Here is a 144179-nt window from a genome sequence, read left to right on the forward strand (position 1 = left end):
GATGAAGCTTCTAAGTTGATGTGATAGCCAGTGAGAAGTAGTACAATTCAAGTTTTAGGTATCGATTATTGACTTTGTAGCTGGCTTTGGTGCCTTGGACATGAGCTAGGACCTTAACATTCTGCATGAAAGGAGGACTAGCAGCAGCGTTGCACGGGAGTATGTGAAAAGTGTTCATATGTAGTGAAAACTTGAGGAATCCGTCCGTTTTCGTCATTTGTTACCGAATCAACTTGAAGCCTGATCGTCACATTGGCCGCTCTTCTCTCTGAAACGGTTGTACTTATCGTCTGCAAAGCTATGTCGCGTGCTGCGGTATGCGGAGACACTAAAAGCACCATAGTAGAACACAGATGAAGCTTCCAAGTTGATGTAATAGCCAGTAAGGAGTAGTACAATTCAAGTTTTAGGTATCGAATATTGACTTTTTAGCTGGCTTTCGTGCCTTGGACATAAGCTAGGACCTTAAGATTCTGCATGAAAGGAGGACTAGCAGCTGAGTTGCACGGGAGGATGCGAAAAGTGTTCATATGTAGTAAAAACCTGAGAAATCCGTCCGTTTTCTTAATTTCTTATCGAATCGACTTAAAGCAGTGCTCCACATTGGCCGCTCTTCTCTCTGAAACGGTTGTACTTATCGTCTGCAAAGCTATGTCGCGTGCTGCGGTATGCGGAGACACTAAAAGCACCGAAGTAGAACACAGATGAAGCTTCTAAGTTGATGTAATAGCCAGTAAGAAGTAGTATAATTCAAGTTTTAGGTATCGATTATTACTTTTCAGCTTGCTTTTTTGCCTTGGACATCAGCTGGGACCTAATGATTCTGCATGAAAGGAGGTCTAGCAGCCGAGTTGCATGTGAGAATGTGAAAAGTGTTCATATATAGTAAAAACCTGAGAAATCCATCCGTTTTTGTCATTTGTTATCGAATCGACTTAAAGCCAGAACGTCACATTGGCCGCTCTTCACTCTGAAACGGTAGTACTTTTCGTCTGCAAAGCTATGTCGCGTGCTGCGGTATGCGGAGACACTAAAAGCACCATAGTAGAACACAGATGAAGCTTCAAAGTTGATGTAATAGCCAGTAAGAAGTAGTAAAATTCAAGATTTAGGTATCGATTATTGACTTTTTTGCTGGCTTTGGTGCCTTGGACATGAGCTAGGACCTTACGATTCTGCATGAAAGGAGGAGTAGCAGCCGAGTTGCACGGGAGAATGTAAAAAGTGTTCATATGTAGTAAAAACCTGAGAAATGCGTCCGTTTTCGTCATTTGTTATCGAATCGACTTAAAGCCAGATCGTCACATTGGCCCCTCTCCTCTCTGAAACGGTTGTACTTATCGTCTGCATAGCTATAACGCGTGCTGCAGTAGGCGGAGACACTAAAAGCACCATAGTAGAACACAGCTGAAGCTTCTAAGTTGATGTAATAGCCAGTAAGGAGTAGTACAATTCAAGTTTTAGGTATCGAATATTGACTTTTTAGCTGGCTTTGGTGCCTTGGACATGAGCTAGGACCTTATGATTCTGCATGAAAGGAGGACTAGCAGCCGAGTTGGACTCGAGGATGCGAAAAGTGTTCATATGTAGTAAAAACCTGAGAAATCCGTCCGTTTTCGTAATTTATTATCGAATCGACTTAAAGCAGTGCGTCACATTGGCCGCTCTTCTCTCTGAAACGGTTGTACTTATCGTCTGCAAAGCTATGTCGCGTGCTGCGGTATGCGGAGACACTAAAAGCACCATAGTAGAACACAGATGAAGCTTCTAAGTTGATGTAATAGCCAGTAAGAAGTAGTACAATTCAAGATTTAGGTATCGATTATTGACTTTTTTGCTGGCTTTGGTGCCTTGGTCAAGAGCTAGGACCTTACGATTCTGCATGAAAGGAGGACTAGCAGGCCGAGTTGCACGGGAGAATGTAAAAAGTGTTCATATGTAGTAAAAACCTGAGAAATCCGTCCATTTTCGTCATTTGTTATCGAATCGACTTGAAGCCAGATCGTCACATTGGCCCCTCTCCTCGCTGAAACGGTTGTACTTATTGTCTGCAAAGCTATGTCGCGTGCTTCAATATGCGGAGACACTAAAAGCACCATAGTAGAACACAGATGAAGCTTCTAAGTTGATGTGATAGCCAGTGAGAAGTAGTACAACTCAGGTTTTAGGTATCGAATTTGACTTTTTAGCTGGCTTTTGTGCCTTGGACATGAGCTAGGACCTTAAGATTCCGCATGAAAGGAGGAGTAGCAGCCGCGTTGCACGGGAGTATGTGAAAAGTGTTCATATGTAGTAAAAACCTGAGATATCCGTCCATTTTCGTCATTTGTTATCGAATCGACTTAAAGCCAGATCGTCACATTGGCCGCTCTTCTCTCTGAAACGGTTGTACTTATCGTCTGCACAGCTTTGTCGCGTGCTGCGGTATGCGGAGACACTAAAAGCACCATATTAGAACACAGATTAAGCTTCTAAGTTGATGTAATAGCCAGTAAGGAGTAGTACAATTCAAGTTTTAGGTATCGAATATTGACTTTTTAGCTGGCTTTGGTGCCTTGGACATGAGCTAGGATCTTAAGATTCTGCATGAAAGGAGGACTAGCAGCCGAGTTGCACGGGAGTGTGTGAAAAATGTTCATATGTAGTAAAAACCTGTGAAATCCTTCCGTTTTCGTAATTTATTATCGTATCGACTTAAAGCAGTGCGTCACATTGGCCGCTCTTCTCTCTGAAACGGTTGTACTTATCGTCTGCAAAGCTATGTCGCGTGCTGCGGTATGCGGAGACACTAAACGCACCATAGTATAACACAGATTAAGCTTCTAAGTTGATGTAATAGCCAGTAAGAAGTAGTACAATTCAAGTTTTAGGTATCGATTATTGACTTTTTAGCTGGCTTTGGTGTCTTGGACATGAGCTAGTACCTTAAGATTCTGCATGAAAGGAGGACTAGAAGCCGAGTTGCACGGGAGGATGCGAAAAGTGTACATATGTAGTAAAAATGTGAAGAATCCGTCCGTTTTCGTAATTTATTATCGAATCGACTTCAAGCAGTGCGTCACATTGGCCGCTCTTCTCTCTGAAACGGTTGTACTAATCGTCTGCAAAGCTATGTCGCGTGCTGCAGTATGCGGAGACACTAAAAGCACCATAGTAGAACACAGATGAAGCTTCTAAGTTGATGTGATAGCCAGTGAGAAGTAGTACAACTCAAGTTTTAGGTATCGATTATTGACTTTTTAGCTGGCTTTTGTGCCTTGGACATGAGCTATCACCTTAAGATTCCGCATGAAAGGAGGAGTAGCAGCCGCGTTGCACGGGAGTATGTGAAAAGTGTTCATATGTAGTAAAAACCTGAGAAATCCGTCCGTTTTCGTCATTTGTTATCGAATCGACTTAAAGCCAGATCGTCACATTGGCCGCTCTTCTCTCTGAAACGGTTCTACTTATCGTCTGCACAGCTTTGTCGCGTGCTGCGGTATGCGGAAACACTAAAAGCACCATAGTAGAACACAGATGAAGCTTCTAAGTTGATGTAATAGCCAGTAAGGAGTAGTACAATTCAAGTTTTAGGTGTCGAATATTGACTTTTTTGCTGGCTTTGGTGCCTTGGACATGAGCTAGGACCTTAAGATTCTGCATGAAAGGAGGACTAGCAGCCGAGTTGCACGGGAGAATGCGAAAAGTGTTCATATGTAGTAAAAACCTGAGAAATCCGTCCGTTTTCGTAATTTATTATCGAATCGACTTAAAGCAGTGCGTCACATTGGCCGCTCTTCTCTCTGAAACGGTTGTACTTATCGTCTGCAAAGCTATGTCGCGTGCTGCGGTATGCGGAGACACTAAAAGCACCGAAGTAGAACACAGATGAAGCTTCTAAGTTGATGTAATACCCAGTAAGAAGTAGTACAATTCAAGTTTTAGGTATCGATTATTGACTTTTTAGCTGGCTTTGGTGCCTTGGTAATGAGCTATGTCCTTAAGATTCTGCATGAAAGGAGGACTAGCAGCCGAGTTGCATGGGAGAATGTGAAAAGTGTTCATATGTAGTAAAAACCTGAGAAATCCGTTCGTTTTCGTCATTTGTTATCGAATCGACTTAAAGCCAGATCGCCACATTTGACGCTCTTCTCTCTGAAACGGTTGTACTTATCGTCTGCAAAGCTACGTCGCGTGCTTCGGTATGCGGAGACACTAAAAGCACTATAGTAGAACACAGATGAAGCTTCTAAGTTGACGTAATAGCAAGTAAGGAGTAGTACAATTCAAGTTTTAGGTATCGATTAATGACATTTTAGCTGGCTTTGGTACATTGGACATGAGCTAGGACCTTAAGATTCTGCATGAAAGGAGGACTAGCAGCCGCGTTGCACGGGAGTATGTGATAGGTGTTTATATGTAGTAAAAACCTGAGAAATCCGTCCATTTTCGTCATTTGTTATCGAATCGACTTAAAGCCAGATCGTCACATTGGCCGCTCCTCTATCTGAAACGGTTGTACTTATCGTCTGCAAAGCTACGTCGCGTGCTGCGGTATGCGGAGGCACTAAAGTCACCATAGTGGAACACAGATGGAGCTTCTAAGTTGATGTAATAGCCAGTAAGAAGTAGTACAATTCAAGTTTTAGGTAACGATTATTGACCTTTTAGCTGGCTTTGGTGCCTTGGACATGAGCTAGGACCTTAAGATTCTGCATAAAAGGAGGACTAGCAGCCGAGTTGAACGGGAGAATGCGAAAAGTGTTCATGTGTAGTAAAATCCTGAGAAATCTGTCCGTTTACGTAATTTATTACCGAATCGACTTCAAGCCAGATCGTCACATTGGCCGTTCTTCTCTCTGAAACGGTTGTACATATCGTGGGCAAAGCTATGTCGCGTGCTGCGGTATGCGGAGACACTAAAAGCACCATAGTAGAACACAGATTAAGTTTCTAAGTTGATGAAATAGCCAGTAAGTAGTAGTACAATTCAGGTTTTAGGTATCGACTATGGACTTTTTGCTGGCTTTGGTGCCTTGGACATGAGCTAGGACCTTAAGATTCTGCATGAAAGGAGGACTAGCAGCCGAGTTGCAAGGGACAATGTTAAAAGTGTTCATATGTAGTAAAAACCTAAGAAATCCGTTCGTTTATGTCATTTGTTATCGAATCGACTTAAAGCCAGATCATCACATTTGCCCCTCTTCTCTCTGAAACGATTGTACTTATCGTCTGCAAAGCTATGTCGCGTGCTGCGGTATGCGGAGGCACTAAAATCACCATAGCGGAACACAGATGAAGCTTCTAAGTTGATGTAATAGCCAGTAAGAAGTAGTACAATTCAAGTTTTAGGTATCGATAATTGACTTTTTAGCTGGCTTTGGTGCCTTGGTCATGATCTATGTCCTTAAGATTCTGCATGAAAGGAGGACTAGCAGCCGAATTGCATGGGAGAATGGGAAAAGTGTTCATATGTAGTAATAAACTGAGAAATCCGTCCGATTTCGTCATTTGTTATCGAATCAACTTGAAGCCAGATCGTCACATTGGCCGCTCTTCTCTCTGAAACGGTTGTACTTATCGTCTGCAAAGCTATGTCGCGTGATGCGGTATGCGGAGACACTAAAAGCACCATAGTAGAACACAGATGAAGCTTCTAAGTTAATGGAATAGCCAGTAAGGAGTAGTACAGTTCAAGTTTTAGGTATCGAATATTGACTTTTTAACTGGGTTTGGAGCCTTGGACATGAGCTAGGACCTTAAGATTCTGCATGGAAGGAGGACTAGCAGCCGAGTTGCACGGGAGGATGCGAAAAGTGTTCATATGTAGTAAAAACCTGAGAAATCCGTCCGTTTTCGTAATTTATTATCGAATCGACTTAAAGCAGTGCGTCACATTGGCCGCTTTTCTCTCTGAAACGGTTGTACTTATCGTCTGCAAAGCTATGTGGCGTGCTGCGGTATGCGGAGACACTAAAAGCACCATAGTAGAACACAGATTAAGCTTCTAAGTTGATGTAATACCCAGTAAGAAGTAGTACAATTCAAGTTTTAGGTATCGATAATTGACTTTTTAGCTGGCTTTGGTGCCTTGGTAATGAGCTATGTCCTTAAGATTCTGCATGAAAGGAGGACTAGCAGCCGAGTTGCATGGGAGAATGTGAAAAGTGTTCATATGAAGTAAAAACCTGAGAAATCCATCCGTTTTCGTCATTTGTTATCGAATCGACTTGAAGCCAGATCGTGACATTGTCCGCTCTTCTCTCTGAAACGGTTGTACTTATCGTCTGCAAAGCTATGTCGCGTGCTGCGGTATGCGGAGACACTAAAAGCACCATAGTAGAACACAGATGAAGCTTCTAAGTTGATGTAGTAGCCAGTAAGGAGTAGTACAATTCAAGTTTTAGGTATCGAATATTGACTTTTTAGCTGGTTTTAGTGCCTTGGACTTGAGCTAGGACCTTAAGATTCTGCATGAAAGGAGGACTAGCAGCCGAGTTGTCCGGGAGGATGCGAAAAGTGTTCATATGTAGTAAAAACCTGAGAAATCCGTCCGTTTTCGTAATTTATTATCGAATCGACTTAAAGCAGTGCGTCACATTGGCCGCTCTTCTCTCTGAAACGGTTGTACTTATCGTCTGCAAAGCTATGTCGCGTGCTGCGGTATGCGGAGACACTAAAAGCACCATAGTAGAACACAGATTAAGCTTCTAAGTTGATGTAATAGCCAGTAAGGAGTAGTACAATTCAAGTTTTAGGTATCGATTATTGACTTTTTAGCTGGCTTTGGTGCCCTGGACCTGAGCTAGGACCTTAAGATTCTGCATGAAAGGAGGACTAGCAGCCGAGTTGATCGGGAGGATGCGAAAAGTGTACATATGTAGTAAAAACGTGAGGAATCCGTCCGTTTTCGTAATTTATTATCGAATCGACTTCAAGCAGTGCGTCACATTGGCCGCTCTTCTCTCTGAAACGGTTGTACTTATCGTCTGCAAAGCTATGTCGCGTGCTGCAGTATGCGGAGACACTAAAAGCACCATAGTAGAACACAGATGAAGCTTCTAAGTTGATGTGATAGCCAGTGAGAAGTAGTACAACTCAAGTTTTAGGTATCGATTATTGACTTTTTAGCTGGCTTTTGTGCCTTGGACATGAGCTATCACCTTAAGATTCCGCATGAAAGGAGGAGTAGCAGCCGCGTTGCACGGGAGTATGTGAAAAGTGTTCATATGTAGTAAAAACCTGAGAAATCCGTCCGTTTTTGTCATTTGTTATCGAATCGACTTAAAGCCAGATCGACACATTGGCCGCTCTTCTCTCTGAAACGGTTCTACTTATCGTCTGCACAGCTTTGTCGCGTGCTGCGGTATGCGGAAACACTAAAAGCACCATAGTAGAACACAGATGAAGCTTCTAAGTTGATGTAATAGCCAGTAAGGAGTAGTACAATTCAAGTTTTAGGTGTCGAATATTGACTTTTTTGCTGGCTTTGGTGCCTTGGACATGAGCTAGGACCTTAAGATTCTGCATGAAAGGAGGACTAGCAGCCGAGTTGCACGAGAGAATGCGAAAAGTGTTCATATGTAGTAAAAACCTGAGAAATCCGTCCGTTTTCGTAATTTATTATTGAATCGACTTAAAGCAGTGCGTCACATTGGCCGCTCTTCTCTCTGAAACGGTTGTACTTATCGTCTGCAATGCTATGTCGCGTGCTGCGGTATGCGGAGACACTAAAAGCACCGAAGTAGAACACAGATGAAGCTTCTAAGTTGATGTAATACCCAGTAAGAAGTAGTACAATTCAAGTTTTAGGTATCGATTATTGACTTTTTAGCTGGCTTTGGTGCCTTGGTAATGAGCTATGTCCTTAAGATTCTGCATGAAAGGAGGACTAGCAGCCGAGTTGCATGGGAGAATGTGAAAAGTGTTCATATGTAGTAAAAACCTGAGAAATCCGTTCGTTTTCGTCATTTGTTATCGAATCGACTTAAAGCCAGATCGTCACATTGGCCACTCTTCTCTCTGAAACGGTTGTACTTATCGTCTGCAAAGCTATGTCGCGTGCTGCGGTATGCGGAGACACTAAAAGCACCATAGTAGAACATAGATGAAGCTTCTAAGTTGATGTAATAGCCAGTCAGAAGTAGTACAATTCAAGTTTTAGGTATCGATTATTGACTTTTTAGCTGGTTTGGTGCCCTGGACCTGAGCTAGGACCTTAAGATTCAGCATGAAAGGAGGACTAGCAGCCGAGTTGATCGGGAGTATGTGAAAAGTGTTCATATGTAGTAAAAACCTGAGAAATCCGTTCGTTTTCGTCATTTGTTATCGAATCGACTTAAAGCCAGATCGCCACATTTGACGCTCTTCTCTCTGAAACGGTTGTACTTATCGTCTGCAAAGCTATGTCGCGTGCTTCGGTATGCGGAGACACTAAAAGCACTATAGTAGAACACAGATGAAGCTTTTAAGTTGACGTAATAGCAAGTAAGGAGTAGTACAATTCAAGTTTTAGGTATCGATTAATGACATTTTAGCTGGCTTTGGTACATTGGACATGAGCTAGGACCTTAAGATTCTGCATGAAAGGAGGACTAGCAGCCGCGTTGCACGGGAGTATGTGATAGGTGTTTATATGTAGTAAAAACCTGAGAAATCCGTCCATTTTCCTCATTTGTTATCGAATCGACTTAAAGCCAGATCGTCACATTGGCCGCTCCTCTATCTGAAACGGTTGTACTTATCGTCTGCAAAGCTACGTCGCGTGCTGCGGTATGCGGAGGCACTAAAATCACCATAGTGGAACACAGATGGAGCTTCTAAGTTGATGTAATAGCCAGTAAGAAGTAGTACAATTCAAGTTTTAGGTAACGATTATTGACCTTTTAGCTGGCTTTGGTGCCTTGGACATGAGCTAGGACCTTAAGATTCTGCATGAAAGGAGGACTAGCAGCCGAGTTGAACGGGAGAATGCGAAAAGTGTTCATGTGTAGTAAAATCCTGAGAAATCTGTCCGTTTACGTAATTTATTACCGAATCGACTTCAAGCCAGATCGTCACATTGGCCGTTCTTCTCTCTGAAACGGTTGTACATGTCGTGGGCAAAGCTATGTCGCGTGCTGCGGTATGCGGAGACACTAAAAGCACCATAGTAGAACACAGATTAAGTTTCTAAGTTGATGAAATAGCCAGTAAGTAGTAGTACAATTCAGGTTTTAGGTATCGACTATGGACTTTTTGCTGGCTTTGGTGCCTTGGACATGAGCGAGGACCTTAAGATTCTGCATGAAAGGAGGACTAGCAGCCGAGTTGCAAGGGACAATGTTAAAAGTGTTCATATGTAGTAAAAACCTAAGAAATCCGTTCGTTTATGTCATTTGTTATCGAATCGACTTAAAGCCAGATCATCACATTTGCCCCTCTTCTCTCTGAAACGATTGTACTTATCGTCTGCAAAGCTATGTCGCGTGCTGCGGTATGCGGAGGCACTAAAATCACCATAGCGGAACACAGATGAAGCTTCTAAGTTGATGTAATAGCCAGTAAGAAGTAGTACAATTCAAGTTTTAGGTATCGATAATTGACTTTTTAGCTGGCTTTGGTGCCTTGGTAATGAGCTATGTCCTTAAGATTCTGCATGAAAGGAGGACTAGAAGCCGAGTTGCATGGGAGAATGTGAAAAGTGTTCATATGTAGTAAAAACCTGAGAAATCCATCCGTTTTCGTCATTTGTTATCGAATCGACTTGAAGCCAGATCGTGACATTGTCCGCTCTTCTCTCTGAAACGGTTGTACTTATCGTCTGCAAAGCTATGTCGCGTGCTGCGGTATGCGGAGACACTAAAAGCACCATAGTAGAACACAGATGAAGCTTCTAAGTTGATGTAGTAGCCAGTAAGGAGTAGTACAATTCAAGTTTTAGGTATCGAATATTGACTTTTTAGCTGGTTTTAGTGCCTTGGACATGAGCTAGGACCCTAAGCTTCTGCATGAAAGGAGGACTAGCAGCCGAGTTGTCCGGGAGGATGCGAAAAGTGTTCATATGTAGTAAAAACCTGAGAAATCCGTCCGTTTTCGTGATTTATTATCGAATCGACTTAAAGCAGTGCGTCACATTGGCCGCTCTTCTCTCTGAAACGGTTGTACTTATCGTCTGCAAAGCTATGTCGCGTGCTGCGGTATGCGGAGACACTAAAAGCACCATAGTAGAACACAGATTAAGCTTCTAAGTTGATGTAATAGCCAGTAAGGAGTAGTACAATTCAAGATTTAGGTATCGATTATTGCTTTTTTAGCTGGCTTTGGTGACTTGGACATGAGCTAGGACCTTAAGATTCTGCATGAAAGGAGGACTAGCAGCCGAGTTGAACGGGAGAATGCGAAAAGTGTTCATGTGTAGTAAAAACCTGAGAAAGCCGACCGTTTTCGCAATTTATTATCGAATCGACTTAAAGCCAGATCGTCACATTGGCCGCTCTTCTCTCTGAAACGGTTGTACTTATCGTCTGCAAAGCTATGTCGCGTGCTGCGGTATGCGGAGACACTAAAAGCACTATAGTAGAACACAGATTAAGCTTCTAAGTTGATGTAATAGCCAGTAAGAAGTAGTATAATTCAAGTTTTAGGTATCGATTATTGACTTTTTGCTGGCTTTGGTGACTTGGACATGAGGTAGGACCTTAAGATTCTGCATGAAATTAGGGCTGGCAGCCGAGTTGCAAGGGAGAATGTTAAAAGTGTTCATATGTAGTAAAAACCTGAGAAATCCGTTCGTTTTCGTCATTTGTTATCGAATCGACTTAAAGCCAGATCGTCACATTGGCCACTCTTCTCTCTGAAACGGTTGTACTTATCGTCTGCAAAGCTATGTCGCGTGCTGCGGTATGCGGAGACACTAAAAGCACCATAGTAGAACATAGATGAAGCTTCTAAGTTGATGTAATAGCCAGTCAGAAGTAGTACAATTCAAGTTTTAGGTATCGATTATTGACTTTTTAGCTGGCTTTGGTGCCCTGGACCTGAGCTAGGACCTTAAGATTCTGCATGAAAGGAGGACTAGCAGCCGAGTTGATCGGGAGTATGTGAAAAGTGTTCATATGTAGTAAAAACCTGAGAAATCCGTTCGTTTTCGTCATTTGTTATCGAATCGACTTAAAGCCAGATCGTCACATTTGACGCTCTTCTCTCTGAAACGGTTGTACTTATCGTCTGCAAAGCTATGTCGCGTGCTTCGGTATGCGGAGACACTAAAAGCACTATAGTAGAACACAGATGAAGCTTCTAAGTTGACGTAATAGCCAGTAAGGAGTAGTACAATTCAAGTTTTAGGTATCGATTAATGACATTTTAGCTGGCTTTGGTACATTGGACATGAGCTAGGACCTTAAGATTCTGCATGAAAGGAGGACTAGCAGCCGCGTTGCACGGGAGTATGTGATAGGTGTTTATATGTAGTAAAAACCTGAGAAATCCGTCCATTTTCGTCATTTGTTATCGAATCGACTTAAAGCCAGATCGTCACATTGGCCGCTCCTCTATCTGAAACGGTTGTACTTATCGTCTGCAAAGCTATGTCGCGTGCTGCGGTATGCGGAGGCACTAAAATCACCATAGTGGAACACAGATGGAGCTTCTAAGTTGATGTAATAGCCAGTAAGAAGTAGTACAATTCAAGTTTTAGGTAACGATTATTGCCCTTTTAGCTGGCTTTGGTGCCTTGGACATGAGCTAGGACCTTAAGATTCTGCATGAAAGGAGGACTAGCAGCCGAGTTGAACGGGAGAATGCGAAAAGTGTTCATGTGTAGTAAAATCCTGAGAAATCTGTCCGTTTACGTAATTTATTACCGAATCGACTTCAAGCCAGATCGTCACATTGGCCGCTCTTCTCTCTGAAACGGTTGTACTTATCGTCTGCAAAGCTATGTCGCGTGCTGCGGTATGCGGAGACACTAAAAGCACCATAGTAGAACACAGATTAAGTTCCTAAGTTGATGAAATAGCCAGTAAGAAGTAGTACAATTCAGGTTTTAGGTATCGACTATGGACTTTTTGCTGGCTTTGGTGCCTTGGACATGAGCTAGGACCTTAAGATTCTGCATGAAAGGAGGACTAGCAGCCGAGTTGCAAGGGACAATGTTAAAAGTGTTCATATGTAGTAAAAACCTAAGAAATCCGTTCGTTTATGTCATTTGTTATCGAATCGACTTAAAGCCTGATCGTCACATTGCCCCTCTTCTCTCTGAAACGATTGTACTTATCGTCTGCAAAGCTATGTCGCGTGCTGCGGTATGCGGAGGCACTAAAATCACCATAGTGGAACACAGATGAAGCTTCTAAGTTGATGTAATAGCCAGTAAGAAGTAGTACAATTCAAGTTTTAGGTATCGATAATTGACTTTTTAGCTGGCTTTGGTGCCTTGGTCATGATCTATGTCCTTAAGATTCTGCATGAAAGGAGGACTAGCAGCCGAATTGCATGGGAGAATGTGAAAAGTGTTCATATGTAGTAAAAAACTGAGAAATCCGTCCGATTTCGTCATTTGTTATCGAATCAACTTGAAGCCAGATCGTCACATTGGCCGCTCTTCTCTCTGAAACGGTTGTACTTATCGTCTGCAAAGCTATGTCGCGTGATGCGGTATGCGGAGACACTAAAAGCACCATAGTAGAACACAGATGAAGCTTCTAAGTTAATGGAATAGCCAGTAAGGAGTAGTACAGTTCAAGTTTTAGGTATCGAATATTGACTTTTTAGCTGTGTTTAAAGCGTTGGACATTAGCTAGGACCTTAAGATTCTGCATGGAAGGAGGACTAGCAGCCGAGTTGCACGGGAGGATGCGAAAAGTGTTCATATGTAGTAAAAACCTGAGAAATCCGTCCGTTTTCGTAATTTATTATCGAATCGACTTAAAGCAGTGCGTCACATTGGCCCCTCTTCTCTCTGAAACGGTTGTACTTATCGTCTGCAAAGCTATGTCGCGTGCTGCGGTATGCGGAGACACTAAAAGCACCATAGTAGAACACAGATTAAGCTTCTAAGTTGATGTAATACCCAGTAAGAAGTAGTACAATTCAAGTTTTAGGTATCGATAATTGACTTTTTAGCTGGCTTTGGTGCCTTGGTAATGAGCTATGTCCTTAAGATTCTGCATGAAAGGAGGACTAGCAGCCGAGTTGCATGGGAGAATGTGAAAAGTGTTCATATGTAGTAAAAACCTGAGAAATCCATCCGTTTTCGTCATTTGTTATCGAATCGACTTGAAGCCAGATCGTGACATTGTCCGCTCTTCTCTCTGAAACGGTTTTACTTATCGTCTGCAAAGCTATGTCGCGTGCTGCGGTATGCGGAGATACTAAAAGCACCATAGTAGAACACAGATGAAGCTTCTAAGTTGATGTAATAGCCAGTAAGGAGTAGTACAATTCAAGTTTTAGGTATCGAATATTGACTTTTTAGCTGGTTTTAGTGCCTTGGAGATGAGCTAGGACCTTAAGATTCTGCATGAAAGGAGGACTAGCAGCCGAGTTGCACGGGAGGATGCGAAAAGTGTTCATATGTAGTAAAAACCTGAGAAATCCGTCCGTTTTCGTAATTTATTATCGAATCGACTTAAAGCAGTGCGTCACATTGGCCGCTCTTCTCTCTGAAACGGTTGTACTTATCGTCTGCAAAGCTATGTCGCGTGCTGCGGTATGCGGAGACACTAAAAGTACCATAGTAGAACACAGATAAAGCTTCTAAGTTGATGTAATAGCCAGTAAGAAGTAGTACAATTAAAGTTTTAGGTATCGATTATTGACTTTTTAGCTGGCTTTTCTGCCTTGGACATGAGCTAGGACTTTATTATTCTGCATGAAACGAGGACTAGCAGCCGAGTTGCATGGGAGAATGTGAAAAGTGTTCATATGTAGTAAAAACCTGAGAAATCCGTCCGTTTTCGTCATTTGTTATCGAATCGACTTAAGGCCAGATCGTCACATTGGCCGCTCTTCTCTCTGAAACGGTTGTACTTATCGTCTGCAAAGCTATGTCGCGTGCTGCGGTATGCGGAGACACTAAAAGCACCATAGTAGAACACAGATGAAGCTTCTAAGTTGATGTAATAGCCAGTCAGAAGTAGTACAATTCAAGTTTTAGATATCGATTATTAACTTTTTAGCTGGCTTTGGTGCCTTGGACCTGAGCTAGGACCTTAAGATTCTGCATGAAAGGAGGACTAGCAGCCGAGTTGATCGGGAGTATGTGAAAAGTGTTCATATGTAGTAAAAACCTGAGAAATCCGTCCGTTTTTGTCATTTGTTATCGAATCAACTTGAAGCCAGATCGTCACATAGGCCGCTCTTCTCTCTGAAACGGTTGTACTTATCGTCTGCAAAGCTATGTCGCGTGCTGCGATATGCGGAGACACTAAAAGCACCATAGTAGAACACAGATGAAGCTTCTAAGTTGTCATAATAGCCAGTAAGGAGTAGTACAATTCAAGTTTTAGGTATCGAATATTGACTTTTTAGCTGGCTTTGGTTCCTAGGACATGAGCTAGGACCTTAAGATTCTGCATGAAAGGAGGACTAGCAGCCGAGTTGCACGGGAGGATGCGAAAAGTGTTCATATGTAGTAAAAACCTGAGAAATCCGTCCGTTTTCGTAATTTATTATCGAATCGACTTAAAGCAGTGCGTCACATTGGCCCCTCTTCTCTCTGAAACGGTTGTACTTATCGTCTGCAAAGCTATGTCGCGTGCTGTGGTATGCGGAGACACTAAAAGCACCATAGTAGAACACAGATTAAGCTTCTAAGTTGATGTAATAGATAGTAAGAAGTAGTACAATTCAGGTTTTAGGTATCGATTATGGACTTTTTGCTGGCTTTGGTGCCTTGGACATGAGCTAGGACCTTAAGATTCTGCATGAAAGGAGGACTAGCAGCCGAGTTGCATGGGACAATGTTAAAAGTGTTCATAAGTAGTAAAAACCTGAGAAATCCGTTCGTTTTTGTCATTTGTTATCGAATCGACTTAAAGCCAGATCGTAACATTCGCCCCTCTTCTCTCTGAAACGGTTGTATTTATCGTCTGCAAAGCTATGTCGCGTGCTGCGGTATACGGAGGCACTAAAATCACCATAGGGGAACACAGATGAAGCTTCTAAGTTGATGTAATATACAGTAAGAAGTAGTACAATTCAAGTTTTAGGTATCGATTATTGACTTTTTATCTGGCTTTGGTGCCCTGGTCATGATCTATGTCTTTAAGATTCTGCATGAAAAGAGGACTAGCAGCCGAATTGCATGGGAAAATGTGAAAAGTGTTCATATGTAGTAAAAACTTGAGAAATCCGTCCGATTTCGTCATTTGTTATCGAATCGACTTAAAGCCAGATCGTCACATTGGCCGCTCTTCTCTCTGAAACGGTAGTACTTTTCGTCTGCAAAGCTATGTCGCGTGCTGCGGTATGCGGAGACACTTAAAGCACCATAGTAGAACACAGATTAAGCTTCTAAGTTGATGTAATACCCAGTAAGAAGTAGTACAATTCAAGTTTTAGGTATCAACTATTGACTTTTTAGCTGGCTTTTCTGCCTTGGACATGAGCTAGGACTTTATGATTCTGCATGAAAGGAGGACTAGCAGCCGAGTTGCATGGGAGAATGTGAAAAGTGTTCATATGTAGTAAAAACCAGAGAAATCCGTCCGTTTTCGTCATTTGTTATCGAATCGACTTAAAGCCAGATCGTCACATTGGCCGCTCTTCTCTCTGAAACGGTAGTACTTTTCGTCTGCAAAGCTATGTCGCGTGCTGCGGTATGCGGAGACACTTAAAGCACCATAGTAGAACACAGATGAAGCTTCTAAGTTGATGTAATAGCCAGTCAGAAGTAGTACAATTCAAGTTTTAGGTATAGATTATTGACTTTTTAGCTGGCTTTGGTGCCTTGGACCTGAGCTAGGACCTTAAGATTCTGCATGAAAGGAGGACTAGCAGCCGAGTTGATCGGGAGTATGTGAAAAGTGTTCATATGTAGTAAAAACCTGAGAAATCCGTCCGTTTTCGTCATTTGTTATCGAATCAACTTGAAGCCAGATCGTCACATTGGCCGCTCTTCTCTCTGAAACGGTTGTACTTATCGTCTGCAAAGCTATGTCGCGTGCTGCGATATGCGGAGACACTAAAAGCACCATAGTAGAACACAGAAGAAGTTTCTAAGTTGATGTAATAGCCAGTAAGGAGTAGTACAATTCAAGTTTTAGGTATCGAATATTGTCTTTTTAGCTGGCTTTGAGCCTTGGACATGAGCTAGGACCTTAAGATTCTGCATGAAAGGAGGACTAGCCGCCGAGTTGCACGGGAGGATACGAAAAGTGTTCATATGTAGTAAAAACCTGAGAAATCCGTCCGTTTTCGTAATTTATTATCGAATCGACTTAAAGCAGTGCGTCACATTGGCCGCTCTTCTCTCTGAAACGGTTGTACTTATCGTCTGCAAAGCTATGTCGCGTGCTGCGGTATGCGGAGACACTAAAAGCACCATAGTAGAACACAGATGAAGCTTCTAAGTTGATGTGATAGCCAGTGAGAAGTAGTACAATTCAAGTTTTAGGTATCGATTATTGACTTTTTAGCTGGCTTTGGTGCCTTGGACCTGAGCTAGGACCTTAAGATTCTGCATGAAAGGAGGACTAGCAGCCGAGTTGATCGGGAGTATGTGCAAAGTGTTCATATGTAGTAAAAACCTGAGAAATCCGTCCGTTTTCGTAATTTATTATCGAATCGACTTAAAGCAGTGCGTCACATTGGCCGCTCTTCTCTCTGAAACGGGTGTACTTATCGTCTGCAAAGCTATGTCGCGTGCTGCGGTATGCGGAGACACTAAAAGTACCATAGTAGAACACAGATTAAGCTTCTAAGTTGATGTAATACCCAGTAAGAAGTAGTACAATTAAAGTATTAGGTATCGATTATTGACTTTTTAGCTGGCTTTTCTGCCTTGGACATGAGCTAGGACTTTATGATTCTGCATGAAACGAGGACTAGCAGCCGAGTTGCATGGGAGAATGTGAAAAGTGTTCATATGTAGTAAAAACCTGAGAAATCCGTCCGTTTTCGTCATTTGTTATCGAATCGACTTAAGGCCAGATCGTCACATTGGCCGCTCTTCTCTCTGAAACGGTTGTACTTATCGTCTGCAAAGCTATGTCGCGTGCTGCGGTATGCGGAGACACTAAAAGCACCATAGTAGAACACAGATGAAGCTTCTAAGTTGATGTAATAGCCAGTCAGAAGTAGTACAATTCAAGTTTTAGGTATCGATTATTAACTTTTTAGCTGGCTTTGGTGCCTTGGACCTGAGCTAGGACCTTAAGATTCTGCATGAAAGGAGGACTAGCAGCCGAGTTGATCGGGAGTATGTGAAAAGTGTTCATATGTAGTAAAAACCTGAGAAATCCGTCCGTTTTCGTCATTTGTTATCGAATCAACTTGAAGCCAGATCGTCACATTGGCCGCTCTTCTCTCTGAAACGGTTGTACTTATCGTCTGCAAAGCTATGTCGCGTGCTGCGATATGCGGAGACACTAAAAGCACCATAGTAGAACACAGATGAAGATTCTAAGTTGATATAATAGCCAGTAAGGAGTAGTACAATTCAAGTTTTAGGTATCGAATATTGACTTTTTAGCTGGCTTTGGTTCCTAGGACATGAGCTAGGACCTTAAGATTCTGCATGAAAGGAGGACTAGCAGCCGAGTTGCACGGGAGGATGCGAAAAGTGTTCATATGTAGTAAAAACCTGAGAAATCCGTCCGTTTTCGTAATTTATTATCGAATCGACTAAAAGCAGTGCGTCACATTGGCCGCTCTTCTCTCTGAAACGGTTGTACTTATCGTCTGCAAAGCTATGTCGCGCGCTGTGGTATGCGGAGACACTAAAAGCACAATAGTAGAACACAGATTAAGCTTCTAAGTTGATGTAATAGATAGTAAGAAGTAGTACAATTCAGGTAATAGGTATCGATTATGGACTTTTTGCTGGCTTTGGTGCCTTGGACATAAGCTAGGACCTTAAGATTCTGCATGAAAGGAGGACTAGCAGCCGAGTTGCAAGGGACAATGTTAAAAGTGTTCATATGTAGTAAAAACCTGAGAAATCCGTTCGTTTTTGTCATTTGTTATCGAATCGACTTAAAGCCAGATCGTAATATTTGCCCCTCTTCTCTCTGAAACGGTTGTACTTATTGTCTGCAAAGCTATGTCGCGTGCTGCGGTATGCGGAGGCACTAAAATCACCATAGGGGAACACAGATGAAGCTTCTAAGTTGATGTAATATACAGTAAGAAGTAGTACAATTCAAGTTTTAGGTATCGATTATTGACTTTTTAGCTGGCTTTGGTGCCCTGGTCATGATCTATGTCTTTAAGATTCTGCATGAAAAGAGGACTAGCAGCCGAATTGCATGGGAAAATGTGAAAAGTGTTCATATGTAGTAAAAACCTGAGAAATCCGTCCGATTTCATCATTTGTTATCGAATCAACTTGTAGCCAGATCGTCACATTGGCCGCTCTTCTCTCTGAAACGGTTGTACTTATCGTCTGCAAAGCTATGTCGCGTGCTGCGGTATGCGGAGACACTAAAAGCACCATAGTAGAACACAGATTAAGCTTCTAAGTTGATGTAATACCCAGTAAGAAGTAGTACAATTCAAGTTTTAGGTATCAACTATTGACTTTTTAGCTGGCTTTTCTGCCTTGGACATGAGCTAGGACTTTATGATTCTGCATGAAACTAGGACTAGCAGCCGAGTTGCATGGAAGAATGTGAAAAGTGTTCATATGTAGTAAAAACCAGAGAAATCCGTCCGTTTTCGTCATTTGTTATCGAATCGACTTAAAGCCAGATCGTCACATTGGCCGCTCTTCTCTCTGAAACGGTTGTACTTATCGTCTGCAAAGCTATGTCGCGTGCTGCGGTATGCGGAGACTCTGAAAGCACCATAGTAGAACACAGATGAAGCTTCAAAGTTGATGTAATACCCAGTAAGAAGTAGTACAATTCAAGTTTTAGGTATCGAATATTGACTTTTTAGATGGCTTTGGTGCCTTGGACATGAGCTAGGACCTTAAGATTCTGCATGAAAGGAGGACTAGCAGCCGCGTTGCACGGGAGTATGTGAAAAGTGTTCATATGTAGTAAAAACCTGAGAAATCCGTCCATTTTCGTCATTTGTTATCGAATCGACTTAAAGCCAGATCGTCACATTGGCCCTTCTTCTCTCTGAAACGGTAGTACTTTTCGTCTGCAAAGCTATGTCGCGTGCTGCGGTATGCGGAGACACTTAAAGCACCATAGTAGAACACAGATGAAGCTTCTAAGTTGATGTAATAGCCAGTCAGAAGTAGTACAATTCAAGTTTTAGGTATCGATTATTGACTATTTAGCTGGCTTTGGTGGCTTGGACCTGAGCTAGGACCTTAAGATTCTGCATGAAAGGAGGACTAGCAGCCGAGTTGATCGGGAGTATGTGAAAAGTGTTCATATGTAGTAAAAACCTGAGAAATCCGTCCGTTTTCGTCATTTGTTATCGAATCAACTTGAAGCCAGATCGTCACATTGGCCGCTCTTCTCTCTGAATCGGTTGTACTTATCGTCTGCAAAGCTATGTCGCGTTCTGCGATATGCGGAGACACTAAAAGCACCATAGTAGAACACAGAAGAAGCTTCTAAGTTGATGTAATAGCCAGTAAGGGGTAGTACAATTCAAGTTTTAGGTATCGAATATTGACTTTTTAGCTGGCTTTGGTGCCTTGGACATGAGCTAGGACCTTAAGATTCTGCATGAAAGGAGGACTAGCCGCCGAGTTGCACGGGAGGATACGAAAAGTGTTCATATGTAGTAAAAACCTGAGAAATCCGTCCGTTTTCGTAATTTATTATCGAATCGACTTAAAGCAGTGCGTCACATTGCCCGCTCTTCTCTCTGAAACGGTTGTACTTATCGTCTGCAAAGCTATGTCGCGTGCTGCGGTATGCGGAGACACTAAAAGCACCATAGTAGAACACAGATGAACCTTCTAAGTTGATGTGATAGCCAGTGAGAAGTAGTACAATTCAAGTTTTAGGTATCGATTATTGACTTTTTAGCTGGCTTTGGTGCCTTGGACCTGAGCTAGAACCTTAAGATCCTGCATGAAATTAGGACTAGCAGCCGAGTTGATCGGGAGTATGTGAAAAGTGTTCATATGTAGTAAAAACCTGAGAAATCCGTCCGTTTTCGTCATTTGTTATCGAATCAACTTGAAGCCAGATCGTCACATTGGTGGCTCTTCTCTCTGAAACGGGTGTACTTATCGTCTGCAAAGCTATGTCGCGTGCTGCGGTATGCGGAGACACTAAAAGCACCATAGTAGAACACAGATTAAGCTTCTAAGTTGATGTAATAGCCAGTAAGAAGTAGTACAATTCAAGTTTTAGGTATCGATTATGGACTTTTTGCTGGCTTAGGTGCCTTGGACATGAGCTAGGACCTTAAGATTCTGTATGAAAGGAGGACTAGCAGCCGAGGAGCAAGGAACAATGTTAAAAGTGTTCATATGTAGTAAAAACCTGATAAATCCGTTCGTTTTTTTCATTTGTTATCGAATCGACTTAAAGCCAGATCGTCACATTGGTCGCTTTTCTCTCTGAAACGGTTGTACTTATCGTCTGCAAAGCTATGTCGCGTGCTGCGGTATGCGGAGACACTAAAATAACCATAGTGGAACACAGATGAAGCTTCTAAGTTGATGTAATAGCAAGTAAGAAGTAGTACAATTCAAGTTTTAGGTATCGATTATTGACTTTTTAGCTGGCTTTGGTGCCTTGGACATGAGCTAGGACCTTAAGATTCTGCATGAAAGGAGGACTAGCAGCTGCGTTGCACGGGAGTATGTGAAAAGTGTTCATATGTAATAAAAACCTGAGAAATCCGGCCATTTTCGTCATTTGTTATCGAATCGACTTAAAGCCAGATCGTCACATTGGCCCCTCTTCTCTCTGAAACGGTTGTACTTATCGTCTGCAAAGCTATGTCGCGTGCTGCGGTATGCGGAGGCACTAAAATCAACATAGCGGAACACAGATGAAGCTTTTCTAAGTTGATGTAATAGCCAGTAAGAAGTAGTACAATTCAAGTTTTATGTATCGATTATTGACTTTTTAGCTGGCTTTTGTGCCTTGGACATGAGCTATGTCCTTAAGATTCTGCATGAAAGGAGGACTAGCAGCCGAGTTGCATGGGAGAATGTGAAAAGTGTTCATATGTAGTAAAATCCTGAGAAATCCGTCCGTTTACGTAATTTATTATCGAATCGACTTAAAACCAGATCGTCACATTGGCCGCTCTTCTCTCTGAAACGGTTGTACTTATCGTCTGCAAAGCTATGTCGCGTGCTGCGGTATGCGGAGACACTAAAAGCACCATAGTAGAACACAGATTTCTAAGTTGATGTAATATACAGTAAGAAGTAGTACAATTCAAGTTTTAGGTATCGATTATGGACTTTTTGCTGGCTTTGGTGCCTTGGACACGAGCTATTACCTTAAGATTCTGCATGAAAGGAGGACTAGCAGCGGAGTTGCAAGGGAGAATGTGAAAAGTGTTCATATGTAGTAAAAACGTGAGGAATCCGTCCGTTTTCGTAATTTATTATCGAATCGACTTCAAGCAGTGCGTCACATTGGCCGCTCTTCTCTCTGAAACGGTTGTACTTATCGTCTGCAAAGCTATGTCGCGTGCTGCGGTATGCGGAGACACTAAAAGCACCATAGTAGAACACAGATTAAGCTTCTAAGTTGATGTAATAGCCAGTAAGAAGTAGTACAATTCATGTTTTAGGTATCGATTATTGACTTTTTTGCTGGCTTTGGTGCCTTGGACATGAGCTAGGACCTTAAGATTCTGCATGAAAGGGGGACTAGCAGTCGAGTTGCACGGGAGGATGTGAAAAGTGTTCATATGTAGTAAAAACCTGAGAAATCCGACCGTTTTCGTAATTTATTATCGAATCGACTTAAAGCAGTGCGTCACATTGGCCGCTCTTCTCTCTGAAACGGTTGTACTTATCGTCTGCAAAGCTATGTCGCGTGCTGCGGTATGCGGAGACACTAAAAGCACTATAGTAGAACACATATTAAGCTTTTAAGTTGATGAAATAGCCAGTAAGAAGTAGTACAATTCAAGTTTTAGGTATCGTTTATGGACTTTTTGCTGGCTTTGGTGCCTTGGACACAGGCTAGGACCGTAAGATTCTGCATGAAAGGAGGACTAGCAGCCGATTTGCAAGGGAGAATGTGAAAAGTGTTCATATGTAGTAAAAACCTGAGAAATCCGTCCGTTTTCGTCATTTGTTATCGAATCAACTTGAAGACAGATCGTCACATTGGCCGCTCTTCTCTCTGAAACGGTTGTACTTATCGCCTGCAAAGCTATGTCGCGTGCTGTGATATGCGGAGACACTAAAAGCACCATAGTAGAACACAGAAGAAGCTTCTAAGTTGATGTAATAGCCAGTAAGGAGTAGTACAATTCAAGTTTTAGGTATCGAATATTGACTTTTTAGCTGGCTTTGGTGCCTTGGACATGAGCTATGTCGTTAAGATTCTGCATGAAAGGAGGACTAGCAGCCGAGTTGCACGGGAGGATGCGAAAAGTGTTCATATGTAGTAAAAACCTGAGAAATCCGTCCGTTTTCGTAATTTATTATCGAATCGACTAAAAGCAGTGCGTCACATTGGCCGCTCTTCTCTCTGAAACCGTTGTACTTATCGTCTGCAAAGCTATGTCGCGCGCTGTGGTATGCGGAGACACTAAAAGCACAATAGTAGAACACAGATTAAGCTTCTAAGTTGATGTAATAGATAGTAAGAAGTAGTACAATTCAGGTTTTAGGTATCGATTATGGACTTTTTGCTGGCTTTGGTGCCTTGGACATAAGCTAGGACCTTAAGATTCTGCATGAAAGGAGGACTAGCAGCCGAGTTGCAAGGGACAATGTTAAAAGTGTTCATATGTAGTAAAAACCTGAGAAATCCGTTCGTTTTTGTCATTTGTTATCGAATCGACTTAAAGCCAGATCGTAATATTTGCCCCTCTTCTCTCTGAAACGGTTGTACTTATTGTCTGCAAAGCTATGTCGCGTGCTGCGGTATGCGGAGGCACTAAAATCACCATAGGGGAACACAGATGAAGCTTCTAAGTTGATGTAATATACAGTAAGAAGTGGTACAATTCAAGTTTTAGGTATCGATTATTGACTTTTTAGCTGGCTTTGGTGCCCTGGTCATGATCTATGTCTTTAAGATTCTGCATGAAAAGAGGACTAGCAGCCGAATTGCATGGGAAAATGTGAAAAGTGTTCATATGTAGTAAAAACCTGAGAAATCCGTCCGATTTCGTCATTTGTTATCGAATCAACTTGTAGCCAGATCGTCACATTGGCCGCTCTTCTCTCTGAAACGGTTGTACTTATCGTCTGCAAAGCTATGTCGCGTGCTGCGGTATGCGGAGACACTAAAAGCACCATAGTAGAACACAGATAAAGCTTCTAAGTTGATGTAATACCCAGTAAGAAGTAGTACAATTCAACTTTTAGGTATCAACTATTGACTTTTTAGCTGGCTTTTCTGCCTTGGACATGAGCTAGGACTTTATGATTCTGCATGAAAGGAGGACTAGCAGCCGAGTTGCATGGAAGAATGTGAAAAGTGCTCATATGTAGTAAAAACCAGAGAAATCCGTCCGTTTTCGTCATTTGTTATCGAATCGACTTAAAGCCAGATCGTCACATTGGCCGCTCTTCTCTCTGAAACGGTTGTACTTATCGTCTGCAAAGCTATGTCGCGTGCTGCGGTATGCGGAGACTCTGAAAGCACCATAGTAGAACACAGATGAAGCTTCAAAGTTGATGTAATACCCAGTAAGAAGTAGTACAATTCAAGATTTAGGTATCGATTATTGACTTTTTAGATGGCTTTGGTGCCTTGGACATGAGCTAGGACCTTAAGATTCTGCATGAAAGGAGGACTAGCAGCCGCGTTGCACGGGAGTATGTGAAATGTGTTCATATGTAGTAAAAACCTGAGAAATCCGTCCATTTTCGTCATTTGTTATCGAATCGACTTAAAGCCAGATCGTCACATTGGCCCTTCTTCTCTCTGAAACGGTAGTACTTTTCGTCTGCAAAGCTATGTCGCGTGCTGCGGTATGCGGAGACACTTAAAGCACCATAGTAGAACACAGATGAAGCTTCTAAGTTGATGTAATAGCCAGTCAGAAGTAGTACAATTCAAGTTTTAGGTATCGATTATTGACTTTTTAGCTGGCTTTGGTGGCTTGGACCTGAGCTAGGACCTTAAGATTCTGCATGAAAGGAGGACTAGCAGCCGAGTTGATCGGGAGTATGTGAAAAGTGTTCATATGTAGTAAAAACCTGAGAAATCCGTCCGTTTTCGTCATTTGTTATCAAATCAACTTGAAGCCAGATCGTCACATTGGCCGCTCTTCTCTCTGAATCGGTTGTACTTATCGTCTGCAAAGCTATGTCGCGTGCTGCGATATGCGGAGACACTAAAAGCACCATAGTAGAACACAGAAGAAGCTTCTAAGTTGATGTAATAGCCAGTAAGGGGTAGTACAATTCAAGTTTTAGGTATCGAATATTGACTTTTTAGCTGGCTTTGGTGCTTTGGACATGAGCTAGGACCTTAAGATTCTGCATGAAAGGAGGACTAGCCGCCGAGTTGCACGGGAGGATACGAAAAGTGTTCATATGTAGTAAAAACCTGAGAAATCCGACCGTTTTCGTAATTTATTATCGAATCGACTTAAAGCAGTGCGTCACATTGCCCGCTCTTCTCTCTGAAACGGTTGTACTTATCGTCTGCAAAGCTATGTCGCGTGCTGCGGTATGCGGAGACACTAAAAGCACCATAGTAGAACACAGATGAACCTTCTAAGTTGATGTGATAGCCAGTGAGAAGTAGTACAATTCAAGTTTTAGGTATCGATTATTGACTTTTTAGCTGGCTTTGGTGCCTTGGACCTGAGCTAGAACCTTAAGATCCTGCATGAAATTAGGACTAGCAGCCGAGTTGATCGGGAGTATGTGAAAAGTGTTCATATGTAGTAAAAACCTGAGAAATCCGTCCGTTTTCGTCATTTGTTATCGAATCAACTTGAAGCCAGATCGTCACATTGGTGGCTCTTCTCTCTGAAACGGGTGTACTTATCGTCTGCAAAGCTATGTCGCGTGCTGCGGTATGCGGAGACACTAAAAGCACCATAGTAGAACACAGATTAAGCTTCTAAGTTGATGTAATAGCCAGTAAGAAGTAGTACAATTCAAGTTTTAGGTATCGATTATGGACTTTTTGCTGGCTTAGGTGCCTTGGACATGAGCTAGGACCTTAAGATTCTGTATGAAAGGAGGACTAGCAGCCGAGGAGCAAGGAACAATGTTAAAAGTGTTCATATGTAGTAAAAACCTGATAAATCCGTTCGTTTTTTTCATTTGTTATCGAATCGACTTAAAGCCAGATCGTCACATTGGTCGCTTTTCTCTCTGAAACGGTTGTACTTATCGTCTGCAAAGCTATGTCGCGTGCTGCGGTATGCGGAGACACTAAAATAACCATAGTGGAACACAGATGAAGCTTCTAAGTTGATGTAATAGCAAGTAAGAAGTAGTACAATTCAAGTTTTAGGTATCGATTATTGACTTTTTAGCTGGCTTTGGTGCCTTGGACATGAGCTAGGACCTTAAGATTCTGCATGAAAGGAGGACTAGCAGCTGCGTTGCACGGGAGTATGTGAAAAGTGTTCATATGTAATAAAAACCTGAGAAATCCGGCCATTTTCGTCATTTGTTATCGAATCGACTTAAAGCCAGATCGTCACATTGGCCCCTCTTCTCTCTGAAACGGTTGTACTTATCGTCTGCAAAGCTATGTCGCGTGCTGCGGTATGCGGAGGCACTAAAATCAACATAGCGGAACACAGATGAAGCTTTTCTAAGTTGATGTAATAGCCAGTAAGAAGTAGTACAATTCAAGTTTTATGTATCGATTATTGACTTTTTAGCTGGCTTTTGTGCCTTGGACATGAGCTATGTCCTTAAGATTCTGCATGAAAGGAGGACTAGCAGCCGAGTTGCATGGGAGAATGTGAAAAGTGTTCATATGTAGTAAAATCCTGAGAAATCCGTCCGTTTACGTAATTTATTATCGAATCGACTTAAAACCAGATCGTCACATTGGCCGCTCTTCTCTCTGAAACGGTTGTACTTATCGTCTGCAAAGCTATGTCGCGTGCTGCGGTATGCGGAGACACTAAAAGCACCATAGTAGAACACAGATTTCTAAGTTGATGTAATATACAGTAAGAAGTAGTACAATTCAAGTTTTAGGTATCGATTATGGACTTTTTGCTGGCTTTGGTGCCTTGGACACGAGCTATTACCTTAAGATTCTGCATGAAAGGAGGACTAGCAGCCGAGTTGCAAGGGAGAATGTGAAAAGTGTTCATATGTAGTAAAAACGTGAGGAATCCGTCCGTTTTCGTAATTTATTATCGAATCGACTTCAAGCAGTGCGTCACATTGGCCGCTCTTCTCTCTGAAACGGTTGTACTTATCGTCTGCAAAGCTATGTCGCGTGCTGCGGTATGCGGAGACACTAAAAGCACCATAGTAGAACACAGATTAAGCTTCTAAGTTGATGTAATAGCCAGTAAGAAGTAGTACAATTCAAGTTTTAGGTATCGATTATTGACTTTTTTGCTGGCTTTGGTGCCTTGGACATGAGCTAGGACCTTAAGATTCTGCATGAAAGGGGGACTAGCAGTCGAGTTGCACGGGAGGATGTGAAAAGTGTTCATATGTAGTAAAAACCTGAGAAATCCGACCGTTTTCGTAATTTATTATCGAATCGACTTAAAGCAGTGCGTCACATTGGCCGCTCTTCTCTCTGAAACGGTTGTACTTATCGTCTGCAAAGCTATGTCGCGTGCTGCGGTATGCGGAGACACTAAAAGCACTATAGTAGAACACATATTAAGCTTTTAAGTTGATGAAATAGCCAGTAAGAAGTAGTACAATTCAAGTTTTAGGTATCGTTTATGGACTTTTTGCTGGCTTTGGTGCCTTGGACACAGGCTAGGACCGTAAGATTCTGCATGAAAGGAGGACTAGCAGCCGATTTGCAAGGGAGAATGTGAAAAGTGTTCATATGTAGTAAAAACCTGAGAAATCCGTCCGTTTTCGTCATTTGTTATCGAATCAACTTGAAGACAGATCGTCACATTGGCCGCTCTTCTCTCTGAAACGGTTGTACTTATCGCCTGCAAAGCTATGTCGCGTGCTGTGATATGCGGAGACACTAAAAGCACCATAGTAGAACACAGAAGAAGCTTCTAAGTTGATGTAATAGCCAGTAAGGAGTAGTACAATTCAAGTTTTAGGTATCGAATATTGACTTTTTAGCTGGCTTTGGTGCCTTGGACATGAGCTATGTCGTTAAGATTCTGCATGAAAGGAGGACTAGCAGCCGAGTTGCACGGGAGGATGCGAAAAGTGTTCATATGTAGTAAAAACCTGAGAAATCCGTCCGTTTTCGTAATTTATTATCGAATCGACTAAAAGCAGTGCGTCACATTGGCCGCTCTTCTCTCTGAAACCGTTGTACTTATCGTCTGCAAAGCTATGTCGCGCGCTGTGGTATGCGGAGACACTAAAAGCACAATAGTAGAACACAGATTAAGCTTCTAAGTTGATGTAATAGATAGTAAGAAGTAGTACAATTCAGGTTTTAGGTATCGATTATGGACTTTTTGCTGGCTTTGGTGCCTTGGACATAAGCTAGGACCTTAAGATTCTGCATGAAAGGAGGACTAGCAGCCGAGTTGCAAGGGACAATGTTAAAAGTGTTCATATGTAGTAAAAACCTGAGAAATCCGTTCGTTTTTGTCATTTGTTATCGAATCGACTTAAAGCCAGATCGTAATATTTGCCCCTCTTCTCTCTGAAACGGTTGTACTTATTGTCTGCAAAGCTATGTCGCGTGCTGCGGTATGCGGAGGCACTAAAATCACCATAGGGGAACACAGATGAAGCTTCTAAGTTGATGTAATATACAGTAAGAAGTGGTACAATTCAAGTTTTAGGTATCGATTATTGACTTTTTAGCTGGCTTTGGTGCCCTGGTCATGATCTATGTCTTTAAGATTCTGCATGAAAAGAGGACTAGCAGCCGAATTGCATGGGAAAATGTGAAAAGTGTTCATATGTAGTAAAAACCTGAGAAATCCGTCCGATTTCGTCATTTGTTATCGAATCAACTTGTAGCCAGATCGTCACATTGGCCGCTCTTCTCTCTGAAACGGTTGTACTTATCGTCTGCAAAGCTATGTCGCGTGCTGCGGTATGCGGAGACACTAAAAGCACCATAGTAGAACACAGATAAAGCTTCTAAGTTGATGTAATACCCAGTAAGAAGTAGTACAATTCAACTTTTAGGTATCAACTATTGACTTTTTAGCTGGCTTTTCTGCCTTGGACATGAGCTAGGACTTTATGATTCTGCATGAAAGGAGGACTAGCAGCCGAGTTGCATGGAAGAATGTGAAAAGTGCTCATATGTAGTAAAAACCAGAGAAATCCGTCCGTTTTCGTCATTTGTTATCGAATCGACTTAAAGCCAGATCGTCACATTGGCCGCTCTTCTCTCTGAAACGGTTGTACTTATCGTCTGCAAAGCTATGTCGCGTGCTGCGGTATGCGGAGACTCTGAAAGCACCATAGTAGAACACAGATGAAGCTTCAAAGTTGATGTAATACCCAGTAAGAAGTAGTACAATTCAAGATTTAGGTATCGATTATTGACTTTTTAGATGGCTTTGGTGCCTTGGACATGAGCTAGGACCTTAAGATTCTGCATGAAAGGAGGACTAGCAGCCGCGTTGCACGGGAGTATGTGAAATGTGTTCATATGTAGTAAAAACCTGAGAAATCCGTCCATTTTCGTCATTTGTTATCGAATCGACTTAAAGCCAGATCGTCACATTGGCCCTTCTTCTCTCTGAAACGGTAGTACTTTTCGTCTGCAAAGCTATGTCGCGTGCTGCGGTATGCGGAGACACTTAAAGCACCATAGTAGAACACAGATGAAGCTTCTAAGTTGATGTAATAGCCAGTCAGAAGTAGTACAATTCAAGTTTTAGGTATCGATTATTGACTATTTAGCTGGCTTTGGTGGCTTGGACCTGAGCTAGGACCTTAAGATTCTGCATGAAAGGAGGACTAGCAGCCGAGTTGATCGGGAGTATGTGAAAAGTGTTCATATGTAGTAAAAACCTGAGAAATCCGTCCGTTTTCGTCATTTGTTATCGAATCAACTTGAAGCCAGATCGTCACATTGGCCGCTCTTCTCTCTGAATCGGTTGTACTTATCGTCTGCAAAGCTATGTCGCGTGCTGCGATATGCGGAGACACTAAAAGCACCATAGTAGAACACAGAAGAAGCTTCTAAGTTGATGTAATAGCCAGTAAGGGGTAGTACAATTCAAGTTTTAGGTATCGAATATTGACTTTTTAGCTGGCTTTGGTGCTTTGGACATGAGCTAGGACCTTAAGATTCTGCATGAAAGGAGGACTAGCCGCCGAGTTGCACGGGAGGATACGAAAAGTGTTCATATGTAGTAAAAACCTGAGAAATCCGACCGTTTTCGTAATTTATTATCGAATCGACTTAAAGCAGTGCGTCACATTGCCCGCTCTTCTCTCTGAAACGGTTGTACTTATCGTCTGCAAAGCTATGTCGCGTGCTGCGGTATGCGGAGACACTAAAATAACCATAGTGGAACACAGATGAAGCTTCTAAGTTGATGTAATAGCAAGTAAGAAGTATTACAATTCAAGTTTTAGGTATCGATTATTGACTTTTTAGCTGGCTTTGGTGCCTTGGACATGAGCTATGTCCTTAAGATTCTGCATGAAAGGAGGACTAGGAGCCGAGTTGCATGGGAGAATGTGAAAAGTGTTCATATGTAGTAAAATCCTGAGAAATCCGTCCGTTTACGTAATTTATTATCGAAACGACTTAAAGCCAGATCGTCACATTGGCCGCTCTTCTCTCTGAAACGGTTGTACTTATCGTCTGCAAAGCTATGTCGCGTGCTTGCGGTATGCGGAGACACTAAAAGCACCATAGTAGAACACAGATTAAGTTTCTAAGTTGATGTAATATACAGTAAGAGGTAGTACAATTCAAGTTTTAGGTATCGATTATGGACTTTTTGCTGGCTTTGGTGCCTTGGACACGAGCTATTACCTTAAGATTCTGCATGAAAGGAGGACTAGCAGCCGAGTTGCAAGGGAGAATGTGAAAAGTGTTCATATGTAGTAAAAACGTGAGGAATCCGTCCGTTTTCGTAATTTATTATCGAATCGACTTCAAGCAGTGCGTCACATTGGCCGCTCTTCTCTCTGAAACGGTTGTACTTATCGTCTGCAAAGCTATGTCGCGTGCTGCGGTATGCGGAGACACTAAAAGCACCATAGTAGAACACAGATTAAGCTTCTAAGTTGATGTAATAGCCAGTAAGAAGTAGTACAATTCAAGTTTTAGGTATCGATTATTGACTTTTTTGCTGGCTTTGGTGCCTTGGACATGAGCTAGGACCTTAAGATTCTGCATGAAAGGAGGACTAGCAGCCGAGTTGCACGGGAGGATGTGAAAAGTGTTCATATGTAGTAAAAACCTGAGAAATCCGACCGTTTTCGTAATATATTATCGAATCGACTTAAAGCAGTGCGTCACATTGGCCGCTCTTCTCTCTGAAACGGTTGTACTTATCGTCTGCAAAGCTATGTCGCGTGCTGCGGTATGCGGAGACACTAAAAGCACTATAGTAGAACACATATTAAGCTTTTAAGTTGATGAAATAGCCAGTAAGAAGTAGTACAATTCAAGTTTTAGGTATCGTTTATGGACTTTTTGCTGGCTTTGGTGCCTTGGACACAGGCTAGGACCGTAAGATTCTGCATGAAAGGAGGACTAGCAGCCGATTTGCAAGGGAGAATGTGAAAAGTGTTCATATGTAGTAAAAACCTGAGAAATCCGTCCGTTTTCGTCATTTGTTATCGAATCAACTTGAAGCCAGATCGTCACATTGGCCGCTCTTCTCTCTGAAACGGTTGTACTTATCGCCTGCAAAGCTATGTCGCGTGCTGTGATATGCGGAGACACTAAAAGCACCATAGTAGAACACAGAAGAAGCTTCTAAGTTGATGTAATAGCCAGTAAGGAGTAGTACAATTCAAGTTTTAGGTATCGATAATTGACTTTTTAGCTGGCTTTGGTGCCTTGGACATGAGCTAGGACCTAATGATTCTGCATGAAAGGAGGACTAGCAGCCGAGTTGCACGGGAGGATACGAAAAGTGTTCATATGTAGTAAAAACCTGAGAAATCCGTACATTTTCGTAATTTATTATCGAATCGCCTTAAAGCCAGATCGTCACATTGGTGGCTCTTCTCTCTGAAACGGTTGTACTTATCGTCTGCAAAGCTATGTCGCGTGCTGCGGTATGCGGAGACACTAAAAGCACCATAGTAGAACACAGATTAAGCTTCTAAGTTGATGTAATAGCCATTAAGAAGTAGTACAATTCAAGTTTTAGGTATCGATTATGGACTTTTTGCTGGCTTTGGTGCCTTGGACATGAGCTAGGACCTTAAGATTCTGCATGAAAGGAGGACTAGCAGCCGAGGTGCAAGGGACAATGTTAAAAGTGTTCATATGTAGTAAAAACCTGATAAATCCGTCCGTTTTCGTCATTTGTTATCGAATCGACTTAAAGCCAGATCGTCACATTGGCCCCTCTTCTCTCTGAAACGGTTGTACTTATCGTCTGCAAAGCTATGTCGCGTGCTGCGGTATGCGGAGGCACTAAAATCAACATAGCGGAACACAGATGAAGCTTCTAAGTTGATGTAATAGCCAGTAAGAAGTAGTACAATTCAAGTTTTAGGTATCGATTATTGACTTTTTAGCTGGCTTTTGTGCCTTGGTCATGAGCTATGTCCTTAAGATTCTGCATGAAAGGAGGACTAGCAGCCGAGTTGCATGGGAGAATGTGAAAAGTGTTCATATGTAGTAAAATCCTGAGAAATCCGTCCGTTTACGTAATTTATTATCGAATCGACTAAAAGCCAGATCGTCACATTGGCCGCTCTTCTCTCTGAAACGGTTGTACTTATCGTCTTCAAAGCTATGTCGCGTGCTGCGGTATGCGGAGACACTAAAAGCACCATAGTAGAACACAGATTAAGTTTCTAAGTTAATGTAATAGAAAGTAAGAAGTAGTACAATTCAAGTTTTAGGTATCGATTATTGACTTTTTAGCAGGCTTTTCTGCCTTGGACATGAGCTAGGACCTTAAGATTCTGCATGAAAGGAGGACTAGCAGCCGAGTTGCAAGGGACAATGTTAAAAGTGTTCATATGTAGTAAAAACCTGAGAAATCCGACCGTTTTCGTAATTTCTTATCGAATCGACTTAAAGCAGTGCGTCACATTGGCCGCTCTACTCTCTGAAACGGTTGTACTTATCGTCTGCAAAGCTACGTCGCGTGCTGCGGTATGCGGAGACACTAAAAGCACTATAGTAAAACACAGATTAAGCTTTTAAGTTGATGTAATAGCCAGTAAGAAGTAGTACAATTCAAGTTTTAGGTATCGATTATGGACTTTTTGCTGGCTTTGGTGCCTTGGACACGAGCTATTACCTTAAGATTCTGCATGAAAGGAGGACTAGCAGCCGAGTTGCAAGGGAGAATGTGAAAAGTGTTCATATGTAGTAAAAACGTGAGGAATCCGTCCGTTTTCGTAATTTATTATCGAATCGACTTCAAGCAGTGCGTCACATTGGCCGCTCTTCTCTCTGAAACGGTTGTACTTATCGTCTGCAAAGCTATGTCGCGTGCTGCGGTATGCGGAGACACTAAAAGCACCATAGTAGAACACAGATTAAGCTTCTAAGTTGATGTAATAGCCAGTAAGAAGTAGTACAATTCAAGTTTTAGGTATCGATTATGGACTTTTTGCTGGCTTTGGTGCCTTGGACATGAGCTAGGAACTTAAGATTCCGCATGAAAGGAGGACTAGCAGCCGAGGTGCAAGGGACAATGTTAAAAGTGTTCATATGTAGTAAAAACCTGATAAATCCGTTCGTTTTTGTCATTTGTTATCGAATCGACTTAAAGCCAGATCGTCACATTGGTCGCTCTTCTCTCTGAAACGGTTGTACTTATCGTCTGCAAAGCTATGTCGCGTGCTGCGGTATGCGGAGACACTAAAATAACCATAGTGGAACACAGATGAAGCTTCTAAGTTGATGTAATAGCAAGTAAGAAGTAGTACAATTCAAGTTTTAGGTATCGATTATTGACTTTTTAGCTGGCTTTGGTGCCTTGGACATGAGCTAGGACCTTAAGATTCTGCATGAAAGGAGGACTAGCAGCTGCGTTGCACGGGAGTATGTGAAAAGTGTTCATATGTAGTAAAAACCTGAGAAATCCGTCCATTTTCGTCATTTGTTATCGAATCGACTTAAAGCCAGATCGTCACATTGGCCCCTCTTCTCTCTGAAACGGTTGTACTTATCGTCTGCAAAGCTATGTCGCGTGCTGCGGTATGCGGAGGCACTAAAATCAACATAGCGGAACACAGATGAAGCTTCTAAGTTGATGTAATAGCCAGTAAGAAGTAGTACAATTCAAATTTTAGGTATCGATTATTGACTTTTTAGCTGGCTTTTGTGCCTTGGACATGAGCTATGTCCTTAAGATTCTGCATGAAAGGAGGACTAGCAGCCGAGTTGCATGGGAGAATGTGAAAAGTGTTCATATGTAGCAAAATCCTGAGAAATCCGTCCGTTTACGTAATGTATTATCGAACCTACTTAAAGCCAGATCGTCACATTGTCCGCTCTTCTCTCTGAAACGGTTGTACTTATCGTCTGCAAAGCTATGTCGCGTGCTGCGGTATGCGGAGACACTAAAAGCACCATAGTAGAACACAGATTAAGTTTCTAAGTTGTTGTAATATACAGTAAGAAGTAGTACAATTCAAGTTTTAGGTATCGATTATTGACTTTTTAGCTGGCTTTTCTGCCTTGGACATGAGCTAGGACCTTAATATTCTGCATGAAAGGAGGACTAGCAGCCGAGTTGCAAGGGACAATGTTAAAAGTGTTCATATGTAGTAAAAACCTGAGAAATCCGACCGTTTTCGTAATTTCTTATCGAATCGACTTAAAGCAGTGCGTCACATTGGCCGCTCTACTCTCTGAAACGGTTGTACTTATCGTCTGCAAAGCTATGTCGCGTGCTGCGGTATGCGGAGACACTAAAAGCACTATAGTAAAACACGGATTAAGCTTTTAAGTTGATGTAATAGCCAGTAAGAAGTAGTACAATTCAAGTTTTAGGTATCGATTATGGACTTTTTGCTGGCTTTGGTGCCTTGGACACGAGCTATTACCTTAAGATTCTGCATGAAAGGAGGACTAGCAGCCGAGTTGCAAGGGAGAATGTGAAAAGTGTTCATATGTAGTAAAAACGTGAGGAATCCGTCCGTTTTCGTAATTTATTATCGAATCGACTTCAAGCGGTGCGTCACATTGGCCGCTCTTCTCTCTGAAACGGTTGTACTTATCGTCTGCAAAGCTATGTCGCATGCTGCGGTATGCGGAGACACTAAAAGCACCATAGTAGAACACAGATTAAGCTTCTAAGTTGATGTAATAGCCAGTAAGAAGTAGTACAATTCAAGTTTTAGGTATCGATTACTGACATTTTAGCTGGCTTTGGTGCCTTGGACATGAGCTAGGACCTTAAGATTCTGCATGAAAGGAGGACTAGCAGTCGAGTTGAACGGGAGAATGCGAAAAGTGTTCATGTGTAGTTAAATCCTGAGAAATCCGTCCGTTTACGTAATTTATTATCGAATCGACTTAAAGCCAGATCGTCACATTGGCCGCTCTTCTCTCTGAAACGTTTGTACTTATCGTCTGCAAAGCTATGTCGCGTGCTGCGGTATGCGGAGACACTAAAATCACCATAGTGGAACATAGACGAAGCTTCTAAGTTGATGTAATAGCCAGTAAGAAGTAGTACAATTCAAGTTTTAGGTAACGATTATTGACTTTGTAGCTGGCTTTGGTGCCTTGGACATGAGCTAGGACCTTAAGATTCTGCATGAAAAGAGGACAAGCAGCCGAGTTGTACGGGAGAATGCGAAAAGTGTTCATGTGTAGTAAAAACCTGAGAAATCCGTTCGTTTTCGTAATTTATTATCGAATCGACATAAGCCAGACCGTCACATTGGCCGCTCTTCTCTCTGAAACGGTTGTACTTATCGTCTGCAAAGCTATGTCGCGTGATGCGGTATGCGGAGACACTAAAAGCACCATAGTAGAACACAGATGAAGCTTCTAAGTTGATGTAATAGCCAGTAAGGAGTAGTACAATTCAAGTTTTAGGTATCGATTATTGACATTTTAGCCGTCTTTGGTGCCTTGAACATGAGCTAGGAACTTAAGATTCTGCATGATAGGAGGACTAGCAGCCGAGTGGCAAGGGAGAATGTGAAAAGTGTTCATATGTAGTAAAAACCTGAGAAATCCGTCCGTTTTCATCATTTGTTATAGAATCGACTTAAATCCAGATCGTCACATTGGCCGCAGTTCTGTCTGAAACGGCTGTACTTATCCTCTGCAAAGCTATGTCGCGTGCTGCGGTATGCGGAGACACTAAAAGCACCATAGTAGAACATAGATGAAGCTTCTAAGTTGATGTAATAGCCAGTAAGAAGTAGTACAATTTACGTTTTAGGTATCGATTTTTTACTTTTTAGCTGGCTTTGGAGCCTTGGACATGAGGTAGGACCTTAAGATTCTGCATGAAAGGAGGACTAGCAGCCGCGTTGCACGGGAGTATTGTGAAAAGTGTTCATATGTAGTAAAAACCTGCGAAATCCGTCCGTTTTCGTCATTTGTTATCGAATCAACTTGAAGCCAGATCGTCACATTGGCCGCTCTTCTCTCTGAAACGGTTGTACTTATCGTCTGCAAAGCTATGTCGCGTGATGCGGTATGCGGAGACACTAAAAGCACCATAGTAGAACACAGATGAAGCTTCTAAGTTGATGTAATAGCCAGTAAGAAGTAGTAAAATTCAAGTTTTAGGTATCGATTACTGACTATTTTGCTGGCTTTGGTGCCTTGGACATGAGCTAGGACCTTAAGATTCTGCATGAAAGGAGAACTAGCAGCCGCGTTGCACGGGAGTATGTGAAAAGTGTTCATATGTAGTAAAAACCTGAGAAATCCGTCCGTTTTCGTCATTTGTTATCGAATGGACTTAAAGCCAGATCGTCATATTGGCCGCTCTTCTCTCTGAAACGGGTGTACTTATCGTCTGCAAAGCTATGTCGCGTGCTGCGGTATGCGGAGACACTAAAAGCACCATAGTGGAACACAGATGAGGCTTCTAAGTTGGTGTAATAGCCAGTAAGAAGTAGTACAGTTCAAGTTTTAGGTATCGATTATTGACTATTTTGCTGGCTTTTGTGCCTTGGACATGAGCTAGGAGCTTAAGATTATGCATGAAAGGAGGACTACCAGCCGCGTTGCACGGGAGTATGTGAAAAGTGTTCATATGTAGTAAAAACCTGAGAAATCCGTCCGTTTTCGTCATTTGTTATCGAAACGACTTAAAGCCAGATCGTCACATTGGCCGCTCTTCTCTCTGAAACGGTTGTACTTATCGTCTGCAAAGGTATTTCGAGTGCTGCGGTATGTGGAGACACTAAAAGCACCATAGTAGAACACAGATGAAGCTTCTAAGTAGATTTAATAGCAAGTAAGAAGTAGTACAATTCAAGTTTTAAGTATCGATTATTGACTTTTTAGCCGGCTTTGGTGCCTTGAACATGAGCTAGGACCTTAAGATTCTGCATGAAAGGAGGACTAGCAGCCGAGTTGCACGGGAAAATGTGAAAAGTGTTCATATGTAGTAAAAACCTGAGAAATCCGTCCGTTTTCATCATTTGTTACAGAATCGACTTAAATCCAGATCGTCACATTAGCCGCAGTTCTGTCTGAAACGGCTGTACTTATCGTCTGCAAAGCTATGTCGCGTGCTGCGGTATGCGGAGACACTAAAAGCACCATAGTAGAACATAGATGAAACTTCTAAGTTGATGTAATAGCCAGTAAGAAGTAGTACAATTTACGTTTTAGGAATCGATTTTTGACTTTTTACCTGGCTTTGGAGCCATGGACATGATGTAGGACCTTAAGATTCTGCATGAAAGGAGAACTAGCAGCCGAGTTGCAAGGGAGAATGTTAAAAGTGTTCATATGTAGTAAAAACCTGAGAAATCCGTTCGTTATCGTCATTTGTTATCGAATCGACTTAAAGCCAGATCGTCACATTGGCCGCTCTTCTCTCTGAAACGGTTGTACTTATCGTCTGCAAAGGTATTTCGAGTGCTGCGGAATGCGGAGACACTAAAAGCACCATAGTACAACACAGATGAAGCTTCTAAAATGATGTAATAGCAAGTAAGAATTAATACAATACCAGTTTTAGGTATCGATTATTGACTTTTTAGCTGGCTTTGGAGCCTTGAACATGAGCTAGGACCTTAAGATTCTGCATGAAAGGAGGACTAGCAGCCGAGTTGCATGGGAAAATGTGAAAAGTGTTCATATGTAGTAAAAACCTGAGAAATCCGTCCGTTTTCATCATTTGTTACAGAATCGACTTAAATCCAGATCGTCACATTGGCCGCAGTTCTGTCTGAAACGGCTGTACTTATCGTCTGCAAAGCTATGTCGCGTGCTGCGGTATGCGGAGACACTAAAAGCACCATAGTAGAACATAGATGAAGCTTCTAAGTTGATGTAATAGCCAGTAAGAAGTAGTACAGTTCAAGTTTTAGGTATCGATTATTGACTATTTTGCTGGCTTTTGTGCCTTTGTACATGAGGTAGGAGCTTAAGAATCTGCATGAAAAAAGGACTAGCAGCCGCGTTGCACGGGAGTATGTGAAAAGTGTTCATATGTAGTAATAACCTGAGAAATCCGTCCGTTTTCGTCATTTGTTATCGAATCGACTTAAAGCCAGATCGTCACATTGTCCGCTCTTCTCTCTGAAACGGTTGTACTTATCGTCTGCAAAGCTATGTCGCGTGCTGCGGTATGCGGAGACACTAAAAGCACCATAGTAGAACATAGATGAAGCTTCTAAGTTGATGTAATAGCCAGTAAGAAGTAGTACAGTTCAAGTTTTAGTTATCGATTATTGACTATTTTGCTGGCTTTTGTGCCTTTGTACATGAGCTAGGAGCTTACGATTCTGCATGAAAGGAGGACTAGCAGCCGCGTTGCACGGGAGTATGTGAAAAGTGTTCATATGTAGTAAAAACCAGAGAAATCCGTCCGTTTTCGTCATTTGTTATCGAATCGACTGAAAGCCAGATCGTCACATTGGCCGCTCTTCTCTCTGAAACGGTTGTACTTATCGTCTGCAAAGCTATGTCGCGTGCTGCGAATTGCGGAGACACTTAAATCACCATTGTAGAACACAGAGGAAGCTTCTAAGTTGAAGTAATATCCAGTTAAATGTAGTACAATTCAAGACTTAGGTTCGATTATTGACTTTATACCATTCTTTGGTGCCTTGGACATAAGCTAGGACCTTAAGATTCTGCATGAAAGGAGGACTAGCAGCCGAGTTGCATGGGAGAATGTGAAAAGTGTTCATATGTAGTAAAAACCTGAGAAATCCGTCCGTTTTCGTCATTTGTTATCGAATCGACTTAAACCCAGATTGTCACATTGGCCCCTCTTCTCTGAAACGGTTGTACTTATCGTCTGCAAAGCTATGTCGCGTGCTGCGGTATACGGAGACCCTAAAAGCACCATAGTAGAACACAGATGAAGCTTCTAAGTTGATGTAATAGCCAGTAAGAAGTAGTACAGTTCAAGTTTTAGGTATCGATTATTGACTATTTTGCTGGCTTTTGTGCCTTTGTACATGAGCTAGGAGCTTAATAATCTGCATGAAAAGAGGACTAGCAGCCGCGTTGCACGGGAGTATGTGAAAAGTGTTCATATGTAGTAACAACCTGAGAAATCCGTCCGTTTTCGTCATTTGTTATCGAATCGACTTAAAGCCAGATCGTCACATTGTCCGCTCTTCTCTCTGAAACGGTTGTACTTATCGTCTGCAAAGCTATGTCGTGTGCTGCGGTATGCGGAGACACTAAACCACCATAGTAGAACATAGATGAAGCTTCTAAGTTGATGTAATAGCCAGTAAGAAGTAGTACAATTTACGTTTTAGGTATCGATTTTTGACTTTTTAGCTGGCTTTGGAGCCTTAGACATGAGCTAGGAATTAAGATTCTGCATGAAAGGAGGACTAGCAGCCGAGTTGCATGGGAGAATGTGGAAAGTGTTCATATGTAGTAAAAACCTAAAGAAATCCGTCCGTTCTCGTCATTTGTTATGGAATCGACTTAAAGCCAGATCGTCACATTGGCCGCTCTTCTCACTGTAAAGGTTGTACTTATCGTCTGCAAAGCTATGTCGGGTGCTGCGGTATGCGGAGACACTAAAAGCACCATAGTAGAACACAGATGAAGCTTCTAAGTTGATGTAATAGCTAGTAAGAAGTAGTACAGTTCAAGTTTTAGTTATCGATTATTGACTATTTTGCTGGCTTTTGTGCCTTTGTAAATGAGCTAGGAGCTTACGATTCTGCATGAAAGGAGGACTAGCAGCCGCGTTGCACGGGAGTATGTGAAAAGTGTTCATATGTAGTAAAAACCAGAGAAATCCGTCCGTTTTCGTCATTTGTTATCGAATCGACTTAAAGCCAGATTTTCACATTGGCCGCTCTTCTCTCTGAAACGGTAGTACTTATCGTCTGCAAAGCTATGTCGCGTGCTGCGGTATACGGAGACACTAAAAGCACCATAGTAGAACACAGATGAAGCTTCTAAGTTGATGTAATAGCTAGTAAGAAGTAGTACAGTTCAAGATTTAGGTATCGATTATTGACTATTTAGCTGGCTTTGGTGCCTTGGACATGAGCTAGGAGCTTAAGATTCTGCATGAAAGGAGGACTAGCAGCCGCGTTGCACGGGAGTATGTGAAAAGTGTTCATATGTAGTAAAAACCTGAGAAATCCGTCCGATTTCGTCATTTGTTATCGAATCGACTGAAAGCCAGATCGTCACATTGCCGCTCTTCTCTCTGAAACGGTTGTACTTATCGTCTGCAAAGCTATGTCGCGTGCTGCAGTATGCGGAGACACTAAAAGCACCATAGTAGAACACACATGAAGCTTCTAAGTTGATGTAATAGAAAGTAAGAAGTAGTACAATTCAAGTTTTAGGTATCGATTATTGACTTTTTAGCTGGCTTTGGTACATTGGACATGAGCTAGGACCTTAAGATTCTGCATGAAAGGAGGACTAGCAGCCGAGTTGCACGGGTGAATGCGAAAAGTGTTCATATGTAGTAAAAACCTGAGAAACCCGTCCGTTTTCGTCATTTGTTATCGAATCGACTTAAAGCCAGATCGTCACATTGGCCGGTCTTCTCTCTGAAACGGTTGTACTTATCGTCTGCAAAGCTATGTCGCGTGCTGCAGTATGCGGAGACACTAAAAGCACCATAGTAGAACACACATGAAGCTTCTAAGTTGATGTAATAGCAAGTAAGAAGTAGTACAATTCAAGTTTTAGGTATCGATTATTGACATTTTAGCCGGCTTTGGTGCCTTGAACATGAGCTAGGACCTTAAGATTCTGCATGAAAGGAGGACTAGCAGCCGAGTTGCACGGGAAAATGTGAAAAGTGTTCATATGTAGTAAAAACCTGAGAAATCCGTCCGTTTTCATCATTTGTTACAGAATCGACTTAAATCCAGATCGTCACATTGGCCGCAGTTCTGTCTGAAACGGCTGTACTTATCGTCTGCAAAGCTATGTCGCGTGCTGCGGTATGCGGAGACACTAAAAGCACCATAGTAGAACATAGATGAAGCTTCTAAGTTGATGTAATAGCCAGTAAGAAGTAGTACAATTTACGTTTTAGGAATCGATTTTTGACTTTTTACCTGGCTTTGGAGCCATGGACATGATGTAGGACCTTAAGATTCTGCATGAAAGGAGGACTAGCAGCCGAGTTGCAAGGGAGAATGTTAAAAGTGTTCATATGTAGTAAAAACCTGAGAAATCCGTCCGTTTTCGTCATTTGTTACCGAATCGACTTAAAGCCAGATCGTCACATTGGCCGTTTTTCTCTCTGAAACGGTTGTACTTATCGTCTGCAAAGTTATGTCGCGTGCTGCGGTATGCGGAGACACTAAAAGCACCATAAATGAACACAGATGAAGCGTCTAAGTTGATGTAATAGCTAGTAAGAAGTAGTACACTTCAAGATTCAGGTATCGATTATTGACTATTTAGCTGGCTTTGGTGCCTTGGACATGAGCTAGGAGCTTAAGATTCTGCATGAAAGGAGGACTAGCAGCCGCGTTGCACGGGAGTATGTGAAAAGTGTTCATATGTAGTAAAAACCAGAGAAATCCGTCCGTTTTCGTCATTTGTTATCGAATCGACTGAAAGCCAGATCGTCACATTGGCCGCTCTTCTCTCTGAAACGGTTGTACTTATCGTCTGCAAAGCTATGCCGCTTGCTGCGGTATGCGGAGACACTTAAATCACCATTGTAGAACACAGATGAAGCTTCTAAGTTGAAGTAATATCCAGTTAAATGTAGTACAATTCAAGACTTAGGTTCGTTTATTGACTTTTTACCATTCTTTGGTGCCTTGGACATGAGCTAGGACCTTACGATTCTGCATGAAAGGAGGACTAGCAGCCGAGTTGCATGGGAGAATGTGAAAAGTGTTCATATGTAGTAAAAACCTGAGAAATCCGTCCGTTTTCGTCATTTGTTATCGAATCGACTTAAACCCAGATTGTCACATTGGCCCCTCTACTCTGAAACGGTTGTACTTATCGTCTGCAAAGCTATGTCGCGTGCTGCGGTATACGGAGACACTAAAAGCACCATAGTAGAACACAGATGAAGCTTCTAAGTTGATGTAATAGCCAGTAAGAAGTAGTACAGTTCAAGTTTTAGGTATCGATTATTGACTATTTTGCTGGCTTTTGTGCCTTTGTACATGAGCTAGGAGCTTAAGAATCTGCATGAAAAGAGGACTAGCAGCCGCGTTGCACGGGAGTATGTGAAAAGTGTTCATATGTAGTAACAACCTGAGAAATCCGTCCGTTTTCGTCATTTGTTATCGAATCGACTTAAAGCCAGATCGTCACATTAGCCGCTCTTCTCTCTGAAACGGTTGTACTTATCGTCTGCAAAGCTATGTCGCGTGCTGCGGTATGCGGAGACACTAAACCACCATAGTAGAACATAGATGAAGCTTCTAAGTTGATGTAATAGCCAGTAAGAAGTAGTACAATTTACGTTTTAGGTATCGATTACTGACTATTTTGCTGGATTTGGTGCCTTGGACATGAGCTAGGACCTTAAGATTCTGCATGAAAGGAGAACTAGCAGCCGCGTTGCACGGGAGTATGTGAAAAGTGTTCATATGTAGTAAAAACCTGAGAAATCCGTCCGTTTTCGTCATTTGTTATCGAATCGACTTAAAGCCAGATCGTCACATTGGCCGCTCTTCTCTCTGAAACGGTTGTACTTATCGTCTGCAAAGCTATGTCGCGTGCTGCAGTATGCGGAGACACTAAAAGCACCATAGTAGAACACACATGAAGCTTCTAAGTTGATGTAATAGAAAGTAAGAAGTAGTACAATTCAAGTTTTAGGTATCGATTATTGACTTTTTAGCTGGCTTTGGTACATTGGACATGAGCTAGGACCTTAAGATTCTGCATGAAAGGAGGACTAGCAGCCGAGTTGCACGGGTGAATGCGAAAAGTGTTCATATGTAGTAAAAACCTGAGAAACCCGTCCGTTTTCGTCATTTGTTATCGAATCGACTTAAAGCCAGATCGTCACATTGGCCGGTCTTCTCTCTGAAACGGTTGTACTTATCGTCTGCAAAGCTATGTCGCGTGCTGCAGTATGCGGAGACACTAAAAGCACCATAGTAGAACACACATGAAGCTTCTAAGTTGATGTAATAGCAAGTAAGAAGTAGTACAATTCAAGTTTTAGGTATCGATTATTGACTTTTTAGCCGGCTTTGGTGCCTTGAACATGAGCTAGGACCTTAAGATTCTGCATGAAAGGAGGACTAGCAGCCGAGTTGCACGGGAAAATGTGAAAAGTGTTCATATGTAGTAAAAACCTGAGAAATCCGTCCGTTTTCGTCATTTGTTACAGAATCGACTTAAATCCAGATCGTCACATTGGCCGCAGTTCTGTCTGAAACGGCTGTACTTATCGTCTGCAAAGCTATGTCGCGTGCTGCGGTATGCGGAGACACTAAAAGCACCATAGTAGAACATAGATGAAGCTTCTAAGTTGATGTAATAGCCAGTAAGAAGTAGTACAATTTACGTTTTAGGAATCGATTTTTGACTTTTTACCTGGCTTTGGAGCCATGGACATGATGTAGGACCTTAAGATTCTGCATGAAAGGAGGACTAGCAGCCGAGTTGCAAGGGAGAATGTTAAAAGTGTTCATATGTAGTAAAAACCTGAGAAATCCGTCCGTTTTCGTCATTTGTTATCGAATCGACTTAAACCCAGATTGTCACATTGGCCCCTCTTCTCTGAAACGGTTGTACTTATCGTCTGCAAAGCTATGTCGCGTGCTGCGGTATACGGAGACACTAAAAGCACCATAGTAGAACACAGATGAAGCTTCTAAGTTGATGTAATAGCCAGTAAGAAGTAGTACAGTTCAAGTTTTAGTTATCGATTATTGACTATTTTGCTGGCTTTTGTGCCTTTGTACATGAGCTAGGAGATTACGATTCTGCATGAAAGGAGGACTAGCAGCCGCGTTGCACGGGAGTATGTGAAAAGTGTTCATATGTAGTAAAAACCAGAGAAATCCGTCCGTTTTCGTCATTTGTTATCGAATCGACTGAAAGCCAGATCGTCACATTGGCCGCTCTTCTCTCTGAAACGGTTGTACTTATCGTCTGCAAAGCTATGTCGCGTGCTGCGGTATGCGGAGACACTTAAATCACCATTGTAGAACACAGATGAAGCTTCTAAGTTGAAGTAATATCCAGTTAAATGTAGTACAATTCAAGACTTAGGTTCGATTATTGACTTTTTACCATTCTTTGGTGCCTTGGACATGAGCTAGGACCTTAAGATTCTGCATGAAAGGAAGACTAGCAGCCGAGTTGCATGGGAGAATGTGAAAAGTGTTCATATGTAGTAAAAACCTGAGAAATCCGTCCGTTTTCGTCATTTGTTATCGAATCGACTTAAACCCAGATTGTCACATTGGCCCCTCTTCTCTGAAACGGTTGTACTTATCGTCTGCAAAGCTATGTCGCGTGCTGCGGTATACGGAGACACTAAAAGCACCATAGTAGAACACAGATGAAGCTTCTAAGTTGATGTAATAGCCAGTAAGAAGTAGTACAGTTCAAGTTTTAGGTATCGATTATTGACTATTTTGCTGGCTTTTGTGCCTTTGTACATGAGGTAGGAGCTTAAGAATCTGCATGAAAAGAGGACTAGCAGCCGCGTTGCACGGGAGTATGTGAAAAGTGTTCATATGTAGTAACAACCTGAGAAATCCGTCCGTTTTCGTCATTTGTTATCGAATCGACTTAAAGCCAGATCGTCACATTGTCCGCTCTTCTCTCTGAAACGGTTGTACTTATCGTCTGCAAAGCTATGTCGCGTGCTGCGGTATGCGGAGACACTAAACCACCATAGTAGAACATAGATGAAGCTTCTAAGTTGATGTAATAGCCAGTAAGAAGTAGTACAATTTACGTTTTAGGTATCGATTTTTGACTTTTTAGCTGGCTTTGGAGCCTTGGACATGAGCTAGGAATTAAGATTCTGCATGAAAAAAGGACTAGCAGCCGAGTTGCATGGGAGAATGTGAAAAGTGTTCATATGTAGTAAAAACCTAAAGAAATCTGTCCGTTTTCGTCATTTGTTATGGAATCGACTTAAAGCCAGATCGTCACATTGGCCGCTCTTCTCACTGTAAAGGTTGTACTTATCGTCTGCAAAGCTATGTCGGGTGCTGCGGTATGCGGAGACACTAAAAGCACCATAGTAGAACACAGATGAAACTTCTAAGTTGATGTAATAGCTAGTAAGAAGTAGTACAGTTCAAGTTTTAGTTATCGATTATTGACTATTTTGCTGGCTTTTGTGCCTTTGTACATGAGCTAGGAGCTTACGATTCTGCATGAAAGGAGGACTAGCAGCCGCGTTGCACGGGAGTATGTGAAAAGTGTTCATATGTAGTAAAAACCAGAGAAATCCGTCCGTTTTCGTCATTTGTTATCAAATCGACTTAAAGCCAGATTTTCACATTGGCCGCTCTTCTCTCTGAAACGGTAGTACTTATCGTCTGCAAAGCTATGTCGCGTGCTGCGGTATACGGAGACACTAAAAGCACCATAGTAGAACACAGATGAAGCTTCTAAGTTGATGTAATAGCTAGTAAGAAGTAGTACAGTTCAAGAGTTAGGTATCGATTATTGACTATTTAGCTGGCTTTGGTGCCTTGGACATGAGCTAGGAGCTTAAGATTCTGCATGAAAGGAGGACTAGCAGCCGCGTTGCACGGGAGTATGTGAAAAGTGTTCATATGTAGTAAAAACCAGAGAAATCCGTCCGTTTTCGTCATTTGTTATCGAATCGACTGAAAGCCAGATCGTCACATTGGCCGCTCTTCTCTCTGAAACGGTTGTACTTATCGTCTGCAAAGCTATGCCGCTTGCTGCGGTATGCGGAGACACTTAAATCACCATTGTAGAACACAGATGAAGCTTCTAAGTTGAAGTAATATCCAGTTAAATGTAGTACAATTCAAGACTTAGGTTCGTTTATTGACTTTTTACCATTCTTTGGTGCCTTGGACATGAGCTAGGACCTTAAGATTCTGCATGAAAGGAGGACTAGCAGCCGAGTTGCATGGGAGAATGTGAAAAGTGTTCATATGTAATAAAAACCTGAGAAATCCGTCCGTTTTCGTCATTTGTTATCGAATCGACTTAAACCCAGATTGTCACATTGGCCCCTCTTCTCTGAAACGGTTGTACTTATCGTCTGCAAAGCTATGTCGCGTGCTGCGGTATACGGAGACACTAAAAGCACCATAGTAGAACACAGATGAAGCTTCTAAGTTGATGTAATAGCCAGTAAGAAGTAGTACAGTTCAAGTTTTAGGTATCGATTATTGACTATTTTGCTGGCTATTGTGCCTTTGTACATGAGCTAGGAGCTTAAGAATCTGCATGAAATGAGGACTAGCAGCCGCGTTGCACGGGAGTATGTGAAAAGTGTTCATATGTAGTAACAACCTGAGAAATCCGTCCGTTTTCGTCATTTGTTATCGAATCGACTTAAAGCCAGATCGTCACATTGGCCGCTCTTCTCTCTGAAACGGTTGTACTTATCGTCTGCAAAGCTATGTCGCGTGCTGCGGTATGCGGAGACACTAAACCACCATAGTATAACATAGATGAAGCTTCTAAGTTGATGTAATAGCCAGTAAGAAGTAGTACAATTTACGTTTTAGGTATCGATTTTTGACTTTTTAGCTGGCTTTGGAGCCTTTGACATGAGCTAGGACCTTAAGATTCTGCTTGAAAGGAGGACTAGCAGCCGAGTTGCATGGGAGAATGCGAAAAGTGTTCATATGTAGTAAAAACCTAAAGAAATCCGTCCGTTTTCGTCATTTGTTATGGAATCGACTTAAAGCCAGATCGTCACATTGGCCGCTCTTCTCACTGTAAAGGTTGTACTTATCGTCTGCAAAGCTCTGTCGCGTGCTGCGGTATGCGGAGACACTAAAAGCACCATAGTAGAACACAGATGAAGCTTCTAAGTTGATGTAATTTCTAGTAAGAAGTAGTACAGTTCAAGTTTTAGGTATCGATTATTGACTATTTAGCTGGCTTTGGTGCCTTGGACATGAGCTAGGAGCTTAAGATTCTGCATGAAAGGAGGACTAGCAGCCGCGTTGCACGGGAGTATGTGAAAAGTGTTCATATGTAGTAAAAACCTGAGAAATCCGTCCGTTTTCGTTATTTGTTATGGAATCGACTTAAAGCCAGGTCGTCCCATTGGCCGCTCTTCTCACTGTAAAGGTTGTACTTATCGTCTGCAAAGCTATGTCGGGTGCTGCGGTATACGGAGACACTAAAAGCACCATAGTAGAACACAGATGAAGCTTCTAAGTTGATGTAATAGCCAGTAAGAAGTAGTACAGTTCAAGTTTTAGGTATCGATTATTGACTATTTTGCTGGCTTTTGTGCCTTTGTACATGAGCTAGGAGCTTAAGAATCTGCATGAAAGGAGGACTAGCAGCCGCGTTGCACGGGAGTATGTGAAAAGTGTTCATATGTAGTAAAAACCTGAGAAATCCGTCCGTTTTCGTCATTTGTTATCGAATCGACTTAAAGCAAGATCGTCACATTGGCCGCTCTTCTCTATGAACGGTTGTACTTATCGTCTGCAAAGCTATGTCGCGTGCTGCGGTATGCGGAGACACTAAAAGCACCATAGTAGAACACAGATGAAGCTTCTAAGTAATGTAATAGCCAGTAACAAGTAGTACAGTTCAACTTTTAGGTATCGATTACTGACTTTTTAGCTATCTTTGGTGCCTTGGACATGCGCTAGGACCTTAAGATTCTGCATGAAAGGAGGACTAGCAGTCGAGTTGCACGGGAGAATGTGAAAAATGTTCATATGTAGTAAAAACCTAAAGAAATCCGTCCGTTTTCGTCATTTGTTATCGAATCGACTTAAAGCCAGATCGTCACATTGGCCGCTCTTCTCTCTGAAACGGTTGTACTTATCGTCTGCAAAGCTATGTCGCGTGCTGCGGTATGCGGAGACACTAAAAGCACCATAGTAGAACACAGATGAAGCTTATAAGTTGATGTAATAGCTAGTAAGAAGTAGTACAGTTCAAGATTTAGGTATCGATTATTGACTATTTAGCTGGCTTTGGTGCCTTGTACATGAGCTAGGAGCTTAAGATTCTGCATGAAAGGAGGACTAGCAGCCGCGTTGCACGGGAGTATGTGAAAAGTGTTCATATGTAGTAAAAACCAGACAAATCCGTCCGTTTTCGTCATTTGTTATCGAATTGACTGAAAGCCAGATCGTCACATTGGCCGCTCTTCGCTCTGAAACGGTTGTACTTATCGTCTGCAAAGCTATGTCGCGTGCTGCGGTATGCGGAGACACTTAAATCACGATTGTAGAACACAGATGAAGCTTCTAAGTTGAAGTAATATCCAGTTAAATGTAGTACAATTCAAGACTTAGGTTCGTTTATTGACTTTTTACCATTCTTTGGTGCCTTGGACATGAACTAGGACATTAAGATTCTGCATGAAAGGAGGACTAGCAGCCGAGTTGCATGGGAGAATGTGAAAAGTGTTCATATGTAGTAAAAACCTGAGAAATCCGTCCGTTTTCGTCATTTGTTATCGAATCGACTTAAACACAGATTGTCACATTGGCCCCTCTTCTCTGAAACGGTTGTACTTATCGTCTGCAAAGCTATCTCGCGGGCTGCGGTATGCGGAGACACTAAACCATCATAGTAGAACACAGATGAAGCTTCTAAGTTGATGTAATAGCTAGTAAGAAGTAGTACAGTTCAAGTTTTAGGTATCGATTATTGACTATTTAGCTGGCTTTGGTGCCTTGGACATGAGCTAGGAGCTTAAGATTCTGCATGAAAGGAGGACTAGCAGCCGCGTTGCACGGGAGTATGTGAAAAGTGTTCATATGTAGTAAAAACCTGAGAAATCCGTCCGTTTTCGTCATTTGTTATCGAATCGACTCTAAGCCAGATCGTCACATTGGCCGCTCTTCTCTCTGAAACGGTTGTACTTATCGTCTGCAAAGCTATGTCGGGTGCTGCGGTATGCGGAGACACTAAAAGCACCATAGTAGAACACAGATGAAGCTTCTAAGTTAATGTAATAGCTAGTAAGAAGTAGTACAGTTCAAGTTTTAGGTATCGATTATTGACTATTTAGATGGCTTTGGTGCCTTGGACATTAGCTAGGAGCTTAAGATTCTGCATGAAAGGAGGACTAGCAGCCGCGTTGCACGGGAGTATGTGAAAAGTGTTCATATGTAGTAAAAACCTGAGAAATCCGTCCGTTTTCGTCATTTGTTATCGAATCGACTGAAAGCCAGATCGTCACATTGGCCGCTCTTCTCTATGAACGGTTGTACTTATCGTCTGCAAAGCTATGTCGCGTGCTGCGGTATGCGGAGACACTAAAAGCACCATAGTAGAACACAGATGAAGCTTCTAAGTAATGTAATAGCCAGTAACAAGTAGTACAGTTCAACTTTTAGGTATCGATTATTGACTTTTTAGCTATCTTTGGTGCCTTGGACATGCGCTAGGACCTTAAGATTCTGCATGAAAGGAGGACTAGCTGTCGAGTTGCACGGGAGAATGTGAAAAATGTTCATATGTAGTAAAAACCTAAAGAAATCCGTCCGTTTTCGTCATTTGTTATCGAATCGACTTAAAGCCAGATCGTCACATTGGCCGCTCTTCTCTCTGAAACGGTTGTACTTATCGTCTGCAAAGGTATGTCGCGTAGTGCTGTATGCGGAGACACTAAAAGCACCATAGTAGAACACAGATGAAGCTTCTAAGTTGATGTAATAGCCAGTAAGAAGTAGTACAATTCAAGTTTTATGTATCGATTATTGACTTTTTAGCTGGCTTTGGTGCCTTGGATATGAGATAGGACCTTAAGATTCTGCATGAAAGGAGGACTAACAGCCGAGTTTCATGGGAGAATGCGAAAAGTGTTCATATGTAGTAAAAACCTTAGAAATCCGTCCGTTTTCGTCATTTGTTATCGAATCGACTTAAAGCAAGATCGTCACATTGGCCGCTCTTCTCTCTGAAACTGTTGTACTTATCGTCTGGAAAGCTATGTCGCGTGCTGCGGTATGCGGAGACACTAAAAGCACCATAGTAGAACACAGATGAAGCTTCTAAGTTGATGTAATAGCAAGTAAGAAGTAGTACAATTCAAGATTTAGGTATCGATTATTGACTATTTACTTGGCTTTGGTGCCTTGGACATGAGCTAGGAGCTTAAGATTCTGCATGAAAGGAGGACTAGCAGCCGCGTTGCACGGGAGTATGTGAAAAGTGTTCATATGTAGTAACAACCTGAGAAATCCGTCCGTTTTCGTCATTTGTTATCGAATCGACTTAAAGCCAGATCGTCACATTGGCCGCTCTTCTCTCTGAAACGGTTGTACTTATCGTCTGCAAAGCTATGTCGCGTGCTGCGGTATGCGGAGACACTAAACCACCATAGTAGAACATAGATGAAGCTTCTAAGTTGATGTAGTAGCCAGTAAGAAGTAGTACAATTTACGTTTTAGGTATCGATTTTTGACTTTTTAGCTGGCTTTGGAGCCTTGGACATGAGCTAGGACTTAAGATTCTGCATGAAAGGAGGACTAGCAGCCGAGTTGCATGGGAGAATGTGAAAAGTGTTCATATGTAGTAAAAACCTAAAGAAATCCGTCCGTTTTCGTCATTTGTTATCGAATCGACTTAAAGCCAGATCGTCACATTGGCCCCTCTTCTCACTGTAAAGGTTGTACTTATCGTCTGCAAAGCTATGTCGCGTCCTGCGGTATGCGGAGACACTGAAAGCACCATAGTAGAACACAGATGAAGCTTCTAAGTTGATGTAATAGCTAGTAAGAAGTAGTACAGTTCAAGTTTTAGGTATCGATTATTGACTATTTAGATGGCTTTGGTGCCTTGGACATTAGCTAGGAGCTTAAGATTCTGCATGAAAGGAGGACTAGCAGCCGCGTTGCACGGGAGTATGTGAAAAGTGTTCATATGTAGTAAAAACCTGAGAAATCCGTCCGTTTTCGTCACTTGTTATCGAATCGACTTAAAGCCAGATCGTCACATTGGCCGCCCTTCTCTCTGAAACGGTTGTACTTATAGTCTGCAAAGCTATGTCGCGTGCTGCGGTATGCGGAGACACTAAAAGCACTATAGTAGAACATAGATGAAGCTTCTAAGTTGATGTAATAGCCAGTAAGAAGTAGTACAATTTACGTTTTAGGTATCGATTTTTGACTTTTTAGCTGGCTTTGGTGCCTTGGACATGAGCCAGGACCTTAAGATTCTGCATGAAAGGAGGACTAGCAGTCGAGTTGCACGGGAGAATGTAAAAAGTGTTCATATGTAGTAAAAACCTAAAGAAATCCGTCCGTTTTCGTCATTTGTTATCGAATCGACTTAAAGCCAGATCGTCACATTGGCCCCTCTTCTCTGAAACGGTTGTACTTATCGTCTGCAAAGCTATGTCGCGTGCTGCGTTATGCGGAGACACTAAAAGCACCATAGTAGAACACAGATGAAGCTTCTAAATTGATGTAATAACCTGTAAGAAGTAGTACAATTCAAGTTATAGGTATAGATTATTGCCTTTTTAGCTGGCTTTGGTGCCTTGGACATGAGCTAGGACCTTAGGATTCTGCATGAATGATGGACTAGCAGGCGAGTTGCACGGGAGAATGTGACAAGTGTTCAAATGTAGTAAAAACCTGAGAAATCCGTCCGTTTTCGTCATTTGTTATCGAATCGAATTAAAGCCAGATCGTCACATTGGCCGATCTTCTCTCTGAAACGGTAGTACTTATCGTCTGCAAAGCTATGTCGCGTGCTGCGGTATGCGGAGACACTAAAAGCACCTTAGTAGAACATAGATGAAGCTTCTAAGTTGATGTAATAGCCAGTAAGAAGTAGTACAATTTACGTTTTAGGTATCGATTTTTGACTTTTTAGCTGGCTTTGGTGCCTTGGACATGAGCTAGGACCTTAAGATTCTGCATGAAAGGAGGACTAACAGCCGAGTTTCATGGGAGAATGCGAAAAGTGTTCATATGTAGTAAAAACCTTAGAAATCCGTCCGTTTTCGTCATTTGTTATCGAATCGACTTAAAGCAAGATCGTCACATTGGCCGCTCTTCTCTCTGAAACGGTTGTACTTATCGTCTGGAAAGCTATGTCGCGTGCTGCGGTATGCGGAGACACTAAAAGCACCATAGTAGAACACAGATGAAGCTTCTAAGTTGATGTAATAGCAAGTAAGAAGTAGTACAATTCAAGATTTAGGTATCGATTATTGACTATTTACTTGGCTTTGGTGCCTTGGACATGAGCTAGGAGCTTATGATTCTGCATGAAAGGAGGACTAGCAGCCGCGTTGCACGGGAGTATGTGAAAAGTGTTCATATGTAGTAACAACCTGAGAAATCCGTCCGTTTTCGTCATTTGTTATCGAATCGACTTAAAGCCAGATCGTCACATTGGCCGCTCTTCTCTCTGAAACGGTTGTACTTATCGTCTGCAAAGCTATGTCGCGTGCTGCGGTATGCGGAGACACTAAACCACCATAGTAGAACATAGATGAAGCTTCTAAGTTGATGTAGTAGCCAGTAAGAAGTAGTACAATTTACGTTTTAGGTATCGATTTTTGACTTTTTAGCTGGCTTTGGAGCCTTGGACATGAGCTAGGACTTAAGATTCTGCATGAAAGGAGGACTAGCAGCCGAGTTGCATGGGAGAATGTGAAAAGTGTTCATATGTAGTAAAAACCTAAAGAAATCCGTCCGTTTTCGTCATTTGTTATCGAATCGACTTAAAGCCAGATCGTCACATTGGCCCCTCTTCTCACTGTAAAGGTTGTACTTATCGTCTGCAAAGCTATGTCGCGTCCTGCGGTATGCGGAGACACTGAAAGCACCATAGTAGAACACAGATGAAGCTTCTAAGTTGATGTAATAGCTAGTAAGAAGTAGTACAGTTCAAGTTTTAGGTATCGATTATTGACTATTTAGATGGCTTTGGTGCCTTGGACATTAGCTAGGAGCTTAAGATTCTGCATGAAAGGAGGACTAGCAGCCGCGTTGCACGGGAGTATGTGAAAAGTGTTCATATGTAGTAAAAACCTGAGAAATCCGTCCGTTTTCGTCATTTGTTATCGAATCGACTTAAAGCCAGATCGTCACATTGGCCGCCCTTCTCTCTGAAACGGTTGTACTTATAGTCTGCAAAGCTATGTCGCGTGCTGCGGTATGCGGAGACACTAAAAGCACCATAGTAGAACATAGATGAAGCTTCTAAGTTGATGTAATAGCCAGTAAGAAGTAGTACAATTTACGTTTTAGGTATCGATTTTTGACTTTTTAGCTGGCTTTGGTGCCTTGGACATGAGCTAGGACCTTAAGATTCTGCATGAAAGGAGGACTAGCAGCCGAGTTTCATGGGAGAATGCGAAAAGTGTTCATATGTAGTAAAAACCTGAGAAATCCGTCCGTTTTCGTCATTTGTTATCGAATCGACTTAAAGCAAGATCGTCACATTGGCCGCTCTTCTCTCTGAAACGGTTGTACTTATCGTCTGCATAGCTATGTCGCGTGCTGCGGCATGCGGAGACTCTAAACGCACCATAGTAGAACACAGATGAAGCTTCGAAGTTGATGTAATAGCCAGTAAGAAGTAGTACAATTCAAGTTATAGGTATCGATTATTGACCTTTTTTCTGGCTTTGGTGCCTTGGACATGAGCTAGGACCGTAAGATTCTGTATGAAAGTAGGACCAGCAGCCTGGTTGCATGGGAGAATGTGAAAAGTGTTCATATGTAGTAAAAACCTGAGAAATCCGTCCGTTTTCGTTATTTGTTATCGAATCGACTTAAAGCCAGATCGTCACATTGGCCGCCCTTCTCTCTGAAACGGTTGTACTTATAGTCTGCAAAACTATGTCGCGTGCTGCGGTATGCGGAGACACTAAAAGCACCATAGTAGAACACAGATTTAGCTTCTAAGTTGATGTAATAGCATGCAGGAAGTAGTACAATTCAAGTTTTAGTTATCGATTATTAATTTTTAGCTGGCTTTGGTGCCTTGGATATGAGATAGGACCTTAAGATTCTGCATGAAAGGAGGACTAGCAGTCGAGTTGCACGGGAGAATGTGAAAAATGTTCATATGTAGTAAAAACCTAAAGAAATCCGTCCGTTTTCGTCATTTGTTATCGAATCGACTTAAAGCCAGATCGTCACATTGGCCGCTCTTCTCTCTAAAACGGTTGTACTTATCGTCTGCAAAGCTATGTCGCGTGCTGCGGTATGCGGAGACACTAAAAGCACCATAGTAGAACACAGATGAAGCTTCTAAGTTGATGTAACAGCCAGTAAGAAGTAGTACAATTCAAGTTTAGGTATCGATTATTGACTTTTTTGCTGGCTTTGGTGCCTTGGACATGAGCTAGGACCTTAAGATTCTGCATGAAAGGAGGACTAGCAGCCGAGTTGCACGGGAGAATGTGAAAAATGTTCATATGTAGTAAAAACCTAAAGAAATCCGTCCGTTTTCGTCATTTGTTATCGAATCGACTTAAAGCCAGATCGTCACATTGGCCGCTCTCCTCTCTGAATCGGTTGTACTTATCGTCTGCAAAGCTATGTCGCATGCTGCGGTATGCGGAGACACTAAAAGCACCATAGTAGAACATAGATGAAGCTTCTAAGTTGATGTAATAGCCAGTAAGAAGTAGTACAATTTATGTTTTACGTATCGATTTTTGACTTTTTATCTGGCTTTGGTGCCTTGGACATGAGTTAGTACCTTAAGATTCTGCATGAAAGGAGGACTAGCAGCCGAGTTTCATGGGAGAATGCGAAAAGTGTTCATATGTAGTAAAAACCTGAGAAATCCGTCCGTTTTCGTCATTTGTTATCGAAACGACTTAAAGCAAGATCGTCACATTGGCCGCTCTTCTCTCTGAAACGGTTGTACTTATCGTCTGCAAAGCTATGTCGCGTGCTGCGGTATGCGGAGACTCTAAAAGCATTATAGTAGAACACAGATGAAGCTTCGAAGTTGATGTAATAGCCAGTAAGAAGTAGTACAATTCAAGTTATAGGTATCGATTATTGACCTTTTTTCCGGCTTTGGTGCCTTGGACATGAGCTAGGACCTTAAGATTCTGTATGAAAGGAGGACTAGCAGCCGAGCTGCATGGGAGAATGTGACAAGTGTTCATATGTAGTAAAAACCTGAGAAATCCGTCCGTTTTCGTTATTTGTTATCGAATCGACTTAAAGCCAGATCGTCACATTGGCCCCTCTTCTCTGAAACGGTTGTACTTATCGTCTGCAAAGCTATGTCGCGTGCTGCGGTATACGGAGACACTAAAAGCACCATAGTAGAACACAGATGAAGCTTCTAAGTTGATGTAATAGCGAGTGAGAAGTAGAACAATTCAAGTCTTAGGTATCGATTATTGACTTTTTAGCTGGCTTTGGTGCCTTGGACATGAGCTAGGACCTTAAGATTCTGCATGAAAGGAGAACTAGCAGCCGCGTTGCACGGCTGTATGTGAAAAGTGTTCATATGTAGTAAAAACCTGAGAAATCCGTCCGTTTTCGTCATTTGTTATCGAATCGATTTAAAGCCAGATCGTCACATTGGCCGCTCTCCTCCCTGAAACGGTTGTACTTATCGTCTGCAAAGCTATGTCGCGTGCTGCGTTATGCGGAGACACTAAAAGCACCATGATTGAACACAGATGAAGCTTCTAAGTTGATGTAATAGCAAGCAAGAAGTAGTACAATTCAAGTTTTAGGTATCGATTATTGACTTTTTAGCCGGCTTTGGTGCCTTGGACATGAGCTAGGACCTTACGATTCTGCATGAAAGGAGGACTAGCAGCCGAGTTGCACGGGAGAATGTGAAAAGTGTTCATATGTAGTAAAAAACTGAGAAATCCGTCCGTTTTCGTCATTTGTTATGGAATCGACTTAAAGCCAGATCGTCACATTGGCCGCTCTTCTCTCTGAAACGGTTGTACTTATCGTTTGCACAGCTATGTCGCGTGCTGCGGCATGCGGAGACACAAAAAGCACCATAGTAGAACACAGATGAAGCTTCTAAGTTGATGTAATAGCCAGTAAGAAGTAGTACAATTCAAGTTTTGGGTACTGATTATTTACTTTTTAGCTGGCTTTGGTGCCTTGGCCATGAGCTAGGACCTTAAGATTCTGCATTAAAGGAGGACTAGCAGCCGAGTTGCACGGGAAAATGTGAAAAGTGTTCATATGTTGTAAAAACCTGAGAAATCCGTCCGTTTTCATCATTTGTTACAGAATCGACTTAAATCCAGATCGTCACATTAGCCGCAGTTCTGTCTGAAACGGCTGTACTTATCGTCTGCAAAGCTATGTCGCGTGCTGCGGTATGCGGAGACACTAAAAGCACCATAGTAGAACACAGATGAAGCTTCTAAGTTGATGTAATAGCCAGTAAGAAGTAGTACAATTCAAGTTTTACCTATCGATTATTGACATTTTAGCTGGCTTTGGTGCCTTGGACATGAGCTAGGACCTTAAGATTCTGGAAGACAGAAGGACTAGCAACCGAGTTGCACGGGAGAATGTGAAAAGTGTTCATATGTAGTAAAAACCTGAGAAATCCGTCCGTTTTCGTCATTTGTTATGGAATCAACTTAAAGCCAGATCGTCACATTGGCCGCTCTTCTCTCTGAAACGGTTGTACTTATCGTCTGCAAAGCTATGTCGCGTGCTGCGTTATGCGGAGACACTAAAATCACCACAGTGGAACACAGATGAAGCTTCTAAGTTGATGTAATAGCCAGTAAGAAGTAGTACAATTCAAGTTTTAGGTATCGATTATTGACTTTTTAGCTGGCTTTGATGACTTGGACATGAGCTAGGACCTTAAGATTCTGCATGAAAGGAGGACTAGCAGCCGAGTTGCACGGGAGAATGTGACAAGTGTTCATATGTAGTAAAAACCTGAGAAATCCGTCCGTTTTCGTCATTTGTTATCGAATCGACTCAAAGATGGATCGTCACATTGGCCGTTCTTCTCCCTGAAACGGTTGTACTTAACGTCTGCAAAGCTATGTCGCGTGCTGCGGTATGCGGATACACTAAAAGCACCATAGTAGAACACAGATGAAGCTTCTAAGCTGATGTAATAGCCAGTAAGAAGTAATACAATTCACGTTTTAGGTATCGATTATTGACTTGTTAGCAGGCTTTGGTGCCTTGGACATGAGCTAGGACCTTAAGATTCTGCATGATAGGAGAACTAGCAGCACCGTTGCACGGCTGTATGTGAAAAGTGTTCATATGTAGTAAAAACCTGAGAAATCCGTCCGTTTTCGTCATTTGTTATCGAATCGACTTAAAGCCAGATCGTCACATTATCCCCTCTTCTCTGAAACGGTTGTACTTATCGTCTGCAAAGCTATGTCGCGTGCTGCGTTATGTGGAGACACTAAAAGCACCATAGTAGAACACAGATGAAGCTTCTAAGTTGATGTAATAACCAGTAAGAAGTAGTACAATTCAAGTTTTAGTTATAGATTATTGACTTTTTAACTGGCTTTGGTGCCTTGGACATGAGCTAGGACCTTAAGATTCTGCATGAAAGAAAGACTAGCAGCCGAGTTGCACGGGAGAATGTGACAAGTGTTCATATGTAGTAAAAACCTGAGAAATCCGTCCGTTTTCGTCATTTGTTATCGAATCGATTTAAAGCCAGATCGTCACATTGGCCGCTCTCCTCTCTGAAACGGTTGTACTTATCGTCTGCAAAGCTATGTCGCGTGCTGCGTTATGCGGAGATACTAAAAGCACCATGATTGAACACAGATGAAGCTTCTAAGTTGATGTAATAGCAAGCAAGAAGTAGTACAATTCAAGTTTTAGGTATCGATTATTGACTTTTTAGCCGGCTTTGGTGCCTTGGACATGAGCTAGGACCTTACGATTCTGCATGAAAGGAGGACTAGCAGCCGAGTTGCACGGGAGAATGTGAAAAGTGTTCATATGTAGTAAAAAACTGAGAAATCCTTCCGTTTTCGTCATTTGTTATGGAATCGACTTAAAGCCAGATCGTCACATTCGCCGCTCTTCTCTCTGAAACGGTTGTACTTATCATCTGCACAGCTATGTCGCGTGCTGCGGTATGCGGAGACACTAAAATCACCACAGTGGAACACAGATGACGCTTCTAAGTTGATGTAATAGCCAGTAAGAAGTAGTACAACTCAAGTTTTACCTATCGATTATTGACATTTTAGCTGGCTTTGGTGCCTTGGACATGAGCTAGGACCTTAAGATTCTGCAAGACAGAAGGACTAGCAACCGAGTTGCACGGGAGAATGTGAAAAGTGTTCATATGTAGTAAAAACCTGAGAAATCCGTCCGTTTTCGTTATTTCTTATGGAATCAACTTAAAGCCAGATCGTCACATTGGCCGCTCTTCTCTCTGAAACGGTTGTACTTATCGTCTGCAAAGCTATGTCGCGTGCTGCGTTATGCGGAGACACTAAAATCACCACAGTGGAACACAGATGAAGCTTCTAAGTTGATGTAATAGCCAGTAAGAAGTAGTACAATTCAAGTTTTAGGTATCGATTATTGACTTTTTAGCTGGCTTTGATGCCTTGGGCATGAGCTAGGACCTTAAGATTCTGCATGAAAGGAGGACTAGCAGCCGAGTTGCACGGGAGAATGTGACAAGTGTTCATATGTAGTAAAAACCTGAGAAATCCGTCCGTTTTCGTCATTTGTTATCGAATCGACTCAAAGATAGATCGTCACATTGGCCGTTCTTCTCCCTGAAACGGTTGTACTTAACGTCTGCAAAGCTATGTCGCGTGCTGCGGTATGCGGATACACTAAAAGCACCATAGTAGAACACAGATGAAGCTTCTAAGTTGATGTAATAGCCAGTAAGAAGTAATACAATTCACGTTTTAGGTATCGATTATTGACTTGTTAGCTGGCTTTGGTGCCTTAGACATGAGCTAGGACCATAAGATTCTGCATTAAAGGAGGACTAGCAGCCGAGTTGCATGGGAGAATGCGAAAAGTGTTCATATGTAGTAAAAACCTGAGATATCCGTCCGTTTTCGTCATTTGTTATCGAATCGATTTAAAGCCAGATCGTCACATTGGCCGCTCTTCTCTCTGAAACGGTTGTACTTATCGTCTGCAAAGCTATGTCGCGTGCTGCGGTATGCGGAGACACTAAAAGCACCATGATTGAACACAGATGAAGCTTCTAAGTTGATGTAATAGCAAGGAAGAAGTAGTACAATTCAAGTTTTAGGTATCGATTATTGACTTTTTAGCCGGCTTTCGTGCCTTGGACATGAGCTAGGACCTTAAGATTCTGCATGAAAGAAGGACTAGCAGCCGAGTTGCACGGGAGAATGTGAAAAGTGTTCATATGTAGTAAAAAACTGAGAAATCCGTCCGTTTTCGTCATTTGTTATGGAATCGACTTAAAGCCAGATCGTCACATTGCCGCTCTTCTCTCTGAAACGGTTGTACTTATCGTCTGCAAAACTATGTCGCGTGCTGCGTTATGCGGAGACACTAAAATCACCACAGTGGAACACAGATGAAGCTTCTAAGTTGATGTAATAGCCAGTATAAGTAGTACAATTCAAGTTTTAGGTATCGATTATTGACTTTTTAGGTGGCTTTGATGCCTTGGACATGAGGTAGGACCTTAAGATTCAGTATGAAAGGAGGACTAGCAGCCGAGTTGCATGGGAGAATGTGAAAAGTGTTCATATGTAGTAAAAACCTGAGAAATCCGTCCGTTTTCGTCATTTGTTATGGAATCAACTTAAAGCCAGATCGTCACATTGGCCGCTCTTCTCTCTGAAACGGTTGTACTTATCGTCTGCAAAGCTATGTCGCGTGCTGCGTTATGCGGAGACACTAAAATCACCACAGTGGATCACATATGAAGCTTCTAAGTTGATGTAATAGCCAGTAAGAAGTAGTACAATTCAAGTTTTAGGTATCGATTATTGACTTTTTAGCTGGCTTTGATGCATTGGACATGAGCTGGGACCTTAAGATTCTGCATGAAAGGAGGACTAGCAGCCGAGTTGCCCGGGAGAATGTGACAAGTGTTCATATGTAGTAAAAACCTGAGAAATCCGTCCGTTTTCGTCATTTGTTATCGAATCGATTTAAAGCCAGATCGTCACATTGGCGGCTCTCCTCTCTGAAACGGTTGTACTTATCGTCTGCAAAGCTATGTCGCGTGCTGCGGTATGCGGAGACTCTAAAAGCACCATGATTGAACACAGATGAAGCTACTAAGTTGATGTAATAGCAAGCAAGAAGTAGTACAATTCAAGTTTTAGGTATCAATTATTGACTTTTTAGCCGGCTTTGGTGCCTTGGACATGAGCTAGGACCTTAAGATTCTGCATGAAAGGAGGACTAGCAGCCGAGTTGCACGGGAGAATATGAAAAGTGTTCATATGTAGTAAAAAACTGAGAAATCCGCCCGTTTTCGTCATTTGTTATGGAATCAACTTAAAGCCAGATCGTCACATTGGCCGCTCTTCTCTCTGAAACTGTTGTACTTATCTTCTGCAAAGCTATGTCGCGTGCTGCGGTATGCGGAGACACTAAAAGCACCATAGTAAAACACAGATCAAGCTTCTATGTTGATGTAATAGCCAGTAAGAAGTAGTACAATTCAAGTTTTAGGTACTGATTATTAACTTTTTAGCTGGCTTTGGTGCCTTGGACATGAGCTAGGACCTTAAGATTCTGCATGAAAGGAGGACTAGCGGGCGAGTTGAACGGGAGAATGTGAGAAGTGTTCATATGTAGTAAAAACCTGAAAAATCCGTCCGTTTTCGTCATTTGTTATCTTATCAACTTAAAGATAGATCGTCACATTGGCCGCTCTTCTCCCTGAAACAGTTGTACTTAACGTCTGCAAAGCTATGTCTCGTGCTGCAGTATGCGGATACACTAAAAGCACCATAGTAGAACACAGATGAAGCTTCTAAGTTGATGTAATAGCCAGTAAGAAGTAATACAATTCACGTTTTAGGTATCGATTATTGACTTTTTAGCTGGCTTTGGTGCCTTGGACATTAGCTAGGACCTTAAGATTCTGCATGAAAGGAGGACTAGCAGCCGAGTTGCACGGGAGAATGTGAAAAGTGTTCATATGTAGTATAAACCTGAGAAATACGTCCGTTTTCGTCATTTGTTATCGAATCGACTTAAAGCCAGATCGGCACATTGGCCGCTCTTCTCTCTGAAACGGTTGTACTTATCGTCTGCAAAGCTATGTCGCGTGCTGCGTTATACGGAGACACTAAAATCAGCACAGTGGAACACAGTTGAAGCTTCTAAGTTGATGTAATAGCCAGTAAGAGGTAGTACAATTCAAGTTTTAGGTATCGACTATTGACTTTTTAGCTGGCTTTGATGCCTTGGACATGAGCTAGGACCTTACGATTCAGTATGAAAGGAGGACTAGCAGCCGCGTTGCATGGGAGAATGTGAAAAGTGTTCATATGTAGTAAAAACCTGAGAAATCCGTCCGTTTTCGTCATTTGGTATGGAATCAACTTAAAGCCAGATCGTCATATTGGCCGCTCTTCTCTCTGAAACGGTTGTACTTATCGTCTGCAAACCTATGTCGCGTGCTGCGGTATGTGGAGACACTAAAAGCACCATAGTAGAACACAGATGAAGCTTCTAAGTTGATGTAATAGCCAGTAAGAATTAGTACGATTCAAGTTTTAGGTATCGATTATTGACTTTTTAGCTGGATTTGGTGCCTTGGACATGAGCTGGGACCTTAAGATTCTGCATGAAAGGAGGACTAGCAGGCGAGTTGTACGGGAGAAAGTGAGAAGTGTTCATATGTAGTAAAAACCTGAGAAATCCGTCCGTTTTCGTCATTTTTTATCGAATCGACTTAAGGCCAGATCGTCACATTGGCCACTCTTCTCTCTGAAACGGTTGTACTTATCGTCTGCAAAGCTATGTCGCGTGCTGCGGTATGCGGAGACACTAAAAGCACCATAGTAGAACACAGATGAAGCTTCTAAGTTGATGTAATAGCCAGTAAGAAGTAGTACAATTCAAGTTTTAGGTATCGATTATTAACATTTTAGCTGGCTTTGGTGCCTTGGACATGAGCTAGGACCTTAAGATTCTGCATGAAAGGATGACTAGCAGCCGAGTTGCACGAAAGAATGTGAAAGGTGTACATATGTAGCAAAAATCTGAGAAAAACGTCCGTTTTCGTCATTTGTTCCGAATCGACTTAAAGCCAGATCGTCACATTGGCCGCCCTTCTCTCTGAAACGGTTGTACGTATCGTCTGCAAAGCTATACCGCGTGCTGCGTTATGCGGAGACACTAAAGTCACCATAGTGGAGCACAGATGAAGCTTCTAAGTTGTGTAATAGCCAGTAAGAAGTTGTACAATTTACGTTTTAGGTATCGATTATTGACTTTTTAGCTGGCTTTGGTGCCTTGGACATGAGCTAGGACCTTAAGATTCTGCATGAAACGAGGACCAGCAGCGGAGTTCCACGGTAGAATGCGAAAAGTGTTCATATGTAGGAAAAACCTGAGAAATCCGTTCGTTTTCGACATTTGTTATCGAATCGACTTAAAGCCAGATCGTCACATTGGCCGCTCTTCTCTCTGAAACGGTTGTACTTATCCTCTGCAAAGCTATGTCGCGTGTTGCGTTATCCGGAGTCACTAAAATCACCATAGTATAAAACAGATGAAGCTTCTAAGTTGATGTAATAGCCAATAAGAAGTAGTACAATTCAAGTTTTAGGTATCAATTATTGCGTTTTTGCTGTCTTTGATGTCTTGGACGTGAGCTAGAACCTTAAGATTCTGAATGAAAGGAGGACTAGCAGCCGAGTTGCACGGGAGAATGTGAAAAGTGTTCATATGTAGTAAAAACCTTAGAAATTCGTCCGTTTTCGTCAATTTGTTATGGAATCAAATTAAAGCATGATCGTCACATTGGCCGCTCTTCTCTCTGAAACAGTTGTACTTATCGTCTGCAAAGCTATGTCGCGTGCTGCGGTATGCGGAGACACTAAAAGCACCATAGTAGAACACAGATGAAGCTTCTAAGTTGATGTAATAGCCAGTAAGAAGTAGTACAATTCAAGTTTTAGGTATCGATTATTGACATTTTAGCTGGCTTTCGTGCCTTGGACATGAGCTAGGACCTTAAGATTCTGCATGAAAGGATGACTAGCAGCCGAGTTGCACGAAAGAAAGTGAAAGGTGTTCATATATAGCAAAAATCTGAGAAAAACGTCCGTTTTCGTCATTTGTTCCGAATCGACTTAAAGCCAGATCGTCACATTGGCCGCTCTTCTCTCTGAAACGGTTCTACTTATCGTCTGCAAAGCTATGCCGCGTGCTGCGTTATGCGGAGACACTAAAGTCACCATAGTGGAACACAGATGAAGCTTTTAAGTTGTGTAATAGCCAGTAAGAAGTTGTACAATTTACGTTTTAGGTATCGATTATTGACTTTTTAGCTGGCTTTGGTGCCTTGGACATGAGCTAGGACCTTAAGATTCTGCATGAAACGAGGACCAGCAGCGGAGTTCCACTGTAGAATGTGAAAAGTGTTCATATGTAGGAAAAACCTGAGAAATCCGTTCGTTTTCGACATTTGTTATCGAATCGACTTAAAGCCAGATCGTCACATTGGCCGCTCTTCTCTCTGAAACGGTTGTACTTATCGTCTGCAAAGCTATGTCGCGTGCTGCGTTATGCGGAGACACTAAAATCACCACAGTGGAACACAGATGAAGCTTCTAAGTTGATGTAATAGCCAGTAAGAAGTGGTACAATTCAAATTTTAGGTATCGTTTATTGACTTTTTAGGTGGCTTTGATGCCTTGGACATGAGCTAGGATCTTAAGATTCAGTATGAAAGGAGGACTAGCAGCCGAGTTGCATGGGAGAATGTGAAAAGTGTTCAAATGTAGTAAAAACCTGAGAAATCCGTCCGTTTTCGTCATTTGTTATGGAATCGACTTAAAGCCAGATCGTCACATTGCCGCTCTTCTCTCTGAAACGGTTGTACTTATCGTCTGCAAAGCTATGTCGCGTGCTGCGTTATGCGGAGACACTAAAATCACCACAGTGGAACACAGATGAAGCTTCTAAGTTGATGTAATAGCCAGTAAGAAGTGGTACAATTCAAATTTTAGGTATCGTTTATTGACTTTTTGGTGGCTTTGATGCCTTGGACATGAGCTAGGATCTTAAGATTCAGTATGAAAGGAGGACTAGCAGCCGAGTTGCATGGGAGAATGTGAAAAGTGTTCAAATGTAGTAAAAACCTGAGAAATCCGTCCGTTTTCGTCATTTGTTATGGAATCAACTTAAAGCATGATCGTCACATTGGCCGCTCTTCTCTCTGAAACGGTTGTACTTATCGTCTGCAAAGCTATGTCGCGTGCTGCGTTACGCGGAGACACTAAAATCACCACAGTGGAACACAGATGAAGCTTCTAAGTTGATGTAATAGCCAGTAAGAAGTAGTACAATTCAAGTTTTAGGTATCGACTATTGACTTTTTAGCTGGCTTTGATGCCTTGGACATGAGCTATGACCTTAAGATTCAGTATGAAAGGAGGACTAGCAGCCGCGTTGCATGGGAGAATGTGAAAAGTGTTCATATGTAGTAAAAACCTGAGAAATCCGTCCGTTTTCGTCATTTGGTATGGAATCATCTTAAAGCCAGATCGTCATATTGGCCGATCTTCTCTCTGAAACGGTTGTACTTATCGTCTGCAAACCTATGTCGCGTGCTGCGGTATGTGGAGACACTAGAAGCACCATAGTAGAACACAGATGAAGCTTCTAAGTTGATGTAATAGCCAGTAAGAATTAGCACGATTCAAATTTTAGGTATCGATTATTGACATTTTAGCTGGCTTTGGTGCCTTGACAATAAGCTAGGACCTTAAGATTCTGCATGAAAGGAGGATTAGCAGCCGAGTTGTACGGGAGAATGCGAAAAGTCTTCATATGTAGTAAAAACCTGAGAAATCCGTCCGTTTTCGTCATTTGTTATGGAATCGACTTAAAGCCAGATCGTCACATTGCCGCTCTTCTCTCTGAAACGGTTGTACTTATCGTCTGCAAAGCTATGTCGCGTGCTGCGTTATGCGGAGACACTAAAAGCACCATAGTAGAACACAGATGAAGATTCTAAGTTGATGTAATAGCCAGTAAGAAGTAGTACATTTCAAGTTTTAGGTTCTGATTATTTACTTTTTAGCTGGCTTCGGTGCCTTGGACATGAGCTGGGACCTTATGATTCTGCATGAAAGGAGGACTAGCAGGCGAGTTGTACGGGAGAAAGTGAGAAGTGTTCATATGTAGTAAAAACCTGAGAAATCCGTCCGTTTTCGTCATTTGTTATCGAATCGAATTAAGGCCAGATCGTCACATTGGCCACTCTTCTCTCTGAAACGGTTGTACTTATCGTCTGCAAAGCTATGTCGCGTGCTGCGGTATGCGGAGACACTAAAAGCACCATAGTAGAACACAGATGAAGCTTCTAAGTTGATGTAATAGCCAGTAACAAGTAGTACAATTCAAGTTTTAGGTATCGATTATTGACTTTTTAGCTGGCTTTGTTGCCTTGGACATGAGCTAGGACCTTAAGATTCTGCATGAAAGGATGACTAGCAGCCGAGTTGCACGAAAGAATGTGAAAGGTGTTCATATGTAGTAAAAATCTGAGAAATACGTCCGTTTTCGTCATTTGTTATCGAATCGACTTAAAGCCAGATCGTCACATTGTCCGCTCTTCTCTCTGAAACGGTTGTACTTATCGTCTGCAAAGCTATACCGCGTGCTGCGTTATGCGGAGACACTAAAGTCACCATAGTGGAACACAGATGAAGCTTCTAAGTTGTGTAATAGCCAGTAAGAAGTTGTACAATTCAACTTTTAGGTATCGATTATTGACTTTTTAGCTGGCTTTGGTGCCTTGGACGTGAGCTAGAACCTTAAGATTCTGCATGGAAGGAGGACTAGCAGCCGAGTTGCACGGGAGAATGTGAAAAGTGTTCATATGTAGTAACAACCTGAGAAATCCGTCCGTTTTCGTCATTTGTTATGGAATCGACTTAATGCCAGATCGTCACATTGCCGCTCTTCTCTCTGAAACGGTTGTACTTATCGTCTGCAAAGCTATGTCGCGTGCTGCGTTATGCGGAGACACTAAAAGCACCATAGTAGAACTCAGATGAAGCTTCTAAGTTGATGTAATAGCCAGTAAGAAGTAGTACAATTCAAGTTTTAGGTTCTGATTATTTACTTTTTAGCTGGCTTTGGTGCCTTGGACATGAGCTGGGACCTTAAGATTCTGCATGAAAGGATGACTAGCAGGCGAGTTGTACGGGAGAAAGTGAGAAGTGTTCATATGTAGTAAAAACCTGAGAAATCCGTCCGTTTTCGTCATTTGTTATCGAATCGACTTAAGGCCAGATCGTCACATTGGCCACTCTTCTCTCTGAAACGGTTGTACTTATCGTCTGCAAAGCTATGTCGCGTGCTGCGGTATGCGGAGACACTAAAAGCACCATAGTAGAACACAGATGAAGCTTCTAAGTTGATGTAATAGCCAGTAAGACGTAGTACAATTCAAGTTTTAGGTATCGATTATTGACTTTTAGCTGGATTTGGTGCCTTGGACATGAGCTAGGACCTAAAGACTCTGCATGAAAGGATGACTAGCAGCCGAGTTGCACGAAAGAATGTGAAAGGTGTTCATATGTAGTAAAAATCTGAGAAATACGTCCGTTTTCGTCATTTGTTATCGAATCGACTTAAAGCCAGATCGTCACATTGGCCGCTCTTCTCTCTGAAACGGTTGTACTTATCGTCTGCAAAACTATGTCGCGTGCTGCGGTATGCGGAGACACAAAAACCACCATAGTAGAACACAGATGAAGCTTCTAAGTTGATGTAATAACCAGTAAGAAGTAGTACAATTCAAGTTATAGGTATCGATTATTGACTTTTTAGCTGGCTTTGGTGCCTTGGACATGAGCTAGGACCTTAAGATTCTGCATGAAAGGAGGACTAGCAGCCGAGTTGAACGGGAGAATGTGAAAAGTGTTCATATGTAGTAAAAACCTGAGAAATCCGTCCGTTTTCATTATTTGTTATCGTATCGACTTAAAGCCAGATCGTCACATTGGCCGCTCTTCTCTCTGAAACGGTCGTACTTATCGTCTGCAAAGCTATGTCGCGTGCTGCGGTATGCGGAGACACAAAAAGCACCATAGTGGAACACAGATGAAGCTTCTAAATTGATATAATAGCCAGTAAGAAGTAGTACATTTCAAGTTTTAGGTATCCATTATTGACTTTTTAGCTGGCTTTGGTGCCTTGGATGTGTGCTAGGACCTTAAGATCCTGCATGAAAGGGGGACTAGCAGCCGAGTTGCACGGGAGAATGTGAAAAGTGTTCATATGTAGTGAAAACCTGAGAAACCCGTCCGTTTTCGTCATTTGTTATCGAATCGACTTAAAGCCAGGTCGTCACGTTGGCCGCTCTTCTCTCAGAAACGGTTGTATTTATCGTCTGAAAGCTATGTCGCGTGCTGCGGTATGTGGGGACACTAAAAGCACCATAGTAGAACACAGATGAAGCTTCTAAGATGATGTAATAGCCGGTAAGAATTAATGCAATACCAGTTTTAGGTATCGATTATTGACTTTTTAGCTGGCTTTGGTGCCTTGGACATGAGCTAGGACCATAAGATTCTGCATGAAAGGAGGACTAGCAGCCGCGTTGAACGGGAGAATATGAAAAGTGTTCATATGTAGTAAAAACCTGAGAAATCCGTCCGTTTTCGTCATTTGTTATCGAATCGACTTAAAGCCAGGTCGTCACATTGGCCGTTCTTTTCTCTGAAACGGTTGTACATATCGTCTGCAAAGCTATGTCGCGTGCTGCGGTATGCGGAGACACTAAAATCACCATAGTAGAACACAGATGAAGCTTCTAAGTAGATGTAATAGCCAGTAAGAAATAGTACAATTCAAGTTTTAGGCATCGATTATTGACTTTTAGCTGGCTTTGGTGCCTTGGACATGAGCTACGACCATAAGATTCTGCATAAAAGGAGGACTAGCAGCCGAGTTGCATGGGAGAATGTGAAAAGTGTTCATATGTAGTAAAAACCTGTGAAATCCGTCCGTTTTCGTCATTTGTTATCGAATCGACTTAAAGCCAGATCGTCACATTGGCCGCTCTTCTCTCTGAAACGGTTGTACTTATCGTCTGCAAACCTAGTCGCGTGCTGCGGAATGTGAAGACTCTAAAAGCACCATAGTAGATCCCAGATGAAGCTTCTAAGTTGATGTAATAGCCAGTAAGAAGTAGTACAACTCAAGTTTTAGGTATCGATTATTGACTTTTTAGCTGGCTTTGGTGCCTTTTACATGAGCTAGGACCTTAAGATTCTGCATGAAAGGAGGACTAGCAGCCGAATTGCACGGGAGAATGTGAAAAGTGTTCATATGTAGTAAAAACCTGAGAAATCCGTCCGTTTTCGTCATTTGTTATGGAATCGACGTAAAGCCAGAACGTCACATCGGCTGCTCCTCTCTCTGAAACGGTTGTACATATCGTCTGCAAAGCTATGTCGCGTGCTGCGGTATGCGGAGACACTAAAAGCACCATAGTAGAACACAGATGAAGCTTCTAAATTGATGTAATAGCCAGTAAGAAGTAGTACAATTCAAGTTTTACGTATCGATTATTGACTTTTTAGCTGGCTTTGGTGCCTTGGACATGAGCTAGGACCTTAAGATTCTGCATGAAAGGAGGACTAGCAGCCGACTTGCACGGGAGAATGTGAAATGTGTTCATATGTAGTAAAAACCTGAGAAATCCGTACGTTATCGTCATTTGTCTTCGAATCGACTTCAAGCCAGATCGTCACATTGGCTGCTCTTCTCTCTGAAACGGTTGTACTTATCGTCTGCAAAGCTATGTCGCGTGCTGTGATATGCGGAGACACTAAAATCACCATAGTAGGACAGAGATGAAGCTTCTAAGTTGATGTAATAGCCAGTAAGAAGTAGTACAATTCAAGTTTTAGGTATCGATTATTGACTTTTAGCTGGATTTGGTGCCTTGGACATGAGCTAGGACCTTAAGATTCTGCATGAAAGGAGGACTAGCAGCCGAATTGCATGGGATAATGTGAAAAGTGTTCATATGTAGTAAAAACCTGAGAAATCCGTCCGTTTTCGTCATTTGTTATCGAATCGACTTAAAGCCAGATCGTCACATTGGCCGCTCTTCTCTCTGAAACGGTTGTACTTATCGTCTGCAAAGCTATGTCGCGAGCTGCGGTATGTGGAGACACTAAAAATACCATAGTAGACACAGATGAAGCTTCTAAGTTGATGTAATAACCAGTAAGAAGTAATACAATTCAAGTTTTAGGTATCGATTATTGACTTTTAGCTGGATTTGGTGCCTTGGACATGAGCTAGGACCTTAAGATTCTGCACGAAAGGAGGACTAGCAGCCGAGTTGCATGTTAGAATGTGAAAAGTGTTCATATGTAGTAAAAACCTGAGAAATCCGTCCGTTTTCGTCATTTGTTATCGAATCGACTTAAAGCCAGGTCGTCACATTGGTCGCTCTTCTCTCTGAAACAGTTGTACATATCGTCTGCAAAGCTATGTCGCGTGCTGCGGTATGTGAAGCCTCTAAAAGCACCATAGTAGAACACAGATGAAGCTTCTAAGTTGATGTAATAGCCAGTAAGAAGTAGTACAACACAAGTTTTAGGTATCGATTATTGAATTTTTAGCTGGCTTTGTTGCCTTTTACATCAGCTAGGACCTTAAGATTCTGCATGAAAGGAGGACTAGCAGCCGAATTGCACGGGAGATTGTGAAAAGTGTTCATATGTAGTAAAAACCTGAGAAATCCGTCCGTATTCGTCATTTGTTATGGAATCGACTTAAAGACAGATCGTCACATTGGCCGCTCTTCTCTCTCAAACGGTTGTACTTATCGTCTGCAAAGCTATGTTGTGTGCTGCGGTATGTGGAGACACTAAAAGCACCATAGTAGAACACAGATGAAGCTTCTAAGTTGATGTAATAAATAGTAAGAAGTAGCACAATTCAAGTTTTAGGTATCGATTATTGAATTGTTAGCTGGCTTAGGTGCCTTAGACATGAGCTAGGACCTTAAGATTCTGCATGAAAATAGGACTAGCAGCCGAATTGCATGGGATAGTGTGAAAATTGTTCATATGTAGTAAAAACCTGAGAAATCCGTCCGTTTTCGTCATTTGTTATGGAATCGACTTAAAGCCAGGTCGTCACATTGGCCGCTCTTCTCTCTGAAACGGTTGTACATATCTTCTGCAAAGCTATGTCGCGTGCTGCGATATGCGGAGACACTAAAATCACCATAGTAGAACACAGATGAAGCTTCTAAGTTGATGTAATAGCCAGTAAGTAGTAGTACAATTCAAGTTTTAGGTATCGATTATTGACTTTTTAGCTGGCTTTGGTGCCTTGGACATGAGCTAGGACCTTAAGATTCCGCATGAAAGGAGTACTAGCAGCCGAGTTGCAAGGGAGAATGTGAAAAGTGTTCGTATGTAGGAAAAACCTGAGAAATCCGTCCGTTTTCGTCATTTTTTATCGAATCGACTTAAAGCCAGATCATCACATTCGCCGCTCTTCTCTCTGAAACGGTTGTACGTATCGTCTGAATGCTATGTCGCGTGCTGCGGTATGCGGAGACACTAAAAGCACCATAGTAGAACACAGATGAAGCTTCTAAGATGATGTAATAGCCTGTAAGAAGTAGTACATCTCAAGTTCTAGGTATCGATTATTGCCTTTTTAGCTGGCTTTGGTGCCTTGGACATGAGCTAGGACCATAAGATTCTGCATGAAAGGAGGACTAGCAGCCGAATTGCACGCGAGATTGTGAAAAGTGTTCATATGTAGTAAAAACCTGAGAAATCCGTCCGTATTAGACATTTGTTATGGAATCGACTTAAAGCCAGAGCGTCACATTGGCCGCTCTTCTCTCTGAAACGGTTGTACTTATCGTCTGCAAAGCTATGACGCGTGCTGCGGTTTGTGGAGAGACTAAAAGCACCATAGTAGAACACAGATGAAGCTTCTAAGAAGATGTAATAGCCAGTAAGAAGTAGTACAATACTAGATTTAGGTATCGATTATTGACTTTTTAGCTGGATTTGGTGCCTTGGACATGAGCTAGGACCTTAAGATTCTGCATGAAAGGAGGACTAGCAGCCGAATTGCACGCGAGATTGTGAAAAGTGTTCATATGTAGTAAAAACCTGAGAAATCCGTCCGTATTCGTCATTTGTTATGGAATCGACTTAAAGCCAGATCGTCACATTGGCCGCTCTTCTCTCTGAAACGGTTGTACTTATCGTCTGCAAAGCTATGTCGCGTGCTGCGGTTTGTGGAGACACTAAAAGCACCATAGTAGAACACAGATGAAGCTTCTAAGATGATGTAATAGCCAGTAAGAAGTAGTACAACTCAAGTTCTAGGTATCGATTATTGACTTTTTAATTGGCTTTGGTGCCTTGGACATAGCTAGGACCATAAGATTCTGCATGAAAGGAGGACTAGCAGCCGAGTTGCACGGGAGAATGTGAAAAGTGTTCATATGTAGTAAAAACCTGAGATATTCGCCCATTTTCGTCATTTGTTATCGAATCGACTTAAAACCAGATCGTCACATTGGCCGCTCTTCGCTCTGAAACGGCTGTACTTATCGTCTGCAAAGCTATGTCGCGTGCTGCGGTATGCGGAGACACTAATAGCACCATAGTAGAACAGAGATGACGCTTTTAAGTTGATGTAATAGCCAGTAAGAAGTAGTACAATTCAAGTTTTAGGTATCGATTATTGACTTTTTAGCTGGCTTTGGTGCATTGGAAGTGAGCTAGGACCTTAAGATTCTGCATTAAAGGAGGACTAGCAGTAGAGTAGCAAGGGAGAATGTGAAAAGTGTTCATATGTAGTAAAAACCTGAGAAATCCGTCCGTTGTCGTCATTTGTTACGGAATCGACTTAAAGCCAGGTCGTCACATTAGCCGCTCTTCTCTCTGAAACGGTTGTACTTATCGCCTGCAAAGCTATGTCGCGTGCTGCGGTATGCGGAGTCACTAAAAGCACCATAGTAGAACACAGATGAAGATTCTAAGATGAGTTAATAGCCAGTAAGATGTAGTACAATTCAAGTTTTAGGTATCGATTATTGACTTTTAGCTGGATTTGGTGCCTTGGACATGAGCTAGGACCTTAAGGTTCTGCATGAAATGAGGACTAGCAGCCGAGTTGCACGTGAGAATGTGAAAAGTGTTCATATGTAGTAAAAACCTGAGAAATCCGTCCGTTTTCGTCATTTGTTATCGAATCGACTTAAAGCCAGGTCGTCACATTGGCCGCTCTTCTCTCAGAAACGGTTATACTTATCGTCTGAAAGCTATGTCGCGTGCTGCGGTATGCGGAGACACTAAAAGCACCATAGTAGAACACAGATGAAGCTTCTAAGATGATGTAATAGCCAGTAAGAATTAATACAATACCAGTTTTAGGTATCGATTATTGACTTTTTAGCTGGCTTTGGTGCCTTGGACATAGCTAGGACCATAAGATTCTGCATGAAAGGAGGACTAGCAGCCGAGTTGCACGGGAGAATGTGAAAAGTGTTCATATGTAGTAAAAACCTGAGAAATCCGTCCGTTTTCGTCATTTGTTATCGAATCGACTTAAAGCCAGATCGTCACATTGGCCGCTCTTCTCTCTGAAACGGTTGTACTTATCGTCTGCAAAGCTATGTCGCGTGCTGCGGTATGCGGAGACACTAAAAGCACCATAGTAGGACACAGATGAAGCTTCTAAGATGATGAAATAGCCAGTAAGAATTAGTACAATACCAGTTTTAGGTATCGATTATTGACTTTTTAGCAGGCTTTGGTGCCTTGGACATGAGGTAGGACCTTAAGATTCTGCATGAAAGGAGGACTAGCAGCCGAGTTGCATGGGATGATGTGAAAAGTGTTCATATGTAGTAAAAACCTGAGAAATCCGTCCGTTTTCGTCATTTGTTATCGAATCGACTTAAAGCCAGATCGTCACATTGGCCGCTCTTCTCTCTGAAACAGTTGTACATATCGTCTGCAAAGCTATGTCGTGTGTTGCGGTATGTGGAGACTCTAAAAGCACCATAGTAGAACACAGATGATGCTTGTAAGTTGATGTAATAGCCAGTAAGAAGTAGTACAACTCAAGTTCTAGGTATCGATTATTGACTTTTTAATTGGCTTTGGTGCCTTGGACATAGCTAGGACCATAAGATTCTGCATGAAATTAGGACTAGCAGCCGAGTTGCACGGGAGAATGTGAAAAGTGTTCATATGTAGTAAAAACCTGAGATATTCGCCCATTTTCGTCATTTGTTATCGAATCGACTTAAAGCCGGATCGTCACATTGGCCGCTCTTCTCTCTGAAACGGTTGTTCTTTCGTCTGCAAAGCTATGTCGCGTGCTGCGGTATGTGGAGACACTAAAAGCACCATAGTAGAACACAGATGAAGCTTCTAAGTTGACGTAATAGCCAGTAAGAAGTAGTACAACGCAAGTTTTAGGTATCGATTATTGACTTTTTAATTGGCTTTGGTGCCTTAGACATGAGCTAGGACCTTAAGATTCCGCATGAAAGGAGGACTAGCAGCCGAGTTGCAAGGGAGAATGTGAAAAGTGTTCGTATGTAGGAAAAACCTGAGAAATCCGTCCGTTTTCGTCATTTTTTATCGAATCGACTTAAAGCCAGATCATCACATTCGCCGCTCTTCTCTCTGAAACGGTTGTACGTATCGTCTGAATGCTATGTCGCGTGCTGCGGTATGCGGAGACACTAAAAGCACCATAGTAGAACACAGATGAAGCTTCTAAGATGATGTAATAGCCTGTAAGAAGTAGTACATCTCAAGTTCTAGGTATCGATTATTGCCTTTTTAGCTGGCTTTGGTGCCTTGGACATGAGCTAGGACCATAAGATTCTGCATGAAAGGAGGACTAGCAGCCGAATTGCACGCGAGATTGTGAAAAGTGTTCATATGTAGTAAAAACCTGAGAAATCCGTCCGTATTCGACATTTGTTATGGAATCGACTTAAAGCCAGAGCGTCACATTGGCCGCTCTTCTCTCTGAAACGGTTGTACTTATCGTCTGCAAAGCTATGACGCGTGCTGCGGTTTGTGGAGAGACTAAAAGCACCATAGTAGAACACAGATGAAGCTTCTAAGAAGATGTAATAGCCAGTAAGAAGTAGTACAATACTAGATTTAGGTATCGATTATTGACTTTTTAGCTGGATTTGGTGCCTTGGACATGAGCTAGGACCTTAAGATTCTGCATGAAAGGAGGACTAGCAGCCGAATTGCACGTGAGATTGTGAAAAGTGTTCATATGTAGTAAAAACCTGAGAAATCCGTCCGTATTCGTCATTTGTTATGGAATCGACTTAAAGCCAGATCGTCACATTGGCCGCTCTTCTCTCTGAAACGGTTGTACTTATCGTCTGCAAAGCTATGTCGCGTGCTGCGGTTTGTGGAGACACTAAAAGCACCATAGTAGAACACAGATGAAGCTTCTAAGATGATGTAATAGTTAGTAAGAAGTAGTACAATTCAACTTTTAAGTATCGATTATTGACTTTTTAGCTGGCTTTGGTGACTTGGACATGAGCTACAACCTTAAGATTCTGCATGAAAGGAGGACTAGCAGCCGAGTTGCACGGGAGGATGTGAAAAGTGTTCATATGTAGTAAAAACCTGAGAAATCCGTCCGTTTTCGTCATTTGTTATCGAATCGACTTAAAACCAGATCGTCACATTGGCCGCTCTTCTCTCTGAAACGGTTGTACTTATCGTCTGCAAAGCTATGTCGCGTGCTGCGGTATGCGGAGACACTAATAGCACCATAGTAGAACAGAGATGAAGCTTTTAAGATGATGTAATAGCCAGTAAGAAGTAGTACAATTCAAGTTTTAGGTATCGATTATTGACTTTTTAGCTGGCTTTGGTGCATTGGACGTGAGCTAGGACCTTAAGATTCTGCACGAAAGGAGGACTAGCAGCCGAGTAGCAAGGGAGAATGTGAAAAGTGTTCATATGTAGTAAAAACCTGAGAAATCCGTCCGTTTTCGTCATTTGTTATCGAATCGACTTAAAGCCAGGTCGTCACATTAGCCGCTCTTCTCTCAGAAACGGTTATACTTATCGTCTGAAAGCTATGTCGCGTGCTGCGGTATGCGGAGACACTAAAAGCACCATAGTAGAACACAGATGAAGCTTCTAAGATGATGTAATAGCCAGTAAGAATTAATACAATACCAGTTTTAGGTATCGATTATTGACTTTTTGCTGGCTTTGGTGCCTTGGACATAGCTAGGACCATAAGATTCTGCATGAAAGGAGGACTAGCAGCCGAGTTGCACGGGAGAATGTGAAAAGTGTTCATATGTAGTAAAAACCTGAGAAATCCGTCCGTTTTCGTCTTTTGTTATCGAATTGACTTAAAGCCAGATCGTCACATTGGCCGCTCTTCTCTCTGAAACGGTTGTACTTATCGTCTGCAAAGCTATGTCGCGTGCTGCGGTATGCGGAGACACTAAAAGCACCATAGTAGGACACAGATGAAGCTTCTAAGATGATGAAATAGCCAGTAAGAATTAGTACAATACCAGTTTTAGGTATCGATTATTGACTTTTTAGCAGGCTTTGGTGCCTTGGACATGAGGTAGGACCTTAAGATTCTGCATGAAAGGAGGACTAGCAGCCGAGTTGCATGGGAGGATGTGAAAAGTGTTCATATGTAGTAAAAACCTGAGAAATCCGTCCGTTTTCGTCATTTGTTATCGAATCGACTTAAAGCCAGGTCGTCACATTGGTCACTCTTCTCTCTGAAACAGTTGTACATATCGTCTGCAAAGCTATGTCGTGTGTTGCGGTATGTGGAGACTCTAAAAGCACCATAGTAGAACACAGATGATGCTTGTAAGTTGATGTAATAGCCAGTAAGAAGTAGTACAACTCAAGTTCTAGGTATCGATTATTGACTTTTTAATTGGCTTTGGTGCCTTGGACATAGCTAGGACCATAAGATTCTGCATGAAAGGAGGACTAGCAGCCGAGTTGCACGGGAGAATGTGAAAAGTGTTCATATGTAGTAAAAACCTGAGATATTCGCCCATTTTCGTCATTTGTTATCGAATCGACTTAAAACCAGATCGTCACATTGGCCGCTCTTCGCTCTGAAACGGCTGTACTTATCGTCTGCAAAGCTATGTCGCGTGCTGCGGTATGCGGAGACACTAATAGCACCATAGTAGAACAGAGATGAAGCTTTTAAGTTGATGTAATAGCCAGTAAGAAGTAGCACAATTCAAGTTTTAGGTATCGATTATTGACTTTTTAGCTGGCTTTGGTGCATTGGAAGTGAGCTAGGACCTTAAGAATCTGCATGAAAGGAGGACTAGCAGTAGAGTAGCAAGGGAGAATGTGAAAAGTGTTCATATGTAGTAAAAACCTGAGAAATCCGTCCGTTTTCGTCATTTGTTATCGAATCGACTTAAAGCCAGGTCGTCACATTGGTCACTCTTCTCTCTGAAACAGTTGTACATATCGTCTGCAAAGCTATGTCGTGTGTTGCGGTATGTGGAGACTCTAAAAGCACCATAGTAGAACACAGATGATGCTTGTAAGTTGATGTAATAGCCAGTAAGAAGTAGTACAACTCAAGTTCTAGGTATCGATTATTGACTTTTTAATTGGCTTTGGTGCCTTGGACATAGCTAGGACCATAAGATTCTGCATGAAAGGAGGACTAGCAGCCGAGTTGCACGGGAGAATGTGAAAAGTGTTCATATGTAGTAAAAACCTGAGATATTCGCCCATTTTCGTCATTTGTTATCGAATCGACTTAAAACCAGATCGTCACATTGGCCGCTCTTCGCTCTGAAACGGCTGTACTTATCGTCTGCAAAGCTATGTCGCGTGCTGCGGTATGCGGAGACACTAATAGCACCATAGTAGAACAGAGATGAAGCTTTTAAGTTGATGTAATAGCCAGTAAGAAGTAGTACAATTCAAGTTTTAGGTATCGATTATTGACTTTTTAGCTGGCTTTGGTGCATTGGAAGTGAGCTAGGACCTTAAGAATCTGCATGAAAGGAGGACTAGCAGTAGAGTAGCAAGGGAGAATGTGAAAAGTGTTCATATGTAGTAAAAACCTGAGAAATCCGTCCGTTGTCGTCATTTGTTACGGAATCGACTTAAAGCCAGGTCGTCACATTAGCCGCTGTTCTCTCTGAAACGGTTGTACTCATCGCCTGCAAAGCTATGTCGCGTGCTGCGGTATGCGGAGTCACTAAAAGCACCATAGTAGAACACAGATGAAGATTCTAAGATGAGTTAATAGCCAGTAAGATGTAGTACAATTCTAGTTTTAAGTATCGATTATTGACTTTTTAGTTGGCTTTGGTGCCTTGGACATGAGCTAGGACCTTAAGATTCTGCATGAAAGGAGGACTAGCAGCCGAGTTGCACGGGAGGATGTGAAAAGTGTTCATATGTAGTAAAAACCTGAGAAATCCGCACATTTTCGTCATTTGTTATCGAATCGACTTAAAGCCGGATCGTCACGTTGGCCGCTCTTCTCTCTGAAACGGTTGTACTTATCGTCTGCAAAGCTATGTCGCGTGCTGCGGTATGCGGAGACACTAAAAGCACTATAGTAGAACACAGATGAAGATTCTAAGATGATGTAATAGCCAGTAAGAAGTAGTACAATTTAAGTTTTAGGTATCGATTATTGACTTTTTAGCTGGCTTTGGTGCCTTGGACATGAGCTAGGACCTTAAGATTCTGCATGAAAGGAGGACTAGCAGCCGAGTTGCATGGGAGGATGTGAAAAGTGTTCATATGTAGTAAAAACCTGAGAAATCCGCCCATTTTCGTCATTTGTTATCGAATCGACTTAAAGCCGGATCGTCACATTGGCCGCTCAACTCTCTGAAACGGTTGTACTTATCGTCTGCAAAGCTATGTCGCGTGCTGCGGTATGTGGAGACACTAAAAGCACCATAGTAGATCACAGATGAAGCTTCTAAGTTGATGTAATAGCCAGTAAGAAGTAGTACAACTCAAGTTTTAGGTATCGATTATTGACTTTTTAGCTGGCTTTGGTGCCTTGGACATAGCTAGGACCATAAGATTCTGCATGAAAGGAGGACTAGCAGCCGAGTTGCACGGGAGATTGTGAAAAGTGTTCATATGTAGTAAAAACCTGAGAAATTCGTCTGTATTCGTCATTTGGAATGGAATCGACTTAAAGCCAGATCGTCACATTGGCCGCTCTTCTCTCTGAAACGGTTGTACTTATCGTCTGCAAAGCTATGTCGCGTGCTGCGGTTTGTGGAGACACTAAAAGCACCATAGTAGAACACAGATGAAGCTTCTAAGTTGATGTAATAGCCAGTAAGAAGTAGTACAATTCAAGTTTTAGGTATCGATTATTGACTTTTTAGCTGGCCTTGGTGCATTGGACGTGAGCTAGGACCTTAAGATTCTGCATGAAAGGAGGACTAGCAGCCGAGTTGCACGGGAGAATGTGAAAAGTGTTCATATGAAGTAAAAACCTGAGAAATCCGTCCGTTTTCTTCATTTGTTACGGAATCGATTTAAAGCCAGGTCGTCACATTGTCCGCTCTTCTCTCTGAAACGGTTGTACATATCGTCTGCAAAGCTATGTCGCGTGCTGCGATATGCGGGGACACTAAAATCACCATAGTAGAACATTGATGAAGCTTCTAAGTTGATGTAATAGCTAGTAAGAATTAGTACAATACCAGATTTTGGTATCGATTATTGACTTTTTAGCTGGATTTGGTGCCTTGGACATGAGCTAGGACCTTAAGGTTCTGCATGAAAGGAGGACTAGCAGCCGAATTGCACGCCAGATTGTGAAAAGTGTTCATATGTAGTAAAAACCTGAGAAATCCGTCTGTATTCGTCATTTGGTATGCAATCGACTTAAAGCCAGATCTTCACATTGGCCGCTCTTCTCTCTGAAACGGTTGTACATATCGTCTGCAAAGCTATGTCGCGTGTTGCGGTATGTGGAGACTCTAAAAGCCCCATAGTAGAACACAGATGATGCTTGTAAGTTGATGTAATAGCCAGTAAGAAGTAGTACAACTCAAGTTCTAGGTATCGATTATTGACTATTTAGCTGGCCTTGGTGTCTTGGACATAGCTAGGACCATAAGATTCTGCATGAAAGGAGGACTAGCAGCCGAGTTCACGGGAGAATGTGAAAAGTGTTCATATGTAGTAAAATCCTGAGAAATCCGTCCGTTTTCGTCATTTGTTATCGAATCGACTTAAAGCCAGATCGTCACATTGACCGCTCTTCTCTCTGAAACGGTTGTACTTATCGTCTGAAAGCTATGTCGGGTGCTGCGGTATGCGGAGACACTCAAAGCACCATAGTAGGACACAGATGAAGCTTCTAAGATGATGAAATAGCCAGTAAGAATTAGTACAATACCAGTTTTAGGTATCGATTATTGACTTTTTAGCAGGCTTTGGTGCCTTGGACATGAGCTAGGACCTTAAGATTCTGCATGAAAGGAGGACTAGCAGCCGAGTTGCACGGGACTATGTGAAAAGTGTTCATATGTAGTAAAAACCTGAGAAATCCGTCCGTTTTCGTCATTTGTTATCGAATCGACTTAAAGCCAGGTCGTCACATTGGCCGCTCTTCTCTCTGAAACGGTTGTACATATCGTCTGCAAAGCTATGTCACGTGTTGCGGTATGTGGAGACTCTAAAAGCACCATAGTAGAACACAGATGATGCTTGTAAGTTGATGTAATAGCCAGTAAGAAGTAGTACAACTCAAGTTCTAGGTATCGATTATTGACTTTTTAGCTGGCTTTGGTGCCTTGGACATGAGCTAGCACCATAAGATTCTGCATGAAAGGAGGACTAGCAGCCGAGTTGCACGGGAGAATGTGAAAAGTGTTCAAATGTAGTAAAAAACTGAGAAATCCGTCCGTTTTCGTCATTTGTTATCGAATCGACTTAAAGCCAGATCGTCACATTGGCCGCTCTTCTCTCTGAAACGGTTGTACGTATCGTCTGAAAGCTATAACGCGTGCTCCAGTATGCGGAGACACTAAAAGCACCATAGTAGAACATAGATGAAGCTTCCAAGATGATGTAATAGCCAGTAAGAATTAGTACAATACCAGATTTAGGTATCGATTATTGACTTTTTAGCTGGATTTGGTGCCTTGGGCATGAGCTAGGACCTTAAGATTCTGCATGAAAAGAGGACTAGCAGCCGAATTGCACGCGAGATTGTGAAAAGTGTTCATATGTAGTAAAAACCTGAGAAATCTGTCTGTACTCGTCATTTGGTATGGAATCGACTTAAAGCCAGATCGTCACATTGGCCGCTCTTCTCTCTGAAACGGTTGTACTTATCGTCTGCAAAGCTATGTCGCGTGCTGCGGTTTGTGGAGACACTAAAAGCACCATAGTAGAACACAGATGAAGCTTCTAAGTTGATGTAATAGCCAGTAAGAAGTAGTACAATTCAAGTTTCAGGTATCGATTATTTACTTTTTAGCTGGCCTTGGTGCATTGGACGTGAGCTAGGACCTTAAGACTCTGCATGAAAGGAGGACTAGCAGCCGAGTTCACGGGAGAATGTGAAAAGTGTTCATATGTAGTAAAAACCTGAGAAATCCGTCCGTTTTCGTCATTTGTTATCGAATCGACTTAAAGCCAGATCGTCACATTGGCCGCTCTTCTCCTTGAAACGGTTGTACTTATCGTCTGCAAAGCTATGTCGCGTGTTGCGGTATGTGGAGACACTAAAAGCACCATTGTCGAACACAGATGAAGCTTCTAAGTGTATGTAATAGCCAGTAAGAAGTAGTACAACTCAAGTTTTAGGTATCGATTATTGACTTTTTAGCTGGCTTTGGTGCCTTGGACATGAGCTAGGACCATAAGATTCTGCATGAAAGGAGGACTAGCAGCCGAGCAGCATGGGAGAATGTGAAACGTGTTCACATGTAGTAAAAACCTGAGAAATTCGTCCGTTTTCGTCATTTGTTATCGAATCGACTTAAAGCCAGATCGTCGCATTGGCCGTTCTTCTCTCTGAAACGGTTGTACATATCGCCTGCAGAGCTATGTCGCGTGCTGCGATATGCGGGGACACTAAAATCACCATAGTAGAACATTGATGAAGCTTCTAAGTTGATGTAATAGCTAGTAAGAATTAGTACAATACCAGATTTAGGTATCGATTATTGACTTTTTAGCTGGATTTGGTGCCTTGGACATGAGCTAGGACCTTAAGGTTCTGCATGAAAGGAGGACTAGCAGCCGAATTGCACGGGAGAATGTGAAAAGTGTTCATATGAAGCAAAAACCTGAGAGATCCGTCCGTTTTCTTCATTTGTTACGGAATCGATTTAAAGCCAGGTCGTCACATTGGCCGCTCTTCTCTCTGAAACGGTTGTACATATCGTCTGCAAAGCTATGTCACGTGTTGCGGTATGTGCAGACTCTAAAAGCACCATAGTAGAACATAGATGAAGCTTCCAAGATGATGTAATAGCCAGTAAAAATTAGTACAATACCAGATTTAGGTATCGATTATTGACTTTTTAGCTGGATTTGGTGCCTTGGGCATGAGCTAGGACCTTAAGATTCTGCATGAAAGGAGGACTAGCAGCCGAATTGCACGCGAGATTGTGAAAAGTGTTCATATGTAGTAAAAACCTGAGAAATCCGTCTGTATTCGTCATTTGGTATGGAATCGACTTAAAGCCAGATCGTCACATTGGCCGCTCTTCTCTCTGAAACGGTTGTACTTATCGTCTGCAAAGCTATGTCGCGTGCTGCGGTTTGTGGAGACACTAAAAGCACCATAGTAGAACACAGATGAAGCTTCTAAGTTGATGTAATAGCCAGTAAGAAGTAGTACAATTCAAGTTTCAGGTATCGATTATTGACTTTTTAGCTGGCCTTGGTGCATTGGACGTGAGCTAGGACCTTAAGACTCTGCATGAAAGGAGGACTAGCAGCCGAGTTCACGGGAGAATGTGAAAAGTGTTCATATGTAGTAAAAACCTGAGAAATCCGTCTTTTTTCGTCATTTGTTATCGAATCGACTTAAAGCCAGATCGTCACATTGGCCGCTCTTCGCTCTGAAACGGTTGTACTTATCGTCTGCAAAGCTATGTCGCGTGCTGCAGTAAGCGGAGACACTAATAGCACCATAGTAGAACACAGATGAAGCTTCTAAGTTGATGTAATAGCCAGTAAGTAGTAGTACAATTCAAGTTTTAGGTATCGATTATTGACTTTTTAGCTGGCCTTGGTGCATTGGACGTGAGCTAGGACCTTAAGATTCTGCATGAAAGGAGGACTAGCAGCCGAGTAGCAAGGGAGAATGTGAAAAGTGTTCATATGTAGTAAAAACCTGAGAAATCCGTCCGTTTTCTTCATTTGTTATGGAATCGATTTAAAGCCAAGTCGTCACATTGTCCGCTCTTCTCTCTGAAACGGTTGTACATATCGTCTGCAGAGCTATGTCGCGTGCTGCGATATGCGGGGACACTAAAATCACCATAGTAGAACATTGATGAAGCTTCTAAGTTGATGTAATAGCTAGTAAGAATTAGTACAATATCAGATTTAGGTATCGATTATTAACTTTTTAGCTGGATTTGGTGCGTTGGACATGAGCTAGGACCTTAAGATTCTGCATGAAAGGAGGACTAGCAGCCGAATTGCACGCGAGATTGTGAAAAGTGTTCATATGTAGTAAAAACCTGAGAAATCCGTCCGTATACGTCATTTGTTATGGAATCGACTTAAAGCCAGATCGTCACATTGGCCGCTCTTCTCTCTGAAACGGTTGTACTTATCGTCTGCAAAGCTATGTCGCGTGCTGCAGTAAGCGGAGACACTAAAAGCACCATAGTAGAACACAGATGAATCTTCTAAGATGATGTAATGGCCAGTAAGAAGTAGTAGAATTAAAGTTTTAAGTATCGATTATTGACTTTTTAGCTGGCTTTGGTGCCTTGGACATGAGCTAGGACCTTAAGACTCTGCATGAAAGGAGGACTAGCAGCCGAGTTGCATGGGAGGATGTGAAAAGTATTCATATGTAGTAAAAACCTGAGAAATCCGTCCGGTTTCGTCATTTGTTATCGAATCGACTTAAAGCCAGATCGTCACATTGGCCGCTCTTCTCTCTGAAACGGTTGTACTTATCGTCTGCAAAGCTATGTCGCGTGCTGCGGTTTGTGGAGACACTAAAAGCACCATAGTAGAACACAGATGAAGCTTCTAAGTTGATGTAATAGCCAGTAAGAAGTAGTACATCTCAAGTTCTAGGTATCGATTATTGACTTTTTAGCTGGCTTTGGTGCCTTGGACATGAGCTAGGACCATAAATTTCTGCATGAAAGGAGTACTAGCAGCCGAGTTAAACGGGAGGATGTGAAAAGTCTTCATATGTAGTAAAAACCTGAGAAATCCGTCCGTATTCGTCATTTGTTATCGAATCGACTTAGAGCCAGATCGTCACATTGGCCGCTCTTCTCTCTGAAACGGTTGTAGTTATCGTCTGAAAGCTATGTCGCGTGCTGCGGTATGTGGAGACACTAAAAGCACCATAGTAGAACACAGATGAAGCTTCTAAGATGATGTAATAGCCAGTAATAAGTAGTACAACTCAAGTTCTAGGTATCGATTATTGACTTTTTAGCTTGCTTTGGTGCCTTGGACATGAGCTAGGACCATAAGATGCTGCATGAAAGGAGGACTAGCAGCTGAGTTGCATGGGAGAATGTGAAAAGTGTTCATATGTAGTAAAAACCTGAGAAATCCGTCCGTTTTCGCCATTTGTTATCGAATCGACTTAAAGCCAGATCGTCACATTGGCCACACTTCTCTCTGAAACGGTTGTACTTATCGTCTGAAAGCTATGTCGTGTGATGCAATATGCGGAGACACTAAAAGCACCATAGTAGAACACAGATGAAGCTTCTAAGTTGATGTAATAGCCAGTAAAATGTAGTACATCTCAAGTTCTAGGTATCGATTATTGACTTTTTAGCTGGCTTTGGTGCCTTGGACATGAGCTAGGACCATAAGATTCTGCATGAAAGGAGGACTAGCAGCCGAGTTGCACGGGAGAATGTGAAAAGTGTTCATATGTAGTAAAATCCTGAGAAATCCGTCCGTTTTTGTCATTTGTTATCGAATCGACTTAAAGCCAGATCGTCACATTGGCCGCTCTCCTCTCTGAAACGGTTGTACTTATCGTCTGAAAGCTATGTCGCGTGCTGCGGTATGCGGAGACACTAAAAGCACCATTGTAGGACACAGATGAAGCTTCTAAGATGATGAAATAGCCAGTAAGAATTAGTACAATACCAGTTTTAGGTATCGATTATTGACTTTTTGGCAGGCTTTGGTGCCTTGGACATGAGCTAGGACCTTAAGATTCTGCATGAAAGGAGGACTAGCAGCCGAATTGCACGCGAGATTGTGAAAAGTGTTCATATGTAGAAAAACCTGAGAAATCCGTCTGTATTCGTCATTTGGTATGGAATCGACTTAAAGCCAGATCGTCACATTGGGCGCTCTTCTCTCTGAAACGGTTGTAATTATCGTCTTCAAAGCTATGTCGCGTGCTGCGGTTTGTGGAGACACTAAAAGCACCATAGTAGAACACAGATGAAGCTTCTAAGTTGATGTAATAGCCAGTAAGAAGTAGTACAATTCAAGTTTTAGGTATCGATTATTGACTTTTTAGCTGGCCTTGGTGCATTGGACGTGAGCTAGGACCTTAAGATTTTGCATGAAAGGAGGACTAGCAGCCGAGTTGCATGGGAGAATGTGAAACGTGTTCATATGTATTAAAAACCTGAGAAATCCGTCCGTTTTCGTCATTTGTTATCGAATCGACTTAAAGCCAGATCGTCGCATTGGCCGCTCTTCTCTCTGAAACGTTTGTACTTATCGTCTGAAAGCTATGTCGCGTGCTGCGGTATGCGGAGACACTAAAAGCACCATAGTAGAACACAGATGAAGCTTTTACGATGATGTAATAGCCAGTAAGAATTAGTACAATACCAGTTTTACGTATCGGTTATTGACTTTTTAGCTGGCTTTGGTGCCTTGGACATGAGCTAGGACCTTAAGATTCTGCATGAAAGGAGGACTAGCAGCCGAATTGCACGGGAGAATGTGAAAAGTGTTCATATGTAGTAAAAACCTGAGAAATCCGTCCGTTTTCTTCATTTGTTACGGAATCGATTTAAAGCCAGGTCGTCACATTGTCCGCTCTTCTCTCTGAAACGGTTGTACATATCGTCGGCTAAGCTATGTCGCGTGCTGCGATATGCGGGGACACTAAAATCACCATAGTAGAACATTGATGAAGCTTCTAAGTTGATGTAATAGCTAGTAAGAATTAGTAAAATACCAGATTTAGGTATCGATTATTGACTTTTTAGCTGGATTTGGTGCCTTGGACATGAGCTAGGACCTTAAGGTTCTGCATGAAACGAGGACTAGCAGCCGAATTGCACGCGAGATTGTGAAAAGTGTTCATATGTAGTAAAAACCTGAGAAATCCGTCTGTATTCGTCATTTGGTATGCAATCGACTTAAAGCCAGATCGTCACATTGGCCGCTCTTCTCTCTGAAACGGTTGTACTTATCGTCTGAAAGCTATGTCGCGTGCTGCGGTATGCAGAGACACTAAAAGCACCATAGTAGAACACAGATGAAGCTTCTAAGATGATGTAATAGCCAGTAAGAAGTAGTACAACTCAAGTTCTAGGTATCGATTATTGACTTTTTAGCTTGCTTTGGTGCCTTGGACATGAGCTAGGACCATAAGATTCTGCATGAAAGGAGGACTAGCAGCCGAGTTGCATGGGAGAATGTGAAAAGTGTTCATATGTAGTAAAAACTTGAGAATTCCGTCCGTTTTCGCCATTTGTTATCGAATCGACTTAAAGCCAGATCGTCACATTGGCCACTCTTCTCTCTGAACCGGTTGTACTTATCGTCTGAAAGCTATGTCGTGTGATGCAGTATGCGGAGACACTAAAAGCACCATAGTAGAACACAGATGAAGCATCTAAGTTGATGTAATAGCCAGTAAAAAGTAGTACATCTCAAGTTCTAGGTATCGATTATTGACTTTTTAGCTGGCTTTGGTGCCTTGGACATGAGGTAGGACCATACGATTCTGCATGAAAGGAGAACTAGCAGCCGAGTTGCACGGGAGAATGTGAAAAGTGTTCATATGTAGTAAAATCCTGAGAAATCCGTCCGTTTTTGTCATTTGTTATCGAATCGACTTAAAGCCAGATCGTCACATTGGCCGCTCTCCTCTCTGAAACGGTTGTACTTATCGTCTGAAAGCTATGTCGCGTGCTGCGGTATGCGGAGACACTAAAAGCACCATAGTAGGACACAGATGAAGCTTCTAAGATGATGAAATAGCCAGTAAGAATTAGTACAATACCAGTTTTAGGTATCGATTATTGACTTTTTAGCAGGCATTGGTGCCTTGGACATGAGCTAGGACCTTAAGATTCTGCATGAAAGGAGGACTAGCAGCCGAATTGCACGCGAGATTGTGAAAAGTGTTCATATGTAGAAAAAACCTGAGAAATCCGTCTGTATTCGTCATTTGGTATGGAATCGACTTAAAGCCAGATCGTCACATTGGGCGCTCTTCTCTCTGAAACGGTTGTAATTATCGTCTGCAAAGCTATGTCGCGTGCTGCGGTTTGTGGAGACACTAAAAGCACCATAGTAGAACACAGATGAAGCTTCTAAGTTGATGTGATAGCCAGTAAGAAGTAGTACAATTCAAGTTTTAGGTATCGATTATTGCCTTTTTAGCTGGCCTTGGTGCATTGGACGTGAGCTAGGACCTTAAGATTCTGCATGAAAGGAGGACTAGCAGCCGAGTTGCATGGGAGGCTGTGAAACGTGTTCATATGTATTAAAAACCTGAGAAATCCGTCCGTTTTCGTCATTTGTTATCGAATCGACTTAAAGCCAGATCGTCGCATTGGCCGCTCTTCTCTCTGAAACGGTTGTACTTATCGTCTGAAAGCTATGTCGCGTGCTGCGGTATGCGGAGACACTAAAAGCACCATAGTAGAACACAGATGAAGCTTCTAAGATGATGTAATAGCCAGTAAGAATTAGTACAATACCAGTTTTACGTATCGGTTATTGACTTTTTAGCTGGCTTTGGTGCCTTGGACATGAGCTAGGACCTTAAGATTCTGCATGAAAGGAGGACTAGCAGCCGAGTTGCATGGGAGAATGTGAAACGTGTTCATATGTATTAAAAACCTGAGAAATCCGTCCGTTTTCGTCATTTGTTATCGAATCGACTTAAAGCCAGATCGTCGCATTGGCCGCTCTTCTCTCTGAAACGGTTGTACTTATCGTCTGAAAGCTATGTCGCGTGCTGCGGTATGCGGAGACACTAAAAGCACCATAGTAGAACACAGATGAAGCTTCTAAGATGATGTAATAGCCAGTAAGAATTAGTACAATACCAGTTTTACGTATCGGTTATTGACTTTTTAGCTGGCTTTGGTGCCTTGGACATGAGCTAGGACCTTAAGGTTCTGCATGAAAGGAGGACTAGCAGCCGAATTGCACGCGAGATTGTGAAAAGTGTTCATATGTAGTAAAAACCTGAGAAATCCGTCTGTATTCGTCATTTGGTATGCAATCGACTTAAAGCCAGATCTTCACATTGGCCGCTCTTCTCTCTGAAACGGTTGTACATATCGTCTCTAAAGCAATGTCGCGTGTTGCGGTATGTGGAGACTCTAAAAACACCATAGTAGAACACAGATGATGCTTGTAAGTTGATGTAATAGCCAGTAAGAAGTAGTACAACTCAAGTTCTAGGTATCGATTATTGACTTTTTAGCTAGCTTTGGTGCCTTGGACATAGCTAGGACCATAAGATTCTGCATGAAAGGAGGACTAGCAGCCGAGTTCACGGGAGAATGTGAAAAGTGTTCATATGTAGTAAAATCCTGAGAAATCCGTCCGTTTTCGTCATTTGTTATCGAATCGACTTAAAGATAGATCGTCACATTGACCGCTCTTCTCTCTGAAACGGTTGTACTTATCGTCTGGAAGCTATGTCGCGTGCTGCGGTATGCGGAGACACTAAAAGCACCATAGTAGGACACAGATGAAGCTTCTAAGATGATGAAATAGCCAGTAAGAATTAGTACAATACCAGTTTTTGGTATCGATTATTGACTTTTTAGCAGGCTTTTGTGCCTTGGACATGAGCTAGGACCTTAAGATTCTGCATGAAAGGAGCACTAGCAGCCGAGTTGCACGGGAGGATGTGAAAAGTGTTCATATGTAGTAAAAACCTGAGAAATCCGTCCGTTTTCGTCTTTGTTATCGAATCGACTTAAAGCCAGGTCGTCACATTGGCCGCTCTTCTCTCTGAAACGGTTGTACATATCGTCTGCAAAGCTATGTCGCGTGTTGCGGTATGTGGAGACTCTAAACGCACCATAGTAGAACACAGATGATGCTTGTAAGTTGATGTAATAGCCAGTAAGAAGTAGTACAACTCAAGTTCTAGGTATCGATTATTGACTTTTTAGCTGGCTTTGGTGCCTTGGACATGAGCTAGCACCATAAGATTCTGCATGAAAGGAGGACTAGCAGCCGAGTTGCACGGGAGAATGTGAAAAGTGTTCATATGTAGTAAAAACCTGAGAAATCCGTCCGTTTTCGTCATTTGTTATCGAATCGACTTAAAGCCAGATCGTCACATTGGCCGCTCTTCTCTCTGAAACGGTTGTACTTATCGTCTGAAAGCTATGTCGCGTGCTGCAGTAAGCGGAGACACTATAAGCACCATAGTAGAACATAGATAAAGCTTCCAAGATGATGTAATAGCCAGTAAGAATTAGTACAATACCAGATTTAGGTATCGATTATTGACTTTTTAGCTGGATTTGGTGCCTTGGACGTGAGCTATTACCTTAAGATTCTGCATGAAAGGAGGACTAGCAGCCGAATTGCACGCGAGATTTTGAAAAGTGGTCATATGTAGTAAAAACCTGAGAAATCCGTCAGTATTCGTCATTTGGTATGGAATCGACTTAAAGCCAGATCGTCACATTGGCCGCTCTTCTCTCTGAAACGGTTGTACTTATCGTCTTCAAAGCTACGTCGCGTGCTGCGGTTTGTGGAGACACTAAAAGCACCATAGTAGAACACAGATGAAGCTTCTAAGATGATGTAATAGCCAGTAATAAGTAGTACAACTCAAGTTCTAGGTATCGATTATTGACTTTTTAGCTTGCTTTGGTGCCTTGGACATGAGCTAGGACCATAAGATGCTGCATGAAAGGAGGACTAGCAGCTGAGTTGCATGGGAGAATGTGAAAAGTGTTCATATGTAGTAAAAACCTGAGAAATCCGTCCGTTTTCGCCATTTGTTATCGAATCGACTTAAAGCCAGATCGTCACATTGGCCACACTTCTCTCTGAAACGGTTGTACTTATCGTCTGAAAGCTATGTCGTGTGATGCAATATGCGGAGACACTAAAAGCACCATAGTAGAACACAGATGAAGCTTCTAAGTTGATGTAATAGCCAGTAAAATGTAGTATATCTCAAGTTCTAGGTATCGATTATTGACTTTTTAGCTGGCTTTGGTGCCTTGGACATGAGCTAGGACCATAAGATTCTGCATGAAAGGAGGACTAGCAGCCGAGTTGCACGGGAGAATGTGAAAAGTGTTCATATGTAGTAAAATCCTGAGAAATCCGTCCGTTTTTGTCATTTGTTATCGAATCGACTTAAAGCCAGATCGTCACATTGGCCGCTCTCCTCTCTGAAACGGTTGTACTTATCGTCTGAAAGCTATGTCGCGTGCTGCGGTATGCGGAGACACTAAAAGCACCATTGTAGGACACAGATGAAGCTTCTAAGATGATGAAATAGCCAGTAAGAATTAGTACAATACCAGTTTTAGGTATCGATTATTGACTTTTTGGCAGGCTTTGGTGCCTTGGACATGAGCTAGGACCTTAAGATTCTGCATGAAAGGAGGACTAGCAGCCGAATTGCACGCGAGATTGTGAAAAGTGTTCATATGTAGAAAAACCTGAGAAATCCGTCTGTATTCGTCATTTGGTATGGAATCGACTTAAAGCCAGATCGTCACATTGGGCGCTCTTCTCTCTGAAACGGTTGTAATTATCGTCTTCAAAGCTATGTCGCGTGCTGCGGTTTGTGGAGACACTAAAAGCACCATAGTAGAACACAGATGAAGCTTCTAAGTTGATGTAATAACCAGTAAGAAGTAGTACAATTCAAGTTTTAGGTATCGATTATTGACTTTTTAGCTGGCCTTGGTGCATTGGACGTGAGCTAGGACCTTAAGATTTTGCATGAAAGGAGGACTAGCAGCCGAGTTGCATGGGAGAATGTGAAACGTGTTCATATGTATTAAAAACCTGAGAAATCCGTCCGTTTTCGTCATTTGTTATCGAATCGACTTAAAGCCAGATCGTCGCATTGGCCGCTCTTCTCTCTGAAACGTTTGTACTTATCGTCTGAAAGCTATGTCGCGTGCTGCGGTATGCGGAGACACTAAAAGCACCATAGTAGAACACAGATGAAGCTTTTACGATGATGTAATAGCCAGTAAGAATTAGTACAATACCAGTTTTACGTATCGGTTATTGACTTTTTAGCTGGCTTTGGTGCCTTGGACATGAGCTAGGACCTTAAGATTCTGCATGAAAGGAGGACTAGCAGCCGAATTGCACGGGAGAATGTGAAAAGTGTTCATATGTAGTAAAAACCTGAGAAATCCGTCCGTTTTCTTCATTTGTTACGGAATCGATTTAAAGCCAGGTCGTCACATTGTCCGCTCTTCTCTCTGAAACGGTTGTACATATCGTCGGCTAAGCTATGTCGCGTGCTGCGATATGCGGGGACACTAAAATCACCATAGTAGAACATTGATGAAGCTTCTAAGTTGATGTAATAGCTAGTAAGAATTAGTAAAATACCAGATTTAGGTATCGATTATTGACTTTTTAGCTGGATTTGGTGCCTTGGACATGAGCTAGGACCTTAAGGTTCTGCATGAAACGAGGACTAGCAGCCGAATTGCACGCGAGATTGTGAAAAGTGTTCATATGTAGTAAAAACCTGAGAAATCCGTCTGTATTCGTCATTTGGTATGCAATCGACTTAAAGCCAGATCGTCACATTGGCCGCTCTTCTCTCTGAAACGGTTGTACTTATCGTCTGAAAGCTATGTCGCGTGCTGCGGTATGCAGAGACACTAAAAGCACCATAGTAGAACACAGATGAAGCTTCTAAGATGATGTAATAGCCAGTAAGAAGTAGTACAACTCAAGTTCTAGGTATCGATTATTGACTTTTTAGCTTGCTTTGGTGCCTTGGACATGAGCTAGGACCATAAGATTCTGCATGAAAGGAGGACTAGCAGCCGAGTTGCATGGGAGAATGTGAAAAGTGTTCATATGTAGTAAAAACTTGAGAATTCCGTCCGTTTTCGCCATTTGTTATCGAATCGACTTAAAGCCAGATCGTCACATTGGCCACTCTTCTCTCTGAAACGGTTGTACTTATCGTCTGAGAGCTATGTCGTGTGATGCAGTATGCGGAGACACTAAAAGCACCATAGTAGAACACAGATGAAGCATCTAAGTTGATGTAATAGCCAGTAAAAAGTAGTACATCTCAAGTTCTAGGTATCGATTATTGACTTTTTAGCTGGCTTTGGTGCCTTGGACATGAGGTAGGACCATACGATTCTGCATGAAAGGAGAACTAGCAGCCGAGTTGCACGGGAGAATGTGAAAAGTGTTCATATGTAGTAAAATCCTGAGAAATCCGTCCGTTTTTGTCATTTGTTATCGAATCGACTTAAAGCCAGATCGTCACATTGGCCGCTCTCCTCTCTGAAACGGTTGTACTTATCGTCTGAAAGCTATGTCGCGTGCTGCGGTATGCGGAGACACTAAAAGCACCATAGTAGGACACAGATGAAGCTTCTAAGATGATGAAATAGCCAGTAAGAATTAGTACAATACCAGTTTTAGGTATCGATTATTGACTTTTTAGCAGGCATTGGTGCCTTGGACATGAGCTAGGACCTTAAGATTCTGCATGAAAGGAGGACTAGCAGCCGAATTGCACGCGAGATTGTGAAAAGTGTTCATATGTAGAAAAAACCTGAGAAATCCGTCTGTATTCGTCATTTGGTATGGAATCGACTTAAAGCCAGATCGTCACATTGGGCGCTCTTCTCTCTGAAACGGTTGTAATTATCGTCTGCAAAGCTATGTCGCGTGCTGCGGTTTGTGGAGACACTAAAAGCACCATAGTAGAACACAGATGAAGCTTCTAAGTTGATGTGATAGCCAGTAAGAAGTAGTACAATTCAAGTTTTAGGTATCGATTATTGCCTTTTTAGCTGGCCTTGGTGCATTGGACGTGAGCTAGGACCTTAAGATTCTGCATGAAAGGAGGACTAGCAGCCGAGTTGCATGGGAGGCTGTGAAACGTGTTCATATGTATTAAAAACCTGAGAAATCCGTCCGTTTTCGTCATTTGTTATCGAATCGACTTAAAGCCAGATCGTCGCATTGGCCGCTCTTCTCTCTGAAACGGTTGTACTTATCGTCTGAAAGCTATGTCGCGTGCTGCGGTATGCGGAGACACTAAAAGCACCATAGTAGAACACAGATGAAGCTTCTAAGATGATGTAATAGCCAGTAAGAATTAGTACAATACCAGTTTTACGTATCGGTTATTGACTTTTTAGCTGGCTTTGGTGCCTTGGACATGAGCTAGGACCTTAAGATTCTGCATGAAAGGAGGACTAGCAGCCGAGTTGCATGGGAGAATGTGAAACGTGTTCATATGTATTAAAAACCTGAGAAATCCGTCCGTTTTCGTCATTTGTTATCGAATCGACTTAAAGCCAGATCGTCGCATTGGCCGCTCTTCTCTCTGAAACGGTTGTACTTATCGTCTGAAAGCTATGTCGCGTGCTGCGGTATGCGGAGACACTAAAAGCACCATAGTAGAACACAGATGAAGCTTCTAAGATGATGTAATAGCCAGTAAGAATTAGTACAATACCAGTTTTACGTATCGGTTATTGACTTTTTAGCTGGCTTTGGTGCCTTGGACATGAGCTAGGACCTTAAGGTTCTGCATGAAAGGAGGACTAGCAGCCGAATTGCACGCGAGATTGTGAAAAGTGTTCATATGTAGTAAAAACCTGAGAAATCCGTCTGTATTCGTCATTTGGTATGCAATCGACTTAAAGCCAGATCTTCACATTGGCCGCTCTTCTCTCTGAAACGGTTGTACATATCGTCTCTAAAGCAATGTCGCGTGTTGCGGTATGTGGAGACTCTAAAAACACCATAGTAGAACACAGATGATGCTTGTAAGTTGATGTAATAGCCAGTAAGAAGTAGTACAACTCAAGTTCTAGGTATCGATTATTGACTTTTTAGCTAGCTTTGGTGCCTTGGACATAGCTAGGACCATAAGATTCTGCATGAAAGGAGGACTAGCAGCCGAGTTCACGGGAGAATGTGAAAAGTGTTCATATGTAGTAAAATCCTGAGAAATCCGTCCGTTTTCGTCATTTGTTATCGAATCGACTTAAAGATAGATCGTCACATTGACCGCTCTTCTCTCTGAAACGGTTGTACTTATCGTCTGGAAGCTATGTCGCGTGCTGCGGTATGCGGAGACACTAAAAGCACCATAGTAGGACACAGATGAAGCTTCTAAGATGATGAAATAGCCAGTAAGAATTAGTACAATACCAGTTTTTGGTATCGATTATTGACTTTTTAGCAGGCTTTTGTGCCTTGGACATGAGCTAGGACCTTAAGATTCTGCATGAAAGGAGCACTAGCAGCCGAGTTGCACGGGAGGATGTGAAAAGTGTTCATATGTAGTAAAAACCTGAGAAATCCGTCCGTTTTCGTCTTTGTTATCGAATCGACTTAAAGCCAGGTCGTCACATTGGCCGCTCTTCTCTCTGAAACGGTTGTACATATCGTCTGCAAAGCTATGTCGCGTGTTGCGGTATGTGGAGACTCTAAACGCACCATAGTAGAACACAGATGATGCTTGTAAGTTGATGTAATAGCCAGTAAGAAGTAGTACAACTCAAGTTCTAGGTATCGATTATTGACTTTTTAGCTGGCTTTGGTGCCTTGGACATGAGCTAGCACCATAAGATTCTGCATGAAAGGAGGACTAGCAGCCGAGTTGCACGGGAGAATGTGAAAAGTGTTCATATGTAGTAAAAACCTGAGAAATCCGTCCGTTTTCGTCATTTGTTATCGAATCGACTTAAAGCCAGATCGTCACATTGGCCGCTCTTCTCTCTGAAACGGTTGTACTTATCGTCTGAAAGCTATGTCGCGTGCTGCAGTAAGCGGAGACACTATAAGCACCATAGTAGAACATAGATAAAGCTTCCAAGATGATGTAATAGCCAGTAAGAATTAGTACAATACCAGATTTAGGTATCGATTATTGACTTTTTAGCTGGATTTGGTGCCTTGGACGTGAGCTATTACCTTAAGATTCTGCATGAAAGGAGGACTAGCAGCCGAATTGCACGCGAGATTTTGAAAAGTGGTCATATGTAGTAAAAACCTGAGAAATCCGTCAGTATTCGTCATTTGGTATGGAATCGACTTAAAGCCAGATCGTCACATTGGCCGCTCTTCTCTCTGAAACGGTTGTACTTATCGTCTTCAAAGCTACGTCGCGTGCTGCGGTTTGTGGAGACACTAAAAGCACCATAGTAGAACACAGATGAAGCTTCTAAGTTGATGTAATAGCCAGTAAGAAGTAGTACTATTCATGTTTCAGGTATCGATTATTGACTTTTTAGCTGGCCTTGGTGCATTGGACGTGAGCTAGGACCTTAAGACTCTGCATGAAAGGAGGACTAGCAGCCGAGTAGCAAGGGAGAATGTGAAAAGTGTTCATATGTAGTAAAAACCTGAGAAATCCGTCCGTTTTCGTCATTTGTTATCGAATCGACTTAAAGCCAGATCGTCACATTGGCCGCTCTTCTCTCTGAAACGGTTGTACTTATCGTCTGCAAAGCTATGTCGCGTGTTGACGTAGGCGGAAACAGGAAAAGCACCATTGTCGAACACAGATGAAGCTTCTAAGTTGATGTAATAGCCAGTAAGAAGTAGTACAACTCAAGTTTTAGGTATCGATTATTGACTTTTTAGCTGGCTTTGGTGCCTTGGACATGAGCTAGGACCTTAAGATTCAGCATGAAAGGAGGACTAGCAGCCGAATTGCACGCGAGATTGTGAAAAGTGTTCATATGTAGTAAAAACCTGAGAAATCCGTCTGTATTCGTCATTTGGTATTGAATCGACTTATAGCCAGATTGTAACATGGGCCGCTCTTCTCTCTGAAACGGTTGTACTTATCGTCTGCAAAGCTATGTCGCGTGGTGCGGTTTGTGGAGACACTAAAAGCACCATAGTAGAACACAGATGAAGCTTCTAAGATGATGTAATAGCCAGTAAGATGTAGTACAATTCAAGTGTTACGTATCAATTATTGACTTTTTAGCTGGCCTTGGTGCATTGGACGTGAGCTAGGACCTTAAGACTCTGCATGAAAGGAGGACTAGCAGCCGAGTAGCAAGGGAGAATGTGAAAAGTGTTCAAATGTAGTAAAAACCTGAGAAATCCGTCCGTTTTCGTCATTTGTTATCGAATCGACTTAAAGCCAGATCGTCACATTGGCCGCACTTCGCTCTGAAACGGTTGTACTTGTCGTCTGCAAAGCTATGTCGCGTGCTGCAGTAAGCGGAGACACTAATAGCACCATAGTAGAACACAGATGAAGCTTCTAAGTTGATGTAATAGCCAGTAAGAAGTAGTACAATTAAAGTTTTAGGTATCGATTATTGACTTTTTAGCTGGCCTTGGTGAATTGGACGTGAGCTAGGATCTTAAGATTCTGCATGAAAGGAGGACTAGCAGGCGAGTTGCACGGGAGAATGTGAAAAGTGTTCATATGTAGTAAAAACCTGAGAAATCCGTCCGTTTTCGCCATTTGTTATCGAATCGACTTAAAGCCAGATCGTCACATTGGCCACTCTTCTCTCTGAAACGGTTGTACTTATCGTCTGAAAGCTATGTCGTGTGATGCAGTATGCGGAGACACTAAAAGCACCATAGTAGAACACAGATGAAGCTTCTAAGTTGATGTAATAGCCAGTAAAAAGTAGTACATCTCAAGTTCTAGGTATCGATTATTGACTTTTTAGCTGGATTTGGTGCCTTGGACATGAGCTAGAACCTTAAGATTCTGCATGAAAGGAGGACTAGCAGCCGAATTGCACGCGAGATTGTGAAAAGTGTTCATATGTAGAAAAAACCTGAGAAATCCGTCTGTATTCGTCATTTGGTATGGAATCGACTTAAAGCCAGATCGTCACATTGGCCGCTCTTCTCTCTGAAACGGTTGTAATTATCGTCTGCAAAGCTATGTCGCGTGCTGCAGTTTGTGGAGACACTAAAAGCACCATAGTAGAACACAGATGAAGCTTCTAAGTTGATGTAATAGCCAGTAAGAAGTAGTACAATTCAAGTTTTTGGTATCGATTATTGACTTTTTAGCTGGCCTTGGTGCATTGGACGTGAGCTAGGACCTTAAGATTCTGCATGAAAGGAGGACTAGCAGCCGAGTTGCATGGGAGAATGTGAAACGTGTTCATATGTATTAAAAACCTGAGAAATCCGTCCGTTTTCGTCATTTGTTATCGAATCGACTTAAAGCCAGATCGTCGCATTGGCCGCTCTTCTCTCTGAAACGGTTGTACTTATCGTCTGAAAGCTATGTCGCGTGCTGCGGTATGCGGAGACACTAAAAGCACCATAGTAGAACACAGATGAAGCTTTTACGATGATGTAATAGCCAGTAAGAATTAGTACAATACCAGTTTTACGTATCGGTTATTGACTTTTTAGCTGGCTTTGGTGCCTTGGACATGAGCTAGGACCTTAAGATTCTGCATGAAAGGAGGACTAGCAGCCGAATTGCACGGGAGAATGTGAAAAGTGTTCATATGTAGTAAAAACCTGAGAAATCCGTCCGTTTTCTTCATTTGTTACGGAATCGATTTAAAGCCAGGTCGTCACATTGTCCGCTCTTCTCTCTGAAACGGTTGTACATATCGTCGGCTAAGCTATGTCGCGTGCTGCGATATGCGGGGACACTAAAATCACCATAGTAGAACATTGATGAAGCTTCTAAGTTGATGTAATAGCTAGTAAGAATTAGTAAAATACCAGATTTAGGTATCGATTATTGACTTTTTAGCTGGATTTGGTGCCTTGGACATGAGCTAGGACCGTAAGGTTCTGCATGAAAGGAGGACTAGCAGCCGAATTGCACACGAGATTGTGAAAAGTGTTCATATGTAGTAAAAACCTGAGAAATCCGTCTGTATTCGTCATTTGGTATGCAATCGACATAAAGCCAGATCTTCACATTGGCCGCTCTTCTCTCTGCAACGGTTGTACATATCGTCTGCAAAGCTATGTCGCGTGTTGCGGTATGTGGAGACTCTAAAAGCACCATAGTAGAACACAGATGATGCTTGTAAGTTGATGTAATAGCCAGTAAGAAGTAGTACAACTCAAGTTCTAGGTATCGATTATTGACTTTTTAGCTAGCTTTGGTGCCTTGGACATACCTAGGACCATAAGATTCTGCATGAAAGGAGGACTAGCAGCCGAGTTCACGGGAGAATGTGAAAAGTGTTCATATGTAGTAAAATCCTGAGAAATCCGTCCGTTTTCGTCATTTGTTATCGAATCGACTTAAAGATAGATCGTCACATTGACCGCTCTTCTCTCTGAAACGGTTGTACTTATCGTCTGAAAGCTATGTCGCGTGCTGCGGTATGCGGAGACGCTAAAAGCACCATAGTAGGACACAGATGAAGCTTCTAAGTTGATGTAATAGCCAGTAAGAAGTAGTATATCTCAAGTTCTAGGTATCGATTATTGACTTTTTAGCTGGCTTTGGTGCCTTGGACATGAGCTAGGACCATAAGATTCTGCATGAAAGGAGTACTAGCAGCCGAGTTGAACGGGAGGATGTGAAAAGTCTTCATATGTAGTAAAAACCTGAGAAATCCGTCCGTATTCGTCATCTGTTATCGAATCGACTTAAAGCCAGATCGACACATTGGCCGCTCTTCTCTCTGAAACGGTTGTACTTATCGTCTGAAAGCTATGTCGCGTGCTGCGGTATGCAGAGACACTAAAAGCACCATAGTAGAACACAGATGAAGCTTCTAAGATGATGTAATAGCCAGTAAGAAGTAGTACAACTCAAGTTCTAGGTATCGATTATTGACTTTTTAGCTTGCTTTGGTGCCTTGGACATGAGCTAGGACCATTAAGATTCTGCATGAAAGGAGGACTAGCAGCCGAGTTGCATGGGAGAATGTGAAAAGTGTTCATATGTAGTAAAAACCTGAGAAATCCGTCCGTTTTCGCCATTTGTTATCGAATCGACTTAAAGCCAGATCGTCACATTGGCCACTCTTCTCTCTGAAACGGTTGTACTTATCGTCTGAAAGCTATGTCGTGTGATGCAGTATGCGGAGACACTAAAAGCACCATAGTAGAACACAGATGAAGCTTCTAAGTTGATGCAATAGCCAGTAAGAAGTAGTACAATTCAAGTTTTAGGTATCGATTATTGACTTTTTAGATGGCCTTGGTGCATTGGACGTGAGCTAGGACCTTAAGATTCTGCATGAAAGGAGGACTAGCAGCCGAGTTGCATGGGAGAATGTGAAACGTGTTCATATGTATTAAAAACCTGAGAAATCCGTCCGTTTTCGTCATTTGTTATCGAATCGACTTAAAGCCAGATCGTCGCATTGGCCGCTCTTCTCTCTGAAACGGTTGTACTTATCGTCTGAAAGCTATGTCGCGTGCTGCGGTATGCGGAGACACTAAAAGCACCATAGTAGAACACAGATGAAGCTTTTACGATGATGTAATAGCCAGTAAGAATTAGTACAATACCAGTTTTTGGTATCGATTATTGACTTTTTAGCAGGCTTTGTTGCCTTGGACATGAGCTAGGACCTTAAGATTCTGCATGAAAAGAGCACTAGCAGCCGAGTTGCACGGGAGGATGTGAAAAGTGTTCATATGTAGTAAAAACCTGAGAAATCCGTCCGTTTTCGTCTTTGTTATCGAATCGACTTAAAGCCAGGTCGTCACATTGGCCGCTCTTCTCTCTGAAACGGTTGTACATATCGTCTGCAAAGCTATGTCGCGTGTTGCGGTATGTGGAGACTCTAAACGCACCATAGTAGAACACAGATGATGCTTGTAAGTTGATGTAATAGCCAGTAAGAAGTAGTACAACTCAAGTTCTAGGTATCGATTATTGACTTTTTAGCTGGCTTTGGTGCCTTGGACATGAGCTAGCACCATAAGATTCTGCATGAAAGGAGGACTAGCAGCCGAGTTGCCCGGGAGAATGTGAAAAGTGTTCATATGTAGTAAAAACCTGAGAAATCCGTCCGTTTTCGTCATTTGTTATCGAATCGACTTAAAGCCAGATCGTCACATTGGCCGCTCTTCTCTCTGAAACGGTTGTACTTATCGTCTGAAAGCTATGTCGCGTGCTGCAGTAAGCGGAGACACTATAAGCACCATAGTAGAACATAGATAAAGCTTCCAAGATGATGTAATAGCCAGTAAGAATTAGTACAATACCAGATTTAGGTATCGATTATTGACTTTTTAGCTGGATTTGGTGCCTTGGACATGAGCTAGGACCTTAAGATTCTGCATGAAAGGAGGACTAGCAGCCGAATTGCACGCGAGATTTTGAAAAGTGGTCATATGTTTTAAAAACCTGAGAAATCCGTCTGTATTCGTCATTTGGTATGGAATCGACTTAAAGCCAGATCGTCACATTGGCCGCTCTTCTCTCTGAAACGGTTGTACTTATCGTCTGCAAAGCTATGTCGCGTGCTGCGGTTTGTGGAGACACTAAAAGCACCATAGTAGAACACAGATGAAGCTTCTAAGTTGATGTAATAGCCAGTAAGAAGTAGTACAATTCAAGTTTCAGGTATCGATTATTGACTTTTTAGCTGTCCTTGGTGCATTGGACGTGAGCTAGGACCTTAAGACTCTGCATGAAAGGAGGACTAGCAGCCGAGTAGCAAGGGAGAATGTGAAAAGTGTTCATATGTAGTAAAAACCTGAGAAATCCGTCCGTTTTCGTCATTTGTTATCGAATCGACTTAAAGCCAGATCGTCACATTGGCCGCTCTTCTCTCTGAAACGGTTGTACTTATCGTCTGCAAAGCTATGTCGCGTGTTGCCGTAGGCGGTAACAGGAAAAGCACCATTGTCGAACACAGATGAAGCTTCTAAGTTGATGTAATAGCCAGTAAGAAGAAGTACAACTCAAGTTTTAGGTATCGATTATTGACTTTTTAGCTGGCTTTGGTGCCTTGGACATGAGCTAGGACCATAAGATTCTGCATGAAAGGAGGACTAGCAGCCGAGTTGCATGGGAGAATGTGAAACGTGTTCATATGTAGTAAAAACCTGAGTAATTCGTCCGTTTTCGTCATTTGTTATCGAATCGACTTAAAGCCAGATCGTCACATTGGCCGCTCTTCTCTCTGAAACGGTTGTACTTATCGTCTGAAAGCTATGTCGTGTGATGCAGTATGCGGAAACACTAAAAGCACCATAGTAGAACACAGATGAAGCTTCTAAGTTGATGTAATAGCCAGTAAGAAGTAGTACAATTCAAGTTTTAGGTATCGATTATTGACTTTTTAGATGTCCTTGGTGCATTGGACGTGAGCTAGGACCTTAAGATTCTGCATGAAAGGAGGACTAGCAGCCGAGTTGCATGGGAGAATGTGAAACGTGTTCATATGTATTAAAAACCTGAGAAATCCGTCCGTTTTCGTCATTTGTTATCGAATCGACTTAAAGCCAGATCGTCGCATTGGCCGCTCTTCTCTCTGAAACGGTTGTACTTATCGTCTGAAAGCTATGTCGCGTGCTGCGGTATGCGGAGACACTAAAAGCACCATAGTAGAACACAGATGAAGCTTTTACGATGATGTAATAGCCAGTAAGAATTAGTACAATACCAGTTTTTGGTATCGATTATTGACTTTTTAGCAGGCTTTGTTGCCTTGGACATGAGCTAGGACCTTAAGATTCTGCATGAAAAGAGCACTAGCAGCCGAGTTGCACGGGAGGATGTGAAAAGTGTTCATATGTAGTAAAAACCTGAGAAATCCGTCCGTTTTCGTCTTTGTTATCGAATCGACTTAAAGCCAGGTCGTCACATTGGCCGCTCTTCTCTCTGAAACGGTTGTACATATCGTCTGCAAAGCTATGTCGCGTGTTGCGGTATGTGGAGACTCTAAACGCACCATAGTAGAACACAGATGATGCTTGTAAGTTGATGTAATAGCCAGTAAGAAGTAGTACAACTCAAGTTCTAGGTATCGATTATTGACTTTTTAGCTGGCTTTGGTGCCTTGGACATGAGCTAGCACCATAAGATTCTGCATGAAAGGAGGACTAGCAGCCGAGTTGCCCGGGAGAATGTGAAAAGTGTTCATATGTAGTAAAAACCTGAGAAATCCGTCCGTTTTCGTCATTTGTTATCGAATCGACTTAAAGCCAGATCGTCACATTGGCCGCTCTTCTCTCTGAAACGGTTGTACTTATCGTCTGAAAGCTATGTCGCGTGCTGCAGTAGGCGGAGACACTATAAGCACCATAGTAGAACACAGATAAAGCTTCCAAGATGATGTAATAGCCAGTAAGAATTAGTACAATACCAGATTTAGGTATCGATTATTGACTTTTTAGCTTTATTTGGTGCCTTGGACATGAGCTAGGACCTTAAGATTCTGCATGAAAGGAGGACTAGCAGCCGAATTGCACGCGAGATTTTGAAAAGTGGTCATATGTAGTAAAAACCTGAGAAATCCGTCTGTATTCGTCATTTGGTATGGAATCGACTTAAAGCCAGATCGTCACATTGGCCGGTCTTCTCTCTGAAACGGTTGTACTTATCGTCTGCAAAGCTATGTCGCGTGCTGCGGTTTGTGGAGACACTAAAAGCACCATAGTAGAACACAGATGAAGCTTCTAAGTTGATGTAATAGCCAGTAAGAAGTAGTACAATTCAAGTTTCAGGTATCGATTATTGACTTTTTAGCTGGCCTTGGTGCATTCGACGTGAGCTAGGACCTTAAGACTCTGCATGAAAGGAGGACTAGCAGCCGAGTAGCAAGGGAGAATGTGAAAAGTGTTCATATGTAGTAAAAACCTGAGAAATCCGTCCGTTTTCGTCATTTGTTATCGAATCGACTTAAAGCCAGGTCGTCACATTGGCCGCTCTTCTCTCTGAATCGGTTGTACTTATCGTCTGCAAAGCTATGTCGCGTGTTGCGGTATGTGGAGACACTAAAAGCACCATTGTAGAACACAGATGAAGCTTCTAAGATGATGTAATAGCCAGTAAGATGTAGTACAATTCAAGTGTTAGGTATCGATTATTGACTTTTTAGCTGGCTTTGGTGCCTTGGACATGAGCTAGGACCTTAAGATTCTGCATGAAAGGAGGACTAGCTGCCGAGTTGCACGATAGAATGTGAAAAGTGTTCATATGTAGTAAAAACCTGAGAAATCCGTCCGTTTTCGTCATTTGTTATCGAATCGACTTAAAGCCAGATCGTCACATTGGCCGCACTTCGCTCTGAAACGGTTGTACTTGTCGTCTGCAAAGCTATGTCGCGTGCTGCAGTAAGCGGAGACACTATTAGCACCATAGTAGAACACAGATGAAGCTTCTAAGTTGATGTAATAGCCAGTAAGAAGTAGTACAATTCAAGTTTTAGGTATCGATTATTGACTTTTTAGCTGGCCTTGGTGCATTGGACGTGAGCTAGGACCTTAAGACTCTGCATGAAAGGAGGACTAGCAGGCGAGTTGCACGGGAGAATGTGAAAAGTGTTCATATGTAGTAAAAACCTGAGAAATCCGTCCGTTTTCGTCATTTGTTATCGAATCGACTTAAAGCCAGGTCGTCACATTGGCCGATCTTCTGTCTGAAACGGTTGTACATATCGTCTGCAAAGCTATGTCGCGTGTTGCGGTATTTGGAGACTCTAAAAGCACTATAGTAGAACACAGCTGAAGCTTCTAAGTTGATGTAATAGCCAGTAAGAAGAAGTACATCTCAAGTTCTAGGTATCGATTATTGACTTTTTAGCTGGCTTTGGTGCCTTGGACATGAGCTAGGACCATAAGATTCTGCATGAAACGAGGACTAGCAGCCGAGTTGCACGAGAGAATGTGAAAAGTGTTCATATGTAGTAAAAACCTGAGAAATCCGTCCGATTTCGTCATTTGTTATCGAATCGACTTAAAGCCAGATCGTCACATTGGCCGCTCTTCTCTCTGAAACGGTTGTACTTATCGTCTGAAAGCTATGTCGCGTGCTGAGGTATGCGGAGACACTAAAAGCACCATAGTAGATCACAGATGAAGCTTCTAAGATGATGTAATAGCCAGTAAGAAGTAGTACAACTCAAGTTCTAGGTATCGATTATTGACTTTTTAGCTTGCTTTGGTGCCTTGGACATGACCTAGGACCATAAGATTCTGCATGAAAGGAGGACTAGCAGCCGAGTTGCATGGGAGAATGTGAAAAGTGTTCATATGTAGTAAACATCTGATAAATCCGTCCGTTTTCGTCATTTGTTATCGAATCGACTTAAAGCCAGATCGTCACATTAGCTGGTCTTCTCTCTGAAACGGTTTTACTTATCGTCTGAAAGCTATGTCGCGTGCTGCAGTATGCGGAGACACTAAAAGCACCATAGTAGAACACAGATGAAGCATCTAGGATGATGTAATAGCCAGTAAGAATTAGTACAATACCAGATTGAGGTATCGATTATTGACTTTTTAGCTGGCTTTGGTGCCTTGGACATGAGCTAGGACCTTAAGATTCTGCATGAAAGGAGGACTAGCAGCCGAATTGCACGCGAGATTGTGAAAAGTGTTTATATGTAGTAAAAACCTGAGAAATCCGTCCGTATTCGTCATTTGCTATGGAATCGACTTAAAGCCAGATCGTCACATTGGCAGCTCTTCTCTCTGAAACGGTTGTACTTACCGTCTGCAAAGCTATGTCGCGTGCTGCGGTATGCGGAGACACTAAAAGCACCATTGTAGAACACAGATGAAGCTTCTAAGTTGATGTAATAACCAGTAAGAAGTAGTACAATTCAAGTTTTAAGTATCGATTATTGACTTTTTAGCTGGCTTTGGTGCCTTGGACATGAGCTAGGACCTTAAGATTCTGCATTAAAGGAGGACTAGCAGCCAAGTTGCACGGGAGAATGTGAAAAGTGTTCATATGTAGTAAAAACCTGAGAAATCCGTCCGTTTTCGTCAGTTGTTATCGAATCGTCTTAAAGCCAGGTCGTCACATTGGCCGCTCTTCTGTCTGAAACGGTTGTACATATCGTCTGCAAAGCTATGTCGCGTGTTGCGGTATGTGGAGACTCTAAAAGCACCATAGTAGAACACAGATGAAGCTTCTAAGTTGATGTAATACCCAGTAAGAAGTTGTACATCTCAAGTTCTAGGTATCGATTATTGAATTTTTTGCTGGCTTTGGTGCCTTGGACATGAGCTAGGATCATAAGATTCTGCATGAAACGAGGACTAGCAGCCGAGTTGCACGAGAGAATGTGAAAAGTGTTCATATGTAGTAAAAACCTGAGAAATCCGTCTGTATTCGTCATTTGTTATCGAATCGACTTAAAGCCAGATCGACACATTGACCCCTCTTCCCTCTGAAACGGTTGTACTTATCGTCTGAAAGCTATGTCGCGTGCTGCAGTATGCGGAGACACTAAAAGCACCATAGTAGAACACAGATGAAGCTTCAAAGATGATGTAATAGCCAGTAAGAAGTAGTATAATTCAAGTTTTAAGTATCGATTATTGACTTTTTAGCTGGCTTTGGTGCCTTGGACATGAGCTAGGACCTTAAGATTCTGCATGAAAGGAGGACTAGCAGCCGAGTTGCACGGGAGGTTGTGAAAAGTGTTCATATGTAGTAAAAACCTGAGACATCCGTCCGTTTTCGTCATTTGTTATTGAATCGACTTAAAGCCAGATCGTCACATTGGCCGCTCTTCGCTCTGAAACGGTTTTACCTATCGCCTGCAAAGCTATGTCGCGTGCTGCGTTATGTGGAGACACTAATAGCACCATAGTAGATCACAGATGAAGCTTCAAAGTTGATGTAATAACCAGTAAGAAGTAGTACAATCCAAGTTTTAGGTATCGATTATTGACTTTTTAGCTGGCTTTGGTGCATTGGACGTGAGCTAAGACCTTAAGATTCTGCATGAAAGGAGGACTAGCAGCCAAGTTGCACGGGAGGATGTGAAAAGTGTTCATATGTAGTAAAAACCTGAGAAATCCGTGGGTTATCGTCATTTGTTATCGAATCGACTTAAAGCCAGATCGTCACATTGGCCGCTCTTCTCTCTAAAACGGTTGTACTTATCGTCTGCAAAGCTACGTCGCGTGATGCGGTATGTGGAGGCACTAAAAGCACCATAGTAGAACACAGATGAAGGTTCTAAGTTGATGTAATAACCAGTAAGAAGTAGTACAATTCAAGTTTTAAGTGTCGATTATTGACTCTTTAGCTGGCTTTGGTGCCTTGGACATGAGCTAGGACCTTAAGATTCTGCATGAAAGGAGGACTAGCAGGCGAGTTGCACGGGAGAATGTGAAAAGTGTTCATATGTAGTAAAAACCTGAGAAATCCGTCCGTTTCCGTCATTTGTTATCGAATCGACTTAAAGCCAGGTCGTCACATTGGCCGGTCTTCTCACTGAAACATATGTACATATCGTCTGCAAAGCTATGTCGCGTGTTGCGGTGTGTGGAGACTCTAAAAGCACCATAGTAGAACACAGATGAAGCTTCTATGTTGATGTAATAGCCAGTAAGAAGTAGTACATCTCAAGTTGTAGATATCGATTATTGACTTTTTAGCTGGCTTTGGTGCCTTGGACATGAGCTATGACCATAAGATTCTGCATGAAACGAGGACTAGCATGCCGAGATGCACGAAAGAGTGTGAAAAGTGTTCATATGTAGTAAAAACCTGAGAAATCCGTCCGTTATCGTCATTTGTTATCGAATCGACTTAAAGCCAGATCGTCACATTGGCCGCTCTTCTCTCTGAATCGGTTGTACTTATCGTCTGAAAGCTATGTCGCGTGCTGCGGTATGCGGAGACACTAAAAGCACCATAGTAGAACACAGATGAAGCTTCTAAGATGATGTAATAGCCAGTAAGATGTAGTACAACTCAAGTTATAGGTATCGATTATTGACATTTTAGCTGGCTTTGGTGCCTTGGACATGAGCTAGGACCATACGATTCTGCATGAAAGGAGGACTAGCAGCCGAGTTGCACGGGAGAATGTGAAAAGTGTTCATATGTAGTAAAAACCTGAGAAATCCGTCCGTTTTCGTCATTTGTTATCGAATCGACTTAAAGACAGATCGTCACATTGGCCACTCTTCTTTCTGAAACTGTTGTACTTATCGTCTGAAAGCTATGTCGCGTGCTGCAGTATGCGGAGACACTAAAAGCACCATAGTAGAACACAGATGAAGCTTCTAAGATGATGTAATAGCCAGTAAGAATTAGTACAATACCAGATTTAGGTATCGATTATTGACTTTTTAGCTGGCTTTGGTGCCTTGGACATGAGCCAGGACCTTACGATTCTGCATGAAAGGAGGTCTAGCAGCCGAATTGCACGCGAGATTGTGAACAGTGTTCATATGTAGTAAAAACCTGAGAAATTCGTCCGTATTCGTCATTTGTTAAGGAATCTACTTAAAGCCAGATCGTCACATTGGCCGCTCTTCGCTCTGAAACGGTTGTACCTATCGCCTGCAAAGCTATGTCGCGTGCTGCGTTATGCGGAGACACTGATAGCACCATAGTAGATCACAGATGAAGCTTCAAAGTTGATGTAATAACCAGTAAGAAGTAGTACAATCCAAGTTTTAGGTATCGATTATTGACTTTTTAGCTGGCTTTGGTGCATTGGACGTGTGCTAAGACCTTAAGATTCTGCATGAAAGGAGGACTAGCAGCCAAGTTGCACGGGAGGATGTGAAAAGTGTTCATATGTAGTAAAAACCTGAGAAATCCGTCCGTTTTCGTCATTTGTTATCGAATCGACTTAAAGCAAGATCGTCACATTGGCCGCTCTTCTCTCTAAAACGGTTGTACTTATCGTCTGCAAAGCTATGTCGCGTGATGCGGTATGTGGTGGCACTAAAAGCACCATAGTAGAACACAGATGAAGCTTCTAAGTTGATGTAATAACCAGTAAGAAGTAGTACAATTCAAGTTTTAAGTGTCGATTATTGACTTTTTAGCTGGCTTTGGTGCCTTGGACATGAGCTAGAACCTTAAGATTCTGCATGAAAGGAGGTCTAGCAGCCGAATTGCACGCGACATTGTGAACAGTGTTCATATGTAGTAAAAACCTGAGAAATTCGTCCGTATTCGTCATTTGTTATGTAATCTACTTAAAGCCAGATCGTCACATTGGCCGCTCTTCTCTCTGAAACGGTTGTACTTATCGTCTGCAAAGTTATGTCGCGTGTTGCGGTATGCGGAGACACTAAAAGCACCATAGTAGAACACAGATGAAGTTTCTAAGATGATGTTATAGCCAGTAAGAAGTAGTACAATTCAAGTTTTAAGTATCGATTATTGACTTTTTAGCTGGCTTTGGTGCCTTGGACATGAGCTAGGACCTTAAGATTCTGCATGAAAGGAGGCCTAGCAGCCAAGTTGCACGGGAGGATGCGAAAAGTGTTCATATGTAGTAAAAACCTGAGAAATCCGTCCGTTTCCGTCATTTGTTATCGAATCGACTTAAAGCCAGGTCGTCACATTGGCCGGTCTTCTCTCTGAAACGGTTGTACATATCGTCTGCAAAGCTATGTCGCGTGTTGCGGTGTGTGGAGACTCTAAAAGCACCATAGTAGAACACAGATGAAGCTTCTAAGTTGATGTAATAGCCAGTAAGAAGTAGTACATCTCAAGTTCTAGATATCGATTATTGACTTTTTTGCTGGCTTTGGTGCCTTGGACATGAGCTAGGACCATAAGATTCTGCATGAAACGAGGACTAGCATGCCGAGTTGCACGAGAGAGTGTGAAAAGTGTTCATATGTAGTAAAAACCTGAGAAATCCGTCCGGTTTCGTCATTTGTTATCGAATCGACTTAAAGCCAGATCGTCACATTGGCCGCTCTTCTCTCTGAATCGGTTGTACTTATCGTTTGAAAGCTATGTCGCGTGCTGCGGTATGCGGAGACACTAAAAGCACCATAGTAGAACACAGATGAAGCTTCTAAGATGATGTAATAGCCAGTAAGAAGTAGTACAACTCAAGTTCTAGGTATCGATTATTGACATTTTAGCTGGCTTTGGTGCCTTGGACATGAGCTAGGACCATAAGATTCTGCATGAAAGGAGGACTAGCAGCCGAGTTGCACAGGAGAATGTGAAAAGTGTTCATATGTAGTAAAAACCTGAGAAATCTGTCCGTTTTCCTAATTTGTTATCGAATCGACTTAAAGCCAGATCGTCACATTGGCCACTCTTCTCTCTGAAACTGTTGTACTTATCGTCTGAAAGCTATGTCGCGTGCTGCAGTATGCGGAGACACTAAAAGCACCATAGTAGAACACAGATGAAGCTTCTAAGATGATGTAATAGCCAGTAAGAATTAGTACAATACCAGATTTATGTATCGATTATTGACTTTTTAGCTGGCTTTGGTGCCTTGGACATGAGCTAGGACCTTACGATTCTGCATGAAAGGAGGACTAGCAGCCGAATTTCACGCGAGATTGTGAACAGTGTTCATATGTAGTAAAAACCTGAGAAATTCGTCCGTATTCGTCATTTGTTATGGAATCTACTTAAAGCCAGATCGTCACATTGGCCGCTCTTCTCTCTGAAACGGTTGTACTTATCGTCTTTAAAGCTATGTCGCGTGCTGCGGTATGCGGAGACACTAAATGCACCATAGTAGAACACAGATGAAGTTTCTAAGATGATGTAATAGCCAGTAAGAAGTAGTACAATTCAAGTTTTAAGTATCGATTATTGACTTTTTAGCTGGCTTTGGTGCCTTGGACATGAGCTAGGACCTTAAGATTCTGCATGAAAGGAGGACTAGCAGCAGAGTTGCACGGGAGGATGTGAAAAGTGTTCATATGTAGTAAAAACCTGAGACATCCGTCCGTTTTCGTCATTTGTTATTGAATCGACTTAAAGCCAGATCGTCACATTCGCCGCTCTTCTCTCTGAATCGGTTGTACTTATCGTCTGAAAGCTATGTCGCGTGCTGCGGTATGCGGAGACACTAAAAGCACCATAGTAGAACACAGATGAAGCTTCTAAGATGATGTAATAGCCAGTAAGAAGTAGTACAACTCAAGTTCTAGGTATCGATTATTGACATTTTAGCTGGCTTTGGTGCCTTGGACATGAGCTAGGACCATACGATTCTGCATGAAAGGAGGACTAGCAGCCGAGTTGCACGGGAGAATGTGAAAAATGTTCATATGTAGTAAAAACCTGAGAAATCCGTCCGTTTTAGTCATTTGTTATCGAATCGACTTAAAGCCAGATCGTCACATTGGCCACTCTTGTTTCTGAAACTGTTGTACTTATCGTCTGAAAGCTATGTCGCCTGCTGCAGTACGCGGAGACACTAAAAGCACCATAGTAGAACACAGATGAAGCTTCTAAGATGATGTAATAGCCAGTAAGAATTAGTACAATACCAGATTTAGGTATCGATTATTGACTTTTTAGCTGGCTTTGGTGCCTTGGACATGAGCTAGGACCTTACGATTCTGCATGAAAGGAGGACTAGCAGCCGAATTGCACGCGAGATTGTGAACAGTGTTCATATGTAGTAAAAACCTGAGAAATTCGTCCGTATTCGTCATTTGTTATGGAATCTACTTAAAGCCAGATCGTCACATTGGCCGCTCTTCTCTCTGAAACGGTTGTACTTATCGTCTGCAAAGCTATGTCGCGTGCTGCGGTATGCGGAGACACTAAAAGCACCATAGTAGAACACAGATGAAGTTTCTAAGATGATGTAATAGCCAGTAAGAAGTAGTACAATTCAAGTTTTAAGTATCGATTATTGACTTTTTAGCTGGCTTTGGTGCCTTGGACATGAGCTAGGACCTTAAGATTCTGCATGAAAGGAGGACTAGCAGCAGAGTTGCACGGGAGGATGTGAAAAGTGTTCATATGTAGTAAAAACCTGAGACATCCGTCCGTTTTCGTCATTTGTTATTGAATCGACTTAAAGCCAGATCGTCACATTAGCCGCTCTTCTCTCTGAATCGGTTGTACTTATCGTCTGAAAGCTATGTCGCGTGCTGCGGTATGCGGAGACACTAAAAGCACCATAGTAGAACACAGATGAAGCTTCTAAGATGATGTAATAGCCAGTAAGAAGTAGTACAACTCAAGTTCTAGGTATCGATTATTGACATTTTAGCTGGCTTTGGTGCCTTGGACATGAACTAGGACCATACGATTCTGCATGAAAGGAGGACTAGCAGCCGAGTTGCACGGGAGAATGTGAAAAGTGTTCATATGTAGTAAAAACCTGAGAAATCCGTCCGTTTTCGTCATTTGTTATCGAATCGACTTAAAGCCAGGTCGTCACATTGGCCGCTCTTCTGTCTGAAACGGTTGTACATATCGTCTGCAAAGCTATGTCGCGTGTTGCGGTATGTGGAGACTCTAAAAGCACCATAGTAGAACACAGATGAAGCTTCTAAGTTGATGTAATATCCAGTAAGAAGTAGTACATCTCAAGTTCTAGGTATCGATTATTGAATTTTTAGCTGGCTTTGGTGCCTTGGACATGAGCTAGGATCATAAGTTTCTGCATGAAACGAGGACTAGCAGCCGAGTTGCACGAGAGAATGTGAAAAGTGTTCATATGTAGTAAAAACCTGAGAAATCCGTCTGTATTCGTCATTTGTTATCGAATCGACTTAAAGCCAGATCGACACATTGGCCCCTCTTCCCTCTGAAACGGTTGTACTTATCGTCTGAAAGCTATGTCGCGTGCTGCGGTATGCGGAGACACTAAAAGCACCATAGTAGAACACAGATGAAGCTTCTAAGTTCATGTAATAACCAGTAAGAAGTAATACAATTCAAGTTTTAGGTATCGATTATTGACTTTTTAGCTGGCTTTGGTGCATTGGACGTGAGCTAAGACCTTAAGATTCTGCATGAAAGGAGGACTAGCAGCCAAGTTGCACGGGAGGATGTGAAAAGTGTTCATATGTAGTAAAAACCTGAGAAATCCGTCCGTTTTCGTCATTTGTTATCGAATTGACTTAAAGCCAGATCGTCACATTGGCCGCTCTTCTCTCTAAAACGGTTGTACTTATCGTCTGCAAAGCTATGTCGCGTGATGCGGTATGTGGTGGCACTAAAAGCACCATAGTAGAACACAGATGAAGCTTCTAAGTTGATGTAATAACCAGTAAGAAGTAGTACAATTCAAGTTTTAAGTGTCGATTATTGACTTTTTAGCTGGCTTTGGTGCCTTGGACATGAGCTAGAACCTTAAGATTCTGCATGAAAGGAGGTCTAGCAGCCGAATTGCACGCGACATTGTGAACAGTGTTCATATGTAGTAAAAACCTGAGAAATTCGTCCGTATTCGTCATTTGTTATGGAATCTACTTAAAGCCAGATCGTCACATTGGCCGCTCTTCTCTCTGAAACGGTTGTACTTATCGTCTGCAAAGCTATGTCGCGTGTTGCGGTATGCGGAGACACTAAAAGCACCATAGTAGAACACAGATGAAGTTTCTAAGATGATGTTATAGCCAGTAAGAAGTAGTACAATTCAAGTTTTAAGTATCGATTATTGACTTTTTAGCTGGCTTTGGTGCCTTGGACATGAGCTAGGACCTTAAGATTCTGCATGAAAGGAGGACTAGCAGCCAAGTTGCACGGGAGGATGTGAAAAGTGTTCATATGTAGTAAAAACCTGAGAAATCCGTCCGTTTCCGTCATTTGTTATCGAATCGACTTAAAGCCAGGTCGTCACATTGGCCGGTCTTCTCTCTGAAACGGTTGTACATATCGTCTGCAAAGCTATGTCGCGTGTTGCGGTGTGTGGAGACTCTAAAAGCACCATAGTAGAACACAGATGAAGCTTCTAAGTTGATGTAATAGCCAGTAAGAAGTAGTACATCTCAAGTTCTAGATATCGATTATTGACTTTTTTGCTGGCTTTGGTGCCTTGGACATGAGCTAGGACCATAAGATTCTGCATGAAACGAGGACTAGCATGCCGAGTTGCACGAGAGAGTGTGAAAAGTGTTCATATGTAGTAAAAACCTGAGAAATCCGTCCGGTTTCGTCATTTGTTATCGAATCGACTTAAAGCCAGATCGTCACATTGGCCGCTCTTCTCTCTGAATCGGTTGTACTTATCGTTTGAAAGCTATGTCGCGTGCTGCGGTATGCGGAGACACTAAAAGCACCATAGTAGAACACAGATGAAGCTTCTAAGATGATGTAATAGCCAGTAAGAAGTAGTACAACTCAAGTTCTAGGTATCGATTATTGACATTTTAGCTGGCTTTGGTGCCTTGGACATGAGCTAGGACCATAAGATTCTGCATGAAAGGAGGACTAGCAGCCGAGTTGCACAGGAGAATGTGAAAAGTGTTCATATGCAGTAAAAACCTGAGATATCTGTCCGTTTTCCTAATTTGTTATCGAATCGACTTAAAGCCAGATCGTCACATTGGCCGCTCTTCTCTCTAAAACGGTTGTACTTATCGTCTGCAAAGCTATGTCGCGTGATGCGGTATGTGGTGGCACTAAAAGCACCATAGTAGAACACAGATGAAGCTTCTAAGATGATGTAATAGCCAGTAAGAATTAGTACAATACCAGATTTAGGTATCGATTATTGACTTTTTAGCTGGCTTTGGTGCCTTGGACACGAGCTAGGACCTTACGATTCTGCATGAAAGGAGGTCTAGCAGCCGAATTGCACGCGAGATTGTGAACAGTGTTCATATGTAGTAAAAACCTGAGAAATTCGTCCGTATTCGTCATTTGTTATGGAATCTACTTAAAGCCAGATCGTCACATTGGCCGCTCTTCTCTCTGAAACGGTTGTACTTATCGTCTGCAAAGCTATGTCGCCTGTTGCGGTATGCGGAGACACTAAAAGCACCATAGTAGAACACAGATGAAGTTTCTAAGATGATGTAATAGCCAGTAAGAAGTAGTACAATTCAAGTTTTAAGTATCGATTATTGACTTTTCAGCTGGCTTTGGTGCCTTGGACATGAGCTAGGACCTTAACATTCTGCATGAAAGGAGGACTAGCAGCAGAGTTGCACGGGAGGATGTGAAAAGTGTTCATATGTAGTAAAAACCTGAGACATCCGTCCGTTTTCGTCATTTGTTATTGAATCGACTTAAAGCCAGATCGTCACATTGGCCGCTCTTCGCTCTGAAACGGTTGTACCTATCGCCTGCAAAGCTATGTCGCGTGCTGCGTTATGCGGAGACACTAATAGCACCATAGTAGATCACAGATGAAGCTTCAAAGTTGATGTAATAACCAGTAAGAAGTAGTACAATCCAAGTTTTAGGTATCGATTATTGACTTTTTAGCTGGCTTTGGTGCATTGGACGTGAGCTAAGACCTTAAGATTCTGCATGAAAGGAGGACTAGCAGCCAAGTTGCACGGGAGGATGTGAAAAGTGTTCATATGTAGTAAAAACCTGAGAAATCCGTCCGTTTTCGTCATTTGTTATCGAATCGACTTAAAGCCAGATCGTCACATTGGCCGCTCTTCTCTCTAAAACGGTTGTACTTATCGTCTGCAAAGCTATGTCGCGTGATGCGGTATGTGGAGGCACTAAAAGAACCATAGTAGAACACAGATGAAGCTTCTAAGTTGATGTAATAACCAGTAAGAAGTAGTACAATTCAAGTTTTAAGTGTCGATTATTGACTTTTTAGTTGGCTTTGGTGCCTTGGACATGAGCTAGGACCTTAAGATTCTGCATGAAAGGAGGACTAGCAGGCGAGTTGCACGGGAGGATGTGAAAAGTGTTCATATGTAGTAAAAACCAGAGAAATCCGTCCGTTTCCGTCATTTGTTATCGAATCGACTTAAAGCCAGGTCGTCACATTTGCCGGTCTTCTCTCTGAAACGGTTGTACATATTGTCTGCAAAGCTATGTCGCGTGTTGCGGTGTGTGGAGACTCTAAAAGCACCATAGTAGAACACAGATGAAGCTTCTAAGTTGATGTAATACCCAGTAAGAAGTAGTACATCTCAAGTTCTAGATATCGATTATTGACTTTTTTGCTGGCTTTGGTGCCTTGGACATGAGCTAGGACCATAAGATTCTGCATGAAACGAGGACTAGCATGCCGAGTTGCACGAGAGAGTGTGAAAAGTGTTCATATGTAGTAAAAACCTGAGAAATCCGTCTGTATTCGTCATTTGTTATCGAATCGACTTAAAGCCAGATCGTCACATTGGCCGCTCTTCTCTCTGAACCGGTTGTACTTATCGTCTGAAAGCTATGTCGCGTGCTGCGGTATGCGGAGACACTAAAAGCACCATAGTAGAACACAGATGAAGCTTCTAAGATGATGTAATAGCCAGTAAGAAGTAGTACAACTCAAGTTCTAGGAATCGATTATTGACATTTTCGCTGGCTTTGGTGCCTTGGACATGAGCTATTACCATAAGATTCTGCATGAAAGGAGGACTAGCAGCCGAGTTGCACGGGAGAATGTGAAAAGTGTTCATATGTAGTAAAAACCTGAGAAATCTGTCCGTTTTCGTAATTTGTTATCGAATCGACTTAAAGCCAGATCGTCACATTGGCCACTCTTCTCTCTGAAACTGTTGTACTTATCGTCTGAAAGCTATGTCGCGTGCTGCAGTATGCGGAGACACTAAAAGCACCATAGTAGAACACAGATGAAGCTTCTAAGATGATGTAATAGCCAGTAAGAATTAGTACAATACCAGATTTAGGTATCGATTATTGACTTTTTAGCTGGCTTTGGTGCCTTGGACATGAGCTAGGACCTTACGATTCTGCATGAAAGGAGGACTAGCAGCCGAATTGCACGCGAGATTGCGAACAGTGTTCATATGTAGTAAAAACCTGAGAAATTCGTCCGTATTCGTCATTTGTTATGGAATCTACTTAAAGCCAGATCGTCACATTGGCCGCTCTTCTCTCTGAAACGGTTGTACTTATCGTCTGCAAAGCTATGTCGCGTGCTGCGGTATGCGGAGACACTAAAAGCACCATAGTAGAACACAGATGAAGTTTCTAAGATGATGTAATAGCCAGTAAGAAGTAGTACAATTCAAGTTTTAAGTATCGATTATTGACTTTTTAGCTGGCTTTGGTGCCTTGGACATGAGCTAGGACCTTAAGATTCTACATGAAAGGAGGACTAGCAGCCGAGTTGCACGGGAGGATGTGAAAAGTGTTCATATGTAGTAAAAACCTCAGACGTCCGTCCGTTTTCGTCATTTGTTATTGAATCGACTTAAAGCCAGATCGTCACATTGGCCGCTCTTCGCTCTGAAACGGTTGTACCTATCGCCTGCAAAGCTATGTCGCGTGCTGCGTTATGCGGAGACACTAATAGCACCATAGTAGATCACAGATGAAGCTTCAAAGTTGATGTAATAACCAGTAAGAAGTAGTACAGTCCAAGTTTTAGGTATCGATTATTGACTTTTTAGCTGGCTTTGGTGCATTGGACGTGAGCTAAGACCTTAAGATTCTGCATGAAAGGAGGACTAGCCGCCAAGTTGCACGGGAGGATGTGAAAAGTGTTCATATGTAGTAAAAACCTGAGAAATCCGTCCGTTTTCGTCATTTGTTATCGAATCGACTTAAAGCCAGATCGTCACATTGGCCGCTCTTCTCTCTAAATCGGTTGTACCTATCGCCTGCAAAGCTATGTCGCGTGCTGCGTTATGCGGAGACACTAATAGCACCATAGTAGATCACAGATGAAGCTTCAAAGTTGATGTAATAACCAGTAAGAAGTAGTACAATTCAAGTTTTAAGTATCGATTATTGACTTTTTAGCTGGCTTTGGTGCCTTGGACATGAGCTAGGACCTTAAGATTCTGCATGAAAGGAGGACTAGCAGACGAGTTGCACGGGAGAATGTGAAAAGTGTTCATATGTAGTAAAAACCTGAGAAATCCGTCCGTTTCCGTCATTTGTTATCGAATCGACTTAAAGCCAGGTCGTCACATTGGCCGCTCTTCTCTCTGAAACGGTTGTACATATCGTCTGCCAAGCTATGTCACGTGTTGCGGTGTGTGGAGACTCTAAAAGCACCATAGTAGAACACAGATGAAGCTTCTAAGTTGATGTAATAGCCAGTAAGAAGTAGTACATCTCAAGTTCTAGATATCGATTATTGACTTTTTAGCTGGCTTTGGTGCCTTGGACATGAGCTAGGACCATAAGAATCTGCATGAAACGAGGACTAGCATGCCGAGTTGCACGAGAGAGTGTGAAAAGTGTTCATATGTAGTAAAAACCTGAGAAATCCGTCTGTATTCGTCATTTGTTATCGAATCGACTTAAAGCCAGATCGTCACATTGGCCGCTCTTCTCTCTGAATCGGTTGTACTTATCGTCTGAAAGCTATGTCGCGTGCTGCGGTATGCGGAGACACTAAAAGCACCATAGTGGATCACAGATGAAGCTTCTAAGATGATGTAATAGCCAGTAAGAAGTAGTACAACTCAAGTTCTAGGTATCGATTATTGACATTTTAGCTGGCTTTGGTGCCTTGGACATCAGCTAGGACCATAAGATTCTGCATGAAAGGAGGACTAGCAGCCGAGTTGCACGGGAGAATGTGAAAAGTTTTCATATGTAGTAAAAACCTGAGAAACCCGTCCGTTTTCGTCATTTGTTATCGAATCGACTTAAAGCCAGATCGTCACATTGGCCACTCTTCTCTCTGAAACTGTTGTACTTATCGTCTGAAAGCTATGTCGCGTGCTGCAGTATGCGGAGACACTAAAAGCACCATAGTAGAACACAGATGAAGCTTCTAAGATGATGTAATAGCCAGTAAGATTTAGTACAATACCAGATTTAGGTATCGATTATTGACTTTTTAGCTGGCTTTGGTGCCTTGGACATGAGCTAGGACCTTACGATTCTGCATGAAAGGAGGACTAGCAGCCGAATTGCACGCGAGATTGTGAACAGTGTTCATATGTAGTAAAAACCTGAGAAATTCGTCCGTATTCGTCATTTGTTATGGAATCTACTTAAAGCCAGATCGTCACATTGGCCGCTCTTCTCTCTGAAACGGTTGTACTTATCGTCTGCAAAGCTATGTCGCGTGCTGCGGTATGTGGAGACACTAAAAGCACCATAGTAGAACACAGATGAAGTTTCTAAGATGATGTAATAGCCAGTAAGAAGTAGTACAATTCAAGTTTTAAGTATCGATTATTGACTTTTTAGCTGGCTTTGGTGCCTTGGACATGAGCTAGGACCTTAAGATTCTGCATGAAAGGAGGACTAGCAGCAGAGTTGCACGGGAGGATGTGAAAAGTGTTCATATGTAGTAAAAACCTGAGACATCCGTCCGTTTTCGTCATTTGTTATTGAATCGACTTAAAGCCAGATCGTCACATTGGCCGCTCTTCGCTCTGAAACGGTTGTACCTATCGCCTGCAAAGCTATGTCGCGTGCTGCGTTATGCGGAGACACTAATAGCACCATAGTAGATCACAGATGAAGCTTCAAAGTTGATGTAATAACCAGTAAGAAGTAGTACAATCCAAGTTTTAGGTATCGATTATTGACTTTTTAGCTGGCTTTGGTGCATTGGACCTGAGCTAAGACCTTAAGATTCTGCATGAAAGGAGGACTAGCAGCCAAGTTGCATGGGAGGATGTGAAAAGTGTTCATATGTAGTAAAAACCTGAGAAATCCGTCCGTTTTCGTCATTTGTTATCGAATCGACTTAAAGCCAGATCGTCACATTGGCCGCTCTTCTCTCTAAAGCGGTTGTACTTATCGTCTGCAAAGCTATGTCGCGTGATGCGGTATGTGGTGGCACTAAAAGCACCATAGTAGAACACAGATGAAGCTTCTAAGTTGATGTAATAACGAGTAAGAAGTAGTACAATTCAAGTTTTAAGTGTCGATTATTGACTTTTTAGCTGGCTTTGGTGCCTTGGACATGAGCTACGACCTTAAGATTCTGCATGAAAGGAGGACTAGCAGGCGAGTTGCACGGGAGAATGTGAAAAGTGTTCATATGTAGTAAAAACCTGAGAAATCCGTCCGTTTCCGTCATTTGTTATCGAATCGACTTAAAGCCAGGTCGTCACATTGGCCGGTCTTCTCTCTGAAACGGTTGTACATATCGTCAGCAAAGCTATGTCGCGTGTTGCGGTGTGTGGAGACTCTAAAAGCACCATAGTAGAACACAGATGAAGCTTCTAAGTAGATGTAATAGCCAGTAAGAAGTAGTACGTCTCAAGTTCTAGATATCGATTATTGACTTTTTAGCTGGCTTTGGTGCCTTGGACATGAGCTAGGACCATAAGATTCTGCATGAAACGAGGACTAGCATGCCGAGTTGCACGAGAGAGTGTGAAAAGTGTTCATATGTGCTAAAAACCTGAGAAATCCGTCTGTATTCGTCATTTGTTATCGAATCGACTTAAAGCCAGATCGTCACATTGCCCGCTCTTCTCTCCGAAACGGTTGTACTTATCGTCCGCAAAGCTATGTCGCAGTGCTGCGGTATGTGGAGACTCTAATAGCACCATAGCAGAACACAGATGAAGCTTCTAAGTTGATGTAATAGCCAGTAAGAAGTAGTACAACTCAAGTTTTAGGTATCGATTATTGACGTTTTAGCTGGCTTTGGTGCCTTGGACATGAGCTAGGACCATAAGATTCTGCATGAAAGGAGGACTAGCAGCCGAGTTGCGCGGGACAATGTGAAAAGTGTTCATACGTAGTAAAAACCTGAGAAATCCGTTCGTTATCGTCATTTTTTATCGAATGGACTTTAAGCCAGATCGTCACATTGGCCGCTCTGCTCTCTGAAACGGTTGTACTTATCGACTGCAAAGCTATGTCGCGTTCTGCGGTATGCGAAGACACTAAAATCACCATAGTAGAACACAGATGAAGCTTCTATGTTGATTTAATGGCCAGTAAGAAGTAGTACAATTCAAGTTTTAGGTATCGATTATTGACTTTTTAGCTGGCTTTGGTGCCTTTTACATGAGCTAGGACCCTAAGAATCTGCATGAGAGGAGGACTAGCAGCCACGTTGCACGAGAGAATGTGAAAAGTGCTCATATGTAGTAAAAACCTGAGAGATCCGTTCGCCATCGTCATTTGTTATCGAATCGACTTAAAGCCAGATCGTCACATTTTCCGCTCTACTCTCTGAAACGGTTGTACTTATCGTCTGCAAAGCTATGTCGCGTTGCTGCGGTATGCGGAGACACTAAAAGCACCATAGTAGAACACAGATGAAGCTTCTAAGATGATGTAATAGCCAGTAAGAATTAATACAATACCAGTTTTAGGTATCGATTATTGACTTTTAGCTGGCTTTGGTGCCTTGGACATGAGCTAGGACCTTAAGATTCTGCATGAAAGGAGGGCTAGCAGCTGAGTTGCACGGGAGAATGTGAAAAGTGTTCATATGTAGTAAAAACTTGAGAAATCCGTCCGTTTTCGTCATTTGTTATGGAATCGACTTAAAGCCAGATCGTCACATTGGCCGCTCTCCTCTCTGAAACGGTTGTACTTATCATCTGCAAAGCTATGTCGCGTGCTGCGGTATGCAGAGACACTAAATGCACCATAGTAGAACACAGATGAAGCTTCTAAGTTGATGTAATAGCTAGTAAGAGGTAGTACAATTCAAGTTTTAAGTATCGATTATTGACTTTTTAGCTGGCTTTGGTGCCTTGGACATGAGCTAGGACCTTAAGATTCTGTATGAAAGGAGGACTAGCAGCCGAGTTGCACGGGAGAATGTGAAAAGTTTTCATATGTAGTAAAAACCTGAGAAATCGATCCATTTTCGTCATTTGTTATCGAATCGACTTAAAACCGGATCGTGACATTGGCCGCTCTTCTCTCTGAAACGGTTGTACTTATCGTCTGCAAAGCTATGTCGCGTGCTGCGGTATGCGGAGACACTTAAAGCACCATAGTAGAACACAGATGAAGCTTCTAAGTTGATGTAATAGCTAGTAAGAAGTAGTACAATTGGAATTTTAGATATCGATTATTGACTTTTTAGCTGGCTTTGGTGCCTTGGACATGAGCTAGGACCTTAAGATTCTGCATGAAAGGAGGACTAGCAGCCGAGTTGCACGGGAGAATGTGAAAAGTGTTCATATGTAGTAAAAACCTGAGAAGTCCGTCCGTTTTGTCATTTGTTATCGAATCGACTTAAAGCCAGATCGTCACATTGGGCGCTCTTCTCTCCGAAACGGTTGTACTTATCGTCTGAAAGCTATGTCGCGTGCTGCGGTATGCGGAGACACTAAAAGCACCATAGTACAACACAGATGAAGCTTCTAATATGATGTAATAGAGAGTAAGAAGTAGTAAAATTCAAGTTTTAGGTATCGATTATTCACTTTTTAGCTGGCTTTGGTGCCTTGGACATGAGCTATGACCTTACGAATCTGCATGAGAGGAGGACTAGCAGGAACGTTGCACGGGAGAATGTGAAATGTGTTAAAATGTAGTTTAAACCTGAGAAATCCGTCCGTTTTCGTCTTTTGTTATCGAATCGACTTAAAGCCAGATCGTCACGTTGTCCGCCCTTCTCTCTGAAACGGTTGTACTTATCGTCTGCAAAGCTATGTCGTGTGCTGCGGTATGCGGAGACACTAAAAATACCATAGTAAAACACGGATGAAGCTTCTAAGTTGATGTAATAGCTAGTAAGAGGTAGTACAATTCAAGTTTTAGGTATCGATTATTGACTTTTTAGCTGGCTTTGGTGCCTTGGACATGAGCTAGGACCTTAAGATTTTGCATGAAAGGAGGACTAGCAGCCGAGTTGCACGGGAGGATGTGAAAAGTTTTCATATGTAGTAAAAACCTGAGAAATCCGTCCATTTTCGTAATATGTAATCGAATCGACTTAAAACCGGATCGTGACATTGGCCGCTCTTCTCTCTGAAACGGTTGAACTTATCGTCTGCAAAGCTATGTCGCGTGCTGCGGTATGCGGAGACACTAAAAGCACCATAGTAGAACACAGATGAAGCTTCTAAGTTGATGTAATAGCCAGTAAGAAGTAGTACAATTCAAGTTTTAGGTATCGATTATTGACTTTGTAGCTGGCTTTGGTGCCTTGGACATGAGCTAGGACCTTAAGATTCTGCGTGAAAGGAGGACTAGCAGCCGAATTGCACGGGAGATTGTGAAAAGTGTTCATATGTAGTAAAAACCTAAGAGATCCGTTCGCCATCGTCATTTGTTAACGAATCGACTTAAAGCCGGATCGTCACATTGGACGCTCTTCTCTCTGAAACGGTTGTACTTATCGTCTGCAAAGCTATGTCGAGTGCTGCGGTATGTGGAAACACTAAAAGCACCATAGTAGAACACAGATGAAGCTTATAAGTTGATGTAATAGCCAGTAAGAGGTAGTACAATTCAAGTTTAAGGTATCGATTATTAAATTTTTAGCTGGCTTTGGTGCCTTGGACATGAGCTAGGACCTTAAGATTCTGCATGAAAGGAGGACTAGCAGCCGAGATGCATGGGAGAATGTGAAAAGTGTTCATATGTAGTAAAAACCTGAGAAATCCTTTCGTTATCGCCATATATTACCGAATCGACTTAAAGCCGGATCGTGACATTGGAGGCTCTTCTCTCTGAAACGGTTGTACTTATCGTCTGCGAAGCTATGTCGCGTGCTGCGGTATGTGGAGACACTAAAATCACCTTAGTAGGACACAGATGAAGCTTCTAAGTTGATGTAATACCCAGTAAGAATTAGTACAATTCAAGTTTTAGGTATTGATTATTGACTTGTTAGCTGGCTTTGGTGCCTTGGACATGAGCTAGGACCTCAAGATTCTGCATGAAAGAAGGACTAGCAGCCGAGTTGCACGGGAGAATGTGAAAAGTGTTCATAAGTAGTAAAAACCTGAGAAATCCGTCCGTTTTCGTCATTTGTTATCGAGTCGACTAAAGGCCAGAAAGTAACATTGTCCGCTCTTCTCTCTGAAACGGTTGTACTTATCGTCTGCAAAGCTATGTCGCGTGCTGCGGTATGCGGAGACACCAAAATAACCATAGTAGAACACAGATGAAGCTTCTAAGTTGATGTAATAGCCAATAAGAAGTAGTACAATTCAAGATTTGGGCATCGATTATGGACTTTTTAGCTGGCTTTGGTGCCTTGGACATGAGCTAGGACCTTAAGATTCGGCATGAAAGGAGGACTAGCAGCCGAGTTGCACGGGAGAATGTGAAAAGTGTTCATATGTAGTAAAAACCTGAGAAATCCGTCCGTTTTCGTCATCTATTATCGAATCGACTTAAAGCCAGATCGTCACATTGGCCGCTCTTCTCTCTGAAACGGTTGTACTTATCGTCTGCAAAGCTATGTCGCGTGCTGCGGTATGCGGAGACACTAAAAGCACCATAGTAGAACACAGATGAAGCTTCTAGGATGATGTAATAGCCAGTAAGAAGTAGTACAAATCAAGTTTTAGGTATCGATTATTCATGTTTTAGCTGGCTTTGGTGCCTTGGACATGAGCTAGGATCTTAAGATTCTGCATGAAAGGAGGACTAGCAGCCGAGTTGCACGGGAGAATGTGAAAAGTGTACATATGTAGTAAAAACCTGAGAAATCCGTCCGTTTTCGTCATTTGTTAACCAATCGACTTAAAGCCAGATCGTCACATTGGCCGCTCTTCTCTCTGAAACGGTTGTACTTATCGTCTGCAAAGCTATGTCGCGTGCTGCGGTATGCGGAGACACTAAAAGCACCATAGTAGAACACAGATGAAGCTTCTAATATGATGTAATAGAGAGTAAGAAGTAGTACAATTCAAGTTTTAGGTATCGATTATTGACTTTTTAGCTGGCTTTGGTGCCTTGGACATGAGCTATGACCTTACGAATCTGCATGAGAGGAGGACTAGCAGAAAAGTTGCACGGGAGAATGTGAAATGTGTTAATATGTAGTTTTAACCTGAGAAATCCGTCCGTTTTCGTCTTTTGTTATCGAATCGACTTAAAGCTAGATCGTCACATTGTCCGCCTTTCTCTCTGAAACGGTTGTACTTATCGTCTGCAAAGCTATGTCGTGTGCTACGGTATGCGGAGACACTAAAAATACCATAGTAAAACACGGATGAAGCTTCTAAGTTAATGTGATAGCCAGTAAGAAGTAGTACAATTCACGTTTTAGGTATCGATTATTGACTTTTTAGCTGGCTTTGGTGCCTTGGACATGAGCTAGGACCTTAAGATTCTGCATGAAAGGAGGACTAGCAGCCGAGTTGCACGGGAGATTGTGAAAAGTGTTCATATGTAGTAAAAACCTGAGAGATCCGTTCGCCATCGTCATTTGTTAACGAATCGACTTAAAGCCAGATCGTCACATTGGCCGCTCTCCTCTCTGAAACGGTTGTACTTATCGTCTGCAAAGCTATGTCGCGTGCTGCGGTATGTAGAGACACTAAATGCACCATAGTAGAACACAGATGAATCTTCTAAGTTGATGTAATAGCCAGTAAGAAGTAGTACAATTCAAGTTTTAGGTATCGATTATTGACTTTGTAGCTGGCTTTGGTGCCTTGGACATGAGCTAGGACCTAAAGATTCTGCATGAAAGAAGGACTAGCAGCCGAGTTGTACGGGGGAATGTGAAAAGTGTTCATATGTAGTAAAAACCTGAGAAATCCATACGTTTTCGTCATTGGTTATCGATTCGTCTTAAAGCCAGATCGTCACATTGGCTGCTCTTCTCTCTGAAACGGTTGTACTTATCGTCTGCAAAGCTATGTCGCGTGCTGCGGCATGTGGAGAAACTAAAAGCACCATAGTAGAACACAGATGAAGCTTCTAAGTTGATGTAATAGCTAGTAAGAGGTAGTACAATTCAAGTTTTAGGTATCGATTATTGACTTTTTAGCTGGATTTTGGTGCCTTGGACATGAGCTAGGACCTTAAGATTCTGCATGAAAGGAGGACTAGCAGCCGAGTTGCACGGGAGGATGTGAAAAGTTTTCATATGTAGTAAAAACCTGAGAAATCCGTCCATTTTCGTAATATGTAATCGAATCGACTTAAAACCGGATCGTGACATTGGCCGCTCTTCTCTCTGAAACGGTTGTACTTATCGTCTGCAAAGCTATGTCGCGTGCTGCGGTATGCGGAGACACTAAAATCACCATAGTAGAGCACAGATGAAGCTTCTAAGTTGATGTAATAGCTAGTAAGAAGTAGTACAAGTGGAATTTTAGATATCGATTATTGACTTTTTAGCTGGCTTTGGTGCCTTGTACATGAGCTAGGACCTTAAGATTCGGCATGAAAGGAGGACTAGCAGCCGAGTTGCACGGGAGAATGTGAAAAGTGTTCATATGTAGTAAAAACCTGAGAAATCCGTCCGTTTTCGTCATCTATTATCGAATCGACTTAAAGCCAGATCGTCACATTGGCCGCTCTTCTCTCTGAAACGGTTGAACTTATCGTCTGCAAAGCTATGTCGCGTGCTGCGGTATGCGGAGACACTAAAAGCACCATAGTAGAACACAGATGAAGCTTCTAGGATGATGTAATAGCCAGTAAGAAGTAGTACAATTCAAGTTTTAGGTATCGATTATTCATGTTTTAGCTGGATTTGGTGCCTTGGACATAAGCTAGGATCTTAAGATTCTGCATGAAAGGAGGACTAGCAGCCGAGTTGCACGGGAGAATGTGAAAAGTGTACATATGTAGTAAAAACCTGAGAAATCCGTCCGTTTTCGTCATTTGTTAACCAATCGACTTAAAGCCAGATCGTCACATTGGCCGCTCTTCTCTCTGAAACGGTTGTACTTATCGTCTGCAAAGCTATGTCGCGTGCTGCGGTATGCGGAGACACTAAAAGCACCATAGTAGAACACAGATGAAGCTTCTAATATGATGTAATAGAGAGTAAGAAGTAGTACAATTCAAGTTTTAGGTATCGATTATTGACTTTTTAGCTGGCTTTGGTGCCTTGGACATGAGCTATGACCTTACGAATCTGCATGAGAGGAGGACTAGCAGAAAAGTTGCACGGGAGAATGTGAAATGTGTTAATATGTAGTTTTAACCTGAGAAATCCGTCCGTTTTCGTCTTTTGTTATCGAATCGACTTAAAGCCAGATCGTCACATTGTCCGCCCTTCTCTCTGAAACGGTTGTACTTATCGTCTGCAAAGCTATGTCGTGTGCTACGGTATGCGGAGACACTAAAAATACCATAGTAAAACACGGATGAAGCTTCTAAGTTGATGTAATAGCCAGTAAGAAGTAGTACAATTCACGTTTTAGGTATCGATTATTGACTTTTTAGCTGGCTTTGGTGCCTTGGACATGAGCTAGGACCTTAAGATTCTGCATGAAAGGAGGACTAGCAGCCGAGTTGCACGGGAGATTGTGAAAAGTGTTCATATGTAGTAAAAACCTGAGAGATCCGTTCGCCATCGTCATTTGTTAACGAATCGACTTAAAGCCAGATCGTCACATTGGCCGCTCTCCTCTCTGAAACGGTTGTACTTATCGTCTGCAAAGCTATGTCGCGTGCTGCGGTATGTGGAGACACTAAAATCACCTTAGTAGGACACAGATGAAGCTTCTAAGTTGATGTAATACCCAGTAAGAATTAGTACAATTCAAGTTTTAGGTATTGATTATTGACTTGTTAGCTGGCTTTGGTGCCTTGGACATGAGCTAGGACCTCAAGATTCTGCATGAAAGAAGGACTAGCAGCCGAGTTGCACGGGAGAATGTGAAAAGTGTTCATATGTAGTAAAAACCTGAGAAATCCGTCCGTTTTCGTCATTTGTTATCGTGTCGACTAAAGGCCAGAACGTAACATTGTCCGCTCTTCTCTCTGAAACGGTTGTACTTATCGTCTGCAAAGCTATGTCGCGTGCTGCGGTATGCGGAGACACCAAAATAACCATAGTAGAACACAGATGAAGCTTCTAAGTTGATGTAATAGCCAATAAGAAGTAGTACAATTCAAGATTTGGGCATCGATTATGGACTTTTTAGCTGGCTTTGGTGCCTTGGACATGAGCTAGGACCTTAAGATTCGGCATGAAAGGAGGACTAGCAGCCGAGTTGCACGGGAGAATGTGAAAAGTGTTCATATGTAGTAAAAACCTGAGAAATCCGTCCGTTTTCGTCATCTATTATCGAATCGACTTAAAGCCAGATCGTCACATTGGCCGCTCTTCTCTCTGAAACGGTTGTACTTATCGTCTGCAAAGCTATGTCGCGTGCTGCGGTATGCGGAGACACTAAAAGCACCATAGTAGAACACAGATGAAGCTTCTAGGATGATGTAATAGCCAGTAAGAAGTAGTACAAATCAAGTTTTAGGTATCGATTATTCATGTTTTAGCTGGCTTTGGTGCCTTGGACATGAGCTAGGATCTTAAGATTCTGCATGAAAGGAGGACTAGCAGCCGAGTTGCACGGGAGAATGTGAAAAGTGTACATATGTAGTAAAAACCTGAGAAATCCGTCCGTTTTCGTCATTTGTTAACCAATCGACTTAAAGCCAGATCGTCACATTGGCCGCTCTTCTCTCTGAAACGGTTGTACTTATCGTCTGCAAAGCTATGTCGCGTGCTGCGGTATGCGGAGACACTAAAAGCACCATAGTAGAACACAGATGAAGCTTCTAATATGATGTAATAGAGAGTAAGAAGTAGTACAATTCAAGTTTTAGGTATCGATTATTGACTTTTTAGCTGGCTTTGGTGCCTTGGACATGAGCTATGACCTTACGAATCTGCATGAGAGGAGGACTAGCAGAAAAGTTGCACGGGAGAATGTGAAATGTGTTAATATGTAGTTTTAACCTGAGAAATCCGTCCGTTTTCGTCTTTTGTTATCGAATCGACTTAAAGCTAGATCGTCACATTGTCCTCCCTTCTCTCTGAAACGGTTGTACTTATCGTCTGCAAAGCTATGTCGTGTGCTACGGTATGCGGAGACACTAAAAATACCATAGTAAAACACGGATGAAGCTTCTAAGTTAATGTAATAGCCAGTAAGAAGTAGTACAATTCACGTTTTAGGTATCGATTATTGACTTTTTAGCTGGCTTTGGTGCCTTGGACATGAGCTAGGACCTTAAGATTCTGCATGAAAGGAGGACTAGCAGCCGAGTTGCACGGGAGATTGTGAAAAGTGTTCATATGTAGTAAAAACCTGAGAGATCCGTTCGCCATCGTCATTTGTTAACGAATCGACTTAAAGCCAGATCGTCACATTGGCCGCTCTCCTCTCTGAAACGGTTGTACTTATCGTCTGCAAAGCTATGTCGCGTGCTGCGGTATGTAGAGACACTAAATGCACCATAGTAGAACACAGATGAATCTTCTAAGTTGATGTAATAGCCAGTAAGAAGTAGTACAATTCAAGTTTTAGGTATCGATTATTGACTTTGTAGCTGGCTTTGGTGCCTTGGACATGAGCTAGGACCTAAAGATTCTGCATGAAAGAAGGACTAGCAGCCGAGTTGTACGGGGGAATGTGAAAAGTGTTCATATGTAGTAAAAACCTGAGAAATCCATACGTTTTCGTCATTGGTTATCGATTCGTCTTAAAGCCAGATCGTCACATTGGCTGCTCTTCTCTCTGAAACGGTTGTACTTATCGTCTGCAAAGCTATGTCGCGTGCTGCGGCATGTGGAGAAACTAAAAGCACCATAGTAGAACACAGATGAAGCTTCTAAGTTGATGTAATAGCTAGTAAGAGGTAGTACAATTCAAGTTTTAGGTATCGATTATTGACTTTTTAGCTGGATTTGGTGCCTTGGACATGAGCTAGGACCTTAAGATTCTGCATGAAAGGAGGACTAGCAGCCGAGTTGCACGGGAGGATGTGAAAAGTTTTCATATGTAGTAAAAACCTGAGAAATCCGTCCATTTTCGTAATATGTAATCGAATCGACTTAAAACCGGATCGTGACATTGGCCGCTCTTCTCTCTGAAACGGTTGTACTTATCGTCTGCAAAGCTATGTCGCGTGCTGCGGTATGCGGAGACACTAAAATCACCATAGTAGAGCACAGATGAAGCTTCTAAGTTGATGTAATAGCTAGTAAGAAGTAGTACAATTGGAATTTTAGATATCGATTATTGACTTTTTAGCTGGCTTTGGTGCCTTGTACATGAGCTAGGACCTTAAGATTCGGCATGAAAGGAGGACTAGCAGCCGAGTTGCACGGGAGAATGTGAAAAGTGTTCATATGTAGTAAAAACCTGAGAAATCCGTCCGTTTTCGTCATCTATTATCGAATCGACTTAAAGCCAGATCGTCACATTGGCCGCTCTTCTCTCTGAAACGGTTGTACTTATCGTCTGCAAAGCTATGTCGCGTGCTGCGGTATGCGGAGACACTAAAAGCACCATAGTAGAACACAGATGAAGCTTCTAGGATGATGTAATAGCCAGTAAGAAGTAGTACAATTCAAGTTTTAGGTATCGATTATTCATGTTTTAGCTGGCTTTGGTGCCTTGGACATAAGCTAGGATCTTAAGATTCTGCATGAAAGGAGGACTAGCAGCCGAGTTGCACGGGAGAATGTGAAAAGTGTACATATGTAGTAAAAACCTGAGAAATCCGTCCGTTTTCGTCATTTGTTAACCAATCGACTTAAAGCCAGATCGTCACATTGGCCGCTCTTCTCTCTGAAACGGTTGTACTTATCGTCTGCAAAGCTATGTCGCGTGCTGCGGTATGCGGAGACACTAAAAGCACCATAGTACACACAGATGAAGCTTCTAATATGATGTAATAGAGAGTAAGAAGTAGTACAATTCAAGTTTTAGGTATCGATTATTGACTTTTTAGCTGGCTTTGGTGCCTTGGACATGAGCTATGACCTTACGAATCTGCATGAGAGGAGGACTAGCAGAAAAGTTGCACGGGAGAATGTGAAATGTGTTAATATGTAGTTTTAACCTGAGAAATCCGTCCGTTTTCGTCTTTTGTTATCGAATCGACTTAAAGCCAGATCGTCACATTGTCCGCCCTTCTCTCTGAAACGGTTGTACTTATCGTCTGCAAAGCTATGTCGTGTGCTACGGTATGCGGAGACACTAAAAATACCATAGTAAAACACGGATGAAGCTTCTAAGTTGATGTAATAGCCAGTAAGAAGTAGTACAATTCACGTTTTAGGTATCGATTATTGACTTTTTAGCTGGCTTTGGTGCCTTGGACATGAGCTAGGACCTTAAGATTCTGCATGAAAGGAGGACTAGCAGCCGAGTTGCACGGGAGATTGTGAAAAGTGTTCATATGTAGTAAAAACCTGAGAGATCCGTTCGCCATCGTCATTTGTTAACGAATCGACTTAAAGCCAGATCGTCACATTGGCCGCTCTCCTCTCTGAAACGGTTGTACTTATCGTCTGCAAAGCTATGTCGCGTGCTGCGGTATGTAGAGACACTAAATGCACCATAGTAGAACACAGATGAATCTTCTAAGTTGATGTAATAGCCAGTAAGAAGTAGTACAATTCAAGTTTTAGGTATCGATTATTGACTTTGTAGCTGGCTTTGGTGCCTTGGACATGAGCTAGGACCTAAAGATTCTGCATGAAAGAAGGACTAGCAGCCGAGTTGCACGGGAGAATGTGAAAAGTGTTCATATGTAGTAAAAACCTGAGAAATCCATACGTTTTCGTCATTGGTTATCGATTCGTCTTAAAGCCAGATCGTCACATTGGCTGCTCTTCTCTCTGAAACGGTTGTACTTATCGTCTGCAAAGCTATGTCGCGTGCTGCGGCATGTGGAGAAACTAAAAGCACCATAGTAGAACACAGATGATGCTTCTAAGTTGATGTAATAGCTAGTAAGAGGTAGTACAATTCAAGTTTTAGGTATCGATTATTGACTTTTTAGCTGGATTTGGTGCCTTGGACATAAGCTAGGACCTTAAGATTCTGCATGAAAGGAGGACTAGCAGCCGAGTTGCACAGGAGGATGTGAAAAGTTTTCATATGTTGTAAAAAACCTGAGAAATCCGTCCATTTTCGTAATATGTAATCGAATCGACTTAAAACCGGATCGTGACATTGGCCGCTCTTCTCTCTGAAACGGTTGTACTTATCGTCTGCAAAGCTATGTCGCGTGCTGCGGTATGCGGAGACACTAAAATCACCATAGTAGAGCACAGATGAAGCTTCTAAGTTGATGTAATAGCTAGTAAGAAGTAGTACAATTGGAATTTTAGATATCGATTATTGACTTTTTAGCTGGCTTTGGTGCCTTGTACATGAGCTAGGACCTTAAGATTCGGCATGAAAGGAGGACTAGCAGCCGAGTTGCACGGGAGAATGTGAAAAGTGTTCATATGTAGTAAAAACCTGAGAAATCCGTCCGTTTTCGTCATCTATTATCGAATCGACTTAAAGCCAGATCGTCACATTGGCCGCTCTTCTCTCTGAAACGGTTGTACTTATCGTCTGCAAAGCTATGTCGCGTGCTGCGGTATGCGGAGACACTAAAAGCACCATAGTAGAACACAGATGAAGCTTCTAGGATGATGTAATAGCCAGTAAGAAGTAGTACAATTCAAGTTTTAGGTATCGATTATTCATGTTTTAGCTGGCTTTGGTGCCTTGGACATAAGCTAGGATCTTAAGATTCTGCATGAAAGGAGGACTAGCAGCCGAGTTGCACGGGAGAATGTGAAAAGTGTACATATGTAGTAAAAACCTGAGAAATCCGTCCGTTTTCGTCATTTGTTAACCAATCGACTTAAAGCCAGATCGTCACATTGGCCGCTCTTCTCTCTGAAACGGTTGTACTTATCGTCTGCAAAGCTATGTCGCGTGCTGCGGTATGCGGAGACACTAAAAGCACCATAGTACACACAGATGAAGCTTCTAATATGATGTAATAGAGAGTAAGAAGTAGTACAATTCAAGTTTTAGGTATCGATTATTGACTTTTTAGCTGGCTTTGGTGCCTTGGACATGAGCTATGACCTTACGAATCTGCATGAGAGGAGGACTAGCAGAAAAGTTGCACGGGAGAATGTGAAATGTGTTAATATGTAGTTTTAACCTGAGAAATCCGTCCGTTTTCGTCTTTTGTTATCGAATCGACTTAAAGCCAGATCGTCACATTGTCCGCCCTTCTCTCTGAAACGGTTGTACTTATCGTCTGCAAAGCTATGTCGTGTGCTACGGTATGCGGAGACACTAAAAATACCATAGTAAAACACGGATGAAGCTTCTAAGTTGATGTAATAGCCAGTAAGAAGTAGTACAATTCACGTTTTAGGTATCGATTATTGACTTTTTAGCTGGCTTTGGTGCCTTGGACATGAGCTAGGACCTTAAGATTCTGCATGAAAGGAGGACTAGCAGCCGAGTTGCACGGGAGATTGTGAAAAGTGTTCATATGTAGTAAAAACCTGAGAGATCCGTTCGCCATCGTCATTTGTTAACGAATCGACTTAAAGCCAGATCGTCACATTGGCCGCTCTCCTCTCTGAAACGGTTGTACTTATCGTCTGCAAAGCTATGTCGCGTGCTGCGGTATGTAGAGACACTAAATGCACCATAGTAGAACACAGATGAATCTTCTAAGTTGATGTAATAGCCAGTAAGAAGTAGTACAATTCAAGTTTTAGGTATCGATTATTGACTTTGTAGCTGGCTTTGGTGCCTTGGACATGAGCTAGGACCTAAAGATTCTGCATGAAAGAAGGACTAGCAGCCGAGTTGCACGGGAGAATGTGAAAAGTGTTCATATGTAGTAAAAACCTGAGAAATCCATACGTTTTCGTCATTGGTTATCGATTCGTCTTAAAGCCAGATCGTCACATTGGCTGCTCTTCTCTCTGAAACGGTTGTACTTATCGTCTGCAAAGCTATGTCGCGTGCTGCGGCATGTGGAGAAACTAAAAGCACCATAGTAGAACACAGATGATGCTTCTAAGTTGATGTAATAGCTAGTAAGAGGTAGTACAATTCAAGTTTTAGGTATCGATTATTGACTTTTTAGCTGGATTTGGTGCCTTGGACATAAGCTAGGACCTTAAGATTCTGCATGAAAGGAGGACTAGCAGCCGAGTTGCACAGGAGGATGTGAAAAGTTTTCATATGTTGTAAAAAACCTGAGAAATCCGTCCATTTTCGTAATATGTAATCGAATCGACTTAAAACCGGATCGTGACATTGGCCGCTCTTCTCTCTGAAACGGTTGTACTTATCGTCTGCAAAGCTATGTCGCGTGCTGCGGTATGCGGAGACACTAAAATCACCATAGTAGAGCACAGATGAAGCTTCTAAGTTGATGTAATAGCTAGTAAGAAGTAGTACAATTGGAATTTTAGATATCGATTATTGACTTTTTAGCTGGCTTTGGTGCCTTGTACATGAGCTAGGACCTTAAGATTCTGCATGAAAGGAGGACTAGCAGCCGAGTTGCACGGGAGAATGTGAAAAGTGTTCATATGTAGTAAAAACCTGAGAAGTCCGTCCGTTTTGTCATTTGTTATCGAATCGACTTAAAGCCAGATCGTCACATTGGCCGCTCTTCTCTCCGAAACGGTTGTACTTATCGTCTGAAAGCTATATCACGTGCTGCGGTATGCGGAGACACTAAAAGCACCATAGTAGAACACAGATGAAGCTTCTAAGATGATGTAATAGCCAGTAAGATGTAGTACAACACCAGTTTTGGGTATCGATTATTGACTTTTAGCTGGCTTTGGTGACTTGGACATGAGCTAGGACCTTAAGATTTTGCATGAAAGGAGGGTTAGCAGCCGAGTTGCACTGGAGAATGTGGAATGTGTTCATATGTAGTAATAACCTGAGAAATCCGTCCGTTTTCGTCATTTGTTATGGAATCGACTTAAAGCCAGATCGTCACATTGGCCGCTCTTCCCTCTGACGCTGTTGTACTTATCGTCTGCAATGCAATGTCGCGTGCTGCGGTATGCGCAGACACTTAAAGCACCATAGTAGAACACAGATGAAGCTTCTAAGTTGGTGTAATAGCCAGAAAGAAGTAGTACAATTCAAGTTTTAGGTATCGATTATTGACTTTGTAGCTGGCTTTGGTGCCTTGGACATGAGCTAGGACCTTAAGATTCTGCATGAAAGGAGGACTAACAGCCGCCTTGCACGTGAGAATGCGAAAAGTGTTCATATGTAGTAAAAACCTGAGAAATCCGACCGTTTTCGTCATTTGTTATCGAATCGACTTAAAGCCAGATCGTCACATTGGCCGCTCTTCTCTCTGAAACGGTTGTACTTATCGTCTGCAAAGCTATGTCGAGTGCTGCGGTATGTGGAGACACTAAAAGCACCATAGTAGAACACAGATGAAGCTTATAAGTTGATGTAATAGCCAGTAAGAGGTAGTACAATTCAAGTTTAAGGTATCGATTATTAAATTTTTAGCTGGCTTTGGTGCCTTGGACATGAGCTAGGACCTTAAGATTCTGCATGAATGGAGGACTAGCAGCCGAGATGCATGGGAGAATGTGAAAAGTGTTCATATGTAGTAAAAACCTGGGAAATCCGTTCGTTATCGTCATATATTACCGAATCGACTTAAAGCCGAATCGTCACATTGGCCGCTCTTCTTTCTGAAACGGTTGTACTTATCGTCTGCAAAGCTATGTCGCGTGCTGCGGTATGTGGAGACACTAAAATCACCTTAGTAGGACACAGATGAAGCTTCTAAGTTGATGTAATAGCCAGTAAGAAGTAGTACAATTCAAGTTTTAGGTATCGGTTATTGACTTTTTAGCTGGCTTTGGTGCCTTGGACATGAGCTAGGACCCTAAGAATCTGCATGAGAGGGAGACTAGCAGAAAAGTTGCACGGGAGAATGTGAAATGTGCTCATATGTAGTATTAACCTGAGAAATCCGTCCGTTTTCGTCTTTTGTTATCGAGTCGACTAACGGCCAGATCGTAACATTGTCCGCCCTTCTCTCTGAAACGGCTGTACTTGTCGTCTGAAAGCTATGTCGCGTGCTGCGGTATGTGGAGACACTAAAAACACCATAGTAGAACACAGATGAAGCTTCTAAGTTGATGTAATAGCCAGTAAGAAGTAGTACAATTCCAGTTTTATGTATCGATTATTGACTTTTTAGCTGGCTTTGGTGCCTTGGACATGAGCTAGGACCTTAAGATTCTGCATGAAAGGAGGACTAGCAGCCGAGTTGCACTGGAGAATGTGAAAAGTGTTCATATGTAGTAAAAAACTGAGAAATCCGTCCGTTTTCGTCGTTTGTTATCGAATCGACTTAAAGCCTGATCGTGACATTGGCCGCTCTTCTCTCTGAAACGGTTGCACTTATCGTCTGCAAAGCTATGTCGCGTGCTGCAGTATGCGGAGACACTAAAAGCAGCATAGTAGAACACAGATGAAGCTTCTAAGTTGATGTAATAGCTAGTAAGAAGTAGTACAATTGAAATTTTAGATATCGATTATTGACTTTTTAGCTGGCTTTGGTGCCTTGGACATGAGCTAGGACCTTAAGATTCTGCATGAAAGGAGGACTAGCAGCCGAGTTGCACGGGAGAAAGTGAAAAGTGTTCATATGTAGTAAAAACCCGAAAAATCCGTACGTTTTCGTCATTGGTTATCGAATCGTCTTAAAGCCAGATCGTCACATTGGCCGCTCTTCTATCTGAAACGGTTGTACTTATCGTCTGCAAAGCTATGTCGAGTGCTGCGGTATGTGGAGACACTAAAATCACCATAGTAGAACACAGATGAAGCTTCTAAGCTGATGTAATAGCCAGTAAGAGGTAGTACAATTCAAGTTTTAGGTATCGATTATTGACGATTTAGCTGGCTTTCGTGACTTGGACATGAGCTAGGACCTTAAGATTCTGCATGAAAGGAGGACTAGCAGCTGACTTGCCTGGGAGAATATGAAAAGTGTTCAAATGTAGTAAAAACCTGAGAAATCCTTCCGTTTTCGTCATTTGTTATCGAATCGACCTAAAGCCAGATCGTGATATTGGCCGCCCTTCACTCTGAAACGGTTGCACTTATCGTCTGCAAAGCTATGTCGCGTGCTGCAGTATGCGGAGACACTAAAAGCAGCATAGTGGAACACAGATGAAGCTTCTAAGTTGATGTAATAGCTAGTAAGAAGTAGTACAATTGAAATTTTAGATATCGATTATTGACTTTTTAGCTACCTTTGGTCCTTGGAAATGAGCTAGGACCTTAAGATTCTGCATGAAAGGAGGACTAGCAGCCGAGCTGCACGTTAGGATATGAAAAGTTTTCATATGTAGTAAAAACCTGAGAAATCCGTCCATTTTCGTCATTTGTTATCGAATCGACTTAAAGCCGGATCGTCACATTGGCCACTCTTCTCTCTGAAACGGTTGTACTTATCGTCTGCGAAGCTATGTCGCGTGCTGCGGTATGCGGGGACACCAAAATAACCATAGTAGAACACAGATGAAGCTTCTAAGTTGATGTAATAGCCAGTAAGAAGTTGTACAATTCAAGATTTGGGCATCGATTATTGAATTTTAGCTGGCTTTGGTGCCTTGGACATGAGGTAGGACCTTAAGATTCTGCATGAAAGGAGGACTAGCAGCCGAGTTGCACGGGAGAATGTGAAAAGTGTTCATATGTAGTAAAAACCTGAGAAATCCGTCCGTTTTCGTCATTTGTTATCGAATCGACTTAAAGCCAGATCGTCACATTGGCCGCTCTTCTCAATGAAACGGTTGTAGTTATCGTCTGCAAAGCTATGTCACATGCTGTGGTATGTGGAGACACTAAAATCACCATAGTAGGACACAGATGAAGCTTCTAAGTTGATGTAATAGCCAGTAAGAAGTGGTACAATTCAAGTTTTAGGTATCGATTATTGACTTTTTAGCTGGCTTTGGTGCCTTGGACATGAGCTATGTCCTTACGAATCTGCATGAGAGGAGGACTAGCAGAAAAGTTGCACGGGAGAATGTGAAAAGTGTTAATACGTAGTATTAACCTGAGAAATCCGTCCGTTTTCGTCTTTTGTTATCGAATCGACTTAAAGCCAGATCGTCACATTGGCCGCTCTTCTCTCTGAAACGGTTGTACTTATCGTCTGCAAAGCTATGTCGTGTGCTGCGGTATGTGGAGACACTAAAAGCACCACAGTAGAACACAGATGAAGCTTCTAATATGATGTAATAGACAGTAAGAAGTAGTACAATTCAAGTTTTAGGTATCGATTATTGACTTTTTAGCTGGCTTTGGTGCCTTGGACATGAGCTATGACCTTACGAATCTGCATGAGAGGAGGACTAGCACAAAAGTTGCACGGGAGAATGTGAAATGTGTTAATATGTAGTTTTAACCTGAGAAATCCGTCCGTTTTCGTCTTTTGTTATCGAATCGACTTAAAGCCAGATCGTCACATTGTCCGACCTTCTCTCTGAAACGGTTGTACTTATCGTCTGCAAAGCTATGTCGTGTGCTGCGGTATGCGGAGACACTAAAAATACCATAGTAAAACACGGATGAACCTTCTAAGTTGATGTAATTGTTAGTAAGAAGTAGTACAATTCAAGTTTTACTTATCGATTATTGACTTTCAGCTGGCTTTGGTGCCTTGGACATGAGCTAGGACCTTAAGATTCTGCATGAAAGGAGGACTAGCAGCCGAGTTGCACGGGAGATTGTGAAAAGTGTTCATATGTAGTAAAAACCTGAGAGATCCGTTCGCCATCGTCATTTGTTAACGAATCGACTTAAAGCCAGATCGTCACATTGGCCGCTCTCCTCTCTGAAACGGTTGTACTTATCGTCTGCAAAGCTATGTCGCGTGCTGCGGTATGTAGAGACACTAAATGCACCATAGTAGAACACAGATGAAGCTTCTAAGTTGATGTAATAGCCAGTAAGAAGTAGTACAATTCAAGTTTAAGGTATCGATTATTGACTTTGTAGCTGGCTTTGGTGCCTTGGACATTAGCTAGGACCTTAAGATTCTGCATGAAAGAAGGACTAGCAGCCGAGTTGTACGGGAGAATGTGAAAAGTTTTCATATGTAGTAAAAACCTGAGAAATCCGTCCATTTTCGTAATATGTAATCGAATCGACTTAAAACCGGATCGTGACATTGGCCGCTCTTCTCTCTGAAACGGATGTACTTATCGTCTGCAAGCTATGTCGCGTGCTGCGGTATGCGGAGACACTAAAATCACCATTGTAGAACACAGATGAAGCTTCTAAGTTGATGTAATAGCTAGTAAGAAGTAGTACAATTGAAATTTTAGATATCGATTATTGACTTTTTAGCTACCTTTGGTCCTTGGACATGAGCTAGGAACTTAAGATTCTGCATGAAAGGAGGACTAGCAGCCGAGCTGCACGTTAGGATGTGAAAAGTTCTCATATGTAGTAAAAACCTGAGAAATCCATCCATTTTCGTCATTTGTTATCGTATCGACTTAAAGCCGGATCGTCACATTGGCCACTCTTCTCTCTGAAACGGTTGTACTTATCGTCTGCGAAGCTATGTCGCGTGCTGCGGTATGCGGAGACACCAAAATAACCATAGTAGAACACAGATGAAGCTTCTAAGTTGATGTAATAGCCAGTAAGAAGTTGTACAATTCAAGATTTGGGCACCGATTATTGACTTTTTAGCTGGCTTTGGTGCCTTGGACATGAGCTAGGACCTTAAGATTCGGCATGAAAGGAGGACTAGCAGCCGAGTTGCACGGGAGAATGTGGAAAGTGTTCATATGTAGTAAAAACCTGAGAAATCCGTCAGTTTTCGTCATTTGTTATCGAATCGACTTAAAGCCAGATCGTCACATTGGCCGCTCTTCTCTCTGAAACGGTTGTAGTTATCGTCTGCAAAGCTATGTCACATGCTGTGGTATGTGGAGACACTAAAATCACCATAGTAGGACACAGATGAAGCTTCTAAGTTGATGTAATAGCCAGTAAGAAGTGGTACAATTCAAGTTTTAGGTATCGATTATTGACTTTTTAGCTGGCTTTGGTGCCTTGGACATGAGATATGTCCTTACGAATCTGCATGAGAGGAGGACTAGCAGAAAAGTTGCACGGGAGAATGTGAAAAGTGTTAATATGTAGTATTAACCTGAGAAATCCGTCCGTTTTCGTTTTTGTTATCGAATCGACTTAAAGCCCGATCGTCACATTGGCCGCTCTTCTCTCTGAAACGGTTGTACTTATCGTCTGCAAAGCTATGTCGCGTGCTGCGGTATGTGGAGACACTAAAAGCACCACAGTAGAACACAGATGAAGCTTCTAATATGATGTAATAGAGAGTAAGAAGTAGTACAATTGAAGTTTTAGGTATCGATTATTGACTTTTTAGCTGGCTTTGGTGCCTTGGACATGAGCTATGACCTTACGAATCTGCATGAGAGGAGGACTAGCAGAAAAGTTGCACGGGATAATGTGAAATGTGTTAATATGTAGTTTTAACCTGAGAAATCCGTCCGTTTTCGTCTTTTGTTATCGAATCGACTTAAAGCCAGATCGTCACATTGTCCACCCTTCTCTCTGAAACGGTTGTACTTATCGTCTGCAAAGCTATGTCGTGTGCTGCGGTATGCGGAGACACTAAAAATACCATAGTAAAACACGGATGAACCTTCTAAGTTGATGTAATAGCCAGTAAGAAGTAGTACAATTCAAGTTTTACTTATCGATTATTGACTTTCAGCTGGCTTTGGTGCCTTGGACATGAGCTAGGACCTTAAGATTCTGCATGAAAGGAGGACTAGCAGCCGAGTTGCACGGGAGATTGTGAAAAGTGTTCATATGTAGTAAAAACCTGAGAGATCCGTTCGCCATCGTCATTTGTTAACGAATCGACTTAAAGCCAGATCGTCACATTGGCCGCTCTCCTCTCTGAAACGGTTGTACTTATCGTCTGCAAAGCTATGTCGCGTGCTGCGGTATGTAGAGACACTAAATGCACCATATTAGAACACAGATGAAGCTTCTAAGTTGAAGTAATAGCCAGTAAGAAGTAGTACAATTCAAGTTTAAGGTATCAATTATTGACTTTGTAGCTGGCTTTGGTGCCTTGGACATTAGCTAGGACCTTAAGATTCTGCATGAAAGAAGGACTAGCAGCCGAGTTGTACGGGAGAATGTGAAAAGTTTTCATATGTAGTAAAAACCTGAGAAATCCGTCCATTTTCGTAATATGTAATCGAATCGACTTAAAACCGGATCGTGACATTGGCCGCTCTTCTCTCTGAAACGGATGTACTTATCGTCTGCAAGCTATGTCGCGTGCTGCGGTATGCGGAGACACTAAAATCACCATTGTAGAACACAGATGAAGCTTCTAAGTTGATGTAATAGCTAGTAAGAAGTAGTACAATTGGAATTTTAGATATCGATTATTGACTTTTTAGCTGGCTTTGGTGCCTTGTACATGAGCTAGGACTTTAAGATTCTGCATGAAAGGAGGACTAGCAGCCGAGTTGCACGGAAGAATGTGAAAAGTGTTCATATGTAGTAAAAACCTGAGAAGTCCGTCCGTTTTGTCATTTGTTATCGAATCGACTTAAAGCCAAATCGTCACATTGGCCGCTCTTTTCTCCGAAACGGTTGTACTTATCGTCTGAAAGCTATGTCGCGTGCTGCGGTATGCGGAGACACTAAAAGCACCATAGTAGAACGCAGATGAAGCTTTTAAGATGATGTAACAGCCAGTAAGGTTTAGTACAATATCAGTTTTGGGTATCGATTATTGACTTTTAGCTGGCTTTGGTGACTTGGACATGAGCTAGGACCTTAAGATTCTGCATGAAAGGAGGACTAGCAGCCGAGTTGCACGGGAGATTGTGAAAAGTGTTCATATGTAATAAAAACCTGAGAAATCCGTTCGTTTTCGTCATTTGTTATGGAATCGACTTAAAGCCAGATCGTCATATTGGCCGCTCTTCCCTCTGACACTGTTGTACTTATCGTCTGCAATGCTATGTCGCGTGCTGCGGTATGCGCAGACACTTAAAGCACCATAGTAGAACACAGATGAAGCTTCTAAGTTGATGGAATAGCCAGTAAGAAGTAGTACAATTCAATTTTTAGGTATCGATTATTGATTTTGTAGCTGGCTTTGGTGCCTTGGACATGAGCTAGGACCTTAAGATTCTGCATGAAAGGAGGACTAGCAGCCGAGTTGCACGGGAGTTTGTGAAAAGTGGTCATATGTGGTAAAAACCTGAGAGATCCGTTCGCCATCGTCATTTGTTAACGAATCGACTTAAAGCCAGATCGTCACATTGGTCGCTCTCCTCTCTGAAACGGTTGTACTTATCGTCTGCAAAGCTATGTCGCGTGCTGCGGTATGTGGAGACACTAAAAGCACCATAGTAGAACACAGATGAAGATTCTAAGTTGATGTAATAGCCAGTAAGAAGTAGTACAAGTCAAGTTTTAGGTATCGATTATAGACTTTTTAGCTGGCTTTGGTGCCTTGGACATGAGCTAGGACCTTAAGATTCTGCATGAAAGGAGGACTAACAGCCGCCTAGCACGTGAGAATGTGAAAAGTGTTCATATGTATTAAAAACCTGAGAAATCCGACCGTTTTCGTCATTTGTTATTGAATCGACTTAAAGCCGGATCGTCACATTGGCCGGTCCTCTCTCTGAAACGGTAGTACTTATCGTCTGCAAAGCTATGTCGCGAGCTGCGGTATGCGGAGACACTAAAAGCACCATAGTAGAACATAGATGAAGCTACTAAGTTCATGTAATAGCCAGTAAGAAGTAGTAGAATTTATGTTTTAGGTATCGATTTTTGACTTTTTAGCTGGCTTTGGTGCCTTGGACATGAGCTAGGACCTTAAGATTCTGCATGAAAGGAGGACTAACAGCCGAGTTTCACGGGAGAATGTGAAATGTGCTCATATGTAGTATTAACCTGAGAAATCCGTCCGTTTTCGTCTTTTGTTATCGAGTCGACTAAAGGCCAGATCGTAACATTGTCCGCCCTTCTCTCTGAAACGGCTGTACTTATCGTCTGAAATCTATGTCGCGTGCTGCGGTATGTGGAGACACTAAAAGCACCATAGTAGAACACAGATGAAGCTTCTAAGTTGATGTAATAGCCAGTAAGAAGTAGTACAATTCCAGTTTTAGGTATCGATTATTGACTTTTTAGCTGGCTTTGGTGCCTTGGACATGAGCTAGGACCTTAAGATTCTGCATGAAAGCAGGACTAGCAGCCGAGTTGCACTGGAGAATGTGAAAAGTGTTCATATGTAGTAAAAACCTGAGAAATCCGTCCGTTTTCCTCGTTTGTTATGGAATCGACTTAAAGCCTGATCGTCACATTGGGCGCTCTTCTCTCTGAAACGGTTGCACTTATCGTCTGCAAAGCTATGTCGCGTGCTGCAGTATGCGGAGACACTAAAAGCAGCATAGTAGAACACTGATGAAGCTTATAAGTTGATGTAATAGCCAGTAAGAGGTAGTACAATTCAAGTTTAAGGTATCGATTATTAAATTTTTAGCTGGCTTTGGTGCCTTGGACATGAGCTAGGACCTTAAGATTCTGCATGAAAGCAGGACTAGCAGCCGAGTTGCACGGGAGAAAGTGAAAAGTGTTCATATGTAGTAAAAACCCGAGAAATCCGTACGTTTTCGTCATTGGTTATCGAATCGTCTTAAAGCCAGATCGTCACATTGGCCGCTCTTTTCTCTGAAACGGTTGTACTTATCGTCTGCAAACCTATGTCGAGTGCTGCGGTATGTGGAGACACTAAAATCACCATAGTAGAACACAAATCAAGCTTCTAAGTTGATGTAATAGCCAGTAAGAGGTAGTACAATTCAAGTTTTAGGTATCGATTATTGACGTTTTAGCTGGCTTTCGTGACTTGGACATGAGCTATTACCTTAAGATTCTGCATGAAAGGAGGACTAGCAGCTGACTTGCCTGGGAGAATATGAAAAGTATTCATATGTAGTAAAAACCTGAGAAATCCTTCCGTTTTCGTCATTTGTTATCGAATCGACCTAAAGCCAGATCGTGACATTGGCCGCTCTTCTCTCTGAAACGGTTGAACTTATCGTCTGCAAAGCTATGTCGCGTGCTGCAGTATGCGGAGACACTAAATGCAGCATAGTAGAACACAGATGAAGCTTCTAAGTTGATGTAATAGCTAGTAAGAATTAGTACAACTCAAGTTTTAGATATCGATTATTGACTTTTTAGCTGGCTTTGGTACCTTGGACATGAGCTAGGACCTTAAGATTCTGCATGAAAGGAGGACTAGCAGCCGAGCAGCACGTTAGGATGTGAAAAGTTTTAATATGTAGTAAAAACCTGAGAAATCCGTCCATTTTCGTCATTTGTAAACGAATCGACTTAAAGCCAGATCGTCACATTGGCCGCTCTTCTCTCCGAAACGGTTGTACTTATCGTCTTAAAGGTATGTCGCGTGCTGCGGTATGCAGAGACACTAAAAGCACCATAGTAGAACACAGATGAAGCTTCTAAGATGATGTAATAGCCAGTAAGGAGTACTACAATTCAAGTTTTAGGTATCGATTATTGACTTTTTAGCTGGCTTTGGTGCATTGGACATGAGCTAGGACCTTAAGATTCTGCATGAAAGGAGGACTAACAGCCGCCTAGCACGTGAGAATGTGAAAAGTGTTCATATGTAGTAAAAACCTGAGAAATCCGACCGTTTTCGTCATTTTTTATTGAATCGACTTAAAGCCGGATCGTCACATTGGCCGGTCTTCTCTCTGAAACGGTAGTACTTATCGTCTGCAAAGCTATGTCGCGTGCTGCGGTATGTGGAGACACTAAAAGCACCATAGTAGAACATAGATGAAGCTTCTAAGTTGATGTAATAGCCAGTAAGAAGTAGTACAATTTACGTTTTAGGTATCGATTTTTGACTTTTTAGCTGGCTTTGGTGCCTTGGACATGAGCTAGGACCTTAAGATTCTGCATGAAAGGAGGACTAACAGCCGAGTTTCATGGGAGAATGTGAAATGTGCTCATATGTAGTATTAACCTGAGAAATCCGTCCGTTTTCGTCTTTTGTTATCGAGTCGACTAAAGGCCAGATCGTAACATTGTCCGCCCTTCTCTCTGAAACGGCTGTACTTATCGTCTGAAAGCTATGTCGCGTGCTGCGGTATGTGGAGACACTAAAAGCACCATAGTAGAACACAGATGAAGCTTCTAAGTTGATGTAATAGCCAGTAAGAAGTAGTACAATT

Source organism: Schistocerca gregaria, unplaced genomic scaffold (assembly GCF_023897955.1).
Source record: "Schistocerca gregaria isolate iqSchGreg1 unplaced genomic scaffold, iqSchGreg1.2 ptg000552l, whole genome shotgun sequence".
NCBI lineage: Eukaryota > Metazoa > Arthropoda > Insecta > Orthoptera > Acrididae > Schistocerca > Schistocerca gregaria.